A 116649-nucleotide genomic window follows, 5' to 3' on the forward strand; every position below is an offset into this window, starting at 1 on the left:
GGTATAGCCAGGAATAACCTCAGGGGTGAAGAGAGATTAAGCGATTTGAACACTTTACTGTTTTCCGGTGTTTAATGTGAACAAATTGATGCATCCCTGCAGCCCTGCAGTGATGCGATAATGCTGCTATAGAGGCTGCGTTTTACTCAGTTAAGTGCATAATGAGGTGAAGTACGGCAGAAGGGCTTATTTCATTAGAAACTGAGCTTACTTCAAGTACTTCCTACACAGGTAGTTTAGTAACACTTCAGCACGTCAAAGTCCCTCATTAGACTGTTTCTGACCAGTCAGTTGAAGCTGTTCTTGTTAGTTCAGAGAAAAAAGTATTATTACAGTATGAAAACTGACCACTTCAGACTTTTCATCTGAGAATGAAAGAGGTTTTCCTTGTCAAAATACAAAAACACAGCAGCTGTTCCTCTTACATACTGGCTGGTGAGGAAACAGTTTTAAACATGATTCCCTGTACTCCACTTAATCTGAAGTTTCACAACTTTTCCCCCGTTTTTCACACAACACTCGATTCCATCCGACAGGCCGAAACTGAGCACGTCAAATATTTCACGCTGGACGTTGTCCAGACGAATGAAAAAATAAAGCAAATGATTAAAAGCCTGCACGGGAGCAATTTATATGTTTGAAGGAGGATGCATCTGGATTCTTTACCCTATCTTTAAATGATGATAAAGTAGGGTGGTGATAAGCCCTAAAACATTTCAGCGCATGTGAACACCAGCATGTCAAAAGAGCTCTAACCATGCAGGCAGTTTTCACTAATGTGACCTAAATGAACCTCTAATCAGGGCATGCACAGGTTGACACCGCATGAAAAGCACAAAAGCACCCTACAGGAAGGTAACGCAGGCGACCTAACAAACCTAACAAACCTTTCCTAAAGCCAAAAACACGAAGGCTTAGGGATCTGGTGAAATGTAATAATTTGCAAATAGAGTATAAAGCAAGAAATAATTTACTTCCTGGACACATAAAAACTGGAGAGAGAAGGGGAAAATGAATTAAGAGGAAAAAATCATTTAAACAGCCTTGTGTTCAAACTAGCATTTCTGTCTGCAGTGACGTCGTGAAATGGATGAAAATATTAAGCCGAGCAGTTGGAGAGCCGGCGACTCGGTACTCCTCATACATGTGTGTTGTTTGTCTGCCATCTGTGAGTGTGTCTCACATATATATACATATACAGATATATACATGTCTGCTTCCATCTTTCTGTTTTTGAAACAGCGGGCAGACGAGCGAGTGAGCGACAGCGGGAGGAAGAACGAGGAAAAGTCAGCCAATGACTACTAAAAAGATAAATTTAAATGATTCATGCAATGATTCAGGACTTGAAAAGCTTTTGCTTCTTCTTACTCCTTTTTGGACTATGTTTTATTCTTTTGGTATTATTGTATTTGTACGTTTTGGCATTTGAAAGATTTTGTTGTTTTTATAAATTTAGTCTTTTGTTTAAATAAATAAATGATGTACTTAGTAATTAAGTGAATAACTTCACTGATCACTTCTTGTGATGAGTGAGTTAAAACACTGACAGCCTCCATCTGCTCTCGTTAACATTAGATTGATATGTATACAGGCTTTGGTAGACGGTGAACATTTAATCAACCAACAGGATCAATAAACTTAGAAACCTCTAAGATTTTCCCACGTTTTAAAATTCCACCTTGTACAATTTTCAATGAGACCTGTGTGGATGAGCAGAGGTGGTAATAATCTACATGTTAACATAGGTGGTTTTAAATGCTGATTTCAGTTTAACAAATTTATTTTTATTAAATTTAATTGAATTAGAAGCTAATTAGCTTCTCTCTTGATGCAGAGAGGGCACCTGATAGATTAGAGTGGACTATGTTTAAGAAAAAGGTTTGAACTGGGACAGTTACTTATAAACTGGGTTAAATGACTGTATCTGAGTCCTAAGGCGTTGGCATCTACCAACAGTTTCACTTCAGTGTGCTTCCACCTACAGAGAGACACAACACAAGGGTGCCCTGAGTCCACAGTTTTGCTTCGGTACTGAAGCCTTGGAAGTTGCCATTAGATGAAATAACGAGGATATAATGAGCATCAAAGAGGGCAGAACAGAACAAAAATGGCCGCTGTATGCCGATGATGATCTCTTACGTAGTTCAAACTGCCAAGCCTCATGTATTGTCATTGATTAACACTTTCTCTTGTACCTCAGGTTATAAAAAAAATTGGGATAAATCAGAGGCAATGCCCTTATCTGGCCTCAGGTCTAGTAACCTGGGCATTAAGATTATCCCAGGAATGAAAAATATTATGTCAGAGAATCTCTTTCCTCTCATACAGAAAACTAAGATAACTTTACAAAATTGGACTTTTGGATAAAATAAATATTTTAAAAATGATAACACTAAATAAAAATAAAAAAAATGATGTGACATTTCTTATATCCATGAGTACCCTCCGAGTTGTTATTAAGGTTCACCAAAGCGGTGGACTCCTTTTTATGGGCAGGTGAAAGACTCCTTTTCAATAAAACCAAACTACATGCTGCCAGTGAGGATAGTGGTTTTGGTCTGCCTGGAGTGGATTGGTACCATTATGTTTTCGACCTCAGCCAGTTGTCCAAAACATTCAGAGAAGAACCCACGATGGGTTCCAGTAGAGCGAGAACTTAGATGTATGTATGTGTGTGTGTTCTTTCACATTCACACCAATACAAACCGAGGCAGACAACTCTTTTCAACGGGGTACATGTACATACACCCATGCCATTGGACTGCAAGTCTTTAATAACCAAAAGAAAAAAAATCTCCATACAAAAGTATATGTACATGGTCACTTACTGAGGTGTGTAGCAGTTTATGGAAACAATCTAACATGGTTCATCTTTCAGTTTTACATACAATACTTCTCAACAGTCAGCAACCATGTCACTGGATCTAAAACACAGAGGCTGCATGTGGAAGTGCATCTCCGTCACGGCAGGTGATGCAGAGCAGCTGTCCGAGTTGGTGGTGGTGATATCAGTCTAAGATTTGAGAATATTCATAAATGACGTGATCAGGAAATAAAACTATACATTAATTTTCTTTGCAAAAACACTTGAGAGGCATAAATAATGTAATAATTGAATACCAGTGCAAGAAAGCATCCAGAGCAGGGAGACAAATCACAGCTGGACTTGGGCTCTTTCGATTGACAGCTGACGGGGAGCCTCCGAGCATCCCAACAGAACAGAGAGAGTACAATTTGTTTCTGCTCAATGTACAAATCAGTGGACATTAACAATCAAATTAATGGTGAGAGGGTACAATAAAATAAAAAAAAATAAAACAAAAAACAGAAAAACAAAGAGTGGGCACAGATTGGAAAAAAAACAAAACAAACCAAACAAAAAACCAAACGATTGCACCGTTTCCCTGCTATTTACTGGGAATCCAATCAGCCACTCTTCTAAGCCCTGAAGGAGAAGCCCGTCTGGAGACTGACAGGTGAGGAGATGAAATACGTCACAGTTGCTCCGACTGGGCTACTGGTTCCAGCTCCCACCTCACTTCATGGAAGCCAAATCCTGCTGCATTCAAAGGTCACTGGTGGGTTTTCTAACTGATGGTGTGACTGTGTTTGCATGCTGGTGGGAAGCACACATATACCCGTCCTGCACACGTCTGCTGCCATGCACCCTGAATGAAGGCGCTGGAATTGTGTTTAATCAAAGGTGGAAGTGCTGGGACAGCTGGCTCTCAGAAAAGGAAAAGAAAAAAAGCTCCAAGCAAAGCAGCGGTGAAACGTTCTGTGCAGGCGCAGGAAGAGGACTTCCACACAGGAAGAGGACTTCCACACAGGATGCTGAGTGTCGTCGTTAAATTAAGTTTAGAATTTATGATGATTTTTATTTTAGGGCAATAATAATTTTAAAACCAAAAAACTGGGATAGTTGGTGCATTTTCTCAGCAAAGCATTAATGGTCCCCTGTTATGCATCAACAGACTAATACACAGTGATCAACAACCTGAGACCAGATCCATGAGTGACTGACAAAAAACTGAAATGTTTCACGCCTGGTATTGGTTCTATATTATTACCGCTGGCATCAAAAAGTAAAGTTTAAGCTCTTTGTCCCAGTATTTGCACGTTTGACTAGTTTTCACAATGGTAATGTTTACAATAAGTGCAAATTGGTTATTCCAGAAAAGCTCCCATCATTTTGATGCTGCAGTTAAGGAGAGAGGACCAAACCTCCGTCCTCTCAGTCTGTGCCCCGTGTGCAAGCTTAGTTTTCCAAGCCTCCCTCTCCGCTTAGGTCGTCTGCTTTACTTATCTGAGTTTTTGCGCGGCCGACGGAAACTCGACATGTTCTCATTTAGTGCGTAGATGCGTCTGGAGAACTCCTCGAACCCGGCCACGTCCAGCTCACCCAGCACCTGCTCGTCACACTCCACAGCTACTGCGTGGTCCACAGGGATGCAGCGGTAGTCGTCCAGCCGGGCCTCGTCTGCTAACCCCAACCCTAACCCCATGCCCAGGCCTAAACCTGTGGCCTCTGTGCCCATTATCTCCTCAGCTTGCTCCACAGAGCAGTGCAGCTCTGGGACCGGGCTAACGGTACCCTGTCCTGGTACCAAGGATCCATTCATGGTGCCCATGTGCTGGTTAGCAGGAGCCGTTTCTCCGGCGATGTCTTGCGTCACAGAAAACGTGGATGCAGCTGCGCTGCTGGGTGGCTGCTCTTCAGATACTTCTTTAAGTGCTTCAGTCTCTTCGTCAACTATTTCGCCTTTCTCCTCCTCCACTGCTGTGTCCCCACCCTCCTCGCTCTCCTCCCTTTGCTCTCCTGGCTTGTCGGCCTCTGAAGTCGAGGTGAGGTTAAGCGTGGCCATGCTGGCATCGAGGGAGGAGGACAGGTGTTTGGGTGCCGGTGGCAGCAGGCCTGCGGGGGGCTGCTCTACACCCACATCTGTGTTGTAACTGGGAGGAGTAGCTGGTTTGTACTTGAGCTGTGCCTCAGCCTCCGAGCTCGCCCTCTTCCTCAGGCCTCGGTCTGGAGAGCTGGTGTGGCATGTGTAGCCCATTTCTGAGGCAGCGGACACACCCAGCTGGGATTTGATGGGAACTGGAATGGAGCTAGAGACGTGATGTCGGTCACTGTGAGAACCAAAGAGAGGGACATCTAATGAGTGAGCACATAGAGAAAAGAAATGATGAAATACCTCATCTAAGATAAGATTAAGTCTTTTTTTATTGAAGAGAGAGGGATTTTCTACACAGGATAATGCTTATCAGCACCCGTCCACCCACAGCACCCAGCTCCCTGCAACTAATCCAGGGGCAGCTGCAGCTCTTTGTAAATCACTCCACCTTCCAGCATTCAGAAAACATTTGTGCAGCCTGTGAGACTACACTCATGTTCTGTTGACTGGAGGAGCACAGCAGGCGTCCACCAAAGTATGTCAGATATTTTTTTGCAAAACAGATAACAGACTCAAGATCTGGGACACCCCACCCAGCAACAGAACTGGAGTCATAAATCTACTTAAAAGGGGGGCTCACCGCCTCTACCAATAGACAAGGCCATGTACAATTCAGGGGGCTGCTTAAGTGCTCTCTTCAGCGTGACCATACTGCTTTCTTAGGAGCTGAAGCCCCTGTGTCCGAGATTTAAAAATGGTTGTAGGACAAGTTTGAGTCATCATAGACGTCCTCCTACATCTTCTCCTGTCCCCTGACGATAACTCTAGTAATGGGATCGCTGGTTGTGACATGCATTTGTTGTCCATTAGCAAACAGCCAGATGGACAGTTTCACAACCAAACACATGCCGGACCCAGAGTCAAAAGGACCCTGAGCTTGACCCCTGCAGACACCCTGCTGAGGTGGTCCTGACAGGGTTCACAGGCAGGACACTGCTCAGGCAACACAAGCTCGTCATTGTTAAAAGAGGCTCATCAACTTCAAAGTGTGTGCTGCAGCCTCTGTATGAAGGTACGGCAACCCGTCGAGGCACGCAGATGTGGATACTGATGGCTAACCAGCATCAGGGTTAAGAAAACTGAAAAAACAGAATGAAAACCTGATCCACTGAGTACTCCTTTTTAGTGGGCTGAACAGGAGTTGGACAGCGCTTACCTTGGCAGAGCACGTCCACCAACACACATCATTTCATATAACTGCCCACCCTCCAACAAGTGTTTTTAATACTGCAGCACAACCTAACTGGGGAATAAAGCTCTCTTCGCCACCTCATTTTTTTGAGGTTATAAATAAAAACCTAACAGAAAGGAAGAAAAATTTTCCCCATCTCAAACACTTATTGGATTTTTTAAATGAAACCATTGTGAGCTCTTTGAAAGCCATAACCTTGTTTCACTGGAAAGGAACAGAAATAAATGCCATTAGAAGTCAATTATCATTTAAGTAAACAGAAAAAGTTTACACAGGTCTGGATCCTCAGCTGCAAGTCAAAGCTTTCTATACGTCTGCAGGTCACTGCCTTTCTCCGCCACAAAGAAATCTTTACCAACACTGACAAATGCCATGTTCGTTATACTGAGGCGGAAAAATAAAAACTGTGTTACTTTATCACACTGTTCCATTATTTCTGTCAATGTTCGCAGCAGAGCGTCGGCCAAGCAAACCTCTGGCCAGCCAGCACGTTTTTTCCTCGCTCTTACACCAGTGACATTGTTTTTAATACAAGCAATTAAGCTGCACATGTACGGCCATGGCGAACATTTGTGGCGATTAACGAGCTGGGAAGGCCGAACTGGGTCACACGGCTACACGGCGCTGGATGAGTGCATCCACATTCCTGCTCTGTAACTGCTTTCTCCCTTAACTAAATCATTTATATAAGAAGTCAAGCTGTTTTTCTAAGAGCGGGAATCAAATTTAAGGGTCGGAAAAGCTGATCAGTCCATCTTTGGCCCAGACGTTTGGTAAATATATTAAGACAAGCCTTTCCTATTTTCCTCTGGGATTATTAATGTTTTTTTTTTATCTCATTTCATTACCTGTCTGTTAGATTCGTAGGAATCTGAATTTGGTAAATGCATTTTTTTAAGTTATTGATAAGATGCTAAATAAGCCAAATTGGTACTGGTAAATCAACATTATTGTGTTGCCGTTTAACTCAAAACACTTTGCATCAAAGGGTTTAAATATTTGCTGCTTAAGAGTCCCACGGAGACGATATTTGCTCCTGATTTGTTGCCAGGCATCTCTGAGGCATGACAAACACATAAATTGATGTCATCTATTAGATGCTGCACCCATTAGAGTTTGTTATTGTGCATGTAATGATGGAAGTGGGAATATCTTCAAAATTCCTCACATCTTAAGTAAGTTTATCTTGATGCTGTAAATGCTTAGGCTTTTGGAAATATTGCTTTCAATTATGGTTTCAAATCAGGGTACAGATTTCAAACCTTAAGTGGAGCTTGGACTTGTCTAGTGAACATATAATAGCTGCTGATGAGAAAAAGTGTGGCTGTTCATCTCTAATAGAAAATACAGAGCTGGGTAGTGATAGGTTGCCAGGTTCAGCTGTAGTTCAGGCTGACAGGAGGTCGTTTTTTTCCCTCTGAACTCAAACCTTTTTCTTAGCCTTCGTTCTTCACACTGCTGATGTCAAACCTGACCTATTTTAACCTGACTCCAACTCTGACCAGTTCCCCACCAGGCTTTACAGGGTGTCGCAGGACTCAAATCCAAATCCTGGGAAAAAGTCACAAACTGAAGCTTTGACGAGATTTGGTAGGTTGGTGTTGAGCTGTACACCAAAGAAACGAACAGTGAGACTTTTATTTGCGTCTTCCGTCATAGGTCTGTTCTTTTTAATGGTTGATTCTAAACACAGAGTAATCAGTGCTACATGACCAACAAACTGACCTCCCTGTGATGCATTAACACGTTACATGTCATAACTTTTATTTATAAAATATTACAGTAACATCCAGTAAATTTAGGATGAAACTGCATTATTTCCAAAGAATGACAGCACGTCATGTTAAAAGAGTAAATCTTCTGCAGAAAAATCACATAAATACAAAAAAGGAAATATTTATAATTTATTTCCCCAAATCAGCCATTATTAGAAATACAGTGAATCTATGGGACGCCTGTCAAGCTTAGTGTACCCTGGAAAATGACTATTTTAGGCTTATAAACTATAGATTTATTTTCCTGTTTCACTGACAAAACAGCAGTTGTCTAAATATCAAAACTCTCAAGATGATTCTTAAAACATGAGTAATTTAGCCGTTTTCATTCGCTGTGGGCTGGGGGGGGTCACATTCTTCAGCTGCAGTGTTCAAGCTGTCTGGCCACCTTGCCTCCCCCTTGTACACAGCCCGGCTTCCAGGCAGCGGAGTGGGATAAAGACCCTGTGAACCTCTGCCAGGCCTCGGTGGATGTGGATCGGCAAAAGCGAGCATGTTGAACCTGTTTGCTTTGATCTTGGCAGACTGTGCAGTTTACAAAGAACCGGTTTCTGGTACTGTCTTCTATCTGCCTCTGGGTAATAGATTCACCATCTTTCTGCTGTTTCTTTTCCTTCAGCAGGAAAAAAAACGCTGTGCTTCCCATTTTTTTTCAGAGATTGACTGTATGTACTCTGACAGGTCATGATGTGTTTCTGAAACATCACTGTTTGGAAAAGTTTAAAGATATGATCAACGGCTTGCCAGATGAGTGTCACACAGCCCTCTAAAAAAAAGATGACAGACTTTGTAGTCCACTCTTCTAAACTATAACAAGCACTGGGTTTGTCCTCAATATTTCCACTTGGTCTGTATAACATGATGGTCCCACTCTGCTACCATGGCGAAGGATCTCCCCGCAGACAGGCCGCATGCTGAACTGGTTAGATATGGAGGAGGATCTGCTTCTAAAACTGTTCCCCTAGTCATATCCTACATAACATCACCCGTTTGGATGCGTGGAAAGCAGGAGGAGGTGGCAAAGAGAGGCAAAGGAAAGAGATTATCCTGTCTCTCACAGTCTAAACGAAAATTACCTGCAGCTGCTTTATAGCCTTTTTATGCATCCATGTTTCATAAGATGGGCCCCCGCATGAGACACTGTATCTGAATTTAGACGTTTTCCAACCAGAGGACTGGAATTGATATGGAAAGGAACTTGTGTGTAAATGCATATCCCCCTCATTACAGGGCTTTGTGAAACCACCATCATCATCCCTGGAGATTTCCCTCTTTTTTGAAGCTAAATAAAAGATATAATATCTATTTTCCTGTAATGAAATATCTGTAAATGTATTAAGTACTGTAACTATATACTACACAAATGGTAAAATGTCTTTTTTGACAATGTGTTAATGCATTAATTTTAAATATAAAATTGTAAAATTACATCAAGTTTGACTTCATGTTTCTTTTGGTTTGTTTTTGCAAACTTAAATTTTTCTGAACATTACTTTAGTTCCACCCACAGAACAGTAGGTGTTTGCATATTTCAGTACTGGAAACCGTTGTATTTATCTGTGGGGTTGGCCAGATCAACATGTTTAAGTAGCGTCATTCAAACATAGCTTACTATAAAGTTTAATTTAAATAGTTTTAGCTCACATACACCAACAGAAAGACGGATTAATTTAACACGCAGCGTTGCCAGGGTTGTTTAAAAGCTAGAGGTGGACGAGAACAACTGAAGTTTGTGTTTGTGTGGTAACAGAGATTCTACGGCACTTAAAGAAACTCGCCGCTATCAACTCTACAGTAAATAAAATCCTTATTGCTTGTTTCAGCAGTTTCAAAATCTAAAAATGTGTGTTTGTCTCCAAGAAAGAGGAGAAGCTCTGACACAACAAATGAGACTGAATAACAGTTGAATAAACTCAGCTCCGGTTGTTTTTTGCTCCCCACTCAGCTGATAGTTTGGGTGAGACTGCGGCAAACCACTACAGAACTGGTACACTTCCAACTCAACTTTCCAGTCGCATGTATGCACACACACACACACACACACACACACACACACACACACACACACACACACACACACACACACACACACACACACACACACGTATACATAGCTTTCATCTCATGTATCTTTGGGCTCTTCCACTTCCAATTAAGCAGAGGGGCCAGCGGAGAGCTGATTTGGGAATTTGGGCTTTTCATGGCTTCTTTTATTTCAAAACAGAAGATTATTCAATTAATGTGGGCAATACACATTTCCCCCTTTGCTGACCCTCGGAGAGAAGCGGAGATCAAAGACAGCTTCGTCTTTTTTAGGGCAGTGGAGCTGAAGTCTGACGCATACCAACTCCAGGTTTTAGAGGAGGTTACGTTCAGGCCAAAAGACTGTAGAAGACGAAAGGCAGATATCTAAGCTTGAGCAGGACAAAATGGCTGCTGCAAATCTCATCAGACCTTTCTGATATGCAGAGATGGCCTATGGTTCAAATGCATGGCTGCATCAAATACTTCCATATGATTTTAAACTGCAATATTCTTTCACTACAGCAGTTTCACATATATGGCACAAATAAAACTTTGAATAAATAATAAATGAAGGTAACAAACTACTTTCTTTGCTTGCTATCTTGTAAATTCCTTATTGATAAATCTATTGTTTGATGGATAAAGTTCAGTGTGTGTAAAAAAGCTAAAGTTATCTCGAAATCAAAGTAAGGTGAATCCTCAGAGTTACAGACAGGTAATTTCAGGTGGCAAGGGGAGCAAAAAATGGTATTAAATAAATAAGGTTTGTAGGCTAAGGCTTTTACATTTTTAACTTCATAATGTTGAGGTATAGCTGTAGGACAAGCTCTGGCTCGGCCATCTGCATCATAAATATAACGTCTTTCTTAAGAACTACGCTTTATGGATGTAGATGGTTTGAGATAAAGATTGGGATGTTTTATTTAATCATGTAGTTTTTACGGCTGTTCAGAGTTGCTGAAGTGGTGCAAAGCGTGCACCATTCAGCAGCTGGATGTCTGCTTCTTTCAGGTCCTGGTGATGTTGGGAGCATCAAAGCGTTTCATTTCACTGAAGATGGAACTGAACGTATTGCTGATGATTTTTCTGCTGCTCTGTAGTAATTAAACTTCCAACACAGACTAAAGAGCTGTGGACAATGGAAAGATGTGATGTGGTACAGAAGCAGTGAAGGAGGGACTTGAGAAGTCTGCTTTCCTCCATGTCCACAATAGACAAAAAAAAAAACAAGATTCTTGAGAAGATCAATTTCCTTTCTCCACATTCCTAACAAATACTATCAGTAATGTCAGTTAACATGCAACAGAAAGAATAATTAAAAACAAAACAGAAAATCCAGGCTTATAAAGAACCGGCCACAGACCTACGGTTGGCTAGAGTTTTGAGATATTCAGTAGTTCTTTGTTCTGTCTGAAATTATAAAGCTGCTTCCTCGCAAGGCCTTTCTTAAAACGTCAAAACTCAGCACGATTTACCTTTATTTATTAAATTTACTGCATCACAATGACAAAGATCTGAGAGAAATAATAAATCATATGATGAAACTATTTTTTTCCAGTTGTTAACTGTACGAGTTACGTTTTGTTACCTTCAACCACTGAGCCAATTTCTCCTTGTGCAGGAGGTTTTTCTGCATTGGAAAGCAGCCGTATTTGAACCATGATGTCAACCAGATAAGATACGAGTAGAAGAAGAGGACTGCTTACAGCGCAACAACGAGGAAGAAAGAAAAAGTGGGAGCTGTTTGGTGGGAAGTTTGGAAGGGCACATTTGAGAAATGGATTATAATTATGTAACTTAAGAACATGCAGTGCACTGTGAAACACATCCACAGGACTGTGGGGAAAAAAGCAAAAACTCTGGAGCAGCTTTTCTTTTTCTAGATGAAAACTGATGAAGAACAAAGAACTTTGGACTGACACTGAAGTCGCTTGTCTCTTCTTGGCAGCTAAATTGTCCTACTGATAAACGGTAGACGTAGTTTGTTGCTTGACAGTGGAGGGATGGAACCTGACATGGTTGCCATGTCAACCTCAACTGCTAGATGTTAGCAACTGTTACGCGGTTTACAAAACAAATACAATAAAAAATAAATAAAAAAATCCCTACATGGCAAAAGTATATCAGTGTACAATAAGGTATTCAAGTTAAAACATCCATCCATCCATCTATCATCCATCCATCCATCATCCATCCATGATCCATGATCCATCCATGTATCATCCATCCATCCATCCATCTATCATCCATCCATCCATCAATCATCCATCCATCCATCCATCATCCATCCATCCATCTATCATCCATCCATCCATCTATCATCCATCCATCCATCATCCATCCATGATCCATGATCCATCCATGTATCATCCATCCATCCATCCATCCATCTATCATCCATCCATCCATCAATCATCCATCCATCCATCCATCATCCATCCATCCATCTATCATCCATCCATCCATCTATCATCCATCCATGATCCATGATCCATCCATGTATCATCCATCCATCCATCCATCCATCCATCCATCCATCATCCATCTATCTATCTAACATCCATCATCCATCTATCTAATTATCATCCATCCATCCATCCATCATCCATCCATCCATCTAATTATCATCCATCCATCCATCCATCCATCCATCCATCCATCCATCATCCATCCATCCATCTATCATCCATCCATCCATCTATCATCTATCCATGATCCATGATCCATCCATGTATCATCCATCCATCCATCCATCTATCATCCATCCATCCATCCATCATCCATCTATCTATCTAACATCCATCATCCATCATCCATCTATCTAATTATCATCCATCCATCCATCCATCTAATTATCATCCATCCATCCATCCATCCATCCATCTATCATCCATCCATCCATCATCCATCCATCCATCCATCATCCATCCATGATCCATGATCCATCCATGTATCATCCATCCATCCATCCATCCATCATCCATCCATGATCCATGATCCATGATCCATCCATGTATCATCCATCATCCATCCATGATCCATGATCCATCCATGTATCATCCATCCATCCATCCATCATCCATGATCCATCCATGTATCATCCATCCATCCATCCATCCATCCATCCATCCATCTATCATCCATCCATCCATCATCCATCCATCCATCCATCATCCATCTATCTATCTAACATCCAAAATCCATCAATCTAATTATCATCCATCCATCCATCCATCCATCATCCATCCATCCATCTAATTATCATCCATCCATCCATCCATCCATCTATCATCCATCCATCCATCATCCATCCATCCATCCATCATCCATCCATGATCCATGATCCATCCATGTATCATCCATCCATCCATCCATCCATCCATCATCCAGCCATGATCCATGATCCATGATCCATCCATGTATCATCCATCCATCCATCCATCCATCCATCCATCATCCATCCATCCATCTATCATCCATCCATCCATCATCCATCCATCCATCCATCCATCCATCATCCATCTATCTATCTAACATCCATCCATCCATCATCCATCTATCTAATTATCATCCATCAATCATCCAATTATCATCCATCCATCCATCATCCATCCATCCATCTAATTATCATCCATCCATCATCCATCTATCTAATTATCATCCATCCATCCATCATCCATCCATCCATCCATCATCCATCAATCTAATTATCATCCATCCATCCATCCATCATCCATCCATCTATCATCCATCATCCATCTATCTAATTATCATCCATCCATCCATCCATCCATCCATCATCCATCTATCTAACATCAATCCATCCATCATCCATCTAATTATCATCCATCCATCCATCCATCATCCATCCATCCATCCATCCATCCATCTATAATCCATCCATCCATCTATCATCCATCATCCATCCATCTATCATCCATCATCCATCCATCTATCATCCATCCATCCATCCATCATCCATCCATCCATCCATCCATCATCCATCTATCCAATTATCATCCATCCATCCATCATCCATCCATCCATCCATCTAATTATCATCCATCCATCCATCATCCATCCATCCATCATCCATCATCCATCTATCTAATTATCATCCATCCATCCATCCATCCACCATCTATCATCTATCATCCATCCATCCATTTTTTTTCAGACATAGACATCATACTTATATCTGCAAATAACTAGAGTGTGCACATCTGTTTTATTTCTGTAAATATTTTATACCTTAGATCTTTCATTTATTATTTATTTCTATACTGCTCTCTTTGCACTGACACTGGGGACGGCTTAATCTCGTTGTACATGTGTATAATGACAATAAAAGGCATTCTATTCTATTCTATCTATCATCATCCATCCATCCATCCATCCATTCATCATCCATCCGAAGTTGGGCCACGGGGGCAGGTAGCCTAAGCAGACTTCCCTCTCCCTGACCGTTTTCTCAAGCTCCCCCGGGTGGATCCCGAGGCGTTCCCAGGCCAGCCGAGAGACATAGTGCAGCCAGCGTGTCCTGGGTCTTCCCCAGGGTCCCCTCCTGGTGGGACGTGTCTGGAACACCTCACCAAGGAAGCGACCAGGAGGCATCCTGACCAGATGCCGAGCCACCTCATCCGGCTCCTCTCAGTGTGGAAGAGTAGTGACTCTACTCTGAGCCTCTCCAGGGTGGCTGAGCTTCTCACCCTGTCTCTTAAGGAGAGCCCAGACCCCCTGAGGAGAAAACTAATTTCAACCGTTTGTATCCTCCATCTAATTTTTTTTAGTCAATACCTACAAGTTTCAAGTTACTTGTATGTTTAAACTTTTCCATTAATACTGTGAGGTTTCAAGTTACAAGGTTCAAGTCCTTGGTGTACCAACAGAGGTGAACCACTCTGGGCCCCTGAGCAAGCCCATTAAACCCCCACAAGTACAACAGTAGTTTTACAAATAACCACCTCACAAATTAATTATATGTAGTCATTCATCTGTCTGTAGAAAGTTCTTTTCTCTCTACTAGGCCCATGTTACAGGGCAACCACCAGGCCGAACAGAGACTTATTATTCTGGCCTGTTTGTAGCATCAAAGTGACACATTTCTTCAGGTTTGTTCATTCCCTGATCTAAAAAAACAGTGTTAATCACAGTACAAACAGCTGAGTGTGTCCAACTCAGCAAAGAAAGTCTGCAAAGAATTACTACTGAAACTGGAAAAAAGGAGAAAAAAAAAATATCCACTTTGAGTGTGCAACTCACTGGCGTACAGACATGCGAGCGCTTAGAGAAGCATTTCTCCTGGATCACAGTCTCACAGGGAAACCAAGCCAACAGGCCTTGTCCAAAAGTGTTTTGTGTTCTATAGTCAGTCGCTTTGGCAAAGTTTACTCTGGTTTTCCATGTTGTCTTTGACACTATGGTGTGTTATTTCCAGTTGCATGTTTTTTCCTTAAAAGAAGATTCTTTAAAAAGAAAAATAAATTGTAAAACGATTTCCGATTGTTTCCAACCTTTAATACTTGTGTTTTCTTCAGGCAAAAATGGCTAATTTGATAAATCTTCTATCTTCTAATGTAATGTTTGTAATGTAAAAACATTTGTGGTGTCAGCTCATTCTTACCATCGCACCATCAGGCCGTGTTCCAGGAAGTTCTTCAGGTTGGGCAGTGTCTGCTGCAGATCGGGGGTGGTCAAGCCATGCTGATATCTCAGCTGTAAGACAAGGAAACACAAGCTGTATCATTAACTTAAAACAATACACTCCACTGGATTAGGCCACACATACAGTATGGAGTTGGCTGCACGTTGCTCTGGCACACATGCACTCAATGTCTGGAGAAGCCAGAAATATCCAACAGAAGATGTCTGAAGTCCACATTCTTTCACCATGACACATTTTTTATTCTCCCCTTTACACCATTACTCATGTGGACGTACAGCGGGCACCTTCTCCTGATAACAGACATGTGTGATAATGTGTAAGGTTTGTTGAAAGACAGGAGATGAGATGCGGGCGGCAAGAAAAACACTTCTGATGAAACATCTGGACAAAATGGGGCAAAGAGCATGTTCGAGTCCTCATTACATTCTCCCATAACGCCCTTCTCTCTTTTTAGTAGACTAGCTTCTAAAACTGGCCTTACACAGTCCTTCCCTTGAACCACAGCGCTCTATTTCATGGTGATAGAATCAAATACAGTGAAGAGGGGGGAGCAGCGGGGCCACCTTGAAGTTTCAGCTCAACTGCCAGAAAAATCTTCCTCCAACAGTTGAGTGATGTCACAGCAAAGCCAACTCTTGTCCCAGAGAGTTTATTTAACCTGTATGACTGAACAGCAGAAGAGCATCATGCCGCACGTCCAGCTTATATCTCAGAGGCCCCTTTGTCACACATGCTGCCTGCACCAGCTGACATCTGGTTTGTTTCCACACGCTTCCACGGCAACCGCGGGCTTTTTTCTCTTCCCAGACACACACACCTCTTTGGGAAGATATGAATTGCACATGACTCTGACAGCCGACTCACTCAGGATAACATGTTGCTTTTTCATATGTGAGCATAAAAAACGGATGGCCGACTTAATGATAAGAAATGAAAGAGAAATAGATGTTTGGGCCTCTGAGACTGAAGGTCATGGACTTTTGTTAAGGAGGTTTTCTTAACCAGTTAAGGAGGAGATAAAAGGTTTTCAGGGCATCTTGATAAAACTTTATTTGCTTTAATGGAGCTGAAAGAAAACCATGTTCAGATTTTATATTTAATAAATTTTAAGTAAGCTGAGACTTGAAATAAAAAGTCTGATGTTCTCAAGCTCTTCCAGCCAGAATTTTATTACACAGGGAAATTTCTCTGGCTCACGTTTGAGCAGAAGAACTGGGAGCAAAAAAAAAAAAAAAAAAAGAAAACGAAGACAATCCGACATATTGATTGGCCAGGAGCAGCAATAAATGTTTTGGGGTTTCTGTCTTTAGTTTGATGTTCAGACCTGTGGTTTACACACGAATCTGTCCAGTATGAGCAGGAGGAAAGGCAGCGAGATAGCCGGCATGTTGTGCTGCGTGCGTTCTATGTCATGTCCTCTGTTTGGTTCACTGCATGGTTCGTTTGCGTTCACACTGAAAGCAAACCTCACCAGGATTCACTTGCACGTGAGCTGAGACCCCTGTTTCAGACCAGAGTTTGTTTAAAGCGGACCAATCAGCAGCAGCATGAACTGTGCACATTAAACCACGTCTGACTGCGAGCCATTTCTTGGCTATCATCCTTCACATATGGATGTTTTTAATGTGTTTACCCACATGCCCTGCGCTGAAGTCCACTTCCTGCATTTAGTCCACTTGAAGGTTGCAGAGCTGAACTTCTCTGACTGGTTGAATATTCTCCGTATTTTGTTTCCCCCGATCGGTTATAGACATCTCGGGTTTGGTCATTTCAGTTTCTCATTAAATATGAAAACTTCAAGTAGTTTCAAAATGACATTTGTTTTGGTTACAAACTCAAAATGTGGGAATAGAGGTCAGGTAGTTAGTTAAGGCTGATCTTTCTGGGATCAACTTCAGCTACAAGCAGTGTTCTGGCCTCAAGACACACTGTCCACATATACTTGCAAATCAGCTGACTTACATTTACCTGGCTTTGTTTCTTCTGTGTTGGGCAGCTTTCAGCAGACCAACAGCTCTGCCTCTCCTCTGTGGTTCAGCCAGTCATGACATTATGCAGGCACATGAGAAAGATTTCATTCTGTTCCTTTTATAGGCTGCAACCACACTATTTTTAGGGGTGGTAGAAGGGGCATGGATTGTGCACTGTTCAGCTTGGGACCAAATCACGTTGTTTTCTGTTGCAAGTTGATTAAGTGGAACTGGGGAAATTACCATCCCATTTTCAGCCCTTTTCCCTCAGTGAACATGGAAAACACTGAAATTAGATTATGTTAAGAAATGTGTATTTTCTATGAAAAGTGAAGATGGAGCATTTTTAAGTACTGCAAGTGTATTTCAGTCTCCTGAACAGTTAGTGGCACAGTTGCTCTCATAAAGCGTGATTAATAAGGGTGGGGAGTGACAGAAGAGCATCGACATGAAAGGTCAAACCAGCAGTGCCAACAGCCAATCGCATGTGCACGTATTGGATTTCAACTAACAAAACGTTCCAGATCCCATTCTCTCTGAACAGCTGCCAGAATAACATGTACAGTGTGGTATGTGCACGACACATGCTAAAGCATCTGCATGTCAGTGTATGTGTGCGAGCTGCAGAAACAACCATCCTGACAGTTTCAAAGGGAGCTTTTATCAAAAAGCAGTCCAGATTGTGGCAGTTGGATAAGGGTGTCACCTCAAAACCCAAATGGTGATGGAAGGGTCCAAAATCTACGAGAACAACACAAAGATCCATTCATGGCTTAGAGCAAACCTCCAGCTCTGACCAGCTTCATGGCAGGATTTGGTCTGAAACAGTAGGCCAAGATCAATAACACCAGTTTAAAAATAAAAAAAAATAAAATAAAAAATAAAAACACAGCAACATGGGGAAGGGAGGAGGAGCTGCTTTTTCTGCTACCACATGCTAAAAAACGTAAATTCCTAATCTCACGGAAATTTCAAGGTATAAATGAAAAGTTTTGATTCAGATATGAGCAAAGAATAAATAGAAGAAGTAAAAATGGATGTTTTTTTTCAAGTAAGAAAGCATAACAAAATGCTTTCTTCAGATTGCATTGCTTGGCGTGTGTAATAACCACACTGCATGACTGACAGGAGCCCTATGTTAAATTACACGAATGTATGTCTGTGTGTGGGAGAGAAAGTGCATGACCATGCATCTGCATGCATGCCTCCCCCCCTTTCCTTTTTTTCTAAAATGTAAAGATCACAGCATTTGTTGAACAGACAGACATCGACATGGGTGAAGACAAGAGCAGTTGACATCCCAACGCTGGGTCCAAGTGCACTTATAATTTTTGTGGAGGTTAGTGAGGGGGATTATAAAAAAAAATTTAATAAGAACGTGACAAATCGAAGACTTTTCTTATGTGAAAGATTTTAAGCATCCTCCTCCATGCATGTTTGCTCAGGCTTCAGTGGGCACCAACAACTGCTTACTCTGAGCCATCTGCAGTGCTGCTTCACACCACCGTCATAATGAGGTGTGTTTAATGCATCTAGAAGAACGAATACCTGCAGCACTGCAGCTGACCCAGAGCTCAGCCAGCCAGACGATCAATGTCCATTAAAGGTTCTGGTCTTCTGGTGGAAGATGCATTGAGCTTCTCGTCTGTGTGCGCTGTATGTGTACATATGTGCTGCAAAGGCTTTTTTTTCCTGGATGCCGGTTGTCAAATATGCAAACATCAGCCTTCCTCCTCCTTCTCTGCCCACTTGAGACAAACACAAAAACATTGGTGACCCGGATAAATCATCTGAAAGAAAAAGAGAACACCAGAGAAGAGAAAGAAATGTGCAAAGCAGCTTAATGACAAAAAGCTGGGTATCATTTGCAACTGTCGGCACCCCGAAAGCTTTGACTTCAGGATGGAAACAAACAGATGAGTGGGAAGGTTTAGATTCTGGTCTGTAAACCCAAACTATTCCCAGAGAGCATGTTGTAAGAGATATGAGGCAATGTGTTTTAACTGACATCGAACAAAATACACACCAGTTTGATTCTGCAGCAGAAACGATCAGCGTTTCTATGTGATGATGTGCACTGCTCGACGTTTCCAGTTTCCCTTTCTGACATCCTAATGTTGAAAACTCGAGTCTTTTACGTGCTTGTGAATGGATGTGTGCATTAAAGCTGGCCACAGGGTTCTTTGTTATGGGGCTAACCAGATAGCGGTGAGAGATTCCCAGCTTGAGGACAGCTGAAAGTCGAGAGGACCTAGTTGTTGGAGGTGGAGAGGTAGAGTGGGGATACTCGCTGAGGTTTCTGTTTACACGATGACAGTGCAACAGATCTAGCCACGTCTCTTGTTTCTGCTCAAATCTTTGAGTCTGGACCCTCTTTTCCATGTTTATCTATTCAACAAATCACACTCAGGACTAAAGAAACTGCAGCATATGCAGTGGGTTAGCAGTCAGTATGCGAGCAAGCTTTGGCATCAGGGAGTTAAAGGAATGAGTGAAACTGACCTATCACATGTGAGAATGTAAGGAAGTCATCCTCATTCATTGCCAAGATAATGCAACAGCCCAAAGAATTCGGCAATGTACACAGGCCCAGACTGCCAATCCGCTGGAGCCGTGACCACACACAAACACACCGAAGTTGGCTGCAGCCGGAGGGAATCAGTCAGTTTACAGTACATGCCACCCATTATTTGGCAAAACCTTCTTGTTTGCCCTGAGCTCTGTACAGAGGCTAAACAAACACAGCTTCGCTTATGCAGCATATTACTGTTTCCCTGAATTTGTCAGTACTAATCACCTTCAGATTAGACCTCTAATGTGGGCGGGCTGCTGGGAATTTTGAGGTTGATTGCTGATGATGTGGTGGAGAGGGGTGGCCCAGGTAACAAAGAACACCTCCCCTTTCTCCTTCCTTTTTCCGCTTTGAGGTAGCCATATACTGTGGGAAATGCTTCCAGCAGTGTTATATAGTAAACAGAGATGGTAGAGGTGGAAATGTGGGACACAGGATATTTTCATCAAGACGTTACAAGTCTTCAAATCCAACTGCGGAGTATCCTGTGCACGTCCGACAGCTACCCTGTGATTTATAATCAGTATGCTTTTGTCCAGTGGGGTAAAAATAGAAAGAGTATATATGTTTTTCATGCACCCTGGGGAGGGTAATCAGGAAGCTCATTAGTTCCTATGACAGCTTGTTATAAAAGGGGCTAACCAGGTGTTCCTCCCTCCATCCCTCAGGTCAAACTGTGGACTGGATACTTCAACATAAGTCCATGAAGTTGACAGAGACATTAGTTTTCAGACTTCATATGCAGAGAAGTGGAGCTTTGGGAGATAAACTGCACTGACAATATTTCATAGATAGTTTCTGTTTAAGTTTACTGAATCATGAACAGCTAAACTACACATGCATGATAAAAAAAACATATAAGAGCTGAATAATACAGCAGATATCAAAATCCCCTGCAATATATTCTAATTTGTGTGGAACACTATGTTATGTAATATAACAGTTTGTGTCAGTTCAATCATCATTTCTACTCATCCTGCCAGAAAATGCACTAAAGTCTGCGTGCTGGCCTGCTAATTATAAAGCCAAAGCTAACAATGCCTCAGTGACGGCTAGCATGCTAAATGTGTGCGCCCTAACAGCCAAGTCAACTACTTTATGGATTTTTATTAAATTCTTTCAAATTACTGTAATAAGTCCCATGAAACATCATCATGCACCATAAGTTTAGCTAATGTGGCCTCTTTTTGGCACGATATGGGTGGGACTGCATATGTGCCAGCCCTCAAAGATTTTAACACACGCCGCTTCAAGTGACACATGCAATAAAATGGTCAATAAGCAAACGTTTCTTGGCTCATTAGAGCAGCTTTTGGGCATTTACTATCCTTCTGAAGCTGTTTGGCTGGTGCATGGAAACCACACGGTCCACACACAGTCCGTGTTTTGTGTAGCCAAAGCTGCCTTGCAGATGATTTCTTCACATCTGACTGCAAGGGCAGCAGGTGAGGCTTTATGCTCCTCATTACAGCTGCCACTAGAGTATATTTATACACTTGATCTTGTTTGAATCCTCTCAGTCATGTCTTTGCTCAAAAGGCTCACACAGTGGCACATTGCTCCAGTTATTGTTCCTTTTTGTTTACAGCTCACGGAGCCGCATACACAGCTCAGATTCTTTTGATCTGCTGTTTTTTCCTGTTTGACAACAATATTGTTGCTAACAGCTCAAAGGCTGCATCTAGTTTGATCAACGTCACAGAGCGGACACGGTGCAAACGCACATAGAGGAAGATTTTCATCTGATCTTTTTGTTGTGACATTTCAATACAGTTCGACTCATCCAGAAGAATTACAGCTGTTTTGTTATCTAATGTGGTCGAGCAGGGAAACCAGACCTCATAAATTTATGTGCTATGCAGTATATTTATTTTGCACCAAAAACTATTACGTAGCATAACTCCACTACCAGCAGTGAGCGGAATAAATCACGAAGGTTGAAACGTACAAACATACTGGAAAATTTGCCTGTTATCCGTAATTGTTGTATACAGTAGGGCTCTACAGGAACATGGTGTAAGATTGCATGTTCTGTTCTCATCAGGATTTTCTTCACAATAATCAGCTGTTTGTCCCCCTACATCCTCGTTTGATCTCTATTAAACACAACGTCCCCTCTGAGGAGTCCTTTCTAGCTCACTGGTGGATTTGAAATGGTTGATTAAGTTTGCTGCAGCGTGGCACTTCAATGTTTCCGCCCATCTGGCCTCGTCCGGAAGACATAATGAAACTCAGCCCTCAGTCAGCTACTAAATGCATTACAACTCAAAAGCTGACCAGGATACGCACAAAATGGCCGAGTCAAAATGGCTACAGATGGCGAGCTGAAGCGTCTTGCAGGAAAACAGGAAAGGCAGAGGATATTTGTATTTTTTTTAGCTTCCTTATCTATTTTCATTTGACACGCTTGGGGAACTGCAGCACACCGGGTTGCTATTTTCTGACCTGGTGTTTTCAGGCTCTGCAGTCACAGCTTTGGTCTGGCTGATGGCAAAACCTCACATGGCGCAACAGAGGTTCAAAACCTCAACAATTATGCGGTACAGTCCGGAATATGAAATACAACTTGATTAATCACAGCAGCCTTTCATGTGTCTCCATAAATATACAGAACCAGGCTGAAAAGTTGTTTGAGTCTGGCTAGGGTCATATAATTCATTCACAACTGAAACTAACTTCCCTTCAACTACAAGCAGTGTTCTGGCCTTGAATACGTGCCACAGTTATCATCATACAGTCCTGATTTCAGAAACACCACAGGCATTTGTTTACCACAGAAAATATCTTCCTACATATTTGGAGAGTGAAGAATAGTTGCAGTCTTTAACGTGACTTTTAAAAGATGTTAATTTTCATTGGTCAAATTTAGCTCAGAGGATCATTCTTAGTTAATTTAACGTTTATCTTTACTTCAAATTCCATAAGTCATACCAGTAACTGGTTTGTGTAATGGTCATGGTAGAGGCTTGATGGCTGGAGAAATGACTTCCCAGTTAGCCTGGTTTCAGGCTGCAATCCAGAAGAGAAACAAAAATAGACAAGATGATAAAAGCTTAACATGATAATTTCCTCTGCAGATGGCTGGCAAATTCAGTTAAAAACCTGACCGAAGATTTCAGACCAACGTGTAATACGGTGTTTTTGACAACCATCTTTAAAACATTAATGGATAAAAACATGTTTCGGAAGAATTCCAGACATTTGTAGGACCGACGCCAAGACACACTCATACTCTGGCAGCACATAGTGATGCAACACCTCACTGAGATGCAATAAAGTATGAAACACGTGTAAACAGCTGTATATGAGGAAAAAGTCCAACTAAAACACGCAGACATTAGTTATTATATATTACATAAGTTATTATCAGAGTTTGTCAATATTTAGTGCTGCACAGATGAAAAAATGCTCCTGTCACCTCCAGAAATGTGTTAACAAACGCAATAAATAAGGAAAATAAAGCATTTAACCAACAACTTCCAGTTAGAGTCAGACTGAACCATTCAACAGATGCACTTTATTTTTTATATGTGTCCCTTTAATGGCTGATGTCAAACATAAAGAACATGTTCGGAGTTTAGAAACTAAATCCCATTTAGACAAGAGAGTGAACATTACATACAGAAGTCAGTGTTAACAACAGTCTGGAGAGATGTAGAGTTTCAGGGCTGAATGAAAGTCATGGGTTAATCATTTGTGACTTTATCACCCTCTATCATCTAAAGCTCTGCAGTTCATTTTACAGTGGTATGTAACTTTTCTACAGCACATCAGGTCTAATAGGCAACATCCAGCATCTGTGGCAGATTATTAGAGTGAAGCCAAGTTAAAAGTGTGGACAAAACGTGGAGGATAGAAAGACCAAAAAGAGAAAATCTATATAAGAAAGCTTGGCTCCAGACTTACTCCATCTATGTGAGTTTACAAGTCACGGGTAGAGGTACTGTATTACACACACCTAAAGACCATCTAAAGAAGTCACAGGTATTAGGTCATTTTAAAAAATCATCTGGCTCATACCAGGTCTTAAAATTAGACAAATACAACTTCAGATTAACAAGAACATATAACAGATTACGCTATGTTCAATATTATTAAATAAAAGCAAAAAAGTCTAAAAAACAAAGTACAAACTTGGCCCAGATAAACAGTTACAATATCCCAACCAAGTGGGACACAAACATTTCTATTCTAACTACATTTTGTTCTGCTGTGGCAAAGCCAAGTCTCTCCTTTAAATTAGGGTCATTGTTATTCTCATATCCACTTTTTTTTCCTGAATGGAGACTGGTCAGGGTGCAGTGAGTCTGCAAGGTTACAAAAACACCCAGTCAGTTGTAAAAGACCAGCAGACCTTAGTGGACTGAGGCAGATAATGTAGATGAATCATTAATTCACTTTTAGCTTTGCAAGGCTTCTGCAAAAACAGGGAGGCAGTCAGGTGATGCTAATCACATGTACTGACCATCAGTGCATGTGATCGGCTCTTTAAAAGCAGAAGTTTTGTCAGTTTACTGCTCTGGAACATTTAGTTGTGTTTTAATACAATGCCAAGGAGGAAAGACATCAGCAAGGATATTGAAGGAGCAAGTCTTGCAGCCCTTTAATCTGGGAAGGGCTATAAGGCCATTTCACGTCATTTCTTAACAATCAAGATTCCACAATTCTGTAGTGAGACAGATTATTCACAAGTGGAAAACATTAAACACTGCTGTCAATTTCTCCGAAGTGGATCTCCTGTTTTTGGTGAACGCACCACATCAGCACATACTCAAATGTACCATCAAGCACGGCAGTGGAAGGGTGATGATTTGGGCTGTTTTCAGCCACAGAACCAGGACATCATGTAGTCATTGAGTTGAGCTGGAACTCTTCTGTATACCAAAGTATTCTAGAGCCAAATGTGAAGCCAACACAGCTTGAGTGGAATTAACAGGAGCATCATCTCAAGCAATTCAGCAAATGTACAACAGAAAAGAACTATTCTGTTGCAATTGTCCAGCCAAAGTCCAGACCTAAGCCTGGTTGAGACGCTGCATGTAGGACCTTTAGAGAGTTGAGCATAAATTCCCTGCAAACCTCCATCTGCTGACGCTACAACGTGAAGTAGAGTGGACCAAAAATCCTCTAACAATGTGAAAGATAATAGCAGCTAAAGGTTTGACACGGCACTACACCGCGGGGTGTAATTACACTGTCATACGCTACTTCAGCTTTTTTTTAGTATGGTGTTATCCATTTGAATATGACCCGATGAGGACCACGTCTTTTAAATACGACCTTAGCTGTAAAACTTTAGTTTTACAGTAAAACAGTAAAGAGAGCGAATATAGCAAGAGATTGATAGATGTAGTATTAAGACGCAGTATAGTGGGAGTTTTGATTTATTCAATTACACTATTTAGGACTTTCAGAGTAGCTGAAATGTAATATTTATTCTTCTGCCTGACTTTTTCCCATTTAAAGCAAGCACGTAATAAACAATTTCAGAACTGCACTATGAATGTTGATCTACTCCATCAAACATCCTTTAACTCTGCTGGATTTCTCTTTTTGTTCTCTTCTGCTTCATTTGTGTCTCTTCCATACTGTGGTAATGTGATACAGGTGTGGTGGGCTCACTGGGCCCAAGTCCGGCCAAATGCGGCTCTAACTCGAACCAGATTCTTCCGTCGCATTACTGGTTGTTACACTTTGCAGAGTATCATATTGCTGCCAAATTCAGTCAACAGATTTACATAATTACGGGAAAGGCTGTGTGAGATGAATAGGAAATTCAGTTAGGGAGACCAGTGTTAGTCTCCTGTGACCCCAATCACTGAGGGGAGTCAGAAGTAGCTGTGGCTATTCCTCCTGTTGCTGTGATGTGGTTACAGAGTCGGTGCTGGTTGGTGGAGGAGGTCAGCAAGTCTGGTGAGCGACAGTGACACCTATTGGAGGTGCCACCCCCCCACTCTGACGGCTGATCTGGCCCTCAAGGCTAATGACCCTCGTCACTGAAATATTCAGTTCAAGCTAAGCAACCCGACCCCAGCACAAGCTGACCCCTTTTGTGAAGTCACAGCTCTAATGTCAACTTCCTGTTAGCACTATTGGCATGTAGGACTATCATCAATCCTCCATGGCAGCTCTCACAAGGCCTGCTGCACACCTCGAGTAATGCTAATTCACTACTTCACTGTGTTAAATCAAAAGCATGCAGAGCTTGTTCTTCTGAGAAGCCACAAAACTGTGGTATGAAAGTGAAATAAATTGTGGTATGAAAAGCGACCAGTGCCAAACAGTGACGGGCAAAGAAGAGTGATGGGTTATTCAAGAGAAATGGAGAATAGCTTGAGATCAGCACAAATTCAGTGTTATTTTTATTTATTTATTTATTTATTTTTAGTTTTTTTTTTTAGTTTGGAAAGCTTCCCGGAGCAAACAACAAACTTCACCACAGTTGCAGTAAACAAAGCAAGTAAATGCAGCAAAGAATATTTTCTACTTAGATTCAAAGCCAGAGCATGATCACACTCATTATATCGTTAGATTTAAAGTGATTTTACAAGGGGATTTTTGCTTTTTTCTTTTCTTTTAATACAAGTTGTGTTTCCATCATGGCTCCTTGGAAAATAGTCTGGCAGGGAGGAGGATGACTACACGGTTTGTGGGCAGGTGCCTATTCTGGCTTCCTGCAGTCCACATGTTCGTGAATGGGCTCGTTATTTTCCTGATTCCTCTTTATTCGGTGGCCACGACTGAGATTTTATACTAGTCTTATCACTGGATTTGAGACTGATTAACATCCTCCTGCTTTCACAGAGACGGTAGCTGAAAGCTGTTTGTGTCTAAATGCCTAAATAAAAAGAAAAATACAAGTAAGGAGTAATAACTGAGCTGGGCTTTTGTTTGGGTGGTACTTACATTTCCATACAAGACAGTTGTAACGGTAACCAGGAAGTTTATAAGTCAGACTTCAATGTGAAAGAATTCAATGTTGTTTAACCAGAAATGGATTTGATGTTAAATACAACAGAATAAACGGCTCTGTGAGGGATAAAACCAGATAACGCTCCTGGGATGATTAATCATATTGAAATATCTTAATCAGTTTTGACTTCAATCAAATTCTTAAAATCTACTGCCAAAGACAATTTTAGTTATGTTTTAGGAAAAAACTCTAATATAATGAAGAATTACAATGTACATGAAATAAGGTGCAAATGCACCATTTCAAGATTGTTGAAAAGCACTTGGAAGTTATTAAATACCAAACTCTGTTACCCTAAACTGGGAAATCAGTGGTGAAAAAAATGTGATGTTTCGCAGTGGAGGTCTGAGTGCACTGTGGCCAACAAATAAAGGAAATAAGAGCACTGAGGCAGCAGGGCAAGAAGAAACAGTCTGCAGCCGCAGACGCCAAGCGACAAATTTTACCGTAAACAAATTATGCTGTAAAATGCCGTGTTCAGCAAACAGAGCCGAGCATGAACACAACTTTCTGAGAAGGGGATAACATTTTTAAAAGCAGCATAATGGTACAACAAACAGAAAGATAAACCTTTTGGCTGTCCTACTGGTTGGCACTGTTTTAAATGAACCCTGCCACAGCACTGGAAGACTATAGGCTGTGTCCGGTTTACTTTGGAGCGCCCCAAGCAGTTTCTGGTCATCTGGGTTTGTTCAGCAGTGACCCTGCACAGAGTTAGTGATGTTAAAACATTTTCTATACAGACAAAGGGTTGTAGTGTTTGGAACTGAAGCAGTCATTGGCCAATAAACACAGATTATTTCATAATGAATGGCTGGTTGGAATCAGGGACCGTACACTCTGCAATCCACGGGAGACATAATCTGCTGTGTGTAATATATTTGATTTCTCCAGTGGAACAGCTGGATACAAAATTCTGGGCTTTTCCTTTATGTTTTCTTAAACAGAGAAGTAGGTGTAATCTGTGTTTAAAATGGGTGGTTTAAGCTCATTCTGCTGACTTAACCATGTACTCAGTAATGACAACTCTGCATACGTTTGGCTTGGCAGTGATTAGATTGGTTTGCTCCACTTCCCCTCCACCTGCTCCCAGCCAACAGGAAGACAAACATATACATAATCAGTTAAACTCCTTTTCTTTTCAAATCCGACTAAGTCAGTGTAAAATGGAGACAGCATGCCAAATGGACTATGTATATTTTATACCTCTTCACAGAGAGGGATGCAAAAGTTTTAATAACGTATAAATGAAATAAAACCACCAAACAGACGTTGTTTAAACGTGACCTCATTCCCAATTAACCAAATCTGATTAGGATTTAAAGAGAGAGAGGCAGAGTACCAGAAACAAATCGCTATTGTGTGGTCGCCCCCCCACTCACTCGTGGAGGCCAACTATGTAGATTTTTCCATTGATTCAACATAGAGGAAAAAGTGTGAGGCTGGATGTGTGGTTTCTAAATCTCTAATGAGCTGGATGAAGGCCACAATTGAACGAAAGCTGTTGTTACAGTGAAACGGGGGTCGAGTAAGGTCTTTTAAATCCACCAATTCATAAAAAAATACCACTTAGAAAGAGGCTGAACACAAACTTCATTCTTTAAAAAAGTTGTGACATTTCCTAAAATACAGCAAACTGCACAAGTGTGTTTTATTCTTTAACCCTTCTTTCAAAAGTACAATGACACAAACACACTGGAAATGATTTTAACTGTCTTTAAAGACCAACATAACCGTATTTAGGAAATGTACTTTAATCATTTTAATTATAATTGAACTGCACTTTTTATTCACTTGAAAAGTGAGAAAGTCAATTGTTAGGCAAACTAATCTCTATTTTTGCAGATTTCAGCTGTTCAGGAGTTCACGTATGATTCTCTCCTTCCTGTTTACACCGTATATTTTCCAGACAATCCAGGCACCGTCTACGGATGCGTCTTAGGGTGTGTTAAATGACATTTTCCAGATACTCCTGAGCTAATGTGGCTAGAATGACCATAAAGACATGATGGTTGCAGTCCTGCTTGAAGGTCATCAATATCCAACATTTCCCCAGACTTTCTCAACCCTTCCTCCGTGTTATGCACCATAGATGCTGAAAGACTGAAGTTCTTTGTAGTTTTGAGTTGAAAAATAATGATTCTGTCCTGCTTTACCCATCGGTGTCCGGCGTCCTGTGGGCCTGACAGGACAAACGAATATTTATTTTAATCTGTCTACCTTCCATATACCTACACATGTGATCTCCACTGGAAAGCTAAGGATCTTGAGGTTTAAATGTGTACCGTTCCAGGCCACAATCATAACTGTAGATTCAGTGAACACTTATTTTTGACCAGTCACCAAATACATCAGCCAGTAAAGTCGTCCAGTCAAACAGTCCGTCCACAACAAGTCTTTCATTCATATTTATTTATTATATTATTATTATTATATTATTTATTGTAAGTCTTTTATTAATTCACCAGTTTAGGATTTTAATGGCATCAAATTTAATGTTGATCAATGAAGACGGTGAAAATCATTAAAACTCAGTAAAATGTCAAATTATCAAATTACAGATTTACATTTTCACTGCATTTCACAGCTGTTCTGTAAATCTGTTTGCAGCAGCAAATGAAAACACCACATGAAGAGCCAAGGGCCGGATTAAAAGGGATGCTGCATTTTATTTCTCAGAGAATGGAGATAATTAGGTAAATACAGTTTGACAGATGAATGAGTGAGAAACACACAACACAGCCAATAATCCAAACAAGCAGTCGCCCTTCATTTCACATCGTTTGGATAAACTGAGGTTATTAAAGCAATAAGACTTAAAACATATATTGTGACACTGCTGCTGACAGGTGGACATTTCTGACGGCTCTTGCTGTCGTGTGGAAGCAAAACACTTTCCAATCTGAAGAAACTGCTCCAAAGTCTGACATCTGTAACGGTTGCGAGGCAAAGGCTCCAAACACATGAAAGCCAAACATGTGCACTGACATAATATAATTACAGCATGTGTATTTGTGTTTACATTTGTTGATGGGAACATATTTAGCAGCGGCGGGGTGCAGATGCTGCGGACAGCATCCTAATTGCTCTACAAAGCAGGAGCCAACAAGCTGGTTGGGAATGTTTTAGCTTAAAAAATGGCCTGTTTCCACGAGACAAAACTGCAATGACAATAAAATGTCCACTGAAACTTTTTAGATAGGTCTGCTTCAAGTAATGGAGGATGAGTCTGATCTGAATGGCAACAACAAAGAAAACAGTTGATATGAAATCAAAGTGAATATGTGACACAGGAAACAGGATAAATAGAGTTTAACCAAAAACAACCTAATGCACTTGAAAAGGGCAGAACAACATCTACCGTGTTGGCCCTGGGAGTCCTGACAGAATCTGCCTAATACACTCCTGCTCTTTTGCATGTTACCATGAATAGCTCCAACCCTCAGCTCTGAAGGAGCCCCGAGGGCCCTGGCAGCAGGACCTGAGCAGCAGATCCTTTAAGTCCGGTAAGTTGAAAGTTGGAGCCACTTTGGATCAGACTTGTTCCAGCACATCACGTTGTTGTCTCTGACCGCTGCAGGTAATGTCCTGGTAAAAGTTACACAGCTCTTTAAACCTGCATGTTAATCCCTCATCCAGCAAAAACTATTCTTCACTTATCATTTATTACATCCTAGACCTTAACATCTGTGACTGCTATGAGCCACACAGTGGTCATATTTCAGCCAATCAACGTAGAGTAATTTAAATCTAAACTATGTGCAAGTACAAAGACCACGATTACATTCCTCAAATGACTAATAACTTAGAAACTAACTTCTTTAGATTGAATGTATGCAGAGAACAGTTTACACTAATTCTTTCCAAATGAGAAGAAAAAAGGAAACCCATTCACAACCTCCTTTTTTAAAAACTTGAGCAGGTGTTTATTTAACAGCTGCTTTCATGAGCCACTTAGCCCCTTTTCCCCAATAACTGTAAAATGGTTACGTGACCTGTGGGACAGCAGGCCTGGGCTCATCATAGGAGCTTCATTAATAAAGAGAAAGCTATGGCTGGATGGCAGAGATTATAAACATGACAGCAAAGACACGTCATCTTTATCAGCTCCTCTTGTCCTTGTAAAGCAAGTCTACATACGGGAGAGAAACTTTACCCCAAAGAGGCGGGGCTCCACACTGCTGATGGTCAAAGAATCAGATTAATTCTGAGATTAAGATGAAAAAGCAAAACTAAAAGAAAGACGCATCTGTTAATGTCGAGTTCCCCTGTAAGGACCCGACATCGTTGTCTACAGCCGCTGTGTTAATTCACATGAAAAGCTGCAGATTGGCCAGAGTCAAAGGGCCCTAATAGAATCCACATGGATGGAAGAACTGCACAGGATGGAGCTGTAAAACACAGCCAGGATGATATTTTTCCAAATACTGACCAGCTGGGGCCAGCATTGTTTTATTCTAAGAGCTGTTTAATTTCATTCAGCCACAATAAAGCCTACAGTAATGACTGAATACCTCCCAAACACCCAAATGGCAGCACACCAAGGTTTGATGAATTAACAACACAAACAAGTTTTTCTAAACTCGCTGACATAAAATATACTTGGTCTCTGCCCTCAGCATTCTTATGACAAGCTAGTGGGGGCCCCAGAAGCTAGACTTGGCTGACCAGAAAAGTCCACAAGCAGAGAGCTCTTCTGTTTGTGTGCCTTGGTCCACTTTACCAAGGAGAAAAACAGACCGGATCCAAAAACTACAGATACCGTAACACAAAATGACATAAGTATGATCAAAGAAAACGATGAAACTCTCAGTGGAGGTTTGAAAAAGCAGAAAAAAAGATCTTGCATGCAGTGGGCTGTCCGGTGGGATTTACTCTTTTCTATTATGCACCAAGGAGCCTGTATCTCTCTTAATAAGCCAACACTTTAAAATATTACCATTGGACAGAGGAGAAACTTCAGCAAGCCTTGATGCTAAAGCTGAGTGCTGTAGCTGATCCAAACAAACAGACCTCAACTACAAATTCCAAACAGCTGGAAACTGCAGACGCACTATTAAGTAAATGATGGAGCAGAGCCGCCAACACTCTCTAAACACCCCGAATCCCAGCAAACCTTTAGTTTCTGGAACATTTTGCCAGAAGAATCTACAGCTTGACCTGTGGGAAACTATATTCTGAGATAATCAAAACACGGCTGCTCTGATTGATTAAAAAGGATGATGCACAAAAGCAAATCAAAGATTCCCCTTCAGCGATCTGTGGGTCTCAACCTATTCATTCAGACTCTTTAGAACAAAACCAAATCAAACAATACAACTATTTTGGTCTTTGAACTCATCTTTCTGTGTTACTGTCTGGGTTAAATAACCAACAAAAAAGTAACACATTTTTCCAAGGTCTTATTTTTTACATAGACTCTGGAATAAAAAAATTTACTTTTACGCTTATATTTAGTGGAAGCAGCTCCTCTGGTACCTCTTTGTGGTGATGGACAAACCTGGAACTAACAGCCACAAAATGTGGAAATTCAATTAGACCAACTTAAGTGTTTCATAAAGTCATAGGTGGCTATCCAGAGGAATTCTCATAAAACCCTGGAGCTCAAGCATAATGGCGGCGCACTGACAGCCTCGCTACGTACACACGCTCCAGAAGTGGAAACCACAGAACTTAAAAACGTGGTCTGAGGCCTGCTCGTAAATCACTAATTCTGGCCGACAGAAATGAGGAGCTGAAAGACAACAATGCCTCCTTTTTTCATTGTATTTGTCAGTGCAGATGCATCCATTCTTCCCTCTAGCTATAAAAAGATTTAGAGCCAGAGATGAAGCTGAAGCAAGCGCAGCACCACAGGCATAGTCTCCCTAACGTAGCGCTGTAAGGTAAATGTCTGTTTATGGAACGGGGTGCTCCACTCTAGGTTTAATAAAAAAAAAAGGGGGTTCCACTAACAACTCTCTGACCAGTAAGTTGCACTGGATTCAAGCTGTAGCTAACAACAAAAGTTTGTGATGGAAAACAGGGACCACACAGTAAGTCTGTGAAAACCCATGGGCACAAAGAGGTGTGCATTAAAGCTTGGCTTTGGTTAATAGAGAGCTTGAGTTTTGGGGAAACACAGGACGACTCAACCACTAAGATTTTTCACCCCTTTTTTGTCCCTGCAGGCTTTCACTTAGGGCAGAAAAACAAACAAATCTGACCTAAATACATTTTCTTCTCGGAAGCTTCCTGTACTATCGCTGTGCACGGAGCTAATCGAGTCTCAGCACAACCCTCCTGCTCAAGCCAAAATACATAGACAGGTAGCTTCCAGTTCATGAGTCAAAACATCTGAGTGTTATTGGAGTGTAGAAGCAATGATTATGGCCACTCCTTACTTACTATAAAAACATTAATACATGTGCACAGATTACTCTGCAGGTTTGGCCAAACTTTCCTGAAATCTTGTTGCTGCTCCTGAGTGATTATTTTCTGCTATTTCAGTCCAGTTTTTGTACCCGACCATTTTCAGAGGACTTTTTTCTCATTTCTTTTAAATGGACCACTTGACCTTTAAGCATTAAAACTCAAGTAATGAACCAGTGTTGTGTCTACACATAAGACAACTTAACCCCCCTTAATTTTTGACTGGTATTATTTATGAAATTAAAGGGTGGCTCAAGACATTTGCAGTGAACTGTATTACACTTAAAATAAAAGATAACTGAATATACTGGCACTTTTGGGCGTAATTCAAGAATTATTTCATACAAAAACACTATTTTATCATGAGAACCTGGATAACGTACATTGTACAATCTGCTCAGTGTGGGCTACGACCCAAAGCTGCTTACAGATCTAATCTGATACCCAACACTAAGAAAGGTTGATTTCCTTCACGCCTCCTCCTTTGCATTAATCATCAGAATTGTGGGGCAGACTGTCAAACCTACAATCTTTGCTCATGTCGGGCTTAAAATACAACCCATGCCGGCGTCAGCTAAGCCCTTACAACCCACCACAGATCACTTCTTGCTTGAAATGTGTGAAAGTATTACTAATGAAGTGTTTTTTACTTAACGGATTAAAGGGATGTTGTTGAACGTGGCACCTTAATGGGGATGAAATGCTAAACAAGTTGTGAGATGCAGACTCTGTAACCCGTCCATGGCAGGGTTGACTGTCCAGCATTTGTGCTGCATATTTCCATGCAGGAGGCAATGATCAAGCATAGGAGTTAAAACTATTACACAGAAAAGGAGATATTTATTACTTTGGCATGAATAAATAAATCACATTTGAAAAATAAAATAAAGTCTATAACTTTAATATTTTTTCTTCTTTTGTGATGAGGTTGAAATTTCAACCGATCTAGATTTAGTCTATCCTGTCCAGTATGTTTCTTTAAAATGGAAAACTGATGTGGTTATTATGGAAAGAAGAAGACAAAGAGGCAACAGGCCGTTTAAATGCCCTGATGGCCTCCAGGCCTCTGCTTGTCTTTGGGATAGAATAGTGGCAGAGCCTGAGAACCCTGGTTTATGTCAACAGAGTGCACATTGGACTGCACTGTGATTTCTAAACATTGAAGAGTCTGTCTGATGAAATGACGTCTGTGCAGAAGATTGTTCAGAGGAAGTGGAGATGGCTCATTTTTCCTTTTGTTTCTCTCCTTTTTCTTCTTGTAGGTCAAGAACTTTTTGTGTAACACACTGGGAAGTGAGTCACAAATCACAAGCCTCAGCTGGACAAAGAGACATGCCAACAGGCATCTGAGGCAAAACCTCTTCAAGTTTTAAAGTATTTTACTTTCAGAAAATCCTGCTGAGAAGTAAGCTGGAGATCCAGTTTCTGCTCTCATGCAAGGGGATCCAAACAAACTACAGACTACAGATAAGTAAATAAGAAAAAAATAAAAAGGGGATGAAAGATAAACATGAAGCTAAATACAAGAAAAGTTCTCATCAATGAGCAATGCCTGTAAGTTAGTGTGCTGAATAAATCCTTGTTAGCTATTTATTTTTCCTTTGCATACAAGACTCTTGGAGGCAAACATGTTTTCATCTGTGGATCCAGCAGCCTCAGGTGCAGCGATGACTTCGCTACAGGCATCTGCTTCAAAATTGTGTAATCAAATCAAACTTTATTTATAAAGCGCTTTTCATGCCAAAGGCAAAGTGCTTTACATGCTAAAAACAAGCAATTCATGCATATTAAAATAAAACAAGCCTTCACACACCAAAATAGATAACAGCAATTAAAAAAACACACTCATTAAAGTCTCTTTCACACACAGTCACACACACACATGCATGCATACATGCATACTAAGGCCTCAACTGGAAGGCGTTAACATTCACCGCTGTGGGATTCAAACTTTGATCTCCGGCATGGGAGACGGATGTCCTGCGAACTGACATATCCAACCGATGCCTTCTGACACGGCGTTGACAGCATCTGCCGCCTGCTGCCACTATTCTGCCTTTCTGACGCTGGTAATGCCCACGCCGTGCCCACCAATTCACTGAAATCCCGGGCATCTGGTGCATCACACTACAGAGAAAACCATCGATGCTTGGATTGTTTGCATTAGCCTTCATATGTAACAACCCATTAAATGCATCTATTTCTGATTTACAGCCTCATAGACCAGGGGTTCCCAAACTTATTTTTTAAAGATCCATTTCTCTCCACTGAAGACCAGAGGTCCAGACATATTTATTGACTGAACTTTTTCACTGTATATTCTTTCATGTATAAACAACATACAAAAGTATGACAATAATAATAATAACAGAAATATTACAAATAAACTAATAAATTAAATAAATATTTAATATAAATTAAATCCACCACATTCTGGAGAAAATTCAGAATAACAAATGAGAAAATTTCACCTGTCAACATAAACACGAACACCTGACTACTAGTTTTTTTTTGTTTTTTTTTTATTTTTACATTCAAATGCATCCAGCCTGGTGGGAGACATGGCTCTGGCTTTGTTTGGTTTTTGCTAGCCCTACTCTGCTTCTGATTGGCTCTAACGTCACAACCCCTGTGTGCTGATAGGCTACTGGTTCCTGTCATTAAAGCAGCTCTGCTTGTCCTCCTGCCCGTTTCCCAGACAGAGGGCAGGTTGGCTGCTACCATACAGTCTCGTCCAGAGGTCAGAAACCAGCAGCTCCGGAGCTGCATGAGGCTCTTTCATCCCTCTGATGCGGCTCCCCGGCTTTTGAAAATAATTAATGTGTATTCAATTAAAATGTATTTTCAGGCTTTGCCGTGTCTGAAAGAAGTAAAAAAGGTTCCTGAGAAGCAAAGCGCTCACACTTGCTGAGTTGGAACAGCCAGAGTGTCTGGAAAAGCTGCTTCATGGTAGACATGACAGCGCACCTGAACATGCTGAACACAGCTCTTCAGGGGAAAGGACGCTCAGCCCTGCACATGTTGGAGGAGGTTTGGGCATTCGAGTGCAAGCTGACTTTGCTTGCCAGAGATTTACAGAAAGGTTCAGTGTCTCACTTCCCCAGTTTGAGTTCAAAGAAGCTCACATGATAAATTCAGAGTATTTACATTCTGCAATCATTGCAAACGTCATTTGGGAAACAATTCTGTTCAGAGAGGGAAAAAAAAAAACTACATTATCCTTCCCTGTCACTCCCCTAAGCCTCCATCCATCCTAATACAACTGCATTGGCAGGTGTGAGTCAACCTGATCTTGATGGAACTGGCCGACATAGCAGAAGGACAGATGGGTGTCCAAGTCTAAACGCTTGACAGCCGACCTTGAAGATGTTTCCGTCAGAGGGCCGTTTTCGCTCACAATCACAAATGGCGTGATACTGAAAAGTTCCCCAAAACGGACAAACTTGTGCTTGAAACTTGGAATGCTGTCCTCGATGTTCATGTGAACATGGAAAAATATGCTTTTGGAGTCCTGCCGATCTTTGGATTCACATGTGTAGCAGGTGTTCTTCAACATGAACTTTATTAAAAGCAAACATCCTGAGTGAAGATGAAGGTGATGCAGCCCTGATGTGCAGACGCTGTACGCTGAGCTTCAGGAGCAGAAATCAAATTAAACAAAAATATTTTAATTGCCTGATATTTTGCATATATTCATATTTTTTCATTGTTCAGTGAAATACGCGCCACATGGCTCACAGAGAACGGAGGCTGCCGGTGGATAAGTTTTTTCATAAATGGCTACAAGAAGGACTCAAATAGGTATTCCTTGAAAATAACCATCAACCCAACGTCTTTTTTTATTATTTAAAATGTTTTTGTTGCACACAGAAATGTGATGTTTTCTCTGCAGTTGTTCATTGATTTAATAAATACAACACATTTTATCTGTAAAATAAAAGCACGTTATAGCCTATGCAGTGTTATTTAATTTTAAATGTCTACGGGGATTTGTGGCTCCCAGTGTTTTCTTTACTGTGGGAAACGGGCCCAAATGGCTCCTCGAGTGGTAAAGGTTGCTGACCCCTTTATGACCTTTATGACTGACCTGCTATATGGGCGAGACGGCAAAAAGTGGTGAACATAAAGAGTTGTCATCACTACATATTCTCCAGGGACACTTTATTTCACATTAGCAACTATTCATTTATTTATTTATGAAAGATTCGTTTTGAAAAAGACTTGGGATAAAAGTTGGGCTGGGTCCGGACTGACGAATCTGGACAGCGAGGCCGGACTTTGAGGATCCCTGTTACAGACTGATCAGTAAAATACGGTCATTCTTCATTCCATCAAAGTCTAGAGAGGCTAACCCTCTCCAGCAGCTGCATTAATAAAGAAGAGAAGAAATAAAGTAAAACTGGAACCAGTTTTCGCTGGGGAACCATCTTGACCAGTTTACTTGAGTGGGAGGGCAGCTGTCTAATGTTCAGTTTTTGAGTACGTGTGGGTCATATGGTTTTTATCCAAGCACATTCACATTAGCTAATGGCAGCTAAGGTCTGTGCCAAGACTCTGTTTCATCTGTTTGGTCTGAAGTTACCAGTTAAGCCTTTTTTACCATGGGGCTGAGTTGAGTTAACTTGGGCTCAGAAATGTGAGCACTAGTCTGCAAAACATAACATAACATCATTACTTTCATTCATATGGATTCAGTGTTAAATCACCATCAATTTACATATTTTCCATTTCAAAGCCTCACACATATTAAAGCTTTGTGATGCGCAAAATAAGAGCAAAACCACTATCTCCCATTCAATGAGCATAAAGTAATCCAGTGGGAAACAGTAACTCTTGTTTGTCTTTACTGTAATTATAATGGAAAAGTTTTGTTGCTCCATCACCTACAACTTTTCCAAACAGCTTCACCAAGAATAACTCCGTTTGACCAGCTCCTGTTCTGCTTGCTGCCACCTCCTTTAACCACTAACTACAGCAGGCTACCCCATGAGTCATAGCTGTGTTTTATGGAGCCACAGTTGCCACTCTTTATGGCAGCAGACACTTTGACGTTTGCACCAGACCACGGGTATGGCACTTTGCCTGCAGATCCTCGTATGAAACTGCCAGAGACTTGGGAGAAAGGCAACTGCAGAAGACTTTCCCCCAGTAGACGGAAATATTGGTGAACCCAGAAATGGCCTGGATAGGCCACAAGAGATTAGAGATTTCCAGTACTACGTTTCCTACGCTTGAAGCCACAGAATCTGATCGACTACATGCTGTTCACCTTTTGATAGAAAACTCTGTTTTGTGTGGCATCAGTTGTCATCCAATCAGCCCAACATGCCTTCCTCCAGACTAAGAGCTGCCGGTTTTTCCTTCCGAGTCAGCCACATTTACCGGAATAATTTGTCTCTGTAAATGAGGGAATAGCAGATTTAACATTTGTGCCCCCCCTGTGGATGGCTACTACAAGCCCAGTTACAATCCCTGTGCCAAATTCTTCAAGAATTAGCCAATATTTCAAAAGCCAAACACAAAGAAAACTCACATCCTCTCTTGTGTTACTTATTAAGGATGGCAACGCCTTCACACAAACAAGAGTGAGTCAGTCAGTTGCACAAGAAATAATAAAGGCTTGGAAAGAAGGGCTGCACAGAAACATTGGCCATTCCTCGAATGTTTTTTTCACCTTTCTTTGTCAAGCAAATTAACCTGAAGCAGCAACATGGGAGTCTGCTGCCACCTGACTTTCACTGTGCTCTATGAGGCTTCCTCATCTTTACCACTGGCCTCATAATGCAAGCCTATATGAAAGCAAACTTTTCTCTCTGACACATAAAAGCAGGATCTCCCTGCTGCGGTCCTGATCCTTCGCCAGCTTCCCTGTATCCGCATCAAACAGCCACGCAAGGCAATTTAATAAAAGAAAATTGCCAGCTAATGCCTCTAACTGAGATTCCAGTCAATCATGATGAGCCTGCTGTGCAACCAGACCTGTAGTTTGCATCACAGAACCAGATGCTGGACAAGCTGTGCAACAACTGTATGACATGAATTAATGAGGGCCCCCAAAGACCTGAAGATGAAAATTTCACTATGAATAATAACTGCAGCTAAAATGCTGTCAGTTGGTAAATTATGTCAGCAACAGGAAACCCAGGCCAAAATGCTGAGGTCAAGTTAGCAGCCGTTTCCTCATGCACACCCCAAAACAGCAAAAACATAAAACAGAACTGGGGTGTAGTTTCCCTAATAGAGTGGTTGAAAAATGACTAAAAGAATCTCTCTTACACAGAAAACTAGACATAGCATGTAGCGTGAAAAAGCTCTGATGCTTCACGAATTACAGAGGCTTAAAGACTAAACCTGAACTTTGTGATGTGAGATCCTAAATACTAAAAGGCCAGACTCGCGGGACTGAAACGTTTCAAGCCATGCAGCAGTCATCCAGAGAGGGAGGCAGAAGTAATGCCTGCGAAGGATTCTCTTTTATCAAACGTGACACATTAACCACTTCTTGAGTTTTGAAATAATGGTCGATTATCATTATCACATGGAGCCGAACCAGTCATGCGGCAAAATTATATTGTTTTGGAGTCAACCTGATAACTCATCCTTAAGATAGAAGGAGGGAAGCACACATGGAAAATATCACAGTGCTTTGAATGTAAGCTGAAATTTTACCCTGTAAAAATACTGATGCTCCCCGAGCAGCTGGAAGCAGAATGTGTTTTCATATATTCTACAGCTGCAATACAAAAAGTGATCTAGTTATTTATTCTGTATGCAAAGGTTACATTTGGTCCTATTTATGAATCCAACCTCAGATTTTTTATTTAAAAACTAAGCCAAAAGCCACTGGGTCATTGCAACACCTTGGTTCTTTTCTTTTTCAGATATTCGGTTCAGCTTGGGATCCCTGTCCTGTTGCAAGACCCAGTTTAGGCTGAGCTTATGCTGCTGGACAGATGGACTCACGTATGACTCCAGAATACCTTTAGTTGACTGAGTGGATACAAGGTGTTTGGGTCCTGTGGTTGCAAAACAAGTTCAAATCGAAACCTCAACCACTGTGTTTGACAGTTGATACGCAGTGTTTGTGCCACACATGCTCAGTCCTTTTCTATTTTTACTGTCATGGTAACTGTAGAGCCTTAAACGTAACTGTGGGTTTTTTGCAGTTTTCAAAGCATCAGACAGTCTGACCTCGGGGTGAATCTGCAGGAAAGACTGTCAGCTAATCAGTACATTAAACAAAGTGTCAGAAACACAAGCAACGTCCAAATATCTGCATATTCAAATCAACATATAAGGAATGGTTCTCAGTACCAGTGATCATAGGGTGATGGTCGTACTCCAACAATAACAGGATATCATTACATGTACATATAATACACGTACTATGATTATTATTGTTACTACACATGCTAAGTACTGTTACTACTGATGTTGTTATTATTACTACTCTTGCTTTTATTACTAATAATTTACAGCTCCATTATAGCATCATGTGTTATTTGGGATGGAACTAGAAGTGGTATTTTAAAGATTGAATATTATTATGATTAATACAGCGCCACTATTGTATGTAACTATTGTAGGTTATATAGATTATATAAACACTGTGCATTATTATTGTCACTATATTGTTATCGTTATTCCTGTTGATATATTGCTACTGGTATTAGCATGATACACAGCAGGCTCAAGCCAGATGTTCACATATGATATGCAGTGGGGATGAATGCATGTTGTGTGAGTGTGTGGATGAGTGATTATGATCAGGAGGGTGTTAGTTGTGTGTTTTCATGTAGAGCACTTAGTGCTACTTTTTGCATGAAAACTGCTTTATAAATTAGATTTGATGATTATTATTATTGCATAGCAACACTAAAGACACGTAAGGTTAAGAATATCATATATTTAATGTAATTACTTTTAATGTTTCATTATAATATAATGAATATAAAGAAGAGGTGGAATTTAATAAGCTTTGGGTTTTTTACTGCTTTTGAACAAGAGACATTTAGTTGTATTGGTTTGTTTGGTTTTATTTATTTTTTGTTGCTTTATGTTCAAATAAACTAACAAATCAAATCAATAATCTTTGTCCCTGCAGAACGATGGACTTCAAAGTGCTAGAAACGGTCTTGTTGCGTTTCAGGGATTCTGCGAAGTTTGATGTGTAACGTTTTGTCCATCTAAGGTTGCATTGACATTAATTCATGACTAGATGACAACATCTTATGTCCTGATCCATAAAACCTTAAAATTGATTGTGTACTTTCTTTCACGTGACAATACGGCTTCACAAGAGTTACGTAAGTGCAATATGCTGCCTCTCTCTTGATTCATCATTCCAGATTCCTTTTTACAAAATGATCATGCACTCCTCACATGTGCCCACCTGAGTTACAGCAGATTGTTTCCACCTGGTTTCAAAACATAAAGTCTGAATTTTTCTGCAGAAGTTTCATGAACACTGAGGACGTCCTGCTGCCTGAATCTCATCTTTCATCTCCAGCAGCCAGATTCCTTTGAAGCGCCGTATATATAAGGATTTTTTTTAGCCCTAGATATAACAAAAAATGTGTCATAAAGAGTAAATAACCCTGTTTTTTCTTAGATATCTGAAGACCACTCTCCATCGATGGTGACCCCCTTGTGGACCAATAAATTCATCAGTATTATATCAGATTTGATTAGAAATATGCTGATTTCAGTCAAGAATATTTCTCCTCAAGCTACTTACATGTGCCTTCTATCAGCCAGCAAATTAAACTTTCAGCAAAAGTGAGCACGCAGTCTGATGGCAACACATGTTTGAGATTCATGAAACTGAAATTTCAGAGAGCTAAGATTATGATGTGTGGCTTTGATCAAAAATGGATTACAGGGGAAAAAGGTTAAAAGGTGGGAATGTGAATTGAGGCGACTGCAACTCTAATGTTCTCCAGAATTCACCAATAACAAATTAAAAAAAATCCTGGAACCAGGTCTGGATCGAATGTAAAGGTTTTAGACGTTTTACTGAAGGACCTTTGCATCAAAAGAAAATTTAAATTTATAACTGTCTTTTATAATAAGTGACCTCTCCAGGTTGTGCTCTGCCCTAAACCCTTATAGAAAATGGATGTAAAGATTTATCATTAGTCAAGTTTTTATTTTCGAACCACCGCTGTGCAAATCAGTGGTTCTTAAGTGGTTTAGCTGCTCAAACAGTTAAATGATGCTTTTACTTTTAATGAGGATGCATACACTCTTTACAAAGAAATCAACAAGCAAATGGAAAATCCAGACACTGAGTGGTCTGGCTCTGGCTCTGTGCATATTAACGCATCGATTCATGCACTCATTTACTCCACATCACAATGTGCTTCAGGATTGTTTGACAGATGAAATCTTGTATGTAAGGAATCTTTCATGTCGGACCTCCACGTTTTCAGCATTGCAGCCGTGGGATTCCTCAGCTGTTAAAATGACCTTGTTCACTTTTAAGCTGACTCAGTACCAATGAAATGCTTCCAGGATTAAACATACAAAGATTTTGGATTATTATATAACATGCTGTGGCACCCAGACAGGAAAAGCACAAGTCCAAGTAATTCTCTGTTGATGCACACTGATGGGGTCTCTGAAGTTTGTTGTTTTTGCTGATGTGCTCTTTGATAAGTGTCAAGATATCAAACAGATGTTAAAGCATGCAAAAGTATGAATAAAATGTGGCCACATAGAGAAGGACTCTCTTAACTTCTCGTCTTTATAAAAGCTGGTGAAACTATGCAACACGTAGCAGCTAAAGCACGGACGCTGACCTCAGCGTTATCACATGTAAAATGTTTTTCTTTAATTTAAAACATAAAAATAGAAATAAAAATGTGGTTTTTCAACAGAAAAAAAGAATTAAAAGTTGTCTTTTTTCCAAAGGTCTCCTAACATTTGCAGCTCTAAAGGAAAGGCTGCAGACCCCTTTAAACACCAACAGTTCAAATATTTCTTATATAAAATCACATATTTATGAGAAAGAAGGATGAAATGTTCAGGATTTACTAACTAAAAGGTAAAAAGTCAGCAGGATGAATTTAAAGCTGTGAAGCTGCTTCCTTCTAAACACAGAAGGAACAATATGTGATGAATATCAGCATCAGGCCCCAAAACTCATATCCACCAGGATAAAACCACATTTAGTTAAAAAAAAACAAACTATGTTTCTCACTGTCTTTTGGGAGCAGGTTCCCACCCAAAAACCACAATGTTCTGCCATCTGCATGGGTTTAGATGGACAAAGAGAAATGCTGGTTGTTTTCCTTTTTCCTTAAGTTCCAGACAGGAAACTTCTCTGCATTTTAATAAACTCTTTCAGATAACTATATGGTGGCAGTAAATTGTGTGGCACTGGAGAGCAAAAGGATGTCACTGATCTCTTTTCACAGATGAAGACAATTTTGAGTACCTCCATCCTAAATAACTTACTTGGCCAGGGAAAAAAATTCATTGTGCCAAACTTTGTCTGTTTCCATCTTTCAAAAACATCCTGAATTTTACTGGCACATTTTATATCAATACATTAAACGAATTTAACTTCTTTCCAAGTCCAGAAATTCCTTTATACCTGACACAAAATCCTACTTTTAGTATTTTTGCCATGTGTGAAACACAGGTGGGAAGATAACAGACTCGGATATTAGCCAACAGCTTGTGGTCTGGTACTAGAACCAACGCGGTGCACCATGCAACCACCTGCTGAAGCTAACTGCCTTATTCAGTGGAGGGGCCCTTCATTCCCACCTGGACAAAGAGGAAAACAGGGAATGGAACGCAAACTGTAAAAAAAAAAAAAAGTCAGTGCTAAATGTCTCAGGGATAAATGGAGAGAGTCATCCAGCTCAACACATTAGATGCACTTTAATGAGCACAGCAAGGTCATGAGTTCAACAAGTCACATGAAAGGCCAACAGTAATAATGAACTGCTCCTACCAACCAGTAGCCTACTGGGTGTGCAGCTCAAGTCTGATACAGCTTCACTTCACTGATGTCCAAAACCCTTTAACAAGACTACACCCATCCAACTCTGTAAGGCTGTAATAAGCACAGTGTGCTCCGTGTGCTCAGCCGCCTCCGGCTCATGCTGTTCACACATGACTGCAGAGAGCTCTTACATAAAGGCTGGCAACGACACTACCACCATCATCTTCCTTATTACAAATGCAATGACGACACCTAATTACAGGAGGAAATCACTGATCATGTGGACTGGTGCACACAGAAAAAGCTGCTGAGTTGCTGAACATAGAAGCGGTAAAGATCCACAGCCCTGTCTACAACACTGATAATATCCTCCTGCAAAGAGTCTCTACAGAGGTACACGTGTAAAAGTGACAGCATGGTAATGTGGGCACGAAAGAGGGTGGACTACGCAGAGCATCTAAAATAAGTCTTTAAAAACATGACGGTCATCACGGTTTTCTAACTTTTACATGTAAATACAAGGCATTAGTGGAAAATGTGTGTAAGGAACGTGTCATATTACCTGCGCTATGTTCTTGTTCAGTAAGTAGACGCCATATTCAAAGTGAAACCGCTCTCCTCTGGAGTACAAAGGGAATCTGAAGAAGACAAAAGACAGAAAAAGACGGAGTTAAACAGGGACAGGTGGTTCATTTCAAGTGATTCATTAATAAGAAGCTGAAATCATTCAGACAGGTGACAAAAGAAAGGACAAGCCTGAACCCTCAACTTACACATGAAGGACATCCTGTGGGCCGTATGGTTGGGTTCATTTTAATGGAAAAGTTTCTGCAAATTTAATGTACAGTTGATGTTTCTATTAGGCGTTAAATAAAGTCCGCATCTCCAAAACACTCTTCTGCTGAAGGAAGCTCCTGGTAGACGCTGCGTGGACTCTGGACTTAGTAAAGCCCGGAGGAAGCACCAGAGGACATGGCTCCCACATCACCACCCACTGTGGAAACTTCACGCTGCACTTTAAGGGTCTTGGATTGTTGCCCCTCCAGTCTTCCTCCAGACTCTGGGACCTGGATTTCCACATGAGATGTAGAATTTGCCTCATAGGAAAGAGCACTTTGGACCACTGCTCACCAGACCAGGTCCCGGTTTCTTTAGTCCAGGTGAGATGCTGCTGATGTTGTGTTCAGGAGCGTCTGGACTAGAGGACTACGACGTGAAGTCCAGGTCCAGGATCCGTCTGGTGGCTCTAACTCCAGCCTCAGTCCACTTTTCCTGACCGTCCTCTCCAGCTGCTTCATCCTGCTGCTTGTTCCAGCTTTTCCTTCCACCCAGCTTCTTCTTGATGAGCGTTGATGCAGCAATGAGAGCATCCAGCTGCTTCTGCAGTTGCCTGCTGAGGCTTTCCCTGCTGGTGGAGGGAGTCGGTGATGGTTTCTGCTCAGCTGTCAGGTCAGCAACCTTCCCCATGATGCTGGACTCTACTGGAACAGACTGAGACCATCTAGATGCTCCAGAGGCCTCTGCTGGTGTTTGGATGAATTAGCTGATCAGACTGTGGCTCTTAGAGGCTGAAACATTAAACTTTTTCACACTATTCTTATTTTCTGAGATTTTGATATTTGGGTTTTCATCAGCTTTAAGCTTTAACCATCACAATTATAACAAATAAATGCTTGAAATATCTCACTTTGCACATTATGAGTCTATATATTAGTTTATTTTTTTAAGTTGAATTATTAAAATAAATGAAGTTTTGTGCAATATTCTACTTTTTTTAGTTTCACCTGTAGTTTTATTTCTCTGGTAAGTTCCAGTTATGAGGCCAAGAAAAGCCAGCACAGTATGTTATTAAGATTTACTATACTGATTTTTCCATTAATTCATTACCCATCTGGATTTCTGGGCCTTCTTCGCATTTATTTAATCAGATAATATGAAGAAGACAATGGAGACAAAGGCTCTAGTTTGTCTTCATCCTGTATGCTGAAGGGACCGGTTCGCTTTGTTATGTATGACACCCTGAATGCACGTTTTTAAGATCCTGGCAGTTTTCACTGCACATTAACTGAAAAGAGAGATCAAAAGAAGTGTCAGGCTATGAATTATTCACATTGTTGAAGTGTCTGTTCATGTAGTCAGCAGCGTTAACAGTCGATGACATTTCACTCAAGAAGCTAGGTCTGGGGTCATGACCCCATCTCACAGATCCCACCTCACTACCTTTTTGACGGAAACATCAAACAGAAGTGGAGGCGTCCAGACAGCATGTCCATCCGCCTCCGAATTGGAACAAAGACAACTTCTCCTTTCAGCACGATGGGAAAGTCCCATCAGTGCCAGCCAGATGTCTTAGTTAGGGCTGAGCAGGGAGTGCTCGTGAAGGGTGGGAGAGATCGCTCTGGGTGTTGGGGAGGGAGACGTATGCTGAAGTGTAGTCAGGGAAAGTCCTCCCTGTGACCAGGGACATACGACTGAACTCATCCCTTCCTGTCATTGTGCTCTTATATCAGCTCATCTCTCACTGAGGAAGCCACAGTATATTTGGAAAGAAGCTCTACAGACTAAGCAGGATTCAGACTCTGTAAAGGCAAGCATCCCATATAAAAAGAGTTTTACAAAGCTTGTGTTGTTTACTGATGCTTTGAGAGGGAGGAGGGGTTTGGTTTGTGTCTGGAGTCACACTGATGCGTATTCTTAACACCTTACTTAAAACAGCAGTTAGCTCCTAATGTTGACATTTGCTGTTGCAAACAAAGTTTTCCAGATAGTTTTCTAAAATGCAGAAGAGATGCAACTCTGCCTCTTTTTTTTAATCTATTTGAACCTTTACCTAACAAGTACAAAATAAGCCATTTTCATTGTCTTCACTTGAGCAACTTTATTATATTTAGAAAACAAACACATAAAAATAAAGTTAAGTAAAAGGCAAATAAAGACAAAAAGTTAATAAAATGTACAAATAACGCAATTTCTACAGTCAGCAAATTAACTGTTGACAGGTGAGGGTGTCAGGATTGGGTATAAAAGGAGCTTCCACGAAAGGCTCAGTCTTTCTAAGCAAGTATGGGTCATGGTCCTCCACCTTGTTCGAGTTAACATGACGGCATGTCATAGCTGCTCTCTGGCAGTGAGCACACACACACACACACACACACACACACACACAGACACGTGCATGCACATACAGCTTTCTGTCAGAGGACAGAGTGCACGCACCGCAAAACACATCAATCAGCTGGAAATCATCAAAAATATGAATTTTTTCAAAATTCTCTCAGGCTGGAGGATTTCTCCTGCTCCGATGTACACCGATGGCATCACAGTTGTCATGGAAACGCGCACAGCTGAACAAGCTGAATCTACATCATTGTAGGAATTTCTGAATTGTCTTACAGCTTTGAATGGATAAAATATTCTTTGTAGGTTTTATTAACATCAGCTCGTTATCTCAGGTCTGAACTTTCAGAATATTTAGAGCGACTCCACTGAATGAAACGCTTTTTTTTTCCTCATCACAGCTTTTTTGGCTCTGAATCTTGGGAAACACTGTATTGTTCTGGTATTTCTGATTACTCTCAGATAACTGATTTTGATTGTCAAGTAAATGCACTCAGTGTTTTGTAAAAGTAGTCATCTGAGAATGTCTTCCATATTCAAGAAAAACAGGTGGTGTTACACAGTTAGCTGTAAATGAATAGATTTAATCTAAATAGGCCGAATACCCAGCCCTAAATTTCTTTGCTGCTGCATTTGACTGAGCTGCTTCAGCCACATACTGAAACTCATGAAATCACCTTTTAGTTTTGTCAAAATAGTTGTTCAAAAACAAAAACAATGTGGGTTTTCATGTGGATGGAGATTTTTTTTCTTTTTTTTTGGTTAACGATGCTTGGTAACATAAAAAGGGAAAAAAAAACACTTTTGAAAATACCCCTGTTCATGTGTAATTAATCTAATACTGTGAAAAGTTTCGGAAGTCTCAGTTAGAAAAGGCTGAGGTCAGAAATCACTACTGGATACGCCATAGCGCCAAACCCTCGGGAGCCTGCTTAAGAAGCTGTAATACCACTGTGGATGATATAGGCACATGGCATGGCGTTTGCAGAATTAAGTCATTTGACATAATTTCAAACATTTTTACTCTGAACACAGGACACATTCCCCTGTTACTATATAAACAGACTCCATGTGGTACACTGCACTGTATGAGTACTGTTTGAATGGTTTGTGTGTGTATGTGCATGATCATCCAGCGTACTTCTTTCCTTCCCTAGGGACTGGGTCACGGTCTTCTGTTAATCCTGTGTGGAAGCAGATTACTGTGGCCGAGAGGTGTTTGTGTGAAGGAGAGAATACACCAGGAAATGCACATCCTCAGTAACGGACACTACTATAAAATAAGACCGTGATAACAGAATTGGAAGCTCGAATTTAGATGTGCTTTAGATTTTTTTGAGACCTTTGTGGTCTTAAATCATTAATAAAAACCCTAATTTTAAAATTTCTTGCCTGAAGTAATCCAAGAAATCTTAATATAAAATGCCTATTTCTCTCATTTGGCTTTAATCCAGGTACTAAAACTGTTTCGCATCATCTCTGAGCCTGTCTGGAGATCTCCAACAGAACTTATCACTACAAACACCTCTCCTCTCACATACAGTGCGCTGCAGCTCTGGGAAGTTTAAGAGGCAAACCCTTAACAGATGGAGATCATTGCAGCTCAAGAACGAAACCTAACAGGAAGTTGCTGTAACGTCTGGTAAGTAAAAAGTGAGACTGTGGCCTGGGGGCCGCACAGCCATTTACTTGTTCATCCTCCATATCCCTGACATGTAGCCAGGGCTCTGCAGAGAAAGCGACATGCCAAAGGTCATATCTCAGCTCGAGGAAATAACAACACAACAAGCACTCCCTTCCCACTGCTGGCATACACAATTTAACTTCAGCACCAACAGACAGGATTTCTTTGTTGACAAACGCGATCAAAAAGGAAAACAGAGCCACTTCCAACTCACACACATGCAAACACATGAACATATAAGCTCAGTCACAGTAAAGTGATTAATGACCGCTGTCCGCTGCGTCTGAAATCACACTGGAGAGACTCCGGTTCACCAAACACCAGGAATTCCTCACAGGGACGTCCAGTAAAGTCCAATATATTATTACAGAGCAGCAGGGAGGAAATCTCAGAATGGAGGGGAGGAAAGAGGCACCAAAGAAGTATATGATTCACTTAGAGGACAACTTTATTATTTTCTATATAATTAAATCTGACAAAGATCGTCCCACCGCAGAGTGAGCAAAGAGAAGTCACAAAACAGAAAGTGAAGAAAATGATTAATCTTACTGTCAAAAAAACCCTTTTCATCTTCAGGTTACATCAGCTCTGGCCTTGGGGACAGACGGACACTGCTGTCATTTCTGCTACAACAGTAAAAATGTTATTGGTGTGCTGGGAAAGATATGAAAGCAGAGGAGGCAAAGACCATTTTTAATCACTTAGCCAGGAGCATAAACTGAAACAGTCCTCTACACTGAGCAGGATGAAATAAATTATGCTCCTGGTGGACTATGCAGGACAAAATCGGTACCGTGTCTGTCCATCAAGATGGAAGGTCCAGAATAAACAAACACAGAGATTCACCCCCAAGCCAGGAGAACTGTTTGCGGCATTAGCTGTGTTTCCAAACTATTTGTACATGTGCTGGTTTAAATTGGGTCCTGCCATCCTGCTTCTTGCACCTTTTGCACAATGCATTCAGTTCTTTTGTTTAATTCTGCTGTAAATATAAATCAGATCTAATCAGATGTATCTCAGCAGCCCTCCACGCATTTCTACACTTTCCTTAAACAAGCGTTTCCTCCGTCAGCACATCCCTCTCCAGCTCCCCTCGGTGGCAGCTCTGATGAAGGGTTGTTTCGGCGAAACTAACACAGCAAACTGAATATGACAGCCCCCATAATCAACACACCCACTCACTTTTAGGTCCATTCAAAAGACTGATTACTGAAATGTGGAATCTGTTTTCATTTAACTAATATTCAGCTCTGCACGAACCAGAGAAAAAGATGAAAGAAAATGACAGTGATTTGAGAGCAGAAGGAAAACTGTCATTTTCTTCCCTCTCTCAGAAACGTTACCCAGCTTTCTTTCTCTTCTCATCTCGTTTCAGAGGAGGCACCACAGGATATTTAACGAGCAAGTGCAGGCTCTGTGTGGACTCACAAAAAATATGTAATTGTTAAGTGTGGGGCTGTGACATTGTAAAAAGAGACAAAAGCAGCACCTTACAGGAAAGTCCCTCATATTTATGGGTAAAGATACGAAATGCCCCTGGCTTTTCAGCTGCAAGGCCTAGACACCAGTCATCCACACAACTTAAAATATAAAGCAGAGACTCTTGTTAAAAGGAGGGAACAACCAATAAACATGCAGCTCAAACGATGAGATGAAGCGTTAGGACATTCCCTGCTGTGTCTTCCTGCTCATGTCTTTTTAAAAATCCTCCTTTCTCAGTCTGTTATTTCTGTTGAGGGATCTTTTAACAGCAGGCTGAGTTATAATTCTTTCATCTCTGGTTAATCGACCACCACTGTCTACACCGTGTCCACAGACTGCACCCAGGGGCCTTCTGGCAGGTGTCAGCAGCACGTGATGTCTTTTATAGCTTCCTGTTAAATGGCCACATTTGTGCAAAGAGAAAAGGTGAAGTTACAACAAACCCAAGGCCCAAGTTAAAGCTTTTTAAAAGCATTTTGCTTTGTACACACGGATTGTTTAAAACCAACAAGGCTTTATGGAGTTTTAGGACAATGACTGAGCTAAAATGGTGTGTGCTGAGTTGTTTGTCTGTTAAGTTAACCACTGACTCTACTGGTAGCCTTGCTAAAAGTAGTCTTTGAGAGGTCCAAAGCAACAAGGTCATAGAGTGCAAACTACAGAGTAAGTATATTTATTCATCTTCAATACTGGATTCCTCCGTCTCACCTCACGTTTCTGTTGTTAAAGGGAAGAGTTTATAGGAGGACACTGCTATGCAGGTGGGTGGTCGAGCTTGGCTTCATTCTGGTAATGAGAATATGGGGGGAGGGCTTCTAGTGACTGACTGACCTGCTGTAATGTATACACAGGCTGAGATTGCCACATGTGTTGGCTTGCCTGTTTAGACATCCTAATTAATAACCCAAATGTGCAAAACAACAGTTCTGGCTCATACGCTGGAGCCTAAAAGGAGGCCAGTGCTGCCCCACAGGTAGTGGGTGGTGTTTGTGAGGCTCCCAGCAACTTTAACGGCCTAGTTCGAAATGATTTGAGCTTACTTGAAGAGAAAAACAAAACAAAATAGCACCTGCCTTGTAAGTGTCAAAACTCTAATGGCTGTGTTTCCAATATAAATCAGTGGGCTGTAATTTCCAAAATCTGAGAAATGATTACCCTGAGCATCTGTCATAGAAAACTATTTTAATGACTGCTGCTGCACTTAAGACCCCAGCGTAATCATTTTACCATTTTGGTCTATGCATTTAAAATGTCTCCTGGCTGCTCGCTCTGTCATACCAGGTTTTCATCACGACTCCTAAGAATATCCAGAGGTCTGCTGAACCCAAACCCCACACTGCACTTATCATCCTTTCTTCTAATCACAGGCAGAGAAGGAGAAAAGATTATCTTGACCAGCATTCTTTAAACGATACACTTGCCACACAAAAACTGACAAAAAGCATCCTTAAAACAAGCAAATTACATCACCTTAAAGGATTTTTTAACTTCGGTTGTACCTATGATTAAAGTATAACCTCAATAACTTGAGAAAAAAACATCTATGAATACATTCTTTAGAGATATGCTCCAACCACCCAAGAACTACAGTAATAATGCATTCGATCTAAACATTCATTTAAGATTACTAATAAGTAAAATGCTTTAGCTTTCATCATTTTTACCAATTTAATCTTAGTTTAATTTAACATTTGTAAGCACAGAAATTACAAAGACTGGTGGAAGTGTCGTTAGTGCTACATTCATAAATCACAGAACAACACAAATAACATTTTTGTCAGTTTAAAACAAATATAAAAGATATTTCTTTTGATAAACTGAATATGTGTTAGTTGTACTGAACTGTGGAGTCACACCAACACACTGTTGGGTTCATGACATGCCCAGCAGAACTAATATTATGATGTTATAAAAACCAGAGATATCACTCTGACTAGCTAAACCAGCTAGAAATACATGCCTTTATCATGCGTAGACATCATCCTGAACCTGCAGAACAAAACTTCCTGGGACTGATGACAATGAAGAAGAATATGAGCCAAAGTTGTTCCTGGCTTCTCCACCATAACCCGCTTGTGGACTTTCAGAAACTTTCTTTGGTTCATCCTCTGATAAGTGGTGCTGCAGCACATGGCTGCCAGCTTCATAAACAATGTTGGTGCCTTAGTCCTCAAATGTAAAATGTTTCTTTCTGTTGACACGTTTCTTAAAAAGTTGCACTTGTAATTTCACTTTAAAACAGTATGAAACAGATTAAATTAACCCAGTTCTGTAAGGCTGGTTAGTTTGGGTCATACAATCCGTGTGAGAGCTGACACGCCGCCAGCAGCACAGATTTCTACTCGGTATCTCATAAGGACTTTGAACCCTCATCTCATGTACTTGCTAATAAACTTTGTGGAAGACAGAAGACAATCCAAAGATGAGCACCAGAATGTCATCACATAGCTTTCAGTTCATCTACACCACAGACCACATGATGAGAGGGACAAAAAAAAAAAAAAAAATATATATATATATATATATATATATATATATATATGATTCATCCTTTTTGAAGCATGTACATTTGTTTAAAACGAAGAGTAAATCCATCCTTTAGTTTCTGAGACATTTGAGTTTAGCCTCAAGATAAGCCTGACCCACCAACACACTGGACAGCTACAAACACGCTGCCATTACGGCATTAAAATGTAAGAGAATGTCACAGCTTCAGTCAGTTTCCTTCTCTACCAATAAACAAATACGCAACACTTCAGAGCGGGCCGGTGCTTTCTGTCTGCCACATCTTTCTGGAAGATATTTGCCACAGATGCTTCTTGTTATCTTTTTAATGAAGAATGCAAAAAAAAGCACTTGTACAGGCCACACAACAGCATGACCCCAAGATGATGGGCTGTTTATCCAGCTAACCTGTCAACTTGGTGGAGACTCCCTTACTTCTTTTGAGCTATTATAAACATAACATCACTGCTATTGTCCTGGAGCAATTTGGCAGAAAACCTCAAAGACAAGTAAACATTCTGTCCAGTCCTGGAGAGTCTTTGTAGCTGACACGAGGACTCAAATAATGGAGACTTAAAAGTTTGATTTAATCAACAGGCTTTCAAGCTGGTTGACTCAGTCATCTCCTCTATGAAGAATTCAGTAACTGTGCAAGTGAATACTTGACGCATGCATATAACAAAGAATAATTAAATTTAACTCGTAAGACCAGAAAACATGCACCTTGGTTTTCTCTATTATTGATTTTTTTTTTAAACTGCATGTAATTTTGCAGTAAAGCTGAACACAAACTCCAGTTTCAGTTAAAAGATTTTGTACAAATATACAAATTTAACATGCAAACTGAAAAAAAAACAGATAAATGGAAGGGAACGATGTTTTTCAGGTACTAAAAACTGAATTTCACTGATCAGTACACCAATGGTCTTTAACATGCGCATATAACGAACATCCGACTGTATTTAACCTGTCCTGCTGCTTCACAGTGGTCTGACTCAGCTGGGTATAAGTCCTCCTCTTCTCCTGAGCACCTGGTCCACGGTATGAGATGTGAAACCTCTCAAGCATCAGAACAATAACTTCTTTTCAGGGGCCTCTTCTTAACCTGGCCTCCCTCCTCAGGCATTCACATAGTACTCAGTCAGCACCTCCACCAAAGGCTCTTTTGAACCACATAGAAATGCGTAAATCCCAGTTACACCTATTTTCCTTTAGTTGGTAACACAGAGATATAGTTTAAAGCAGAGTTATTTTAATACTTTTGACCATCTATAAGAAGCAGCTCTTGATTAGCAAAAGCTGGGTTCTGGTCTCAATCACTCGCTGGACATCTGGATCGCATCTCCCGTTTCTCTCCTCCATGCAATCAGAGACATTGGAACTGAGCTCTCCACAATGTGGGCGCAACACATTGTTGAAGATCACTGATTGCAGGAAGCATCTCCGACCAGGAGGATGTAAACTCTGCCATCCTAAAAAGGCCAAATCATGCAGAGTGCCTGAAAGTCCGTTCATCTTACGGGCCTTATTTCTTTTAGAAATTCTTAGAAAGACTATTTCAAATTCTGGTTGTCTGTGTTCAGAAGAAACAAATTTCAGATCAGCAGAGGCCTTGACTGGTCCTCCTGTGGCAAAATCTGTTAAAACTCAAAGGGTGAATAATATTCTCATTCTTCTCACCACACCAAAGGTCTGGTGCTTGTAACACTCCAATAGACTGTGACACATAGGAACATTCCTTTGCTCTCTATTACAGACAACTTAAAGAGGATCACTGTGGTAGAGCTGCAGAGCCTCAGCTACACAGGTCTGTAACGACACCTCAGAATAACAAAGATTCATCAAAGTGCAAACATATTAGGGAAGAAAGTGTGTTAAAAATGACTGTTAATCAGGGGCTTACAATACAATATGCTGCTAAAACCGGATAAGGTTCCTAACAGTGCAGCATGACTGACTGCTTTCTAATCCTACCACACTTTAAGAAACCGATCCGATAGCACCTCACTTATCACGGCTGGTTACCTCCTTCCGACACTTTAATTACCCCCTTTTTGTACACTTTCAAATCCCATTTACTTGCTTTCCATCATCCACCACATCATTTTGCTTCGTGTCTGCTGCCCACCAGGGCCTCAGAAGGTCATTAGCATGTAGGGGGGTGAAAGTTAACTGAAGCGTTTGGCCCCATTCAGGGACACCTAAGAGCAATGTCGGACTGTCATGACTGCTCAACGGGCTACGGGTTACTTCTTCGTTGCCTGACGTTGATGTAAATATCCTGCTTGGTAGGACTGGAAATGTGTTAAGGGACTCCCAGTGAGCCTCTCCATCTGTTTTCAGAGAAAAATCACTCACACAAAGAGGTTGCTGCTCAATCACTGGGTTGTCTGATAACGTCTCTCTTTGTTTCACACACTTTCTTCCAGCTGCTGGTCTTCATATGGAAGTCATATGTGGATGTGAAAGTGTCAGTGCTTATTTAAACGTCAATGCCCTTAATGTGTGTTCGCTGAAGAAAGGAAGTCCCTTGTGTTTTGACCATGAATGCAGGAAAAATAGAATAACACAGGAGTTGTTATTTTTGTCTGCCATGCTCCTTCATAAACAGCTGACCTGAGAGCGTTAAAAGACGAGATTAAAAGAGTAAAAACCAAAGCATGGTGAGGCTTACTGGTCTGGGACTGTTAAAACAATCTCACTTAACAACATCATGTGGTTTGCATCTCTTCTCTTACTTATGTAAATAATTGACCATAAAGAGCCCTTCAAAGTTTTAAACAGCTCTTCTTTTCAGCCCAAAAACATGCAGCAGATTGTCCTGTACATAAAATATGAGACATGACCACATTTTCCAGAAAAAACAGATATATGACTTTAGAATTTGGCTGTTATCAGGAAGGCAGCTGAGCTGATGAATGTAAAGCTCACATCTCCTCAGCAACGCATGTGAATAAATCAGATGTTCCCCATCACTCCAACGTTCTCACTGACGGAGGGGAGGTCTTGCATGTGTGGAATTTCTAATGCATACCACAGCATGTCCATCCCAAGCATGCAATTATCACACAGTAGGGTTTTTTCTTTCTTTCTTTAAACATTCCTCCTTGATGCATAGTTACAAGACCATAACACACACAAATAACAATTTCATTACATTGGCCTTTGCTATAATTACAGCTCCTCTACAATTTATCACTCACACAAACGACCCCGAAAAAGCCCTTAAGTGTGGCTGGATCATCAGTTTATCTCTCGCGATGCTCTCAGTCATCATAGTTTTCTTTAATCACAAGCAGGTCTTGAATCAATAAAAACGATATAATGCTAAAGTGGTTAAAAGCTGGAGCGTGATGGAGACACTGCCACAAGACGGGCAGCATGATTTACAGTCTCACATCTCTGAACACCTGGCGAGGCCGTTACCATGGGCAACACAAAACAAATTAAGTTCCACCAGTCTGAGCGACGCAGCGACGTGGGAGGAGAGACGAGAGGTGTGGAAAGCAGAGAAGTCAAGCTGAGGTTATTCTGAGTGACGGGACCAATAGTTTCCAATCAGACAAGTCTTTCTTTTCTTTTTTTTATGGCAAATGGACTGCACTTAAACATTACATTTGTGGTCCTTTTAACCACTCAAACTCAGTCTTTATAGCCATTTTTTTTCTATTGTACACACACTTACACACCAATAAACAAACATGGTTTCAGACAGTTTGCAGTTTTAATAGAAGGTGGCAGTTTCCATGAAACGTTTATACGACTAAAGATGGCTGCAGAACATTAATCCTAGGCGACTATGAAGCTGTTATCTGGGAATTTATCTCTTTTTACTCAGACCGAATAGTGCCACTGAGGCAGGATATTGTTTTGAGCTGCAGCTGAGGGGCATAATAAAGCATTTTTTTGTTGTTTTGCAAAAGAAGCAAACAAATGTTGCGTGAGTCACAGTGACAGGTGCTGCTTCTGGACGTTACTGAAGGATCCTTCGTGGCTACAGGTTGGAAATGCTCCCTGAATCCCCCAGAGAAATACTTTGACGTCTGGGATCCTTCAAATAATTTGACAGTGACCTCGATTCAGAGAATTTCCACGGATGCCTGCGTGTTTCCCCACTCTTTATGGATCCAATCCTAAGAGGAAATATGAGGGCACAATCTTTTCATGAAGCACCAGTACACAGTCACTAAGAGTGATCCAGATGCTAGAACGAAGTCTTCCCGAGCTACTGAAGGGCCAAGCTTGAACATTCAGCCATACTATGTTTGCTCACAGTGGAGATTTCAGGGAACGATCCTTCCAGGTCCTCCCAAGGTGGATTTGTCCATTCCCAGCATGTGGTAAATTACGGCCAATCAGAACTTGTACAGAACTTTTTTTTCTTTTTTTATTAAGACAAAATATGAAACGCTTTTTTTTTCTCCTAAGACGTGTTTATGATCAAAGAAAAGTCACAGAAATTCTACACGTCACTGCCGTTACCGCCTTCATATCCAGGCTTGCTTTCAAATACATTCTTCTCTACTTTCTTGCAGTTTATTCTGATTTTTAGTCATTTATGTTTGTTTACACAAAACCTAAAAATGCATTTAACTGCTCACACACTACCCCTCTATCTTCAATATCTGAATGTATGTAGAGTCAAAATGTTAAACGTAATGCCTCAAAGAGAGTAAACCTACAACAAGGCAGTTAACTTATTAATTGCAGTACATTTTAAAAACATTTAAAAAATGTTCGAGGCTGAATCTTTAACCCTGCAAAACGTGAGGTGCTCCAGGATTTTGGGGCCTTTGAGGACAGATGGTGGCAAACTGCGGAAAATGTTCAAAGACCTCACTTTAATGGTCAGGAGTAAAAGTTTCTAATTTTGTTCTGCTTCACTTTAGCAGAGTTGGCCTTTGCAGAGATAATTCACACATAGTACTACGATCTTCATGATCTGAGGTTTAAAGCTACAGCTGCATCATTCCAAAAGGATCTTCACATTCATCCTGAAGGTGTTTTCTTTTCCTAAGACAAGCCTGAAACACACATCTAAAATCATGTGTTCTCTTTACTATGACTGAAAGTATTCAAACAGAGCTCGCTGTTGCAGAGATAAAAATCATTTTGTTATGCAATTTTTGAGATGACACCTAAATCACAGACACAGGGCTCAAAGGTTTAATGGAGCAACACAGGTTACATCTGAGCCTCAAACTTGCGCTTTTTCTTGCTTTTTCATTGTTTTGCACATTTCCTGCCCTTTTTTAAAACCACGAAAACCTGAGGAAAACATTTGAAAATGTATGAAAGCCAGTTTACAATAAAGGCATGTGAACGGTTCTGGTCTTCTTTGTCAATTTTTAGTCAGGCAAAAAAATGTAATTCAATATTCAGTTAGTTTAAAAAAAAAACTGTAAAGCATTTAAACTAATTTTTTACTCAATGAGCACACAAAGATCTAAAAGCATGCAGTGCAAAGTATGTACGGGCAAGAAAAACTCTGGGAATCACCGACACAATCATCCTGACAGCTTCTGCTTTCATACAAAATAAATGAGTTAAGTTAAATAACTGAAAGATACAGGACAAATAATCAACGCTTTCAAAGTTCTGGCGGAGGGAAAAGTTGGAAACAAGTAAAATGGGTCATGCACACAATGAATTCCCCAGCCCCTTACCCTGAACTTAACCATCACAACTGCCTCTCTAATGCCTAACCCTCACCTTAGACCCCCAGCATCTCATTCTAACCGAAAACCAAGTTTCAACCCTAAAAGGTCATTTCATACCCATGACAGCAAAACGGATGACCCCATAAGATGGTTTTTGTCCCCATTATGGAGGAAAAACAACTACCCACACACACACACACACACACACACACACACACACACACACACACACACACACACACACACACACACACACACACAGCTGCTGTATTCATTGTTGTTGCCAAATCCAGAAATTGTTTGAAACTTAAAACATTAAAACATCTGGACTTCAAACGGTTTCCTTTTCCTAAATAGTTTTAATTTCAGTTGTTGTGCCAAAGTAAAAATTTACACAGCTGAAATTATTAATCACAGGTTAAATGACCCTTTTAATCTAAAAATGAATAGAATCTCTTATTATAATAGTGCTTGTATGTGTAGACGTGTTTGGTTGTGTTTCTTGTGAGAAACAGTCAACACAATCATCGATCGGATCTACGCTGCGTCATCCTAGAGTGTGTTTAAAAAGTGACTATTCACAATATTCACACTTGTTTCTTGTAAGCAATGAGCTATTTTGATTTTTCTTTTTAAAGCCAGAAGCATTTCCTCATCATTAACAGCAGCCAAAATAGTGCAAAATAAAATCTTAGCTCACAACACAATTTAAAACAGATGATGTGCAATAAAATATGAAAAGATAAATTAGCTGTAGAGACGACACAGTTTTGTGCATCAGGCTGTAAATGTGTTTATTTCTGCTGCCAAGTTAGGCTTGTTAACATGGAGGTCTGTGGGAACTGGCTCACCTGAAGCCAGAATCAGGTGTTTGCTCAAGGACCTGCAGCATTTGGCAAATAAGGATTCTTCCATCAGAGGTCGACGCTCAGCCCCACTATGAAATTAATCGTGAGGCTTTTTCCTTTTTACAGCTCTTGATGCCACAGTCTTTGCATTGCCATAAATAAATGAAACTTACTGTATTTAGCATTAAACAGCAACAGATGCAGCTGATTAGGAGCTATAGAATAGCATTTTTCACCAAAAACATCAGCAAATTTGTTATGGAGAAATAATCCAATGACTTAAAACATCCATGAACTTTCTAAGTCAGTCTTAACCATCTCGCACATCTCAAATAAATGAAATAAAAAGAAAATCAATGAATCAAGTTAGAAAATTAGAACGTATGAACTCTAAAAACATTTAAAGAGCATTTTGAGAATTAATTTGTTGATGTGCTGAATAACGGTCATGGTTACTTTGCTTGGGGCTCCTGTTTGACCGAACGTTGTACATTTACTACTATATAACTCACCCAGAAAGGAGCGAGTTAAAAGTGATTGTTAAACTGGCAACGGCAGGCGAAAGGAAGCTAAAAGGAAGTGTTTCAGGCAGTTTGTTGGATAAAGAAGGTCAGATCTGCAAAAACAGACTGATCTTTCATAGCTAAAAAAAATGAAGACCAAATAAATAAAGAGGAATTTTGACTTAAAACAGAAGAAACGAAAGCTGACTCCAAGAAACATCCTGAAAAACTAGAGACAGCAGCGTGGTTGGGCTCATTGATGGATTTTTTTTTTAAACAAAACAGCAGTGGAAGTCTGGACAGAGTAAGAGAGACGAAACTATTCAGATTAAATCAACCTAAGAGGTCCAGCGTGGACTAGCGGGAAGAGTCTCAAAAGCACAATTCCTGTTTAAAAAAAGACCTCTGTCATGCTATACCGCTGCTTTAATCATCAGGCTGCCTCGACTCCAGCCCGCCTCAAGCAGACCGGTGGTTCTGCTTTCCCTTCCACCAGCTGAGTCACGCCTGAACATGAGAATTTACCAGTTCTTTTCTTCAGTAAAGGTAAGAGTTTGTCAATTCTGAGAGAAAATTTATCGTTGGAATTATTAATTCTGTGCAGACGGAAGAAGTTTGGATGAAAACTCAGACAAATTAGACAAAAATGACTCAAGCAACAGACTTACAACACAAAGCATCCCAGACAACGGCTTTCTCCAAGAGCGCCGACAGAAGTCTAACAGACCTCTTACAAGTTTAACAAACTCGCTTTAAAATTCCTTCATTACATTTTTAAAAGTGGCTCAAGTGTGAATTCATAGCACAGTTTGTACAGGATCTCAAACGCCACGTGTTTGAGTCCACATGAACATTCAAGACATTTTCCCTGATATTTGATGTTTCCATGTCAGGCACTGAGTGTACTCACTCTCTCTCCTTCTCCGTGAGCCTGTCGGTGATGGTGTCCCTGATGGAGGAGCGGGAACCTTTGTGGATCACCGGATAGCGAAGAGGAATCTGAAGGAAGGACGAGATCATCAGGACCAGGTGTGCTGTGTATCCCAGGGCGACAGCCACGCTCCCATCATCCTTTGCTGTGGGACAGATTGGATTTTATTCAGCCGGGTAGAGTTAGGAGCTTTTAAGAAATCAACATTAACATATCAAAGTCTCGGAGCTCGTCATTTAAAGCAAATCAAACTCAAACCTGCAGCCTTTTATTCAACCAGTCCAAAACTTCAAAGCGTACATTACTCACCAGCGTCTGTTTGGACGTTTTCATACATGAAAGATAAACTGTATTTACAAGTTGCAGATTGGATTCACATGATGTGGAATCCACAAACAAAAACGAAGCATCTTCCAGCAAAAAATCCACGGGTAGACGAACAGTTGCATTCATGTGGCAGCATTTTGAAAAAATAACGAGATATACTCTAACAATCCGGTTTAGCTACCTGGATGAAAAACGTCAAGAAATCAACTGGCTTCTTGAATGACAGTTTAGAGACAAGATGCTGAGCGGTGTCACACCCGTGAACAGCAGCAGGACACTGCTGGAGGCAAAGATGTAAACATCGCTGCACTTTTTATTTAAAGCTTTGAAAGAAAAAAGTCTAACAACAGAGTGGCATCCTGGGCTGATCCTGTATTTTATGTTGTGTTAGAGTTTAAGCGTTAAAGTTTACAACTGACCAGGAAGGAGGGCATATAGGGGGAGTTTTCCATTAACTGTTATCTAACAAACATACTCAGTTGTTGACTCGCTGCTTCATGTCTAGCTCTACTGTACTGAAGGCTAAAGCAGACACAGGCCTCTTCCTATGGTCGCCATTGTCTTCTCCTGCGTGCTTCTAAAAAAAATGTTAACAGGTGGAGTGTAACAGCAGGGAAGCGATGGAGGCTGGAAGAGGTCTTCTTGAATTATGGGCCCGGGGCCCCAGTGGGGCTCACCAGCTGGGAGGAAGGTAGCTGGAGTGTGTTGAGTGGACACTGGCTGGTGTGTTTGCAGTCTCAGAAGAGCCTCAAATGAAAGCCAAACATTTATTACCCATGCAATGCCCCAAAAGTTACCCCCAACATTCATGTGAGATATTGAGAGGTCACAAAGTCATCAAGCGTTTGCTGCTGTAACAGTAAACCCTATTCATCACTGCACATATGGTGTGACCCCTTCTCTAACCTTTCTACCATCATAACCATGGATTTGTGGCAGCAACTGTTGGCTAACAACTTTATTTTCCTGTGTTGCCCAACACTACATCTTTGATTGTAAACCTTGAGGTTTTTGTGGCTTCTTGCTGGAGTGGTGAAGGCTGATACAAAAGCATCTTGTAAAAAGACTTTATGAGACTGTGGTGGTGCCGAACAACAACTCCAGCTGCAGCCGACGAGAGATCACAACAGCTGATCGTACTGAAAAATCAAAACTGTCTGGAATCAACCAATCTAGCTGCATCCCATCCCAGCCATTAGGTAGGGCAAATTTCCAAACATTTAACATTCCTGCTAAATGCTTTCCAATCATCCTTTTTTATTCATCTATTTAATTATTGATTCATCAGTAAAGTGCTTTCTCTCTCATCACTGATGCTGCAGTGCATTAAATAATACTTGGTAAAGACGATGGAAAATGTTATAAAAATGTATAAAGTAAGAGGTTATTCAGACCTGGTATGCCAGCATTAAATGCAGCTGGGGATGGATTTGATCGCTCAGCACACATTCAGAGATGCTCTGTGATGCTTGGGGTGACACAGTTGAAACAGCAATCCAGCCTGGCATAAAAATCAATCTGCTCATTAAAAGTAAGGGATGCAGCCCAAAAAAAGCATTTTAATACTAATAATAATGAACGCTTTATTTCCACAGATTAATCTCTTTGCATTAACGTGTTCGTTTTGGAAATTTCAGAACTTCTGTGAAAAGCTGAACAGTGCAAGAAGCAGATCAAGCTCCTAAACTCCATCGCTGCAGGTTTTGTGGCAACTCGGTGGACGGTAAGGTTGTTCACAGAGAGAAGACATGAAAGAATCCTTCATTGAAATACTGGAGCATATATGGACTGAAAAATGGTAGATTTCTCTCTCTCTGCAAAGACCGTCAAGGACAGGACCAATAAAATGACAACAAACATCTCGACTCAGCAAACTGATTCGGCTGCAGCAGACTCGTTTATTTGTGACGAGGTACGTAATGAAAACAACACCGAGCAGAAAGCGCAGGTGTGTCGATATGTGGACTCGGATGGCGCAGATTTGGCTTTTTCTTTTGTCATTTGGCTCTAAACTATGTTTATTTGGAGGGACAGTTGGTGAAAATAGATGTTTATTGGTAGAGGTTGCAGACCCCTGACCTAGATACCTTGATGCTATAATGCAGGTTTTCCCAACAGAGCATCACATTGTAAAACGATGAGAAGTGTTACTGTACCTATCAGTGGCTAACTGGCGCATATTTAACGGTTTTCTTTCAGACTGGTTCAGAATGAAGCTGCGTTCCAGATCTCTTCCATCAGTCCTGCTCACCTTTTAAAGAACCTGAATGTTTAGAAACTGTTCATGTTTCTGTTCCTCTGTGCTGCTCTATTCCTCTAACATACAGCAGCGCTGCAGGTGGACCATGTGTGCTGGCCATTAATCATTTTATTATTACACTGTGAGCGGGTGTTGTTTCTCAGAGATGGATTCAAAAATAAAACTGCAGAGTTTAAGAGGTTCAGTGTGTGTGTCTTTAGTCAGCACAGGTTGTGATGACTAAATTATGAAATACTTTTTTTAGTTCGCTTATATTGCATCTGCAATAATTGTGCATGAGGCAACTTAAACAGGTTAATGTCTGAAACAAATAAACAGTTCAGGTTGCTGAATGCTGGTTTAAAAAAAAACTGCTGATGTCTGACTGTGTGATGTTGGCTTCAAGCTGCATCAGGACACATTTGGGGACGAACTGTTATGCCAGATGTGGACACATGTACTTCACCCTGGGAGGCCGGGTGTTAGCACAAAGTGTGAAAAAGGTCTGAGCGAATGCTCATTGGAAGCAGGTGTGAACAGAATGTTTACATCATCTGATGACAAAGGTCTGACGAAAACTAAACAGCAAACAGCAGTAAGGTCAAACATCTTTTGATGGATCCGGCTGATGTTTAAAGCTCAAAATGACTTACAGCCAAAATATATGAACTGTTCAGCTACTCACGTTCAAACTCTGGGCTGCAGTTAATGGCTCCCCAGAATCAGACGTTTCTACGTTACCATGGCAATAAACAAACATTTGCAAAACTGCAAACCCTGAGTAGCCAAAGTTATGATATAGAAACGGTTTTAAAACTGTAAAATGTTCCTGCAGCGAACATCCACCTTTGACCACGAGCTTCAAAGCTAAGACAAAACATTTGCTCAGCATTCGTTTTTCACAGCCCGTCCTCCTGTAACTTAAAACACACACGCACATAATAAATTACCTTGAAAGTCCTCCGAGTTTGGCAGCTTCACTCCACAGATGACATAATCTGACTGATTGGCCTGTGGATTTAAATAAAAGGTTTTATAATGAAGACAATAAACCTGCACAAGATGAAACCTCAGGATGAAGAGCTTTACAGCAGGCAGATAGATTTGCTTTAAATTTATTTGGTTATTGTCTGGTTATGTGAGCATTTCAGCATTTAGTTTATCTACTAAATATAAAGCAAAACTAAAATGCCAGGGTTTAGGCTAATCTCTAAAAACAAGTATGAAAATGACATCAGGAATAAGACATTACTTTGGAACGGTGTCAAAGTTGTGGTTTCATAACCAGCTGATGCTTTGCAGTTGCCACATCAAGAATTCATTATGCAGAAATGTACAATCAGGCCTCGCTTACCACATCGATCGGGTAGATGTAAGAGAGCTCGGAGAGGAGCTGACGACAGCGGAAGGTGAGCTGAGCGTTGGACTTCAGAAACTGCTCTCTGAGGAGATGAAACCACACACACAAGTGACAAAGTGAGCAACAGAGTGGCAGGAACAGACAAAAAAGAGGGCAGAGGAAGTAATCAGGCAGAGTAGGAGTAGGGACACAGGAGCATAGGAGGAGGAGACTGGAGGACAAAGGATGAATTCTGTGGAATTTTAAAGTAGTATGATTATAAACTGCTTAAAATAAGCATGATTTTAAAACTCACAAAAAGGATTTAAAATGGTATACGATATTTCTCCTTGCATGAATACTGTCCAGTGTGTGCATACATGTCAGTGAGGAAGTTGTTATCTCGGGTGTCTTGTACTTAAGACCTTTGCCTGTGGAGCAATGTGGGTATTAGCCCATCATTTCATGCACATGAAAAGGGATTTTTGGGGAAAGCAGTGATTGAATGTGAACCATCCTTGCAAAAACGCTCCTCACCTTTCACTTGAACATCCTTTTTGGCCTTGCCTGTGGTTAGCAATCTCTTATTTCTATTTTCCCCGTGTGCAGCGGCTTTGCAGAGAGAGCAGATAGACCGGTGTGTGACAATCGTTTGATCTGAAATCAGTTCACTCCAGCAGGCTGCTGCTTTATACATCTGGCAAACCCGCGGTAACAGCCACGTGAAAGCTTCTTTTCTGAAAACATGCTCTTATATTCCCTCTGAAAACCTGGAGAGAGTTATTATTTATTTTTTTCTTCTTCTTCCCTTTTAATCTACCTCAACGTTGTACTTTGCTAAACTAACATGTTGCTTTGCCTTACAATGTTTTAAAAAGTTACACCTAAAATGGTACACTGCACAAAGGCGAACTGTAACATAGGAACTATATTTAAAGCTTGGACATATTTTATTTCTTAACTGCAAAGTTCTGATTTTGCTTTTTTTTTTGGTGTGATTTCAATGAAACCATCTGAGAGGATAAAAAGGAGACTCAGAAGAAAGAAGCGTGACTGAATTAATTTGTAGTGTTAAGTTGAACCTGATAGGTTCATTATATTTTATGCAAATGTTAGCCTGCAAGATTAAAATTGCAAAATATTTTTTAATTAATGGAAAATATGAAACAGCATCACAATACCTGAGTACAAATACAGTATACAAGACAGTTGTCTGTACTTCCTGGGAAGACTTTCACATCTGCAAGAAACTGCTGCTGATGCTGTACATAATGAACATAATGAACTTTCTAATGCTGTAAGTAAAGACGCTGGGTGATGCTTTTCAGCCCCGGTTTTGTGAGATGAGCTGTTTTCAATCTGCAGCTAAATACACAGAAGACCTGACAAAGAACACCCACATCCTCAACACAATCTTTCTCTGGCTAAATGCTTAAGAAGAATTATATGAACTTCCATAAAGCACATAAACAACACAAATTTCCAAGGAACGGATGTTGGGCACATGTACAAGTGTCAGCATGAATTTCCTGTTTGCTGGGTCTCCTGGTCCTTTCTGGCCTTCCCAGGGATGCAGTTCACTCTTCAGAAAAACAAAGCCCCGTCCAGGGCCTTCGCCCACCACAGGCATCTCTCCACAGACCAAGATAAAAACCAGCCAATAGGCTTTTTGTGCACGCTGTTAACTCTGCTGAGAAAATCTAAATAGGCAGCCACAAACACATCCTCATGTTCAGAAAAAGGTGAGAGCAGGACGTAATCTTATCACAATTTAATGTGATTTAGAAACACACTGAAGCTTGCACACGGAGAGGGGCTGGCGAAGATAAATGCGTTTAGCGTGTTTTTCAGGCAGAAATAAAGCAGTAAGTAATTACAGCTTCACACATACCTCTTGGCTGTGCATTCCTTCTGCAGCCTGGTTAAAGATTCCTTCTCCTCCTTTAGACTCTCATGCTGAGCAGAAAATGCTTCCTCTGACAAAGACATAAAAACATAAATTATCAGGTCTGTGTGCTCGGATCTGCTACATCATAACATCCAGGTGGGCTTGTTTTTATCAAGTTCAAACAGTGTTTTTGATCATTCACCAAACCGTTTCCTTTTAACACCACATAAAACCAAACACATGTATGCAGACTAAAGGATTTGTCAACTGTAAATACAGAGTTGGGCACATACATGAAATTAGAAAGATGCTGATACAACCTGCAACAAGGAAGTAGTGTAAACACAAACTCCAGCAGTGCAACACCAAGCCACGAAGATGTATAATAAGTATAATTTCCCATCGTAACACGTCTAAGATGTCGGAGGTTTTATCCTCTGATTATGATCCCAGAGATCACGGAGGCCTCATCATCGGTGACATGGTGAGATAGCGGCTCTCTTGTTCTCATAAAAAATAAAAAAAAACTTTTCATGTGTTCCCATTTCAAATACCTCCATGACTATACAACATTCCAGTTTCAATATGACACCCTAATGATCAACCAATCCATCTGCAGGTGTGAGGTCAGAAAGAAGTGAAGCCACCCCTAAATTCTGTAAGAAACAACCCTCGTCACCATATTAATCTCTACACACCCAAAGCTCAGGCTGAGCTGGAGGTCAGGCCTCATTAAGGGTAATGGAGGTCCAGGCCTTGACAAGAGAGAAAAATGTGTTTAATAAAAAAGGAAAATGTTTCCCCCACTAAACTGAGTCAGTTTCAGACGATGTAGAGGCATATTAAAGATTTAAATTTAACTAGTTCTGATCTCATTTACGGTGTTGATTTAGAGTTTTTAAATGCTAGAATAGAAGATGTACGTAGAATATTAAAGAGGGTGAATACGACAACATGAAAATAGTTGTAAATTTCTGTTTCTTTAGTTAAATTCTTCATCGTATCACCCAATTACCAAGCAACATGCAGTGATTTAAGGAGCTCAGTAGGTGCGTCGCTTTATGAAATCTGCATTTAAGTTTCTGTTGAGGCAAAAGAAGCATTTCATTCTAGCTTCAGCGACTGATGTCAGCCATTGGTGAATTTGTTTTTATATAAAGAAAAGAAGACATCTTATTTTCATTTAACATTAGGACATATTTATTTTAGATTTAGAATTTGTTTTTAGGGATTTATAAAGTATTTTAAATTGAATTTATTACTGTATATGAGCTTTACTGTTGCAGTCGCATAGATGTCCAAACTATGAAGCTTATGTCACAGTTTTCAGCACCAGCTCTATCCTGTAAAGACACATGTGCAGGTCACCAAAACCAACAAGACACTATAAAGATTAAATAACTGGACAAAAAGTGTGAGGAAATGGGCCCATTTTTCAAAGATTAGATGGATAAAAAATCTTTTATAATGAAAACAGATTACTAAGCTCCTGGAATGTTTGAGCTTCATAAAGTTGGACTGTTTGGGGTCTTAAGCATGCAATCAAATTTCAAACAGTCTGACAGCAGCTGGTTTAAAAGTTGGCTTGAAGCTGTTGAGATTATCAAACTGCATATGATCAGATGAATCAGAGGACCTGCTTGTTATCACATATTTCCACTTGCATGCTTCTTATATCATAAGGGTTTAAGGTGAGAGAGTGATTGAGAAAACAGAGCTACTCTGAAACATCTCTATCAGATTAGCTGGGAAGACAGATAGCAGACCAGCCAGAGATCAGACAGCCCATCCCGCTGTTCTGAGTGATGACACGAAAACATATTTTAACATGGACGGCATGGGCCTGTACTGCACTGCCGCTTTCATGTAATGCCCAGCTCCATCCTATCTGTTCTGTCCATCAATCTCCTTATCCTTTCATCCCTTTAACCTGTTCCAGTTTGTACAGTGGGATGGTATGGAAAGAAAATCCATAGCAGAAACATGAGGTGCTCAGGATGTTTGTTTCTCACTATACTTTCACATAAAACATGAATTACATGCTGCAATAAAACGTGAAGTGGGCTTATAGTGAATGTGATGTTGAGAAAATCGTGCTTTGGCCTTAAATCAGTCATAACTTTTTTTTTGGTTTCTAATTCTGGATGTAAGCCAATGTTCAGCGAGGTCGCTCTGTTCACAGATGGTGGACATCAGAAGAAAATCCAGCAAAAGCTTTTGAGGTTTATTTACACTGGCCCGGCCTTTCTGACCCACGTGGAAGAACTGGACTCGGTGAAATGTGGACATGAACAGTGATGCTGACTAATGTGATCAGACAGAACATCAGCTGATCCACAGAGGGGGGGGGGGGTTTATTCCATAATCATAGACTGTGTAGTAGATGTTAGCACTAGAATATTAAAAGGTCCCTTTTGGGCACAACATATTAAATGCAAATAAACACAAAACAAGTACTTCTATGGTCGGATTGTGTGGCGCTGGGGGAGGGACATGGGTTGTAACAGAACTTTTATATCACATAAGTAAGAAGGTTCCTGGATGGAACTTCGGGTGGGGGGGGGGGCTTTCTGTGTGGTGTTTGCATGTTCTCATGCATGCATGGGTTCTCTCTGGGTCCTCCAGCTTCCTCCCACAGTCCTTGTTAGCTTGACTGCTCACTCTAAATTGTCCCTAGGAGTTGTTGTTCTTTTCTCTGGGTTGGCCCTGCAATGGACTGGCAATCTTTCCAGGGTTTTTTAAGTCTACAAAAGATTGTTTTTGTGACATCATGTAGCCTTCTTACGTTCCTCAACTCAGCAGCGCAACAAAAATAGGCACAAGAGAATCGTGAATTCCATAAAGTCTGATTAAATTAGCCATTAAAACGTCTAGAGGATTGCTCTTAAATAGTTTCATAGGAATATATTATACAGGTGTCTAAGAGGGGAAAAAAACATAATTAAAGTTTTATAGTTATGAAAATAGTACGGGTACCAGAAAGAATGTTCCATCCTGGAAAAAACAGTTTTATTTTCATCAGAAGCTAATCTGCCAGAGTGGCCTTGTTTCTAACCCAAATTCCTCAATGCTATGTGTTAAAAGGTTTCACTATGACAGAGTGTGATGTCAGGAGAAATAATACAAAAGAGAGGAAACTTTTGAGCTATTAGGCGGGTACTACCTGTTAAACTTTCTCTGGCAGCCAGCTGGTGAAAGCTGGTGCATTAAGTCAAGCTTCTGCTAAAAGAGCTCTAATGATGATCGCTTCAATATGAGAGCTTTTCTCCAAGGTGACAAATACCTCCACACACCGTGCCTTCGCCAAACTAAGTTCCTCACACTTAAGAAACTCGGCTACTGACATTTATTGGTCAGGAGGCCTCGCTGTGCTGCCGAGCGTGAGAATAACTACCACTGCTAAGTACAATAAATGCCGCTCACAAGCGTGATTTATGTCGTCTGCTCGAGGTGGAAGGAGGGAAATTAGATGGGAGGAAATTGCGACAAGAGCGTGACCCCCTTGAAACCAAACTGATTCATTTCACTGAGAGCAAAGAACTACTTTTTATTTTAAACTCAGCTTAAAAAAAAAAAAAAGATGTGGTCATGCTCATATTTCCCCAGTCCTACACTGGAAGAAAGACATAATATGTTTCATAGGATGGATTGTAATTAGATGCATGACTTCACCGGCATTACTGTAAATCAGCAGGCACTGAAGGCCTACCGTCAACCTGTCATCAAGGTAATTCAGACAGCTGATGTATTTTAGGATTAATTATGAAACCCCTGTCAAGGATGGCATAGAGGGACTGCATGTACAAAGCAGGCATCAACATGCCTGCAGCAACTTTCTAACAAACACTTTCGGAAGAAAATTGGACACTTTCATCTCATCTTTTCCTGCAAGCTCAAACACACACACACACACACACACACACACACACACACACACACACACACACACACACACACACACACACACACACACACACACACACACACACCTGCAGAGGCTCTACATGTATGTTTGGGTTTTCTAGGCTGCTTGTTTTGAGAAAGGCTGGTTTGCAGGGAATAAAAAGGCTGATAAGAAGTATTTGCTAATGGGCCCTATGAATGTGCGAGAGGCAGGAAGACCACACGGTCAGATATGAGAGAGATCCTAAAGAGCATGACGAAGAACGGAGATTAACGGTGGATATGGTGTGTCCTCTGGGCATATAATGCATCGCAACGTGTTTACACACACTGTTCAACTGTCAATAACACTTTAAAAAGTACCTGGATCTAATAAACACAGGAATGTGTGAATAATTCACTGAATTAAACACATGCTTCTGATCTCATCAACACACATACAAGGATCAGTCACAACATTAAAAGCACCTGCTTAATATTGTGTAGAACCTCCTTGTGTCACCAGAACAGCTCGGATCTGTAAAAGCATGGACTCCATAAACCCTCCGAGGGTCTCCTGTGGTATCAGGCACCAATACATTAATGCAGATCCTTCAGGTTCTGTAAGTTGTGAGCTTTGGACTCAGAGGATTGGACTTGTTTATCCAGGACATCCCGAAGATGGAAGATGGGATTGAGGTGTGGGGAAATCGGAGGCCAAGTCAACATCTGTAAGACTTTGTCATGTTCCTCAAAGCATTCCTGAACAGTTTTTGTACTGTGGCCAAGGTGAAAAAGTCCACCTCCATGAGGGAACACCTCTGCTGTGACATGGTGTTTGTAGCCAACAGCAATATACAGGTAAGTATTACAGATCAAAGTAGCATTTACATGTTTAAGAAGATGCAAGGTATCCTGGCAGAGCATTCCTCAGAGGATCACACCGTCCATGCTTCTTTGCCTTCTTCTATTAAAGCGTCTTGCATCCATTTACTCCCCGATTAATGATGCTTACTCAACCAACTCTCCCTCTGATAAAGCGTCCAAAACACGTGTTCACAGTGTGAGATTATAACTGTGGACAGCAGCCAGTACAGCTTGCAGGAATGTAACCCCACAGAAAGCAAACTGTGAAGCATTTTCTGGCACTATTATAGTCGGTTTTGAGCTCTCATGAGTGATTGGACCAAAAAGGTTAATGGTGCATTCACATCAGGATTGTCCGGGGAACACTATTCGATTGGGCGGAGAATTCACACCCTTCTTTGGTCTGGATTGCTTTCACACTTCAACTCAAGCGAACAAAACTGCCTGAACAATGTCCCACGCTTACAACTGCTCACCAGGAGCAATATTTCCCAAAACGACAACTGATTAAGGTGAAAAAAAAGCAGGAAGGAGAAGAAAACCCAGCTCACCGATTGGCCAGGACTGAAAACAGAAACCTTTCCCCTTCAGCTGGCTTGTTCGCTGCACATACACAATGCAGCAACACCAAATTCATGCAGTCGGAGGGGTTTTGTTTTTACTTTGGTGTTAAAATCTAAGATGGATTTCACAAAAACACTGAACCTCATGAGCAGCAGAACAGGCAGCGAGCTATCCAGCTAAGATGTGCTCACTTCCATTTATTAGTTCGCTGGATGGTGCATTTGCTTTCACACACTTACAAGGGAACCAAGACCCCCGATTTCAGCCAGACCACAGTTCACTTTTTTGGTCCAGAATGAGCGTTCACACTGCTCCAGTATTATCTGTAGAAGTGGACCAGGGATTGTCTAAAGCAGACCAAACAGTGCCAGAAAGAATGCACCCAAACTTCACTGTCCATGCAAATGAGCTTTAACCGCCCATGTCCCTGTCAGCGGCTCATCGTTTTTACGAGTTAATGACCAACACAAAATGGGAAATACAACGCCCGCTGTTTTGGACTTCTCTGACCTCAGTCTAACCATCATAATTTGAGTCGTGTCCAATTTGCTCAGATATTTAGGCCAATTTTTGCTACTCATAAAACAACATGCTGTTCTCTTAAAACCTGATAAATTCCCCCGACAGACCTCACTGTCATGACACAGCTAATGCTGCTAATTTTGTCACTCACTCATGTTGTAGCTGATCATTGTATAAAACATCAGTCGGCCCTTTTCTGTGTTTTGCGTGAAGCACTTTTTCTTCCTTGTGTCCGTGTTACTGGTCAAGCCAAACAAAACTGCCCAATAGAAAATTCAGAAATAAAACTGAAAGATCATTTGATAAAACTATGTGCGTCTTAAAAGTGAACGATGAAATCAGACAGAGCAAACCTTCTGATGCCACTTCAAATATAATCAGACACAAAATCCTCTGCTGTGTGAGGCGCTAGGAGCACGTGTCTCCGAGAGCATTCTGTAACTGATATGTGTCTTTTCCGATCATGAGACAGGTTAATATATTTGGATGAATCAGAAGACTTAAACAACAAGCTACAAACATGGCAGAGCTAAGCAACATGTGGCGGCTGGCTGCCGAGTTACAAGGCTGGGAAAAAACAACATGTTTCCATCACAGTCCCATTCAGCTACAGCATGCCAATCTGCTCTACAATATCTTTTCTTTTTTAACCTGCTGAAGGTATTATTTCTTCTGTTTCTTAATAAGCACCTGTCCAGTCTGGAAACAGGCCATGAAAGAGCTGCAGAGAAGTGAGTTCTTTCAGCTGTAGACTGAGTGGTGACAGTTAAATATGCAGAGGATTAACAGCCATTTCTTTTTAAGACCACAGCACAAAGGAAACTTCTCCCCGAACCCATCTTTGTGCACTCTTATTATATGAGTGTGTGTTTGCATGTGCAGACTTCATGCTAATCATTAACATTAGGTGGCTCGGTGAGGTGCCCTGCCTTCTGGCCAAACAGCAAGCGGATCTCACAGATAAAAAACCAGGCCTCTTCTAAGAATAACATCTGTATTGATGTTTCACAGTAGGTACAAAATAGTCTCATTCAAATGAATGTAGTTCTGAATATTGTGGCAGTGGTTGTATTTGGTAGCTTTGTAGCCATTTCACTGATAGCTGAAGTTCAGCCCAAACTGCGTCGTGCAACAGGACAAAGATCCAAAGCACAGCAGCAAATCTACAACAAAACAGGTCAATAAATCAAAGTTCTGCCATGGCTCAAAGTTTGGATCCTCAACTTGACTGATGCCGTAGCAGAGCTGTTTAACAACACAACAACATAACAACTCCTTAAAAAACTCTGATCAAAAGGAATCCTTACAGGTAACAGGTATGTTCCTGCTGCTGAAGGCGGATCTATGAGCTGTTCAATCATGGAGTGTGTTGAAGTTGTCCACACACTGTTTTTGTTCAAAGCGTGACAATGCAGAGTTGCTGACCTGATAAGGACCAGATGATTATTTGTTATTATTATTTATTCATTTTGGTTATCCATGGCTGTACATACATATTCACCGAGCTTTAATAACACGTGGGTCTTACTTTGTTATTAACAGCAGAAAAACCTCCTCTGCTCTCAAACATCAAAGTCACAAGCTGGAGACTTGGCAGGGTAAACTAAGTGATACCAAAGGACAAACATTCCTGTTTCACTGGACTGGAACAAACTGCATGAGCAAGGCTCCATAGTTTGCACATTATGTTTGTGCATGTATGTTTGTGTTGAGGGACTCCAGTGCCTTTAACCCGGAGCGTGATTGGTGCTTCCTGTACGTGACAACCCAATGCTGCACTGCTAAATGAACAGGTAATAGAGGGCACACAAAGTCTTCCTGCTGCTGTCAGAAAACTTGAAAAGTTAATGGAGGCGTTTAAAATTGGGTGTATGCCAAATCAAAATCATATGTTCAGTGACAAATGTTATGTCCAACGAATTTAAAACAAACTGTTGGCAATATTTGACTAACTGTTTTCGTGGTGGAATATGTGTAAAATCCTGTATTTTGTTAATAAAACTTCCTGTCACTGGTGATAAATTGATAATAAAAACAGATTTTACTAAATTCCTGCATTTTGAGCTGGCTGCAATATAGATGACATAATAAAAAAAAACCTTGATCATGTATTTATTTTTCAAAAGGAAGTTAATCATTCTTCAGCATGCAAACATCCTGCTGAGGCCGGCGCTCTTGATGTAAACAAAATGGCAATGCTGTCATGACTACATTTCTATTCTACTTTTTTACAATCGGTAGCTGCAGCAGTCGTTTGTGGGATATAATAAAAAGGACTGGTGAATTTGATGGGATTAGTTGCACATGTTTTTTACCATTATATTAAGTCTTCTTACACAAGCGTTTTAAAGTCTTTGAGTCATACGGCACCATGGGAGGCACCAAAATCAGTTGCAGAAGTGCTTCTCATTTCTTTTACCACTTTGTGTGTTCTTGTTAGCTCTAGCAGAAGCACAGGGGTGAAAATCCTTGGTGAGCGTATCAAAAGATGCTTTATATAGCTGGCTTAAAAAGAAACAGCATCATGGTAGTTGAGATTACTGAAAAGAATAGGATTTAAAGAGTTTGGCTCAATCCTTGATAAACGAATATTGTGTTTTTCCTGCTAAAATGTGCAGTTTTCAGCAATTATTAACTCATCTTTTACTGTGTATGCTCCAAAAGGAGTTAGGATCCATGCACAACCCGTGGAGCAATCCTGATTTGGAGCAAGAGGATGTGATTTTAACGTGCTTCCATTCAGTTTACCTTTCTTCTGCAGCTGTGCCCTCTCCTTCTGTTGAAGGTCTATCTCCCTGCCAAGCGCCTTCCTCTGTCGCTGCAGCTCGCTGCAGAGCACGGCGATTCGTAGCTGCATGCATTCCCGCTCTTTCTTCTGGTCACCGAACAAAAGAGAAAAAAATGAGGAAACAGAGAAAGAGGATAAGAGAAAATATTCAGCATGTGGTCACAGCAAGATTCAGAGTTTATTACATTTTGTGTACACCCCAAGATTCCTACCAGAGTTTTGAGAAACACGCTTTGTTTTTGCAGGCTGATCCCACGTCTCATTGATTTAATACAAATCCACTGAGAAAATGCTTGCAGTTAATAACACAGAATCCAACGTCAACAACTAATGACAAGACGGAAAGAGAACGATCTGACTATTGAAAACATCTCTGTGAGCCCTGAGATCAATGTTATGGGGGGGGGGGACTCTTCAGTAATAAATCCCAGTCATGGGAACGGCTGGGTGCAAGTTAAGTGGTGTGAAGTTCCGGCTTTTGACATCCAAACAGCTGATCCGATAAGACGGGAGCACATGTATTTCTGGGTCAAAGCTGGATTTGGACATCGTGAAGTATATTTTAAAATGTGATGATCATTTTTGTCAGATTTCATACTGAACCCAGTAAACAACGCTAATGTGATGTACGATTACAAGTCCTGCAAGTTCTGCTTTCAATCATGCACAAAGTACTCATTTCATTTCTTTTTAATCCATTACTGAAGAATAAAATTATTAAACAGCTCCTCTGCTAAAACAAGCCACCAGACGTTTCTTCAATTCTACTGTTTAGATTCTACTGAACACCACTTGAAAATAAAGCCAACCCAGATCTTCTCATTTGTCTTGACAAATTAGATAGCTTTTTATATTAATATCTAATATTTCATTTTCTGTGTCCTGGCATTGAAATAGTTAAATACTTCAGTATGAGGACTATGAATTCTGTCTAATGTAGTATTGTTTTAGTATTGTGGCATTATTCCCGTAAATATGAAGCCACAGAGACCATTATCTTGGTGTAAACTGAAAACAGGAGAAACAGCCGCCCCTACCTTTAACCTGACAAGACGTCAAATTGGGCAGGTGTAAACACAAGGCGTTTTTAAACTGATGCAGACGGTGACATTATCAGTGTGTTATCACAGTAAGGAATGTGTTTTTGAGTGGCAGCAGAGGAAGTTGAAAATATGCCTGCTGGAAAATTTGGAGACAACAGCTTGTGGTTTGATTTTGTGGATTAGCTGAGAGAATGGGAGCTAAATGACCACAAGAAGGTGGGTGTAGCTGTAGAAAGACACTTCACTGAAACCTAGCGCACATAGAAATGTACTCATGTTCTCAAATGAATGACATCACAGCACAACCTATCAACTCTGTGAATGTGCTCAAAACTCATCTCTCCAATCTCTCACACTTTGCCTGACCAGCAGAGGAAGCAAAGTCACTGGTCAACATCTTGTCCTCTCTATGGGGTAAGCCTTCATCAGGCTACATGTCTCTGTCTCTATCTAGGGGGTCCTGGAGGAGGCGAACTATCTTATGAAAAATGGTGCAGGGATGTGGAGCAATTTCTGGTAAACAGAACCACACAATGACAAATATTTCATTGGGATGAACAAATAATTTTAAAAGATGCAAATACAGATTTAATACAAAGTTAGACTGATTGTAAAAAATGTTTGTGTAATACAAGCTGGAAGACAAAAACATGGAGTTACAAAGGAGAATGAGATGGATAATAACGCGCTGGCAGGGAGTGAGATTGTGATTCATCGTGTGACCAGGGACCATGACTTCCCTCACACACACACACACACACACATATTTGCATGCTCTTAGATAGCGATCGTAGCCTGGATCTGAAGAAAGGCAGATATGCCTCATCTTGAATATTTCTGAGGGCTTTGAGGAGAGAACAGAGAATCTGCTGCAGAGAGAGAACTGATAGAGCCTCCATCCCCAGTGTGTCGCACCCTGATACTTGCATGTTAACCACTGCTGGCTTTGGCACGAACCTTGAACCTCCTACACTTTCACTCAGCGGCAAAGTTGACAAGTGGGTCACAGCCATATGTGTGTGTGTGTGTGTGTGTTTGAAGGAGAGAGACTGTAACCCACCACCAGGGTCTGTCTGACTCGACTGAACATCAAACAGCAGTGGGTCAGCTGAGTAAATAAGCAGCAGGCATGATGGGGGGCTGAGAGCATGTTATAACCCAGCAGATTAATGACAGAGAGTGGGTGAGAGGGTGAAAGGGCCATGTGCTGGGGTTGGCGGCCTCCACTTTGCCCCCCTTTGATCCAGGCTCACTATGATGTGCACATAAGGATACTACAGAGCTCTCAAAAGGCGGAAACCCTCAGAAGAGCCTCACAATGCTCCACTCACTTCACGTTGCAAGGGCTTTTACAGAAAGGTAGAAGACGAGGATTATGTGATTTATTAGCTGATTCGAGCCCTGAAAAAGGGTTTTAGGGAATGTTTCAGTGAGGGAGAAATATCCGAAGAGTTTTTGAAAGGGATCCTTTGTAGCTAAAAGAATGGAGCCTCTTTTTTGTGGGAAGGCTAAAGCTAGTGGAGCAGCTTTAATAGGTAGGGTGAAGGTCTGGAGAAAGGAACAAAAAAAGAAAAATAAGCATATCAAAAGCTGATAGAGATCATGAAGGATAGCAACAGCTGTAACAGCTGTCTAAAGAGGCTAACTAAAGAGGCGATGAAAACCTATAAATTTAGTTTCTGTGCAACAGTGCATACACTCTCGAAGATTTCAGACGTTTTTATAGGACACAAAAAACACAACCATCCAGAATTTTACCATGTAAGGTATATATTGCAATGACCACACCCCAAAAAGATTTTTCTAAGGGCAAGTCTACCTGGAGGATAAAAACAGCTAAGTGTCACTGCCTCAGGACTTTTATAACAGCAGAACATGGGGGGAAGCTTTTGAAGCGAATGTTTACAATAAACACAAAGTCAAACCGGGGATCAGCGCTGCGTTTTCACAGCTGTGTGGCTGCCAATTCCAAAAATGTTAAATATGCTTTCTTGCTTTTGCTGTGGATCCCAGTTGAGGATATGACAGGAGGTGGAAACATAAACAGGGGATTTTGGCCAAAGCATTATCACTCAGGCAGTGGGATATTGCTCTCTCTTTACTTTTCAGGTGAGCCAAGAAAACATTCAGTAGCTGCCTGCGGGCTAAAATGATATCTCAAACTGCTTTACGACACAATTACATCTTGGACTATGAGCAGTAAAGGCTTAAAAATCCTTCTAAGTACTGTGAACAATACAGTCTGCTGATGCTTATTTTTTAGGGGCCAAACCAGTAGGCTTGTTATCACTGATCACAGCAAATTACAGGTCTGTGGTGTTAACTGTGCTCTTAAAAAACATTTTTCATAAAGCATGTTATGTTTTAATATTTTCCGAAGCCACAAAATTAATCGCAGCTTTCCACTGTTGCAGGATACCATCAGCTGATGAAAGAAAAACGCCGACAGCTACTGAAAATAAGCAAATATCGCTGAGGCGACCAGCTGGGCTGTTAAAGCAAACATAACGTAAATGCTGCTCAAAAGGCTAAAAAGACATCTCCAAGTGCTTAAGGTAAAATTTCATATGTGGATTTAGGTGTTAAAACCTGCTAAGTATTAATAAGCAGTTACGGTCTACTGCTCATTATTAGTGAGGGAAACTAGCAAAGCAGCTGCTGCTCCACAGTGTTCGGTAGTGTTCTTAGAAAACACGTCAAAAACTTTATTATCTGTACATGTTTTCTCATAACACAAAATTCACAAGATCCAACAAGCAGCTGGAACATGTGACGGGCAGCCGTCCTCACCCGCTCGGTGCAGCTTGCTGTCGTCCTTAGTTTCTCCTCAATTTCCTTCCCAATCCTCTGGACCGTCACTTGCGTCTGCTTGATTGCTCTTTGGGCTGTGTGAAGCCTGCGGGGGAGGGAGGATGACAACACAAAACATCATTTTAATAGTTCACACTGGACCACAAGCACAACACAGAGATAAAACTGCATTTCCAAGAGATCATTAAATTGATTAGTTGTATAAAAACTTAGTTATGAGTATGGCAGCAACTCATTCTGCTCAGCTTGATTGTTTACTGCTAATGTTTACATGGCAAGATGAATTATGATATGACTGTTTACACTTGGGGGATAGTCATTCCTTAGTGTGTTTATTATCTCTCTCTCTCTTTTATTTGTTTTTACCAGAGAATTTAATGACGGGTTCTTCTGACATCAAATAATGGGCAAAAAACAACTGTGTGAACAGTCCAAATGTTAAAGGTCAGCAGCTGAGAACAGATAGATCAAGCTCTAATATAGCACAAATGACAAGAGCAGTTCAATCTCTACTGTTGTCTAATGACTTAACTGCAGTTCAATACAAGATCAAACACTGTCCCAACAGACCTGAACCCATCAGTCCCACAAACAAAAAGACAACCAAGACAACAAAGGAGCCACTAATTGACCAAAGCCACAATGATGGAGGCCTATTTCCAAATTCCAAGTCATTGTCATCACTGAAACAGAGAACAGCAACATTAGTATACAAAAGACAAGCAAATGCATTATTTAGACCATCAATCACTGGAGCAGTTAACTTCCCAGAATGTTTGCTCCAAGTCCAGAGCTCATCGAAAGACAGACAAAACCACCTCAGCACAGCCCACGGGACTCATCAACGGACAACAATCCTACATGGTGGGACTTGAAGAAAAGGAGGTCAGATAGTCATCTCAGTTCCATTCACAATGGCTGCAAAGTTCCTTCCATGTCCTCTTTCCTTTCCCTTCATACTTGCACTCATACCACCATGATAACACAACGGCATCAGTCCGCTGGCTCAAAAGCTTCAGGATGCAACAACAGTGTAAAAACACCAATAAACATCTTCTTGGCTTATCTTGCTGTTGATGAACGCTTCTTTCCAGAGGAAGTCAAGGAAAGAGTTTGCTTTAAAGGTATTTTATCCCATTTAAACGGCATGAGACATGAGAAGAGGTTATGCACACGAAAGCGTACTGTAGTTTATACCCTTTCATGGTTGATGATGTTGATTCACTTCTGGAAAAGTTCAGAAGAAAAGAGCAGAAATTGGACACCGACATTGTGGTTTGGGCCTTAACGGTGATCTGAATAGGGTTTTCTCCAGCTGTGTGCTTCCTTTTAGTCTCCAAGAAACTGCTTGTGTCAAAAGGCTTGACACAAGGGTTTATTTCTAATGAAACCCATTTAGTCACCTAGATATTGCAGCCTTTTTCTGGCAGTCAACCTTGGGAAAGAAAAAAAGGTTTCATGACGATATAAACTGAGCTGGAGTAGAAAGACAGGAGAATCATTTCATGTTTTCTACCCACATTTGTTAATCTGTCTGAGGTGACAGTGATAGCATTTAGAGATAGTCCTTTAGAACATCAGGGCAAATCTGTTTTGACAGCTTCATCTGTTTGGGTGATGGGAGAATCTGATATGTCCTTTCGCCCGAGGTTAAAGTGGTTATCTTCTCCCTGCTTTTCACGCATGTCTGCCCCCTTACCACACCCTGGGCCTTAGCCTAATGCCCGCCCATCACTACAACCTGCAGAGCGGCAAGAAGCAGGAGTATTCCCATGCACATCCCACAGCTGGACATGACGGGGCAGCTGTCCAGAAGAGATCAATTCACTGGCCTTGACAACTTCCCCTTTCCTTGGCATGAGAGGCGTATTACAACTCTTTACATCGATTTCAGGAAGTTATGGCGGACGCTGTGCAGTGATCCTGATAAACATCAAACGAACAATAACATTTGGATCTTCCACCACAGACCTAGTTTCTACAGGGGTGTCAGATCAAGTTATGCTTCTAAGACTTCCAGATTTTTTTTTGATAACATATCTTCCTAAAAATTCTTAGACTCTTTTACAAACAGTAACATCTGAGTTTTGTAGATAATGAAACAGTAAGCAACTAAGAAGCTGAAAACTGGAAAAAAAACTGATGAGCAAAGACTTGACTACCTCTCCAACCAACTGCATTTGTTTTATGTTAATTGACCTCAACTGATTACCTTAATCTAAATATTTGCTGTGGTTCATGTGTCTGGTTTGCATCTGCATCAAATCAGGACAGAAAAGAAATCAGTAAATACAGATGTATCTTCTGGCTCACAGAGATAGGCCAGAGAAAAGATGTGAGGGATGAAGTTTGTCCTGTGAGAAAACGTGAAGGTCTGGGCCATCGTACGGCTTTACGTTGCTGTTATATTTATCAGTGTCAGTGGTGGGATATCGGTTCACTTTACTAAATAACTTGTCTAATGAAATGAAGCACGTGTGCCTCTCCAAAGATTTTTGTTTAATTTAGAATTAATCTTCACTCCATTTCTAGAGGAAAATAGTTCCTAATAGTTCCATCAGTTAGTTCCTAATAAAAACATATGAAAAACGTAGAAAATATAATTATACTTTAAATTTTACAACAAATAGAGCTAAACTGTTTTTTTTAATGAAATCATTTGGAAATTCTCTATTTTTTCTATAAACCAAACAAAAAATAAAATTAGGTAAATAAAACTATTAAAGAAAATAAGTTGCAGCACAACATGTAAAAGTGGAACTGCTTCTATCAATTATGACTTCATATTAAAAAAAATGAAATATTAGTCTAAGTGTATAGTTTATAAACTCAAAGTCGCTGAACACTTGAAAACTTGGAGAACAGCCTGACATCCATTTTAGGAGAACTTTCTTTAGCTTCACACTGCAGCCGTAATAAATAAATGAAACCTAATAAGTGACACTGTTGAATATTGCAACAATTACAACATCATCATCATCATCAAATGCTTGGATGTGTGCTGTAATATGGAGTGTATGCTGTGGGCTGTGTTCCACTTCTGCACCAGTTCATGGGGGGTAGTTGTAGAGAAAAAAGCAGAACTTACTAATTGGAACGCGGCCGTCATTAATGTGCACGTATCTGTTTTATTTCAAGTCAAAATATCTTTGAAATATTGCAGGTGTCTATGTAACAATATATCGTGCAGCTACCTCACGGTTAACTGCTCTGTTCGTAACTTGAGGAATCCATAAACATCTGGAGAATAAACTGTGGAGATGAACAACAGAACTTCCACAGACTGAACAAGTACAGTAATGTTCCACCTGAAATCTCATCTTTACATTAATGTGCAAGGACGGGTACAAGTTTAAATCCTAGAACAAAAAGGTTGATTCAGAAAACAAAACAACAGGAAGCTATAAGGTTTCACGTTGACACAGTTTGAACATTAATCATACGTACATATGGACATGTATATTTTGCTATAGTGAACCACATTCAATGTTTTTCTCAAATGATCCAGATGCGATGACTAATGTCTTCACTAATTTCATTTCAAAATCTATTATCCAAACAGCAGTGGGTGAACAGGGCAGCTAACTAACCAATTCAAAACAGCAGAGGAAGAATAATATGCCCCTTAACACCTCTTCCGGTAACACAACAGACAACCACAACAAACAACACGTTGAAATTCTCCCTATAAGCTCATTGCAGAAGAATGTCAACCCATTTAACCACTTGCTTTTTACCTCACCTCACCATTGTCTCCACGTACTGGGAATGGAAGATAAGATTACTGGAGTGAGGTACTTTGGCAAGCCTGCATGTGCATTTCTTGCCGCTCCAGGCTGATCTTTTTGTGGAGATCTGCTAACTTGCTATAAGCCATGTTTACATGAAAACTACAGCAAAGATTCAGACAAGCTGAAGAGATCTCAGAAAAGATATGTTTAGTCTTGAAAGGGTCAGAAAGGGGTCATGCAGTTAGATGATTATAGATAATTGTAGAAGTTGGGAGGAGTGATGAGTCCACGCTCCCCGTTCTTGTCTTACACTAAAATGTCAAATTGTTTGTCAAGGTTACTGTGGCTGCCAATAAGACTAAAAATACAAACTTGACAATAATAATAATAATAACAATAATAATAAGTAGAAGAAGAAGAAGAAGAAGAAGAAGAAGAAGAAGAAGAAGAAGAAGAAGAAGAAAAGGGCTTTTAGGCAAACAATTTTTTCTATGTGTGTGTGAACGCAAAGCCCCAAAACACAAGTATTTGTGACTGCTAGCATTCACCACAGCAGCTCTACCACTAGAGACAGAGGGAAAAATAAAATATGAAGCCATAGTTTGACCAGTAGTAACAATAAAAGAAAAGTTATCTTCATAGGTGTGAAATGAATCAGGAGTTCTACAACTTCACAGCAATTTTAACCTCATGCAGCCAAGTTTCAATCTGTAATGAGGTCAAGATCGCAGGGTCACCCATATTCCAGATTCCTGTTAAAAGCAAGACCCCAACACTGTACAGCTCATAGCATCCAACCAGCAGGCGAAAAGACCTCAAGGGCTGTCTACAGGAAAGCATTATCCCTTCAACAGTCCCAGGAGGTGCAAGACCTCCCATAGAGTTCTGCCTTCACGACGTGCAGCTTCTGTTGACACATACTGTACGTACAGGCATACTTCACAGAGGAGCATACACAAGCAAATCAGGCTGCATATGGGTCTCATCACAGAAGAAAGGAAAAATAAAAAAAGGTTTCCCCTAAAGGCTTCAGGAGTTTGAGACACTGCACTGAACCGTGAAAGTTGTGCCCCCGAGAATGATGTTTACCATGTGTCACCAAGGCCACTGCTTTAATATTCAGCATACACAAAGGGTTTGTTATGTGAAGAGAACTCAGTGTCGGCGAGTAAGTGTTTAACTCTTAACATGCAGAAGGATGTAAGTATCAGCCAAGTATTTCCACTCAAACACCACTTCAGTCTGCCATTTAAGCATTACGCCATGAAAGATGACTTTGGACAGTTATGAATTGAAACTGTACACCACTCCGTCACCTCGTCTGCCTCCTCCAGCGAGCCCATTATGCCGCTAGATGACGTGGGCTACTAGCTGCCGCCAGCCCTCCCAGGTCATCCTTCCTCTTTTACTGTTCACACATCAAACTCTGCACTGTAAAGCTGCAAAGAAAACAAACAAAAAAGAGCAGCTTTGTCGAGCAGCTGGCTCATCTTCCTCACTGTCTGCCTAGCCTTTTCATGCTACCCACACAGGGGCCTCTCTGTGTAGGATGTGGCTTGCCCTCTACCTTAGCTTTCTGATTGATGATCTGTACGCTCTCTCTTCATCTCGCCATCTGAGACATGTTGTGTTTTCGAGCCCACATCATGATGTTACACAAGCTAAGGGTGTCATCAAGTGGATCGGTGCTGAAAAGCAGACCGAATCAGCTGACAAATTACCGTCATTTTTCAAGATTGGTGTGTTCTTTAGTGAAGAGGCTCACATCTTTCTCCACTGAATCGCTTCACAAAGCAAGATGTTTTGCACTTAGTGGGAGAGTTGGGCGGGTGTCTGACACTGTGGCCGTCCCCTATGGACGTGCATCACCGGTCTCAAGGGAAAAAAAGACATCTACATCATAAATAAGGCAATTTCATCCCACTTCAAGGAACGGTGCAGTGCCACAAGTGCAATTTACTATAAGAAGTGTATTTACCCTCGAGCAGCGCTCCACTGGAATGCTTCAGAAAGTTAATGCTCTTTGAAGAATGCAGAGCTCAGAGGGTCAGAAACTAAGTACATGCGGTTATGTACCGGGGGGTGTTGGGTATAGTCTAATCCCTGCTGGAGTGTACAATATGTAATTAATCATTCTACTGTACATAATCATAAACTATGTGAGCATGAGTGCACCAAGCCAAGTAAAAACTCTGACAGGGGTGAAGAGCTGCAGGCACAGCAGTGTGCGCGTGTTAAACTCCTCAGAGTCCCACAGGGTGTGGATAGAGTGAAGAGGATGTGAAGGATGGCTGCAATAATAGAAAATGTAAGAGCAGAGGTCATAAAAGTTATGGCTCAAATTGTGCTTTTTCTCCTGCGAGCTGCTAGGGAGGCAACAGTCTCCCCTCATATAAACATAATCCATGACCACTTCTAGAAAAAGGGGGAGGGTGCTGTTACAGTTCAGCCAGCTTTGGCATAACTGCTCTTTTCTTGATACTGTAAAGTCTTATGATGCATATCTGGCCTAAAATATCAGTGGAAGCTTTCAGTGTTCCTAATGACAGGATCCTCATCTTCTTTTGGAAGTTTCTAAATTGGAGCTTCCTGATAAAACTGTATTTAGGTAAAACTGGGTGTAATTATGTTTATATGTGATAAGGCTTCAGCTAACAGAGGGTTACCCTTGGGGGAAGACCTGGTGATTCTGAAAGTGGTGTTTCCACTCTGCCGCATTTTAAATATATATGCAGAACAACAAACTAGTGTTTGTCAACAGATGCCGGCAGACGTCTTATGTCTCATGCTCTTAACTGCTGAAGCAGGGCTGCCTTTCTGACAAGCAACCAACTCTGTAAATATCTGCTGCCCTCTTGTGGTGTAAACTGGTATCTCTTCTTCCCATTTACATCTTTTTCCCATTTACATCACCAAGCAATTTCCCTCTGCTTCCAATCCAAAGTTTGACATTGGCCTTATTGATAAAGCAGTTAAAATGTGTTTGACATTTCCTCCATTCAGTCCAAGAAGCACTCAGTAAACTGCACACTTTGTGAGTTCACACTAAGATGGAAGGCCAGCCGAGCTGGCCTGAAAATGGCTCTATGAAGTGGCCTTTCATATGGCACCATCTGCTGGACGACATATGACCAAGACAAACCGACTTAAAGGCACAAAGTCTGGTCGCTTGAAAAAATGGATGAAAAGTACAGAAATATAACTATAAAAGGCAAAGATATACATTTACATGAAGTCATAAATTGTAAAAAACCTTTTGGAAATAGTGAAAACCCACCGCCTGCAATAAATCAGAGACTTTTAATTTAATGAAATAGCATGCATTACTGCAGGATGGCATGAATCTTACCTGAGCAAAGAGAAAACGCTGTAGGAGTTCCTGACTGAACTCTGGTCGACCTGAAGCAGACTGTGATTCTTCCGCTCCGACTGATCCTGCAAAGACCACATGTCATTGTTTCACTGCAGAAGCCAAGTGGTGTCCAAAGAGTCGACGAGATTAGGACCATTATTGTGAAAAAGCTTTGGAAAACAGACTAACAGCTCTACCTTATGATCGAAGTCAGCTGCATAGTAGCCATCATTCAATCCAAATATGATCTCATTTGGATTTCTGGATCGAATCTGCAGACAAAAGCGAAGGGGTAGAGGCTGAATGTAAGGACAAAGAGAACAAAGAGCAGCACATCTGGATGTGCATGAGACTGTGCTGTTTGTTTATGAGCTTTGAATGCCATCTCACTGTGAGGGATGGTGATAGCATCGAGTTTCTCTGTGATTTAGGAGTGATTTCACTTCGCTTCAATGCACAAACCGGAACTGAGCCAAACTTAAGTTGCAATAATATGATTTTTAAACAGACTGCTGACTTCAGTAGGTATTTTTTTTTTATTCTTAATATCTACCGTATGCAGTAACTAAAAACAGCATCTAATGCTTTCAAACTTCATCACACTGAGAAGTATTGACATCTAGTTAGTGATAACTTGAAATATATATGCAGAAAACAATAGACAAAGACTTTTCTTGACTTTAAATCATTTTTAAGAAACCATTAAGAATCACTGCAAAGCACTGTGTCTGCACTACACAGAGAAACGTTTTATACGGCGAAATAATGAATGAAAACTTCATGCCTAACAGGGAACTGAACCTTTGGCCTGTGACATGATCATTTTCCCATGTAGGAAGGTAGGATTTACTGCAGCGTAAAATAAGAAAGGAATGTACGATTTACTACTATGTAGGATTTACTTTATTGAAAAAAAATCTTAAAGGAATGTAAGATTTACTGTAAAGGAAGGAGGAACATTTCCAAAAAGCTGAGCCACTGCAAAATGTAAATAAAAACAAAAAAAAAGTTTGTAAATCTTTTAGACCTCATATTTAATGGACTCTCCGTGTTTAATACTTTGTCTTTGAAGATTAAAAATCCCTCAATATATTTCTGAAAATAATACAGACCCACAGGCAGCTTGCATTAAAAACAGACACCATTCTGCGTGGGCTCTAAAATACTTCAGAAAACTATTCTGAGCACAGTTAATCATCATTTCCACAAATGTTAAATGTTGAAAAGGTTCATAAAGCACCATGCAAAGAAAAAAAATAGTTAGAAGATCGAGAAACATTGCTACCCTATCTGGGCCCAACACCATTTAGAAAGGACAGATTCAAAAAGTAATCCCAGATTTAGGATTTAAAAAAATCCTATTTTAAAACTGTTTTCTAGACCATCCCTTCCCAAGCTTGATCATTGTAAAAAATTAAATAAAAAAAGCCTACATTTATCCATTAAAGTTGGCATTTTTATTAGAGCTCTCAGAATTAACAAGTTAATGCAAAGATAAAACGAAAACATGTTTAATGAAATTCCTTATGAGAAAATCAGTTTTGGGGTCAAAATTAAGTTGAACTCCACATAAAACATTTACCTGTTATCCTAAAAGGGACCATTTTTAATCAAAATGTTCTGTTTTGACAGAAAATTAGAAAATAGTTGAAGGAAGAACCATGAAACTTCATCAGAATAATACTTTAATTATGAAATTGCATGTTTAAATGCACAAAGGAGGCCTCGTGAATTTAAAAATCTAGTTCATGGCCTAAATGACTGTTTGGTACATGGAACCATAAAATGTGCATTTCACATATTAATTTCCTTTTGGTCTAAGAGTTTTGATAAGGCATGCGGCATTGTCCTCTTTCTGTGGATTTATTCTGTATACGTCTCGTGTTTCTCTGCAGGACCAGCCTGCAGCACGTCCCATCTGACCCGGATATCTAATCCAGGAGAGCCTGAGGGCCGAGTGTTTTCTCAGGATGCTAACTTTAAGATGCATTCCTGGATAACCAGGATTGATCAGCGTTGGATCAGACTCGGTGTGCAGAGCCTGTTTGGGAATTTCCTAAATGACATCCAAAAATTTAACTTAACCAAGGAAGAAGCAGAACAAGGTGCTGCGCAGCATCATCCTGAGACAACAATGTGGATCTGAAGTCAGACTTGACTAGTATTTTTGCCTGGAGTGCAACTGAAGCCCCCCCAAGAGGGCAGGGCTGCATACAAACTGTTCCCACCTGGAAAAAGCTGTCAACATCCAGTCAGGTTCTTTGCCACTGAGTCGGAGGGTGGCCCACCTTCAGGCCTCAGAGGAAAACAGACTTTTAGCTGTCAGACTGAATGTTGTTTCCCTCCAGCCCACCAAAGGACAACAGCTCCTTTACAGCAGAGCAGCCACACAGTTATTTTACCAACTGTATGATTTGCATCCAGGGTAACTAACATATTCATCATGTCATATTCATACCTAAATGGCGTATTCCCAGGAAACTGGAAAATGAGCAGGAGATGATTCCATGCTGCCTGGAATGAAGGTTTTGGTGCCAGATGAGGAAAATCTCCAAAGGTCAGTGGTTAGGAAAGTATAACTAATCAATCTGTGGTACTGACTCTAAAATTGCTGCAGTTGAGAAGGTATTTTAATCCTCCCAAATAATAACCTAGAAGACTGCCAGACAAACCATTTATCTCTCCACACAAAAGTAAAGGTGTTGTCTGCTGCATGTATGTTGCTAATTAATAACCAGATAAGAAGTATTTTCTGTGCTAACCTTAAATTATATGATAACCTGGACCATTTTTCTTCAACATGGACAAATGTACATTTAGTAATGATTAATGCATTTCTGCTCAAAACTGGACGGCTTTCTAAAATTGTTGATTCCATTATAATTTTATTACTAATTTACTTTCAAAATATATGAAAACAAAACACATATATGACACAGAACCATCTGGCTTCATAAAATATACCTGAAATTTTTCATTTCAGATCAAGTAAAGAAAAAAAATTACCAAACCACCCAAATGTGAGGAAAAAGGTGGAATTGCATTTCTAAAACATCTGAATCATTTTAATACACAACCGTGTCTTACGGAGCTCACGGAGCTGATAAGACAGGACACATGGCTCGAACAAGACAGCTGTCAAATGGTAAATGGTCTGTACTTAAATAACGCTTTACATCATACATCACCTTCACACATTCACACACCCATTCACACACACATTCACACACTGATGGCGGAAGCTGCCATGTAAGGCGTTCAACCGCAACCCATCAGGAGCAATTAGGGGTTCGGTGTCTTGCTCAGGGACACCTCGACATGAGCTCTCCGGATCGGGATCGAACCGGCAACCCTTGGGCTGCAGCACTACCGCTCTACCCACTGAGCCAAAAAATTGGGGCGTCAGACAGCTGTCAGTGGAAACCACCAACCGATGACAAATATTGTTTTCATTAGTGAAGTCCATCACTCAGAGAACTCCAGCAGCCTATAATAATACTGACTGGATTTTTTATTTTATTTGTTTCTAATAAAACTTATAGAACCATCTCAAAATGTGGTGAAAGCAGTGAGTGGGTGCTGACCTGCTGTCCTGTGTATCTGAGGCCATCCAGACTGACTTTCCACTCAATGAGGAGCTGGTATTGCTCTTCCTGGCCCCCCCAGATTCTCACCACGAAGCAAGACACTGAAGTGTCCAGAAGGTCTGGGAGCATGCCAAAGTCCAGGCTCCTCCAAGTTGGATTCTGGCAAACACACATAAACGAGAGGAAACAGAGTCAGTGCATGAATCTGAATGAGCGCTGATCAACACAAAGTAAAAAATGATTTTTCATTTATTTTGTCCTGATCAAAACACAGAGCCAACATGTATGCAGCAGCTTTGTTACACGAATGAATTCTATACACGGTAAATTTGACAGCAAATATGCGTGTTACCAAGATAAAATCACAATGAATCCCTTTCCACAGCCAAGTAAAAGTAGTTTAGTAAGTGAATCATAACCTTAAAGTCTGATCTCTATTTCTGTTTGTATTCTGTACCTGAACGTCCAGGATACCGACATGATTACTAGCCTAACAGCAAAGAACTGGGCTCATGTAAATCAGTCCATTACGTGTGATTTTTCTCCATCAGGGGTAAAAATCTCCTGCTTCCAAGGATAGGCAATGAAAAAATGTCCAAACTAGTTTTACAAAGTCGTTGGAATGAGGATGGGAGAAAAAAACTAGAAAGGCAGTTAGATGAAAACAGGAAGGCTAAGAGGAAAGTGAACCATGAGGGGAGAGAGACAGAAAACAGGAAAAAAATGTCGCAAACACATAAACTCAACAGAAGAAGTAGAGATAGGAATCGAAAACTGGTTCCAAATTTAGCAAAGCATCAGAATCGTGCACCACTGGGCTTATCAATACTTCTATCAGTGCTAACGGGTGCTGGCCTGCTCTCTGACTGCTGATAACCTGTCGGGCACGCAGGTTCGTTTGTTGCCAGAACAGAGCGTGGCTTCATTTCACTGGGAAACAAGACAATGGCACAAGCTCTGAAGTCTGTACTGGGAAGCCCGAACATGGGCACGGGCCTTAATTTGTATCGTGCTGTCTGCATGCACTTTGAGCCGTGCACGAGCAGAGCGCAGAGGGGAAATGACCTGAGGTGTAAGTAAGATAAGTAACATCATATTGTTCAGTTCTTTAATGAAACAATAAAATATAAACCCGTGCTAATGGAAAAGCCTAAAGTCAGGCAGGGCGCCGCCCTGTAGAGGAAACACTCATTCAGGAGCCAGATACTGGATCTATGCATCACTCATTTATTCACCTGGTGCATCTGTTTCCGGGGAAAGTGGCAGCATTACATTAAAAAGCATCACGATACAGCGGTCAGTGTTTCTTTTATTGCATTCTTGGTTGACTTAACGTAAACATTTACAGAGTTTTATATTAAGTGATGTCAAGAAGTTGCAGGAAATGGAGAAATTGGGACAACAATTACAAAAGGATTGTGTAAGAATAAATAAATAAATGAATGAAATCCACCTCTTGTGTGTTTCACAAGCGTTGCTTCACTTCTAGACCTCCAGTCTGTCCCACTCTGCTGGATCTCAGATTAAATGATGGCAGCAGAACCTCCACCTCATCATTTCTTTGATTTTATTCTGGACCGTTGGTGTCGTTGTTTCCCGTTTTCCCAGACTTTGTGCATACGCCGTGGAGGTAGGAACATTCTCCCGTCAAGTTTGGTTTTTATAAATCCCAAAAGTTGACTGATATGTGGCATACGCCGGTACCTAAGCTTTATAAATGAGGCCCCAGATCTGTAGTTCTAGCATCCATTAGCTGGACATTGTTATTGATCAGAATCATTTTCTTTTCATCATTTATGTGGAGTTGACAACGATTCTAAACTCAAAGTTCAATCCCTAAGGAGGAGTTTGGACTGGTAGATACCAGGTCTCATTACTCCTGGACCGCATCATGTCTGTCCAGGGTAGCGAATGGCCCAGTGTGACTGGAGACCAGCTTAGGTCAGCTCATGAGTCAGCCGCGAGCCGGACTGTAATGGCTTTCTATCCTCGGCTGCTTCTGCACGTCATGCAGGGCTGCATCTGTCATTAAAACAAACATGAGAACAGCCAAAAATCCTGTTGTAATATACAGCTGGGTTGTTTACACAAGAGAGAAAGGCGCGTAGTGGAAGCAGATATCAGTCAGCTGCTGTCAAAGCAAGCCTGACATTTAACACAACAGCACATTTTACAGGAAATCACAAATAAGTCCAGAGGTACGAAATGTATGACTTTAAATAGGCAGCAGGTAAAAAAATGTCAGTCTTGGCGAGAATGCATGAAGCTTGTCATTCTTCACAGACGCACGACACAAAACGACAAACACAGAGCCAACCAACAGGCTGCAGGTGATGGCAGCTTCTTGAACCTATAACAGAATGAAGAGGGGAGCAGTTTGAAGGTTTGTGTAAGGATACTCACCAGTGAGTCTCGAATGACTTCACTCTTGTAAAAATCTATAAGGAAACAAGAGAATGCTGAATAAAACCAAGCAGGAAACACGCAACCACGATCAATAAGAGTAAATCTACCGTAAGTTACAGCTCACAAAGGCTTGGCGTTAGTCACAGCAAAAACACCTTAATGCATTTCCCTTTAACAAGGAAGAAAAAAAGAAGGCTCAGCAGTTCTTGAAGTCACATGTTCAATGTAACTGACCCAGACTTTAGGCTGGGAATACTTTTTTATAAAAGGTGACTTCAGCCTGTAAAACAACTGGAATAAAACTGAGTGTTCCTTTAATTTTAGTGTTTGTACTTAACATCTCTGCCTTGATGTTTATCTAAAATCTTCATACAAATTCATACCAAATAAATCAACTATAGGTTGGGTTTATGTGGGAATACTGCTAACAATGACCTCTGGAAATGCGATCTCCAACACAGAGGTGGAGGGTGAAGTAAGTGTCCAGCAGAGGAGAACCATTCCTGTTGACAATGTTCCTGGCAGCGATGCTCCGGAGATGACGCAACCGTCTCTGTTTGCCAGGGGAAAAATACAGAAAGAGACAGAGAGAACATGAAAAGACATTAAACAATCATAAAAAAGGCTGTCTTTAGTTTCATTTTGCTTGTTAAATCAGGCCTAAACTAGCTTTTTTCTTTCAATCACAATGGCAACGCAGGCTGCCTTGTGTTCAAATAACACGACTTCTTCATGGTAAGCAGCCATTTAACCAGCACAGTCCGTCCTGACAATCACATGAGAAAACTTCAAACTTTTAACTCTACAAATGATTTTTCACAGAATTTACCATTCACGATGAGTCAACAAGGGACTTCATTCATAAACATGTGACTTGTTGTACAAGCTTACCCGTATAAAGACAAGAAAAGGTTTTAATCAATAAATACCAACATAATTCTTTTTAAAACTATCTACAATCACCTGCCAACATTTGCTATAAATGAATGGAAACTTTATTCATTCTATATAAAAAGATCTATTCCTGTAAAGCCAGTCTCTGGGTGTTAGAGGAACATTTGGCATCTTCCCGCTTCAGGCGAAGACATCACCAGCACACAACTTTTCTCCTGACCGGCCAGCCCGGCCTCTCTCCTGTGGCCATACAAAGACCAAATCTAAGTCATGGGATTCCCTATAAGACGACGTGCCTGAGAAACAAAAAAACAATTGTTCTGAAGGGGACTTTTAACCACCCCCCTTTCCTTAAAAATGTCACTGCACATTTTTGTATTGGCTCATGTGGGCCAGGCAGAGATTAAAAAGAAATATATCTGATGTGGTGGATCAGCTCAAAACTTTACTGATAAAAAACATCAGAGCTGTTGTAACAGCCTGCAGTCTGAAAATATCAGTTATCTCCACCACAGTGCTTTTATAATCAGCTGACACGTATCCATTGTATAAAACTGCCATCTAATGGTGTGGATTAGTGTAACAAAATGATTAGATGCTCCAAAGCCTCTAAATGTCAGTAACGCATGACCCCATACTACATACACATATGCTACATCCGTCAAAACCATCAGATTACACCCACTATGAAACATCTTCCATCACGGACTGAAGTATTTAGCCAAAACTTTTTGTCTCTTTATTTAAGACAGAGTCATAATGCATGGAATGGTATTTTTTCCCATTACTGTAACATTTTAAAGTCTCAACTTATCCAGTGTAACACTGCTTTAATATGTAGTATCTGTCTGAGCGAAAGAGCATGAAAGAAATGCAAAAGACATTAACTTTAACAGACATTTTACTGTTTACATAGTGTGTCTGAACACACCATCAGTTCAAGAACACCCTAAATTCCAGCTGCATTTAAAATTGATGCTTAATTAAACAATTTATGCTATAACAGACTGTGAATCTAACATTATCTCTCAAAGATTTGTCTTATTTTACATGAAAATTACTCTAAGCTGGTATATACATGCAACTTAGAGCCATCATCCGGTTGCAGCTGCGCTGTGGAGGTGGCGAGAGAATAATCTAGCATCTTGAAAGTAAAGCTGCAGTTTGTCCAACATTTTGCTAAATTTAACATTAGCCGATGTTTGAGGGATTCCTTATGTGTTGTAACAGTTGTTAATCGACACAATTTCACTGGGACAGAAAACTTAAACAGACTGAATTAGATAGACCCAGTGTTTAATAATATCTGCATCTTATATAGAAGAACTGACTATATGGATATGTTCCAGCTAGAGTAAACCCATTTTTGTGGAATAAATAAGAGTAGTCAAAACCTTTAACTAACAATTAATCCAATCTTTATTAATTAATGTGCACAGTTAGGTAGAGGATCAAATGTTTGCTTGTACAAATGTGTTTAAAAAGTTGGCAATTCCCATTGGTTTTGCTTACTTAATCACATGACTGCACATGTAACTTGCAAAGACATGAACTTGTCACAGCCTTAGATTTGCTGTATATCACAGATCAATCATGTGAGGGGCAACTGAAAATAAAATAACAGCGTAAAATAATAAGAATCCAAATAACAAGTATCAGGGTAAAAAAATGTGTGTTTAAAACAGTATATAGTCCTGCAAACACATCCTCTTGAGACATCTGTCATTGAAGATTTCATGGCTCAGTTGTCACAAAAGTCAAATCCTCATGTGCAAGTTTTTATCTCCAAACCATCTATATGTGCACTATTATAAAGAAAGACAAACTAGCTGGAAAAACTGAAAGAGATGAAAAAAAGAGATGAACAGCTAAATCTGACTCTGTTACTGACACGTGCTGCTGCATGTTCAAGAGACTTCAATGTGAAAAGCGAGAAAATGATACTGAGGTTTCCTGTTTGCTTAACACGCTGTAGACACTCTGACTCCTGATGTAGGCTGTAGGCTAACGTTTGTATAACTCAGCCTAACGAATGATTGTCAAGACAAATAAAATCTTGATTTGATTACATCGAGACATTTATGGACTTCTGTTTCAGTGGGCATTAGTCATGAGAGAACTGTCAACTCTCGTTACCGAATGAATGAATGAATGAATGAATGACACAAATTTATGAGGACTCTCGTGAATTCCCCCCACTAAACATGAATAAAATTAATTTAGACTAAACACGTTTAAAATCACAATAAAACAGCTGTTTTTGGCAGTACTGTAATGTCATGCCAAGCTCCTGATTTTCCTAAACTGAGCTGTCACTTGCAAATTGACATAACGCCAAGTTAAGTTGCCATTAGCAGAAATAGATCAGCTTTGAGCACAATAAAAAGTGTATTATGATATATCTACATGAAGCAGAGAAATACAATACCTGGCATAAGAGTAAGAATAACAGTCAACGACTGTTCTCATAATGTGTGAGAACACGAATATTTATTTCCTGGATGCTAGCTAGCACAAGCTAGCTGTTGCTAGCTTACTAGCTAGTAGCCTGACAGGCCTATCTTGTATCTTTATGCAGCAGTTTTAACTGACGTTGGAAACCAAAACATAAAATAACGAAGCAGTCAGACCAAGTTTTCCTCGGTTAGCTTAAATGTAGATTATGTCCATTTGAATTCTAGGTATTTACATTTACCTGTTGGGATGTGAGCTCTACGTGCAAGGCTCGAGAGGATGAAGCTCCAGAGTTGGTCACAGAGGCAGCGGGTATAGCAAGAACCCGACCGGTGATGGAGTTCATCCTCCTGTCGGCATCTAGCGCGTCCCCTCCATTAAACAAAACATCCCATCCTCAGCATATGAGACAGTCAGCTGAAAGTTCACAGAGCTCCAGACATCCGCCAGAGGCATGCAAGCAGGACTGTAAGTGTGAGTACAGGTCTACAACTGCTGTCAGCTAACCAGCGGGACGTAAACAAAGTACGGGCTATTTTGCTACATTCAGTTCGGAAATCCATCTCCGGTTGGGACGTACGTCATGTATGGGTTGTGAGTGGCTCAACCTAACGTCAATCAAGTAAAGGCGGGGCTTATTTCCAAAATCCTGAGTTTCTATTGGTTGTATTATCTGTTTGTCATCCAGAAAGGGGCGCGTGTCTGTTGAAATCTGTCAAATCTGCAAAATATGAGGAAGTTGCATAGAACAGCGTGACATGCAGGTGACAGCATAGCGCAGTATATGCAGCGCTTTTTCCTCTACTCTCCAATAATGCTAAAGAAAAGAAAAGAAAAGAAAAGCCATTACCATTGCTCTAATACTAATGCAATAGCTTTTGACTGTCAGAGTTGGAACAAGCTTGTAGACTCATGCTTTCTCTGTATAAAAGTGGTCATAAGACAATTGTCAAGGAAACGTTTTACTCGTTTTAATTTTGACCTTTAAATAATTGTACAGATGTATTATCAGGAAGACGCTTAAAGTGCTACGCATATCTGCTTTTGTTGCTTTATTAGATTCAGGCTTTATCACTGGATATGAATGAAGTATTGTTGATGTTTACAAGCTGCATGGTAATGTAGAGCTACCATATAATCTTGGAATCAAATAGATTTCAAGAGTTATTTATCTTTTACCAATTAAATATTTACATCTTTTGGGATGAGGTACCTATGTTTCCATCATATTTTGTCAAATCTGTAATGTAGCAAATCAATATATGTATAAAGGACACATCACTTAAAAAGAGAAAGAGAGAGAAGGAACAGAAAATAGAAGTACAAGTTAATAATCAACCATCAAGGGGCGACTAACGGGTGAAAGGACTATGCCTTCAGCACTGATTTTTGCCTGTTTTGTGAATTTGAAATAGTCCCCTCCTCTTTTTAGACATATGATCTGTTTGTTTGTAAAAGGGTTCATATCATCCCTGACCAGTTTTCTGTTCTTTTTGCTTTACATTTATTTTCTAAGCAACATCTTGCTGTGCTGAATGGTCAAAAACATTTTCAGTTTCATAAAACTGGTGCATTATTAGATGTATTATTAACCATTATTACAGCATCACTATATAAAGTAGTCCAATTTATTTTAAACTTGACAAGCATGATGAAATTTATCAATCTGCATAATGGTACTTAAATTTAAAAAAGAAATGAGGGAATTACTAATACTCTTTTACACTCGTCAATCTTAAAATTGCATTCACATGTTCATTATTGAATAGTGAAAAATCTATGTATAAGTATTTCATTTTAATCGTGTAGTTCTATCATCACTCCATGATCTCAGAGTTTGTGCAAAGTAGGCTGCAAGCTTGTACATGGGTATGCTGTCTGTTGGACTAGTTTTGCTTACCAAACCTGTTGTGACTTTACAAATTCTCCCAAAAATAAGTTATTAAAGGGATGTTTCATATTTAGAGGTGGGGTTATGTGAAGCACTGTGCGGTTGGTGTTGTTCTATTCTATTCTATTCTATTCTATTCTATTCTATTCTATTCTATTCTATAGTCATTTAGCAGACGCTTTTATCCAAAGCAACTTACATTTGAGAGTAAGAACAACACAAGCATGAATTCAAACAAGATGGGACGTCATAATTAAGTGGTAGTCAGACCGCTTTGAGTCCAGGTGGACCAGCTGCTGTCATGTAGTGCTAGTGCAGTGCATATAATTTTTTTTTTTTTTTTTTTTTTTTTTTTTTTTAGTCATTTTATTTAAATACAAGATCACGATTTCATCAAACAATATCATCTTGGGCATAAGTCCACGCAGCTTCTTCAGTACTTGGTTGAGCCAAAAAGCTGGACAAATCTTTCTAACTCATTTAGTTAAGCTAAATGTGGAAATGCTCCTTAAACAACTGAATCTTTAGCTTGCTTTTAAAAGTGGATAAGGACTCTGCGGATCGGACAGAGTTTGGTAGATCGTTCCACCACCAGGGAACAACAGAGGAGAAGAGTCTAGCTACTGATGTGGCGCCACCTTGTGGTGGGAGCACTAGGCGTCTTTCACTGGCAGAGCGTAACTGTGGAGAGGGAGTGTAGCTCTGGATTAAGGAGTGGAGGTAGACCGGAGCCGTTTGGGTTATTGTTTTGTAAGCCAGAAGCAGAGCTTTGAATCTGATGCGCTGCAACTGGAAGCCAGTGGAGAGCGATTAGCAGCAGAGTGACATGAGCTCTTTCGGGCTGGTTGAAGACCAGACGTGCTGCTGGTTCTGGATCATCTGCAGAGGTTTAACTGTCATAAGTAGGTGATGTAAACACTCTCAGTTTGAAGATCAGGGGAAAATTTTAATGGGGGAACTAAGCAAGATACTACTCACAGGGGGTGATAGAAGAGGCAGTCTTTACTAAATCTTTACACACAATTGCTAATATTGTGTGTTATTTTTGCCTCAAAAAGTTGATTACTTTCTCACAATTTTCTTAACTGTCTATCACTCCAATGGTGTGACTATGGCGGCTACCCAACATATTAAAGTGCTTATAAGCTGCGACCATCAGAACATCTTGAGAAAGTCCAGCAAGCATTTAGTCTTAGATGAAACTCAAAAAGTGCATCTTTTTTGCACAAGGATATTTATTAATAGAGAGGCAGCATTGACATAATAACATCTTTGGTTTGAGTGAACCTCTCAGTTGAGAATCTGAGAGTTCTTCCTCCATTTTCACCACCTTCTGTCCCCCATTGTTGAGCCAGTCAGAGAAATCAGATTTCTATGTTTGGTAAAAGACTTGACTTGGTAAAAGTTAGGTAAAACATTTTCAAAATTTTTGATTTCATCGTTCCCTTGATTCATGCAAAGCCTCCAGTAACGGTGGCAGCATAACAGTTTTTCTGGTTTTCTCAGCTCATTTTTATTTATATTTTATTATAAATAAATTTGGGCATTTCGTGAAACAACTAAGGATAGAGAACTGGTTCATGTGCATTTAATGCTAATTTAAATAGAATTGAGGAAGCAAAGTGTCCAAAAACAAAAAAGACAACACACACACCTCCTGAAAACATATAAAAGTTTAATTTAAATATTGGCAGACAGATTATATCCTTCATCATATAGACATGTTGCTGTTTAATTGCTGTCAGATTTATTGCACAAAGATTACACTGCTCTGTAGAAATAGTCACAGTGATCAGACTAAAGAAAATTGCTCTTCAAAATGACAATCCTATAATTTACTGCCAATTTTCCTGTCTATCAACATGACACAAGCGTGGTTATTTTGATGATTCCCAGGATAGATTATCCACATATCATTGTATAAAGAAACAACCAGAGACACCTTCAAATATTGAATAACTTAATACCAGTAAGGAATTACATGGTGTAACCCCTTCATTCTCTATGATCGCACCCAAGTTATTGTCACTGGAATCATCAAATATCAGGCTTTTAACCCATCAAACAACTTCATCTCATTCAAACGTGGCTCAAACATTTCTAAAAAGGATTGAAGAGACAAAAGATAACCAAAGTTCCTTCCAGACTAAGGCCTAATACCAGAATGATATAAAGATGTGGAATAAACCCAAGCAACACAACTACTGTACTGCTAAAAGAATCTCTTATAAGGCAGTTATTTTAGACTAAATCTTCAGAGGGTAATCAGCAAAACAAAAAGTGCATGAAATATTCAGAGGGACAAGCACTGAATTGCACTTTTCTTCCTCTCTACAAAATAAAATTAATACTTTATGGCATTATTACAATCACAGGTAAGAGTGAACTGTCCATTCAAAATATGAATCCACCCTGCAGAATACTTACACTCTTGAGTGTAGATACAGTAGAAATCAATGAATGTGTGGTGACAGCATACGTCTTTGGCTCAGTGAACCTTAAAGGCTTATAATAAAGTGGTACCTTCCTTTTGCATTGTTTGTGCATTCAGCTTGTAGGAGGGTCATAAAGCACTTAAGGATATATTTATGAACAGGTTAATGAATATTTGCCAGTGTTTTCTACGTCCCAAGTTACCTTACAGCTCCATCTAGTGGAGTTTACCCTCTTCTGCACTGACGAGACAGCCCCAACTAACTGAAAAACTGAAAGATGAGAAACGTGAGATTTTGTGTAACTTTGTCCAAACAGGAGCAGCAGCGAGAGGCCTCTCTTAAGAAGGAGCTATGCTTGTGTGAATGAATGTTAGAGACACAGCAGCAAGCAGAGGTTTCTTTGTCAAAATGTGCACATGCGTACGGTTTGCAGACCAGAGACGAACCTGCCACCAAGGCAGGATGACACAGTTCAGAGCTTCAGCAGGAGCTCCAGGTCCCCTCACTGGATGTGCAGGATGTCACTTTCTTTCAGACCAAAGCGGGTCTTGTACTTGTCAAAAAGGCACTGAAGGGACTTAATGTACATCGCATGGTAGAGATTCACTGTCTCCTCAGTTGGGTCCTCAATTTTTGGCACTGTGATTGGCTCCCCAACTGAAACAAAAACACATCAGAGTTAAAAAAATAAACAAAAACAACAACATTGTTCACATGTTAACTTGGTTGTCTTTAACAGTTTGTTAGTGATTGTCTTGTAATGAGCTGTTCTACGAAAGCAGAAAAAGTTTTAGTCATGTCATGTTTTATCACTGAAAATCTGACCACACATTCAAAACAAAACCATAAGATAAACCTGCCTATGGTTGTGATAGGCTTGCAAAAAGGCACAATGCCCCAAGAGTTCTTAAAGAAAAAGCCGCATCCATGGAAAAGGCAGGGAGCGAACCCCAAGATCTTCTGTAACCTCCTTTGTAGAGCTCTCCAGAGGGTCCCCTCTTCAAAGATCACCTGCTTGTAGGCATCGTTCTCTCCAAAAGAGTAGACAGGAACCAGATCAGACCTATAAGAGCAGAAAGAAAGCTTAGCAAATAACCAAAGAAACTGTTCTAATTTAGACTTTGATGCAACAAACTTAAGTTTGTTTCTGGAAGGTTCTACAAACAGCAGATTAATTGTTAATAGGTAAGGGTGTCAGGATTGAGTATAAAAGAGGCATTTATCAAAGTCTTAGGATTCATCAGCAAGGATAGGTCGCAATTCACCACTTTTTGCCAGAGAATCACTGATGAATTGAAGGACATACTTCTTAATGCAAAATTTAAAAGAGCAAAAACAACATCTATGATTAATAATGTTGTGGAAAGATTCAGGGAGCCTAAAAAACAAGTCTTAATGGGCAAAGTCCAAAGCTGTAAAACACTTGTTAGATGTTCAGGACCTTTGGACCCTCAAGCAGCACTGCTGAAGAAAAAATACCATGATCGATAACTTGGAACACTGGTGTGCACAGACAGAGCCTTGGTGGTGCTGAACCACTTGCCGTTGGGGCTGAAAAAGTGCCCTTTTTATCAGAATCATTTTTTTATATACTGTATGTGGCCCACTATGTTGACACGATCACACTCCCCTTACACCCACGTGCATGTGCGTGTTCGACCGTTTCGTTCCCGTCGTTTCTTTGGCAACGTGATCACGCAAAGCGGGCGCCAATGAGGCACATTGTAAGCATGCTGGACCGTCTGCGAAGTTACCTCCCACCGCTCCACCTGCCACTACTCAGGTAAATTTCGAGGGCACATTTTGCTGCTAAATTAAGCCTGATACAAACTATTCATCCCTGTTGTAAAGTAGCCTGTCCGTCTCATTACAGCCTAAAAAGCTGAGTCTAAATTAGCCGACTAACCGCTCAACCGCGATCTGGTTCATAAACCACATCGCAGCGTTCTCCAGTCGTCCATCTCTTGTCACAGATTATAATAATTTGAAAATTTGTTTAACTCTTTATTCCAAGCAGCATTATTCTAAGCAGTCTATACCACTATTGGCCTTGGCTTTTATCAACTGCAGCCTAGAAAAGAGAGATTAGGAAACCAGAAGTTAAAGGAGCTACACCAGGAAGCTCAGGGAAGCAGCTCTCTGCTGGCCTGGATGAAGCCATCAAGCAGCAAGGAGGAGGAGGAAGATGATGAAGGAGAACGGTCAGAACCAAGACCAGTCACGTTACCTGTTTAAGGCCTTTTAATAATAATAAATAATAATTCCTTACAGAATTCATGGTTACCTTGTATTTATTGTATTTATTGTAGGCTAATATTGAAATGTTGACCATCATAAATACCCAATTAGAATTTGTCTGCAGAACACAGCTAGTGGTGAGGCCTTGAAGTCAGACTATGGCGGTTGCAGACTGGTGTTAGTCTTAGTGGTGTAATGCATTGACTCTTGTCACTAAGCAGTCTTACTCAAAGATGCATCACTCTATTCTGTCTACTGTCCCACAGTAGACCTTCTATCAGCATGGAGGATGAGGAAGATCGGGAGAGCAGTGTCAGATCAGTACCAGGTTCATGTATAGTAACATGTTTCAATACATCTGCAAGTACATAAAGCCTGTAATGTGTTTTTTTTTCACACTATAATTAAACATAGGTGGCGGTTCCATGCGCTCTGCAAGGTGCCCTTTTTTTTAAAACTGTGCACCTGCCACTCAAAATGTCTGTGCACGCCACTGACTTGGAAGACGCTTTTCAACTAACACAATCCACCACTGCATGAACCTGAAACTGTAAATATATTAACTCATATATTAAAGCCAGAGTTTGAGAATGAACTCATCTCAGATAGTTAGAAAGACAGCCGACACATGTTCAGTGGTAGATGAGTCAGTACCAGCAGCTTTTGTTAAAAAATAAATAAATAAATAAATAAAATTACAGGACTCTGCTTGCCAAAGATGAGAAATCCAGTCTGTCATTGGCAAAAAGTGCAAAAGCCAGAGTCTATGATGGTATGAGGGCAGATCAGTGATCATGCCATGAAACTGGGACATTAAGGAAAGATGTTTAATGTACCTTTGAAGAAACATACACTGCCATCATAACATTTATTTCCATGTGGCTTGTGGTCGTTTCAGCAGGGCTGTGCCAGAGCTGTCTAGTTATTAATGTCTGATTTAAGATTACATAAAAAATAAATACTAAAGAAAGGAAATCAGGAAAAGATTTTAGACAAAACAAAACAAACAAAACATTAGATAAATTAATAATAAAAAGATAAATAATAAATTAATAATTTAGAATACATAAATAGGAGTTATAAATATCAAATAAATAAAACAAAATAGTTAGATAAAAAGAGGTAAAGTCAATGGCCAGAAGTGATTTGTTACAAATTTGCAGCGAGACATCAAGGGGTTGGAAAATCTTATTTAAGAAAATAAAATAAAAGAAGCTTATTGTACTTGATTCATTTGCTGTGACTTAGCCAACGATTTACGTGATATGCTTACATAACATACAATATTCACAATGACGTTTTTTATTGTTATATTATAGACATATCTGTAATCTATTAGCTGTGAAAACGCTTATCACAGAACAGGGCTCCACGACAAATATTTGAATTTATTACACGTCCTGCCAATATGTCAGCTTCACTGAGAAAGTAAGAAGTATTCGGAAGGAAGTTTGCTTTATTTTTACAAGTGAGACTTGCAATTTGCAATGAATCGGTTTAAGTCACGTAGGCATACTGTTTGTGAAAGCCCCATCTGTATTCAGCATTATTCTGGGAGGGGGTAGTTTTTGTGTAAACAGTTATGAAAGGGTATTATACAATCTGGAAACTGTGGATTTTAACTCCTGAAATCCACCACAATATGCCGCCAAAACGTAAAACTTAAAATTAGATGAGTAGTGAGAGTTGTATCAGGATCATTGAATGGCCTTCCTTAACTATCTGATTCAAGATTTATAAAGATCTGAAGAGATCATTATTATTATTTTGCCAGGTTATTGATTTTTCCATTGTAAAAGCAACATTATTTAACCGTATTAGCCATCTTCAAGCAGTTGCAACACCATCTGTGTTTTCTAAGCACTGAACCAAAGCTGGAGAAGTTTCAGGAAGTGTCCATAGCAACCTGAATTCACATTCCTGCCTTACATCAGCTGAAATGTTAACCTAGTTGTTATGAACGAAGGTCTACATAACTCAATGTCTTTGTCAGCCAGCTGTAAGCTTATTTGGCCAAGGTGCACCCAGTGATATGATAATCCTCTGCTGCATTTGAGTGGTAACAAGGATTGTTTGGGCTACTGAGCCAAACCAAGGTCAACTCGCAGTGTAGAAATGGTGATTAATGTAAAGCTGAGGGCAGCCCAAGACATTCTAACCTCTCTGAAAGGGCACTACAAGCCACGAGGAGCTTGCAGCCTCAAAGTGGATAACACGCTGCATTCTGAAAAGATTTGGTAACGCCATCTCTAAGGCAGTTTTAACCTTTCTGGGAGTAATAATCTGGGTTTTTCATTCCAATGAGTCACCAGAGAGCAAGGAATGACATTTCAGTGTTTATAATAGATTTGATCAAGGCTGTGTTTTGTCGCCAGGAAGTGAACATAACCTTATGTCTGAATATTGTTGTGCAAGCTCACCCTTTCTGCAGGGCCAGCTTCACAAAGCCTTTCCGGTTCCTCAGGGTGACAGAATTCTTGCCGGGTTCACAATGCAGAGACTCTGCTGCCCCTCCGACAACAATGACCACCGCATTTCCCGTTCCGTTACATGACAGCAGGTAGTCGATGGAGTTCCTATTAACTGGGCAGATACCTACAAGGACAGGACAGATAAAACATGATGATGACTGCAGCTGTTAAGACGCACTATAGTAACAACATTGCAATGTAACACTTGAAGAAATACAGAAAAAGGGATGTTTTCCAGCATGTTGAGTGACCTACAGTAACTTAGAATATCTATACAGGATCTGTGGGCAAAGAGCAAAGAGTCCTTCGGAGCAGTTTCAGCTCCATATATATCAGTGGAATCAGCAGATCCATGTAAACAGAAGCATTTCCAGCTGTGCAACAGGACAAAGGTCTCTTCACATACAAATATAGTTATCAACATCAAACATTTCAAGAACTCAAACTGACTTTTCTAACTCCTCTCACCTCCGAACATTAGGTAGTCTCGAAGGACGGGCAACCTGAAGTTTCCTGCCAGGGTGGCCAGGGAGGGCTTGATGCCAGGGAATTTCTTAGAGAAGCCCGTCGCCTCCGTCCCAAAGTTGCAGAAAGCACCAAAGCAGAAGATGCCGTGAGGGTGGTAGCCAAAGATGTAGTTCCGGCTGGGCAGCAGGTCGTGTGTCTTAATGAGCTGGAAAACATAAACACAAAGTTATGAGAGGGAGAAATATAACCAAGAGGCTTAAAACAAAGGCTGTGTCTGCATATTATCCATACCTAACTCAATACTTAACGTTTGACTAGACTTTGCTTTGTTGATTCTACACTTTGTTTTAATTCTTTACTTTGTGCATGCATCCAGAGTGGCACACAATTTCAGGTGTGCACACTACTGACTGACATGCCCTTGTTTTTCCTCTTGCCAAGGCCAGAGTAGAGGCGCGTTTTCATGCTTGCTGATTGGCTGGCAGATGGTGTAAAAACTTCCAAGGCAAATCTGATTAAACTTGTAGGGGAGGTGGGCTGTGAGCAAACTCTTTAAATTTAGATGTAAATCAAAACCATATTCATTTAAACAACTACAAAAAGGGGGAGAGTGTTATTAACAGACATGCTTTTCATTTTTTCATGATTCTTTAGTGACAGACTGAAACGCTCATCTGTTTAAAACACAAATTTGATCAAAAATTTAATTAGAAATAAAATGAAGTATGGATCTGGAACTCAGCCCGGGCCCGGCGCAGAACCAGACAGAACCCTCCTTTGCCTGCTCAAGTACGATCATAAAGTAATCAGCCAGTGTGCATGCTGTTCAAGCTGGCTGCAATGAACTTTTAACTTTAGGCATCATTTCAAGCCCTGGTTCAAGCTGTAAAAGTGCATGATCCCATAAGAAAGTGCACTCAGGTCTGCAGTGCAGACGTCCATCTATCACAATGTGTACACAATGCCTCCACAGTAGCTGGTCAAACACAAGGGTTGCATAATCACATTAGCAAAAGGCGATCACATTCAAGATCCCCATAGTACCGCAGGTCTCTACCTGGCTGCTGTAGCAGATGTGAGCCATTAAAGAGGAAGCATGGGAAGGGGGTGGGGAGTGTATGCTATGTTTAACACCTAAGACAGTAAGAGGAGAGCGACGGAGCAGAAAACATTCACCGTCTGCTGCAAAGAAGCAGCAAAAATAGCTTTCATAACAGTCACATTCTGGGCTTTCTGCAGACGTAACTTTGAACACAGCATAGCTCCTTAACGAACATAGCTCCTTAAACGCAGGCTCAGACTTTGACCAGCTCACTTCCAACTCATTAATAATGGTCAAATGCTCATGCTAGATAGAGGACACTCACTCTTCAGCTAAACCATTCTCCAGCAGATAGTAGATTATTTCAGAGTCATTGAGAAGCATCTATTTTAACTTCATATTGACAGAAAGCTTAAAATGGCATTGGCTATTAAAGCAGCATTAACAAACGCGATGCCAGCTGGAGACAACCATCTAATATCATCAACCCCCACAGAAAAGCAGCCGATCAATAAGACAAAGTTCAGTTCCCATTTCAAACTGCCTGAAAACCTGGGATCTGTGTAAAATCAGAGTTCAACATCTTTCTGGGAGCTTCAACACTTTTATTTTATTCTTAACACTTTTAAAATGCTATGCCCACAGTATTTTATAGCTCAAGGAGCTTATATCCGTCTTCATGATTTCTTCAGCTTATGTGCAGAATATTAAAAAGGTGCAACTGATTCAAGTGGATTATTAAAAAGAGTAAAGTCCAAAAAAACATTCATTTTTAAAAGGAAAAACATCTAGTTTTAGAGCTACTGGGATTAGTCCATTGACAGACAACAAAAGCTACATTACTGACCTCAGTTAGTGCTTGAAACAACCACATACCACCAACAAGGTGTCACCAAGAGATCTGAGCCCTGCAGCGTTGCATTCAAAGAAGGCGACTTCCTACATCACTGCAGAGCACATGCTATTCCCTGAATTTTCTTTTAACAAGTTGAACAAATTACATTAAATGTGCAAAATTTGAATATTTTCTTCCATGTAAACATTCAAATTTCACAAAAGGTCTGTTTTTTGTAGGTAGTCAAGACTTGTGGCTGATTTCTTCTAAATATCTCGAGTTCATGAGTCGTTTTGTTTGTTTCCCCCACAAACAAATATTTAAAAATGAAAAACTAAGCAGACTGAAGCGCTGAAATCCAGCATGGCTGATTTCATTTTCCCACAAGCGGTCCAGCAGTTTCTGACTAGATGTTATAACTATGTTTATTGGTGAACAAAGTAAAGGAAACTAAATATCTAAAATGCAAGACAGACAAAGAAAAGATTCAGATGAATTTAGAGATTATCATGATATTTGGCTTTAGCCGAAGCTGGGCTCCGAGAAGTGTCAAGTATTTGGTTCTAAGTTATAAAGTTTTATGCATCTCTAGTAGAGGTTTTTGCAGAGAGAGAGAAAAAAAGATAAACTTCAGACTCCTAAATAGCTTGCTCTCTGAGAGGTTGGATATTACACAAAACAAAGATAAGCTTCAAATCTCTCTCTGGTTCCAGCATCTGACTACATCTGTTTTATTTACTCAGAACACAGTTATCACACAGCTGGCAACTGTTTTTCTGCTGACCCAGTTAATCCACTGACTCATCATTTCAGTTTTAGTCTGTACGGGCCGATAATTCAATCAAACCCTATGATGACTAAAATTGGTTAAAGGTGATATCCTTCCTTTAAGCGCACTCAAACATTTACCTTTGGCTTCTCCAGGGACACTCCAGTCATGCACAGCTACCCTCCCACCCTCTGCATGCAGCATATGAGTTTGTATGTGGGATTGTCTCTACAGATACACACAAATACCTGAGGACCATCAAATAGGACAAAGTCTCAAACTCCAAATGAGCATCAAGGCTTCACCATTAACACGGGACAAGGGACACCGTGGAGCAGACATCTGATACTCCATCCACTCCAGATAAGCCTTATCTACTGTACAAGATAAGTCTTGTACACAGCCAGTAAACTCCTGCAGCACAGACATATCAGGTCAGGTACTGCAGGTTTTCAGGATTCGTTTCCTTTTCTGGTTGTATTCCCAGCACCTCTACTGATCTTTCAGGATTTCAGCTGGAGAAATTGGCTTTGGTACACAAAGAAACTGCCACAGGTACCTACTCTGATTGGAAAGTAGTCTCGAAAATATGCCCACACTGTCCAGTTTCTGACCCATGAGGATCTTCTGCCTCCTGAGGAAAAGAAATTCAGAATTAGAAAATCCCCCAGATTCTTAATTCACCAGTTAATTTACTATTTTTGTCTATAAATAAAGCCTGTCTATAAAGCCAAATGACTTCTGAAATGACTTCAAGTCCAAGTCATAATCACACACACACACACACACACACACACATATATGATAGGAACAGTTTGGACATAATGCAGTCCTTTTTTATGTTAACAATTATAAAATATCTTATGCAATGCTGTGGTAACACAGCGTTAGTCTCACTGTAGTTTCTGAGGAGTTTCTGTGTATGAACCCGAGTAAAGTCACAGCATTTGAACTTTTATCTATTACACACAAAATTAGTGAAACAGACTTAGATGTAATGATATTTTAACTTCATTTTGAATGTGCATTTCAGGTATTAACATGGTAAGTCTGAAACTACAACTTTCATCACTATCAAAACTGTGACTGTCAATTCTGACATGCATGAAATTCAAAACAAACCATTGAATACCAGTAGTTTTTATATTTTTAATGGGTCTTGCCTCGTTTTGGGGTGTTCCAGTCAACAATGAGCCAGGCAGTGTAAATGGCAGCAATCAGCCAGCAATCAGTCCAGAACAAGTAGATTAGGAGCACAGTGCAGACAACACCTGAGAGAGAGATAGTGGAATAATTCAAAGGTTAAGATGTCTGTAAACAGAGCTCTCAGAGGTGAAAGGACCTACACGGGAAGACACAAACAAGAATGTATGCAGCTTGATGATTTAACTTTTAATCTGAGACTAAGGAGCTAAAGCCTACGCTTACCCATGGCTAAGAAGGTGATGATCCACTGCAGCACAGAAATGACCTGCAGATGTTTTTCCATCTTGGACTTGCAGGGCCAGATTGCTAATGGCAGGTCCTGCAGGGCGGAGAGGATGCTTGAGCCGGTGCCTGGACATAAACCACGCAAGATGAGCCAGATCCCCATGGACATGAATCAAACATGAACAAATGTGAACAATGACCTTTTGATCAATTAAACTTCACAGTGCAGCACTTTCCTTACAGAAATGCTTCCAGGCTAGACTGAACTTAAACTAAGCCCGCAATAGAACATGTCAGCTACACGTCAAGTAAGCCATGATAGAGGATCCTCACCAGTACTCGTTACTAGCCAGTCCAAACAAGAGAAGCCATGCCGCTACATGTGAATATCTCTCACAAAGAAGCATACACCAGTGGCCACCTGCAGGGCAACTAAAGCTTGTCAAGCTCGTACTGCTGGGAGCCAATAAGAAGAGCAGCTCCCCTCCAGGAAAAAACACGGTCTAATCCCCTCTGGGCTCACTGAGAATAACCCAGTACCTGGATTCTGACGGTAATACCTGTAAACTATGATGCTGTGGCTCTTTAAGGCTCTCACAGCTAAAAGCCAGAAACAGATAGAATGTGACTGTGTTCTAATGACTAAATCTGCCTGAGAACCAACTGTGCTCCCACATGGAAGATCAAAATGGTCACCAGGCAGACATGAAGCAAACAGGAGTAGTCTGCTCAACTTTGCAAAACTCGTCTACTTGGTAACAAGCATGGCATGACTTGCATGTGTGCCCCTTAAAGCGGTGCCAGGTAAAAATCTGGAAAAATGGCTAAATCTAAAATTACTATCCTCCTGCCTCTCGCCAACAGGCTCCACCCACCAGATGAACAACCCACTCACCTAAGACATACCATGCTGCTCGGGGACTTTGTTGGCATTGATAGCACTACCTGATCTACTCACCAAATATTTCTGATGGGTTAAACTTACCAAAGCCTGAAAATCAGCCGGAAGCAGATACAAAATTCTATTTTCCACCCAGATAACTTAAATTACAATAGAGTGTTTGTCTTAATAACCAAAAAATAAAAAGTTTATATATTTCAAAAGTAATTAATTAAATCAATGTTTAACAGTCTGTAACCATGCCTGGAGATGGTAATCACATCTGGACTTCTGTGTCAGAATAATGGGGTTTTATTTATGCATGAATAAGCTGGTAGCAATAAACGTTGGCCTTTTTTACATGTACATTAACAGTTTGATCATTTTTGAGTGAATTATTTAAAAATATACTGTTGATTTCTCTGCTGCATTACTTCGTGTTCTGCCCACACATTTCCCCCTTACAGAGAGGAGCTACAGTCAGTCAGTGTGTGATGAGGGAGGCATCTGCCAAAAAAGTGAAATAACTTTGAGAGATCTCCATATTATATTTGCATAGTTGCTAAGAAAATTAAAAAGCTTAAAATAATAGTTGATCATCACAGAAAATAAACCGACCTTTGCAACCGATCAATTCAACATCACACCCAAACTTTCCTTCATATGCACAAGCTCCGCAGTCTTCCCCAGATATAAAAGCTGTCTTGTAAGTTTGGGTCACATTAAAGGAGCTGGCATCATAATAACAGTTACGCTGACACGTTCTGGTTAAATCGTAATAAGACTGAATAACACGTCCACGAGCCGCTGAGACGTTCCCCGAACCCCGACCTGTTTGCCCACCTCTGCTGGTTCTGCTTCAGCCTTTTCCAACCACGTCTTACCTTTGAGGACGCCGGAATATGCAGCAAGAATGGTCTTCATAGCGGAGGCTTTTTAGATGGTAAGTGCCTAAAAATTAAATAATAAAATAAAAAACTGCGCTATTAAGACCCTACAGCTCCTCAGCCATGTCTGCCTCCAACAGCAGCTGACTGAAGAGCGGAGCGGGCATTTAATCAGCGCGGGGAGGAGCCACGAGGACGGAGGACAGGGCACAAATATATATTAGCTTTTTTCTTTTTTATCAGGGAGGCTGTGAGCGTGGGGAAGGCGTCCTGCTCGGGAACACACCGGACCTCAGGTGGTGAGAGCTGGAGGAGTAGCGCGTGCGTTGCCCCGCGCTGTTTGTATTTATGAGTTGCCTACGGTCACGTGGGTAAGGATGTCCCTGAAAACATGTTTTATTGATCATTCCTGGTTCAGCTCTTCATCAGGTGGAATTCTGCAGGGTTAATAATCAGGTTCATGAAGCAGTGGCGTGTCCAGGACAATTTTAATGTTGTGGCCAAGTTAAGACAGAAGTCATGTGGGGGGCCGAGCCCCAGCAGGATGATTGTTAACAGGGATTCTTGAAAACCTTAAATAACAGCTTTGAGTCCTTTTCTGTCAAAAATTCTATTTACAGATTTGAAAGAATATTATAAACTTTGAAAAGAGAAAATTATATAACAAACCCATTTTCTCACAGAGGAAACAGAGGCTTTAAACATTACTCATTATGCTGAGAAAACAGAAAAACCAATGATCAACTTATCAGCTTTTCCTGTCACTGCTGGAATCTTTTGGCTGAACTGTGGCTCTGTTGTACACATAACAGAGGGTTACCTTCAAGTCCTAGTACAAAGTGCTTTACAGAGCAAAAAATAGCCACAACAATAACCACAACACTTTACACAAAACAGTTAAAACCAGCATAAATTAATTAACTATTAAAGCAAGTTGTAAATAATGCAGAATATCAATGTAGATAATGATATATAGAAAGTAATTAAACCAAGACAATATTTACTTTGATTCCCATGTTAATAAACTTGACAAGCTACCAGCCAGAAGTGGAGTATCAGAGATGGCCAATGGAAATTCAGGGCTGGTCCTTACCCCACTCACCCAATCCCTACATACAGGACGTACCCAAGTATTTGTAATAATAGATGGAAGAATCAAGCTTTTCTTCTGGTTTTATGAAGGCTACATGTATTTTTCTTTCCCCCTGATGTTTTCGAGTCATTAAAAATCATCAAGTTAAGCAGCTTGTTTTGTCATGAGCGCCCCGTTTCTTGCGTCTACCAAATGGCTTTTTATTTTTGTCATTAAACTAGAAAAAATCCTGCATTAACTTTACTTCTATTTCACTGATCTTGTCGTTGCCAGGTTATGTTGGCTTCACAGTTAGAATCCCACTACAATTCTGCTTGATCAGTTGAGGAACCAGGGAGGTCTTGTTTCACATTGAGAGAACCAATGCAACACACCCTACAAACAACCACAACTGCAGAAAAGAAACACTTGCTTCTGTGTTGATCTGCTTGTTTAACTCAGAATAAAACTACAATGTCCAAATAATCTTGTTCAAAAGAATTAGTAGCTATACCGCCCTGCCCTCTTATACGACCTGAAGGTCACAGCCTGTCTAATCTGACAGAAATGGCTTAAATCCAAATTCAGACTGCTTTCAGACAGCCATCGTTTTCTCTATAAAGTCTAAGCTTTCATGCCTGCAAGCCCACACTACCAAAGATTAGGAGTAGTCATTACAATGCTCATTTGTTCCCAGTGAAATCAGATTATCTTCATTTTACAAGTTTCAAATATTTTTTTTCATTGTCTGAAGTTTAAACAAGGGTTTTACAACCAAATTTCTATGATTTCATAGAATGAAACACGATTTATAACCCAGTGTTCAAGGAAGCTCTTTGATAAATGTTACTGGCTTCTGTCAAGGACCAAAAGAAACTCACCGCACCACATCCTAACCTCACCTAACCTAACCTAACCTAAGGTAACCTAACCTAACCTAACCTAACCTAAGGTAACCTAACCTTACCTTACCTTACCTTACCTAACCTAAGGTAACCTAACCTAACCTAACCTAACCTAAGGTAACGTAACCTAACCTAGCGTAACCTAACCTAACCTAACCTAACCTAACCTAACCTAACCTAACCTAAGGTAACCTAACCTTACCTTACCTTACCTAACCTAACCTAACCTAACCTAACCTAACCTAACGTAACCTAACCTAGCGTAACCTAACCTAACCTAACCTAAGGTAACCTAACCTAACCTTACCTTACCTTACCTAACCTAACCTAACCTAACCTAACCTAACCTAACGTAACCTAACCTAGCGTAACCTAACCTAACCTAACCTAAGGTAACCTAACCTTACCTTACCTTACCTTACCTAACCTAACCTAACCTAACCTAACCTAACCTAACGTAACCTAACCTAGCGTAACCTAACCTAACCTAACCTAACCTAACCTAACCTAACCTAAGGTAACCTAACCTTACCTTACCTTACCTAACCTAACCTAACCTAACCTAACCTAACCTAACCTAACCTAACGTAACCTAACCTAGCGTAACCTAACCTAACCTAACCTAAGGTAACCTAACCTTACCTTACCTTACCTAACCTAACCTAACCTAACCTAACCTAACCTAACCTAACGTAACCTAACCTAGCGTAACCTAACCTAACCTAACCTAACCTAAGGTAACCTAACCTTACCTTACCTTACCTAACCTTACCTTACCTTACCTAACCTAACCTAACCTAACCTAACCTAACCTAATCAAACCTAACCTCACCTAACCTAACCTAACCTCACCTAACCTAACCTAACCTAACCCATCCTAACCTAACCTAACCTAACCTGCTGCAGGTGAACACAAGCAGTATTTACTCAGATTCACCTTCAATGATCTGATCAAATCCTGTTTCATTACCGTCTGTACTGGACTCTAAGGGACAAAATACACTTTGTATCTGATCATTTGAGTCAAATATTTATAAGGATAAACTTGATTTCTCTTCTAAGTATCTTTACTGCCTTTACTTTGTGTGCTGCTCACTCTGGCTGTGATGCATTCAAATATCCAAAAACGGACGGAAGACAAAAAGCACACATTTAACCTGAAATGAGCTAAAGTGAGTGTTTGATGAGGGATGAAATTTCCCATACAAAAAAGTGAAATAAAATAGCAAGATCTTCCTTTTATTTGAGTAATTTTGCTGAACTTAAGGCTTTTTGTTACCCACATAAAGGACAGAGGAGGTCTTTCTGTGTGTGTTCAGTTTCTATTCTGGCTCTTATTAAATCAGCCTTTATATTTGCATTAGCTTCTGACAAAATAAAAAACTTAAATTAATGGTTGAACATCACAGAAAGTGGATAAATTCACCATCACAGCCAAATTTTCTTTCATATCCATCCACCCCCCCCCCCCCCCCCCCCCCCCACACACACACACAGGGGTGACATTTTTATATTTACTCAGATTTCAGTCCTCGTGATTTTTATCAAATCAAATATCATTTCCAGTCTGTACTGGATTGTTAAAAAAACTTGCACTTTGTATCTGATGCTATTTATAACAAACCTGGTATATACACTGCATATCTAGTGGAAAAGAGCCAGGATTCAGCTTTTGGATGAAGGCAGCCGTACAGTCCTTGACTTGAGGCATGCTGTTGAGAAAAATTGGACACTGCAGCTGAATTATCCTGCTGTTTTATAACACTCATACATTTTATATCCTTTTTGTTATTTCTGTTAGGATGGCCCCACTGGCTGTTTCCTGTAGTTCAGCTGTGTCCAGTCGGTATCAGTTAAACCCTGAATTTATTTGTTATTTAGTACTTTCCTGCTGAATTAACTTCCATATGTATTACATAACACCTGAATTACTGGTTGCTTTAGCATTACAAATTTTTGTATAATTCCATTTGTGAACATTGTATATGTGCAGTATATCCGTTATTTACAGATAAAGCTTTGTTATCATCAAACTTCCTTTCAGTAGCGTCTCCATTTGACACCCCAATAAGTACATTGATAACTTTTTCATGTTTTAATTGGAATCCATCCAATAAGGATTCACCCAGACACTGTTAAGTAAGCCAGTTCAGGTTATTTGGAAATATCAGAGCGCTGCCACATCAAATGAAGCCAAAGCCAAAGTTCACACACTGTTTCATCCTTTTGAAACCTGATCCAAAACTTTTAACATGTGTGTATCTCAAACAACAGATTACAAACATGTACATGAATAATCAGATGTAAATTATTAATCTGTAATGTATATTTTTGGATGTAGGGATAAGAACTTCATTTATGATTTGTTTTCTTTTAAGAAAAGTCAAGATAAGATATGCTGGAGGATTCCATGAACACAAGGAGGTCTTTGTACTTTGAACCAGTGTCTTGAAAAATAATGCTGTTATCCAGACCTCTTATACCTTCAGACCAAGTGATGCTTGTGGCTTTACAGTGGACCAAGTCTCAGCTGGTGAATGAATCCACTCACCATCTCTTTAATATAATTTAATTACCACATCTAAAGTAGAAATTTATTCCCTTGATGATTTTTGTGTCAGAGTTCTTTTGTAAAGTCTTGTAATTTTTTTGAGTCAGCATTTTCTAAAGCCCAACACACACATGCACAGATCTTGTCCACATAATGTTGAAAGCATCAGGGCATCGTCCCGTCTGCCAGCAATTCATTTTGAAATATCAAAGCTGTGTAATCTCACACAAAACCAAAGATAAAGTTCACAGACAACCTTATCGTTTGCTAATGTGATCCAAAACCAGACACTGGACCTTTTGACCTGATAAAATCTGAACTCAAACCATTTTAATCTTTTTACTGCTTTTTATTAATCTTTATTAAACTTTATTCAGCTTAAAGATACATTTTATATTATTCTACATTTTAAGCTCCATTGTAAATGATTGAAAAAGTAGATATTAGAGGAACATTTTGGAAAAGTACTTGTTTGTGACCCCAGTTAGTTTACTTTAGCTTAGAATAGCAACTGCTCATCACCTGCTGTTATTTCCAAGCATTAAAAAAGGCTTGTTAGTTTTAAGCTAAGTCCCAAATTAGTATATAAATGTTGGTTTCAACACATATGAAAACCACAAGAAAAAAACATGCTAAGTGATTAATGTGGCGTATCTGCTTGTTGGCCACCTGGTTAGCATTCTGCTAGCAAGCTTCACGTGTGGATTTCTGTCAGAGTCCGACAAAATTGCCTTTTTTGTTTGTTTCTCAGCCATTTTCATTGTATTTTATCTTTAGCATTAATACATTAGTGAAAGAAGTGACGTAGAATTCATAAGAACCCAGGAGATGTGAGTGTGCTAACTTTTTGGATGT

The 116649-nt window shown here is 40.4% G+C and overlaps 2 protein-coding genes across 2 annotated transcripts; both read right to left on the reverse strand.

Annotated features, from left to right (window-relative positions):
- Window positions 1-2754: 2754 nt before the first annotated feature.
- uvrag (UV radiation resistance associated gene) lies at window positions 2755-96469 on the reverse strand. The gene is made up of 15 exons (XM_042008702.1): window positions 96161-96469; window positions 93007-93124; window positions 92569-92603; window positions 90163-90324; window positions 86776-86850; window positions 86576-86661; window positions 79475-79580; window positions 75602-75728; window positions 67022-67106; window positions 65146-65233; window positions 64742-64802; window positions 61205-61370; window positions 45058-45133; window positions 15574-15665; window positions 2755-5133 (listed from the first exon to the last, which is right to left on the reverse strand). The coding sequence occupies exons 1-15, from the start codon at window positions 96263-96265 to the stop codon at window positions 4302-4304; spliced, it is 2214 nt and encodes a 737-aa protein (XP_041864636.1). The 5' UTR covers window positions 96266-96469; the 3' UTR covers window positions 2755-4301.
- A 2999-nt stretch (window positions 96470-99468) lies between these two features.
- dgat2 (diacylglycerol O-acyltransferase 2) lies at window positions 99469-111566 on the reverse strand. Its single transcript, XM_042007883.1, has 8 exons — window positions 111264-111566; window positions 109497-109625; window positions 109232-109339; window positions 108632-108702; window positions 105423-105627; window positions 104904-105078; window positions 101106-101308; window positions 99469-100902 (listed from the first exon to the last, which is right to left on the reverse strand). The coding sequence occupies exons 1-8, from the start codon at window positions 111301-111303 to the stop codon at window positions 100748-100750; spliced, it is 1086 nt and encodes a 361-aa protein (XP_041863817.1). The 5' UTR covers window positions 111304-111566; the 3' UTR covers window positions 99469-100747.
- Window positions 111567-116649: the final 5083 nt, after the last annotated feature.

This window comes from Melanotaenia boesemani, chromosome 15, assembly GCF_017639745.1.
Source record: "Melanotaenia boesemani isolate fMelBoe1 chromosome 15, fMelBoe1.pri, whole genome shotgun sequence".
Classification (NCBI taxonomy): domain Eukaryota; kingdom Metazoa; phylum Chordata; class Actinopteri; order Atheriniformes; family Melanotaeniidae; genus Melanotaenia; species Melanotaenia boesemani.

Coding starts and splice junctions, on each gene's coding strand:
- uvrag (XM_042008702.1), bottom strand. CDS start 96,265: ATGAACTCCATCACCGGTCGGGTTCTTGCTATACCCGCTGCCTCTGTG. Junction 90,325..92,568: donor AAGTCATTCGAGACTCACTG/GTGAGTATCCTT, acceptor TGTGTTTGCCAG/AATCCAACTTGGAGGAGCCT. Junction 61,371..64,741: donor AAACTCGGAGGACTTTCAAG/GTAATTTATTAT, acceptor TCTGTCCCACAG/CAAAGGATGATGGGAGCGTG.
- dgat2 (XM_042007883.1), bottom strand. CDS start 111,303: ATGAAGACCATTCTTGCTGCATATTCCGGCGTCCTCAAAG. Junction 109,340..109,496: donor CATCACCTTCTTAGCCATGG/GTAAGCGTAGGC, acceptor TCTCTCTCTCAG/GTGTTGTCTGCACTGTGCTC. Junction 108,703..109,231: donor CTGGAACACCCCAAAACGAG/GCAAGACCCATT, acceptor TCTTTTCCTCAG/GAGGCAGAAGATCCTCATGG.